Source organism: Phoxinus phoxinus (assembly GCF_949152265.1).
Source record: "Phoxinus phoxinus genome assembly, chromosome: 14".
Lineage (NCBI taxonomy): Eukaryota > Metazoa > Chordata > Actinopteri > Cypriniformes > Leuciscidae > Phoxinus > Phoxinus phoxinus.
Genome location: NC_136889.1, coordinates 12,395,676 through 12,539,854, shown reverse-complemented (window position 1 = coordinate 12,539,854; position 144,179 = coordinate 12,395,676). Strand labels below are relative to the sequence as shown.

Below are 144,179 nucleotides of genomic sequence, written 5' to 3'. Positions count from 1 at the left end.
TCTCTAGCAGCAGGGTTCATACGCCCTTCCTCTTCTCCAGCGGGGGCGGGATTCTTTTTTGTGGGGAAGAAGGATGGATCGTTGCGACCTTGTATTGACTACCGGGGACTGAACAGCATCACGGTAAAGAATACCTATCCTTTGCCGTTGATGTCTTCAGCCTTCGAGAGGTTGCAGGGAGCATCTATCTTCACGAAATTGGATTTAAGGAATGCTTATCATTTGGTCCGCATCAGGGAGGGGGATGAATGGAAGACCGCTTTTAACACCCCCAGGGGGCACTTTGAATACTTGGTTATGCCTTTTGGCCTTTCCAACTCCCCAGCGGTCTTCCAGGCACTTGTCAATGATGTGTTGCGAGACATGGTTGATCAGTTCATATATGTCTACCTGGATGACATATTGATTTTTTCGTCGTCTCTCCAGGAACACGTGCAACACGTCCGACAAGTGCTTCAGAGGTTGCTAGAGAATGGGCTTTTTGTCAAGGCGGAGAAATGCGCTTTCCATGCACAGTCTGTTCCTTTTCTAGGTTACATCGTCTCGGTTGAGGGAATGCGCATGGATCCTGAGAAGATCAAGGCTGTGGTGGATTGGCCAAGTCCAGATTCCCGTAAGGCCCTACTGAGGTTTCTGGGGTTCGCCAATTTCTACCGGCGTTTCATTCGCAATTTCAGCCAACTAGCCACGCCTCTGACCGCCTTGACCTCCCCCAGAACGACGTTCAGGTGGTCAGACGCAGCCGAGGCTGCGTTTGCCAAACTGAAGGGTTGCTTCGTTTCAGCCCCCATCCTGACAACCCCTGATCCTTCACGTCAGTTCGTGGTGGAGGTCGATGCGTCAGAGGTGGGGGTAGGTGCAGTGTTATCCCAGCGTTCTCCTTCAGACGACAAGATGCATCCTTGCGCGTTTTTGTCCCATCGGTTATCCCCTGCTGAGCGTAATTATGACATTGGCAACAGAGAGTTATTGGCAGTCAAGTTAGCATTGGAGGAATGGCGCCACTGGTTAGAAGGGTCGGGGGTACCTTTTATCGTCTGGACCGATCACAAGAACTTGGAATACATTCGGACTGCTAAAAGACTTAACTCCAGACAGGCTCGGTGGGCTCTTTTTTTCGGTCGTTTTGATTTTACTCTCTCGTACCGCCCGGGTTCCAAGAACATCAAACCCGATTCATTATCGCGTATTTTTGACCGCTCCGAACGCCCGTCTACTCCCGAGTGCATTTTACCAGAGACTCTATTTATCTCTACACTCACATGGGAGGTCGAATCGAAGGTCAAGAAGGCCTTAGAAGGGGTAACGCCTCCGATCCGTTGTCCACCGAATCGTTTATTTGTGCCGGAGGGTTTACGGTCCAGCGTTATCCAGTGGGGACATTGTTCCAATGTGGCTTGCCATCCAGGAGTCAATCGCACTAAATTTCTAGTCAAGCAACGATTCTGGTGGCCTCTCATGGCTCGTGATGTTCACAGTTTTGTCTTGGCTTGCTCAGTTTGTGCCACGGGTAAGACTTCTAACCAACCTCCAGAGGGGTTACTTCAACCGCTGCCGGTGCCTTCGAGACCCTGGTCCCATATCGCTCTAGATTTTATCACCGCCCTCCCACCCTCCCAGGGTAACACGGTAGTTTTGACCGTGGTGGACCGGTTCTCGAAGGCGGCCCATTTTGTTCCCTTGCCCAAATTACCCTCAGCCAAGGAGACAGCGTTGATTGTCGTGAACCACGTCTTTCGGCTACATGGCCTCCCGATAGACGTGGTTTCTGACAGAGGACCCCAATTTGTGTCCAAATTTTGGCGAGAGTTTTGTAGATTGCTGGGGGCGACTGTTAGTCTGTCCTCTGGATTTCATCCCCAGAGCAATGGTCAAACTGAGCGAGCCAACCAGGATTTGGAGAGAACATTGCGATGTTTAGTGTCCAAGAATCCTTCCTCTTGGAGTCAGCAACTATCAATGGTGGAGCACGCCCACAACACGTTGCCAGTGTCATCCACGGGCCTATCACCGTTTGAGTGTAGTGTAGGATACCAGCCACCAATTTTTCCTAGTCTGGAATCCGAAGTCGCGGTCCCCTCTGCCCACGCCTTCGTCCAGAGGTGTCACCGTACTTGGACTAGAGCCCGTGAGACTCTACTCCAAGTGGGGGCGCGCACCAAGGCCAAAGCCGATCGCCACCGGCGTAGGCCTCCCGTATACGTCGTCGGTTCCAAAGTGTGGCTTTCTACCAAGGACATTCCTCTCCGCTCCGTTTCAAATAAGCTTGCACCCAAATTCATTGGCCCGTTCTCTGTCACTAAAATCATTAGTCCAGTGACAGTCCGCCTCAATCTCCCTCCAGTGTACAGGAGAATTCATCCCGTTTTTCATGTGTCCAACATCAAGCCCGTTTTTTTCGCTCGGATTAATCCGCCGGTCCCGGTTCCTCCCCCGCCGCGACTCGTAGATGGGGAACCCACTTATTCGGTCAATCGTGTTCTGGACTCGAGACGGAGGGGACGCGGATTCCAGTACTTGGTGGACTGGGAAGGTTACGGTCCAGAGGAGAGAAGTTGGGTACCGGCTAGAGACATCCTGGATCACTCCCTTATCGATGATTACAATCTGCAGGTAAGGGAGTCTGGGAACGCCAGGAGGCGTTCCTAGGGTGGGGGGTACTGTCACGGTTCATAAATCCTATGTCTCTTTCTTGTCTCATGTTCTGTTGTTGTGTGTGTGTGGGAGTGCTAATTATGTGGGCGTGTCGGATCATTAGCGCTCATCAGCCATCAACTCATCAGTCCCATCAGCCAGCTGCAGCTCATCTCATCTTGTATATATACTCACCACACTCTCATCTCCTTTGTCAGATCGTTGTTTGTTGGTGTTCCGGTGTTCTCCCCAGTCTGCGTCCGAGTCTCGTGCTTCCAGTCTTCCTGTTCGTGTTCTTGTGGATTATTCGTTGGATTATCACTTCTGGACTCACCGCACTGCACCATCACCACCATCACCGTGTTCATCTGACCATCGGGGTCCCTGCGCTGCTAAGCCTGCTTCCTGGACTCTTTCTCTCACTAGTACTAAATAAACTGAGTTACTTGCATCGTGCTTCCTTCCTTTATTACGTGACAGCGCCAGCCCGGTGCCTTTAGTGTAACCGGCTTGGGCCCTCCATCGCTGCTTGCAGCTTTAATTATATATATATATATATATATATATATATATATATATATATATATATATATATATATATATATATATATATATATATATATAATGTAAATTCTTTACATTAGCCGGTGGCACCGCCACCCTGGTGCCTTTAGTTGCACTAAAGGCACCGGGTGGCGGTGCCACCGGCTTGGGCCCGCAATCTCTGCTTGCAGCTTTAATTATATATATATAGAATACAGAATACAGAATCCGATCGCAAAAAAACAGCTGTCGGAATCCGTTCCCCCACCCTCATTATGAGAGGTTTTGATGAAGTAGCTTAAAAAAAGGCTGATTCAATTTTTGTGTGGATGGAGCTTAACTGCCATCAGTTTAAATAATATTTGTTTCCTTTTAACCATGATAGGAAAGTATGAAAAAAAAACGATGACCCGGGACCTGTCGTCAAAATCCCAAAAAAAGTATGAAAAAACAAACAAACAAAAAACGATGACCCGGGACTTGAACTCTGGTCGTCAAAATCCCAAAAGTATGAAAACAAAAACAAAACAAAAAACGATGACCTGGGACTTGAACTCTGGTCGTCAATATCCCAAAAGTGTTAAATGTTAGTGCTTAGACAACTAGGCTAAAGGGGACAAGTGTAAAACAAAAGTTTGTTGAGTATTTGAACCTCACTGCTAAGAAAAATGAGAGGGAATCCGACGGCAAAAAAACAGCTGTCGGAATCCGTTCCCCCACCCTCATTATGAGAGGTTTTGATGAAGTGGCTTAAAAAAAGGCTGATTCAATTTTTGTGTGGATGGAGCTTAACTGCCATCAGTTTAAAGAATATTTGTTGCCTTTTAACCATGATAGGAAAGTATGAAAAAAAAAATAAATAAAAAAAAACGATGACCCGGGACCTGTCGTCAAAATCCCAAAAGTATGAAAAAAAAAAAAAAAAAAACGATGACCCGGGACTTGAACTCTGGTCGTCAATATCCCAAAAGTGTTAAATGTTAGTGCTTAGACCACTAGGCTATAGGGGACAAGTGTAAATCAAAAGTTTGTTGAGGATTTGAACCTCACTGCTAAGAAAAATGAGAGGGGGGGGAACAGAATCCGACGGCAAAAAAACTGCTGTCGGAATCCGTTCCCCCACCCTCATTATAAGAGGTTTTGATGAAGTGGCTTAAAAAAAGGCTGATTCAATTTTTGTGTGGATGGAGCTTAACTGCCATCAGTTGAAAGAATATATTTTGCCTTTTAACCATGATAGGAAAGTATGAAAAAAAAAAAAAAAAAAAAAAAAACGATGACCCGGGCGGGACCTGTCGTCAAAATCCCAAAAGTATGAAAAAAAAAAAAAAAAAAAACATGACCCGGGACTTGAACTCAATTTTTTTGTGGATGGAGCTTAACTGCCATCAGTTTAAAGAATATATTTTGCCTTTTAACCATGATAGGAAAGTATGAAAAAAAAAAAAAAAAAAAAAAAAACGATGACCCGGGCGGGACCTGTCGTCAAAATCCCAAAAGTATGAAAAAAACAAAAAAACAAAAAAAAACATGACCCGGGACTTGAACTCAATTTTTTTGTGGATGGAGCTTAACTGCCATCAGTTTAAAGAATATATTTTGCCTTTTAACCATAATAAGAAAGTATAAAAAAAAAAAAAAAAACGATGACCCGGGACCTGTCGTCAAAATCCCAAAAGTATGAGAAAAAAAAAAAAAAAAACATGACCCGGGACTTGAACTCAATTTTTTTGTGGATGGAGCTTAACTGCCATCAGTTTAAAGATTATATTTTGCCTTTTAACCATGATAGGAAAGTATGAAAAAAAAAAAAAAAAACGATGACCCGGGACCTGTCGTCAAAATCCCAAAAGTATGAAAAAAAAAAAAAAAAAAAAACATGACTCGGGACTTGAACTCATTTTTTTTGTGGATGGAGCTTAACTGCCATCAGTTTAAAGAATATATTTTGCCTTTTAACAATGATAGGAAAGTATGAAAAAAAAAAAAAAACGATGACCCGGGACCTGACGTCAAAATCCCAAAAGTATGAAAAAAAAAAACATGACCCGGGACTTGAACTCAATTTTTTTGTGGATGGAGCTTAACTGCCATCAGTTTATAGAATATATTTTGCCTTTTAACCATGATAGGAAAGTATGAAAAAAAAAAAAAACGATGACCCGGGACCTGTCGTCAAAATCCCAAAAGTATGAAAAAAAAAAAAAAAAAAACATGACCCGGGTCTTGAACTCATTTTTTTTTGTGGATGGAGCTTAACTGCCATCAGTTTAAAGAATATATTTTGCCTTTTAACAATGATAGGAAAGTATGAAAAAAAAAAAAAAAAACGATGACCCGGGACCTGTCGTCAAAATCCCAAAAGTATGAAAAAAAAAAAACATGACCCGGAACTTGAACTCAATTTTTTTGTGGATAGAGCTTAACTGCCATCAGTTTAAATAATATATTTTGCCTTTTAACCATAATAGGAAAGTATGAAAAAAAAAAAAAAAACGATGACCCGGGACCTGTCGTCAAATCCCAAAAGTATGAAAAAAAAAAAAAAAAAAAACATGACCCGGGACTTGAACTCAATTTTTTTGTGGATGGAGCTTAACTGCCATCAGTTTAAAGATTATATTTTGCCTTTTAACCATGATAGGAAAGTATGAAAAAAAAAAAAAAAACGATGACCCGGGACCTGTCGTCAAAATCCCAAAAGTATGAGAAAAAAAAAAAAAAAACATGACCCGGGACTTGAACTCATTTTTTTTGTGGATGGAGCTTAACTGCCATCAGTTTAAAGAATATATTTTGCCTTTTAACAATGATAGGAAAGTATGAAAAAAAAAAAAAAACGATGACCCGGGACCTGTCGTCAAAATCCCAAAAGTATGAAAAAAAAAAACATGACCCGGAACTTGAACTCAATTTTTTTGTGGATAGAGCTTAACTGCCATCAGTTTAAAGAATATATTTTGCCTTTTAACCATGATAGGAAAGTATGAAAAAAAAAAAAAAACGATGACCCGGGACCTGTCGTCAAAATCCCAAAAGTATGAAAAAAAAAAAAAAAAAACATGACCCGGGACTTGAACTCAATTTTTTTGTGGATGGAGCTTAACTGCCATCAGTTTAAAGAATATATTTTGCCTTTTAACCATGATAGGAAAGTATGAAAAAAAAAAAAAAACGATGACCCGGGACCTGTCGTCAAAATCCCAAAAGTATGAAAAAAAAAAAAACAAGACCTGGGACTTGAACTCAATTTTTTTGTGGATGGAGCTTAACTGCCATCAGTTTAAAGAATATATTTTGCCTTTTAACCATGATAGGAAAGTATGAAAAAAAAAAAAAAAACGATGACCCGGGACCTGTCGTCAAAATCCCAAAAGTATGAAAAAAAAAAAAAAAAAAACATGACCCGGGACTTGAACTCAATTTTTTTGTGGATGGAGCTTAACTGCCATCAGTTTAAAGAATATATTTTGCCTTTTAACCATGATAGGAAAGTATGAAAAAAATAAAAAAACGATGACCCTGGACCTGACGTCAAAATCCCAAAAGTATGAAAAAAAAAAAAACAAGACCTGGGACTTGAACTCAATTTTTTTGTGGATGGAGCTTAACTGCCATCAGTTTAAAGAATATATTTTGCCTTTTAACCATGATAGGAAAGTATGAAAAAAAAAAAAAAACGATGACCCGGGACCTGTCGTCAAAATCCCAAAAGTATGAAAAAAAACAAAAAAAAAACATGACCCGGGACTTGAACTCAATTTTTTTGTGGATGGAGCTTAACTGCCATCAGTTTAAAGAATATATTTTGCCTTTTAACCATGATAGGAAAGTATGAAAAAAAAAAAAAAACGATGACCCGGGACCTGACGTCAAAATCCCAAAAGTATGAAAAAAAAAAAACATGACCCGGGACTTGAACTCAATTTTTTTGTGGATGGAGCTTAACTGCCATCAGTTTAAAGAATATATTTTGCCTTTTAACCATGATAGGAAAGTATGAAAAAAAAACAAAAAACGATGACCCGGGACCTGACGTCAAAATCCTAAAAGTATGAAAAAAAAAAAACATGACCCGGAACTTGAACTCAATTTTTTTGTGGATGGAGCTTAACTGCCATCAGTTTAAAGAATATATTTTGCCTTTTAACCATGATAGGAAAGTATGAAAAAAAAAAAAAAAACGATGACCCGGGACCTGTCGTCAAAATCCCAAAAGTATGAAAAAAAAAAAAAAAAAAACATGACCCGGGACTTGAACTCAATTTTTTTGTGGATGGAGCTTAACTGCCATCAGTTTAAAGAATATATTTTGCCTTTTAACCATGATAGGAAAGTATGAAAAAAAAAAAAAAAAAACGATGACCCGGGACCTGACGTCAAAATCCCAAAAGTATGAAAAAAAAAAAAACATGACCCGGGACTTGAACTCAATTTTTTTGTGGATGGAGCTTAACTGCCATCAGTTTAAAGAATATATTTTGCCTTTTAACCATGATAGGAAAGTATGAGAAAAAAAAAAAAACGATGACCCGGGACCTGTCGTCAAAATCCCAAAAGTATGAAAAAAAAAAAAAAAAAAACATGACCCGGGACTTGAACTCAATTTTTTTGTGGATGGAGCTTAACTGCCATCAGTTTAAATAATATCTTTTGCCTTTTAACAATGATAGGAAAGTATGAAAAAAAAAAAAAAACGATGACCCGGGACCTGTCGTCAAATCCCAAAAGTATGAAAAAAAAACATGACCCGGGACTTGAACTCAATTTTTTTGTGGATGGAGCTTAACTGCCATCAGTTTAAAGAATATATTTTGCCTTTTAACCATAATAGGAATGTATGAAAAAAAAAAAAAAACCGATGACCCGGGACCTGTCGTCAAAATCCCAAAAGTATGAAAAAAAAAAAAAAAAAAAACATGACCCGGGACTTGAACTAAATTTTTTTGTGGATGGAGCTTAACTGCCATCAGTTTAAATAATATCTTTTGCCTTTTAACAATGATAGGAAAGTATGAAAAAAAAAAAAAAAAACGATGACCCGGGACCTGTCGTCAAAATCCCAAAAGTATGAAAAAAAAAAAACATGACCCGGGACTTGAACTCAATTTTTTTGTGGATGGAGCTTAACTGCCATCAGTTTAAAGAATATATTTTGCCTTTTAACCATGATAGGAAAGTATGAAAAAAAAAAAAAAAACTTGACCCGGGACTTGAACTCAATTTTTTTGTGGATGGAGCTTAACTGCCATCAGTTTAAAGAATATATTTTGCCTTTTAACCATGATAGGAAAGTATGAAAAAAAAAAAAAAACGATGACCCGGGACCTGTCGTCAAAATCCCAAAAGTATGAAAAAAAACAAAAAAAAAACATGACCCGGGACTTGAACTCAATTTTTTTGTGGATGGAGCTTAACTGCCATCAGTTTAAAGAATATATTTTGCCTTTTAACCATGATAGGAAAGTATGAAAAGAAAAAAAAAACGATGACCCGGGACCTGACGTCAAAATCCCAAAAGTATGAAAAAAAAAAAACATGACCCGGGACTTGAACTCAATTTTTTTGTGGATGGAGCTTAACTGCCATCAGTTTAAAGAATATATTTTGCCTTTTAACCATGATAGGAAAGTATGAAAAGAAAAAAAAAACGATGACCCGGGACCTGACGTCAAAATCCCAAAAGTATGAAAAAAAAAAAACATGACCCGGAACTTGAACTCAATTTTTTTGTGGATGGAGCTTAACTGCCATCAGTTTAAAGAATATATTTTGCCTTTTAACCATGATAGGAAAGTATGAAAAAAAAAAAAAAAACGATGACCCGGGACCTGTCGTCAAAATCCCAAAAGTATGAAAAAAAAAAAACATGACCCGGAACTTGAACTCAATTTTTTTGTGGATGGAGCTTAACTGCCATCAGTTTAAAGAATATATTTTGCCTTTTAACCATGATAGGAAAGTATGAAAAAAAAAAAAAAAAACGATGACCCGGGACCTGTCGTCAAAATCCCAAAAGTATGAGAAAAAAAAAAAGAAAAAAACATGACCCAGGACTTGAACTCAATTTTTTTGTGGATGGAGCTTAACTGCCATCAGTTTAAAGAATATCTTTTGCCTTTTAACAATGATAGGAAAGTATGAAAAAAAAAAAAAAAAAACGATGACCCGGGACCTGTCGTCAAAATCCCAAAAGTATGGAAAAAAAAAAACATGACCCGGGACTTGAACTCAATTTTTTTGTGGATAGAGCTTAACTGCCATCAGTTTAAAGAATATATTTTGCCTTTTAACCATGATAGGAAAGTATAAAAAAAAAAAAAAAACATGACCCGGGACTTGAACTCAATTTTTTTGTGGATGGAGCTTAACTGCCATCAGTTTAAAGAATATATTTTGCCTTTTAACCATGATAGGAAAGTATGAAAAAAAACAAAAAACGATGACCCGGGACCTGACGTCAAAATCCCAAAAGTATGAAAAAAAAAAAAAAAAAAACATGACCCGGGACTTGAACTCAATTTTTTTGTGGATGGAGCTTAACTGCCATCAGTTTAAAGAATATATTTTGCCTTTTAACCATGATAGGAAAGTATGAAAAAAATAAAAAAACGATGACCCGGGACCTGACGTCAAAATCCCAAAAGTATGAAAAAAAAAAAAACATGACCCGGGACTTGAACTCAATTTTTTGTGGATGGAGCTTAACTGCCATCAGTTTAAAGAATATATTTTGCCTTTTAACCATGATAGGAAAGTATGAAAAAAAAAAAAAAACGATGACCCGGGACCTGTCGTCAAAATCCCAAAAGTATGAAAAAAAACAAAAAAAAAACATGACCCGGGACTTGAACTCAATTTTTTTGTGGATGGAGCTTAACTGCCATCAGTTTAAAGAATATATTTTGCCTTTTAACCATGATAGGAAAGTATGAAAAGAAAAAAAAAACGATGACCCGGGACCTGACGTCAAAATCCCAAAAGTATGAAAAAAAAAAAACATGACCCGGGACTTGAACTCAATTTTTTTGTGGATGGAGCTTAACTGCCATCAGTTTAAAGAATATATTTTGCCTTTTAACCATGATAGGAAAGTATGAAAAAAAACAAAAAACGATGACCCGGGACCTGACGTCAAAATCCCAAAAGTATGAAAAAAAAAAAACATGACCCGGAACTTGAACTCAATTTTTTTGTGGATGGAGCTTAACTGCCATCAGTTTAAAGAATATATTTTGCCTTTTAACCATGATAGGAAAGTATGAAAAAAAAAAAAAAAACGATGACCCGGGACCTGACGTCAAAATCCCAAAAGTATGAAAAAAAAAAAACATGACCCGGAACTTGAACTCAATTTTTTTGTGGATAGAGCTTAACTGCCATCAGTTTAAAGAATATATTTTGCCTTTTAACCATGATAGGAAAGTATGAAAAAAAAAAAAAAAAACGATGACCCGGGACCTGTCGTCAAAATCCCAAAAGTATGAGAAAAAAAAAAAGAAAAAAACATGACCCAGGACTTGAACTCAATTTTTTTGTGGATGGAGCTTAACTGCCATCAGTTTAAAGAATATCTTTTGCCTTTTAACAATGATAGGAAAGTATGAAAAAAAAAAAAAAAAAACGATGACCCGGGACCTGTCGTCAAAATCCCAAAAGTATGAAAAAAAAAAAACATGACCCGGGACTTGAACTCAATTTTTTTGTGGATAGAGCTTAACTGCCATCAGTTTAAAGAATATATTTTGCCTTTTAACCATGATAGGAAAGTATGAAAAAAAAAAAAAAAACGATGACCCGGGACCTGTCGTCAAATCCCAAAAGTATGAAAAAAAAACATGAACCGGGACTTGAACTCAATTTTTTTGTGGATGGAGCTTAACTGCCATCAGTTTAAAGAATATATTTTGCCTTTTAACCATAATAGGAAAGTATGAAAAAAAAAAAAAAAACCGATGACCCGGGACCTGTCGTCAAAATCCCAAAAGTATGAGAAAAAAAAAAAAAAAAAAACATGACCCGGGACTTGAACTCAATTTTTTTGTGGATGGAGCTTAACTGCCATCAGTTTAAATAATATCTTTTGCCTTTTAACAATGATAGGAAAGTATGAAAAAAAAAAAAAAAAACGATGACCCGGGACCTGTCGTCAAAATCCCAAAAGTATGAAAAAACAAACAAAAAAAAACATGACCCGGGACTTGAACTCAATTTTTTTGTGGATGGAGCTTAACTGCCATCAGTTTAAAGAATATATTTTGCCTTTTAACCATGATAGGAAAGTATGAAAAAAAAAAAAAAACGATGACCCGGGCGGGACCTGTCGTCAAATCCCAAAAGTATGAAAAAAAAAAAAAAAAAAAAGATGACCCGGGACTTGAACTAAATTTTTTTGTGGATGGAGCTTAACTGCCATCAGTTTAAAGAATATATTTTGCCTTTTAACCATGATAGGAAAGTATGAAAAAAAAAAAAAAACGATGACCCGGGACCTGACGTCAAAATCCCAAAAGTATGAAAAAAAAAAAACATGACCCGGAACTTGAACTCAATTTTTTTGTGGATGGAGCTTAACTGCCATCAGTTTAAATAATATATTTTGCCTTTTAACCATGATAGGAAAGTATGAAAAAAAAAAAAAAAACGATGACCCGGGACCTGTCGTCAAAATCCCAAAAGTATGAGAAAAAAAAAAAAAAACATGACCCGGGACTTGAACTCATTTTTTTTGTGGATGGAGCTTAACTGCCATCAGTTTAAAGAATATATTTTGCCTTTTAACAATGATAGGAAAGTATGAAAAAAAAAAAAAAACGATGACCCGGGACCTGTCGTCAAAATCCCAAAAGTATGAAAAAAAAAAACATGACCCGGGACTTGAACTCAATTTTTTTGTGGATGGAGCTTAACTGCCATCAGTTTAAAGAATATATTTTGCCTTTTAACCATGATAGGAAAGTATGAAAAAAAAAAAAAAAACGATGACCCGGGACCTGTCGTCAAAATCCCAAAAGTATGAAAAAAAAAAAAAAAAAAAACATGACCCGGGACTTGAACTCAATTTTTTTGTGGATGGAGCTTAACTGCCATCAGTTTAAAGAATATATTTTGCCTTTTAACCATGATAGGAAAGTATGAAAAAAAAACAAAAAACGATGACCCGGGACCTGTCGTCAAAATCCCAAAAGTATGAAAAAAAAAAAAAACATGACCCGGGACTTGAACTCAATTTTTTTGTGGATGGAGCTTAACTGCCATCAGTTTAAATAATATCTTTTGCCTTTTAACAATGATAGGAAAGTATGAAAAAAAAAAAAAAAAACGATGACCCGGGACCTGTCGTCAAAATCCCAAAAGTATGAAAAAAATAAAACATGACCCGGAACTTGAACTCAATTTTTTTGTGGATAGAGCTTAACTGCCATCAGTTTAAAGAATATATTTTGCCTTTTAACCATGATAGGAAAGTATGAAAAAAAAAAAAAAAACGATGACCCGGGACCTGTCGTCAAAATCCCAAAAGTATGAGAAAAAAAGAAAAGAAAAAAACATGACCCAGGACTTGAACTCAATTTTTTTGTGGATGGAGCTTAACTGCCATCAGTTTAAAGAATATCTTTTGCCTTTTAACAATGATAGGAAAGTATGAAAAAAAAAAAAAAAAAACGATGACCCGGGACCTGTCGTCAAAATCCCAAAAGTATGAAAAAAAAAAAACATGACCCGGGACTTGAACTCAATTTTTTTGTGGATGGAGCTTAACTGCCATCAGTTTAAAGAATATATTTTGCCTTTTAACCATGATAGGAAAGTATGAAAAAAATAAAAAAACGATGACCCGGGACCTGACGTCAAAATCCCAAAAGTATGAAAAAAAAAAAAACATGACCCGGGACTTGAACTCAATTTTTTTGTGGATGGAGCTTAACTGCCATCAGTTTAAAGAATATATTTTGCCTTTTAACCATGATAGGAAAGTATGAAAAAAAAAAAAAAACGATGACCCGGGACCTGTCGTCAAAATCCCAAAAGTATGAGAAAAAAACAAAACAAAAAAAAACATGACCCGGGACTTGAACTCAATTTTTTTGTGGATGGAGCTTAACTGCCATCAGTTTAAAGAATATATTTTGCCTTTTAACCATGATAGGAAAGTATGAAAAAAAAAAAAAAAAACGATGACCCGGGACCTGTCGTCAAAATCCCAAAAGTATGAAAAAAAAAAAACATGACCCGGAACTTGAACTCAATTTTTTTGTGGATAGAGCTTAACTGCCATCAGTTTAAAGAATATATTTTGCCTTTTAACCATGATAGGAAAGTATGAAAAAAAAAAAAAAAAACGATGACCCGGGACCTGTCGTCAAAATCCCAAAAGTATGAGAAAAAAAAAAAGAAAAAAACATGACCCAGGACTTGAACTCAATTTTTTTGTGGATGGAGCTTAACTGCCATCAGTTTAAAGAATATCTTTTGCCTTTTAACAATGATAGGAAAGTATGAAAAAAAAAAAAAAAAAACGATGACCCGGGACCTGTCGTCAAAATCCCAAAAGTATGAAAAAAAAAAAACATGACCCGGGACTTGAACTCAATTTTTTTGTGGATAGAGCTTAACTGCCATCAGTTTAAAGAATATATTTTGCCTTTTAACCATGATAGGAAAGTATGAAAAAAAAAAAAAAAACGATGACCCGGGACCTGTCGTCAAAATCCCAAAAGTATGAAAAAAAAACAAAAAAAAACATGACCCGGGACTTGAACTCATTTTTTTTGTGGATGGAGCTTAACTGCCATCAGTTTAAAGAATATATTTTGCCTTTTAACAATGATAGGAAAGTATGAAAAAAAAAAAAAAACGATGACCCGGGACCTGTCGTCAAAATCCCAAAAGTATGAAAAAAAAAAACATGACCCGGAACTTGAACTCAATTTTTTTGTGGATAGAGCTTAACTGCCATCAGTTTAAAGAATATATTTTGCCTTTTAACCATGATAGGAAAGTATGAAAAAAAACAAAAAACGATGACCCGGGACCTGACGTCAAAATCCCAAAAGTATGAAAAAAAAAAAACATGACCCGGAACTTGAACTCAATTTTTTTGTGGATGGAGCTTAACTGCCATCAGTTTAAATAATATATTTTGCCTTTTAACCATGATAGGAAAGTATGAAAAAAAAAAAAAAAAACGATGACCCGGGACCTGTCGTCAAAATCCCAAAAGTATGAAAAAAAAAAAAAAAAAAACATGACCCGGGACTTGAACTCAATTTTTTTGTGGATGGAGCTTAACTGCCATCAGTTTAAAGAATATATTTTGCCTTTTAACCATGATAGGAAAGTATGAAAAAAATAAAAAAACGATGACCCGGGACCTGACGTCAAAATCCCAAAAGTATGAAAAAAAAAAAAACATGACCCGGGACTTGAACTCAATTTTTTTGTGGATGGAGCTTAACTGCCATCAGTTTAAAGAATATATTTTGCCTTTTAACCATGATAGGAAAGTATGAAAAGAAAAAAAAAACGATGACCCGGGACCTGACGTCAAAATCCCAAAAGTATGAAAAAAAAAAAACATGACCCGGGACTTGAACTCAATTTTTTTGTGGATGGAGCTTAACTGCCATCAGTTTAAAGAATATATTTTGCCTTTTAACCATGATAGGAAAGTATGAAAAAAAACAAAAAACGATGACCCGGGACCTGACGTCAAAATCCCAAAAGTATGAAAAAAAAAAAACATGACCCGGAACTTGAACTCAATTTTTTTGTGGATGGAGCTTAACTGCCATCAGTTTAAAGAATATATTTTGCCTTTTAACCATGATAGGAAAGTATAAAAAAAAAAAAAAAAACGATGACCCGGGACCTGTCGTCAAAATCCCAAAAGTATGAAAAAAAAAAAAAAAAAAACATGACCCGGGACTTGAACTCAATTTTTTTGTGGATGGAGCTTAACTGCCATCAGTTTAAAGAATATATTTTGCCTTTTAACCATGATAGGAAAGTATGAAAAAAATAAAAAAACGATGACCCGGGACCTGACGTCAAAATCCCAAAAGTATGAAAAAAAAAAAAACATGACCCGGGACTTGAACTCAATTTTTTTGTGGATGGAGCTTAACTGCCATCAGTTTAAAGAATATATTTTGCCTTTTAACCATGATAGGAAAGTATGAAAAAAAAAAAAAAACGATGACCCGGGACCTGTCGTCAAAATCCCAAAAGTATGAAAAAAAAAAAACATGACCCGGGACTTGAACTCAATTTTTTTATGGATAGAGCTTAACTGCCATCAGTTTAAAGAATATATTTTGCCTTTTAACAATGATAGGAAAGTATGGAAAAAAAAAAAAAAAACGATGACCCGGGACCTGTCGTCAAAATCCCAAAAGTATGAGAAAAAAAAAAAAAAAAAACATGACCCGGGACTTGAACTCAATTTTTTTGTGGATGGAGCTTAACTGCCATCAGTTTAAATAATATCTTTTGCCTTTTAACAATGATAGGAAAGTATGGAAAAAAAAAAAAAAAACGATGACCCGGGACCTGTCGTCAAAATCCCAAAAGTATGAAAAAAAAAAAACATGACCCGGGACTTGAACTCAATTTTTTTATGGATAGAGCTTAACTGCCATCAGTTTAAAGAATATATTTTGCCTTTTAACCATAATAGGAAAGTATGAAAAAAAAAAAAAAAAACGATGACCCGGGACCTGTCGTCAAAATCCCAAAAGTATGAGAAAAAAAAAAAAAAAAAAAAAAACATGACCCGGGACTTGAACTCAATTTTTTTGTGGATGGAGCTTAACTGCCATCAGTTTAAAGAATATATTTTGCCTTTTAACCATGATAGGAAAGTATGAAAAAAATAAAAAAACGATGACCCGGGACCTGACGTCAAAATCCCAAAAGTATGAAAAAAAAAAAAACATGACCCGGGACTTGAACTCAATTTTTTTGTGGATGGAGCTTAACTGCCATCAGTTTAAAGAATATATTTTGCCTTTTAACCATAATAGGAAAGTATGAAAAAAAAAAAAAAACGATGACCCGGGACCTGTCGTCAAATCCCAAAAGTATGAAAAAAAAACATGAACCGGGACTTGAACTCAATTTTTTTGTGGATGGAGCTTAACTGCCATCAGTTTAAAGAATATATTTTGCCTTTTAACCATAATAGGAAAGTATGAAAAAAAAAAAAAAACCGATGACCCGGGACCTGTCGTCAAAATCCCAAAAGTATGAGAAAAAAAAAAAAAAAAAAACATGACCCGGGACTTGAACTCAATTTTTTTGTGGATGGAGCTTAACTGCCATCAGTTTAAATAATATCTTTTGCCTTTTAACAATGATAGGAAAGTATGAAAAAAAAAAAAAAAAACGATGACCCGGGACCTGTCGTCAAAATCCCAAAAGTATGAAAAAACAAACAAAAAAAAACATGACCCGGGACTTGAACTCAATTTTTTTGTGGATGGAGCTTAACTGCCATCAGTTTAAAGAATATATTTTGCCTTTTAACCATGATAGGAAAGTATGAAAAAAAAAAAAAAACGATGACCCGGGACCTGTCGTCAAAATCCCAAAAGTATGAAAAAAAAAAAACATGACCCGGAACTTGAACTCAATTTTTTTGTGGATAGAGCTTAACTGCCATCAGTTTAAAGAATATATTTTGCCTTTTAACCATGATAGGAAAGTATGAAAAAAAAAAAAAAAAACGATGACCCGGGACCTGTCGTCAAAATCCCAAAAGTATGAGAAAAAAAAAAAGAAAAAAACATGACCCAGGACTTGAACTCAATTTTTTTGTGGATGGAGCTTAACTGCCATCAGTTTAAAGAATATCTTTTGCCTTTTAACAATGATAGGAAAGTATGAAAAAAAAAAAAAAAAAACGATGACCCGGGACCTGTCGTCAAAATCCCAAAAGTATGAAAAAAAAAAAACATGACCCGGGACTTGAACTCAATTTTTTTGTGGATAGAGCTTAACTGCCATCAGTTTAAAGAATATATTTTGCCTTTTAACCATGATAGGAAAGTATGAAAAAAAAAAAAAAAACGATGACCCGGGACCTGTCGTCAAAATCCCAAAAGTATGAAAAAAAAACAAAAAAAAACATGACCCGGGACTTGAACTCATTTTTTTTGTGGATGGAGCTTAACTGCCATCAGTTTAAAGAATATATTTTGCCTTTTAACAATGATAGGAAAGTATGAAAAAAAAAAAAAAACGATGACCCGGGACCTGTCGTCAAAATCCCAAAAGTATGAAAAAAAAAAACATGACCCGGAACTTGAACTCAATTTTTTTGTGGATAGAGCTTAACTGCCATCAGTTTAAAGAATATATTTTGCCTTTTAACCATGATAGGAAAGTATGAAAAAAAACAAAAAACGATGACCCGGGACCTGACGTCAAAATCCCAAAAGTATGAAAAAAAAAAAACATGACCCGGAACTTGAACTCAATTTTTTTGTGGATGGAGCTTAACTGCCATCAGTTTAAATAATATATTTTGCCTTTTAACCATGATAGGAAAGTATGAAAAAAAAAAAAAAAAACGATGACCCGGGACCTGTCGTCAAAATCCCAAAAGTATGAAAAAAAAAAAAAAAAAAACATGACCCGGGACTTGAACTCAATTTTTTTGTGGATGGAGCTTAACTGCCATCAGTTTAAAGAATATATTTTGCCTTTTAACCATGATAGGAAAGTATGAAAAAAATAAAAAAACGATGACCCGGGACCTGACGTCAAAATCCCAAAAGTATGAAAAAAAAAAAAACATGACCCGGGACTTGAACTCAATTTTTTTGTGGATGGAGCTTAACTGCCATCAGTTTAAAGAATATATTTTGCCTTTTAACCATGATAGGAAAGTATGAAAAGAAAAAAAAAACGATGACCCGGGACCTGACGTCAAAATCCCAAAAGTATGAAAAAAAAAAAACATGACCCGGGACTTGAACTCAATTTTTTTGTGGATGGAGCTTAACTGCCATCAGTTTAAAGAATATATTTTGCCTTTTAACCATGATAGGAAAGTATGAAAAAAAACAAAAAACGATGACCCGGGACCTGACGTCAAAATCCCAAAAGTATGAAAAAAAAAAAACATGACCCGGAACTTGAACTCAATTTTTTTGTGGATGGAGCTTAACTGCCATCAGTTTAAAGAATATATTTTGCCTTTTAACCATGATAGGAAAGTATAAAAAAAAAAAAAAAAACGATGACCCGGGACCTGTCGTCAAAATCCCAAAAGTATGAAAAAAAAAAAAAAAAAAACATGACCCGGGACTTGAACTCAATTTTTTTGTGGATGGAGCTTAACTGCCATCAGTTTAAAGAATATATTTTGCCTTTTAACCATGATAGGAAAGTATGAAAAAAATAAAAAAACGATGACCCGGGACCTGACGTCAAAATCCCAAAAGTATGAAAAAAAAAAAAACATGACCCGGGACTTGAACTCAATTTTTTTGTGGATGGAGCTTAACTGCCATCAGTTTAAAGAATATATTTTGCCTTTTAACCATGATAGGAAAGTATGAAAAAAAAAAAAAAACGATGACCCGGGACCTGTCGTCAAAATCCCAAAAGTATGAAAAAAAAAAAACATGACCCGGGACTTGAACTCAATTTTTTTATGGATAGAGCTTAACTGCCATCAGTTTAAAGAATATATTTTGCCTTTTAACAATGATAGGAAAGTATGGAAAAAAAAAAAAAAAACGATGACCCGGGACCTGTCGTCAAAATCCCAAAAGTATGAGAAAAAAAAAAAAAAAAAACATGACCCGGGACTTGAACTCAATTTTTTTGTGGATGGAGCTTAACTGCCATCAGTTTAAATAATATCTTTTGCCTTTTAACAATGATAGGAAAGTATGGAAAAAAAAAAAAAAAACGATGACCCGGGACCTGTCGTCAAAATCCCAAAAGTATGAAAAAAAAAAAACATGACCCGGGACTTGAACTCAATTTTTTTATGGATAGAGCTTAACTGCCATCAGTTTAAAGAATATATTTTGCCTTTTAACCATAATAGGAAAGTATGAAAAAAAAAAAAAAAAACGATGACCCGGGACCTGTCGTCAAAATCCCAAAAGTATGAGAAAAAAAAAAAAAAAAAAAAAAACATGACCCGGGACTTGAACTCAATTTTTTTGTGGATGGAGCTTAACTGCCATCAGTTTAAAGAATATATTTTGCCTTTTAACCATGATAGGAAAGTATGAAAAAAATAAAAAAACGATGACCCGGGACCTGACGTCAAAATCCCAAAAGTATGAAAAAAAAAAAAACATGACCCGGGACTTGAACTCAATTTTTTTGTGGATGGAGCTTAACTGCCATCAGTTTAAAGAATATATTTTGCCTTTTAACCATAATAGGAAAGTATGAAAAAAAAAAAAAAACGATGACCCGGGACCTGTCGTCAAATCCCAAAAGTATGAAAAAAAAACATGAACCGGGACTTGAACTCAATTTTTTTGTGGATGGAGCTTAACTGCCATCAGTTTAAAGAATATATTTTGCCTTTTAACCATAATAGGAAAGTATGAAAAAAAAAAAAAAACCGATGACCCGGGACCTGTCGTCAAAATCCCAAAAGTATGAGAAAAAAAAAAAAAAAAAAACATGACCCGGGACTTGAACTCAATTTTTTTGTGGATGGAGCTTAACTGCCATCAGTTTAAATAATATCTTTTGCCTTTTAACAATGATAGGAAAGTATGAAAAAAAAAAAAAAAAACGATGACCCGGGACCTGTCGTCAAAATCCCAAAAGTATGAAAAAACAAACAAAAAAAAACATGACCCGGGACTTGAACTCAATTTTTTTGTGGATGGAGCTTAACTGCCATCAGTTTAAAGAATATATTTTGCCTTTTAACCATGATAGGAAAGTATGAAAAAAAAAAAAAAACGATGACCCGGGACCTGTCGTCAAATCCCAAAAGTATGAAAAAAAAAAAAAAAAAAAAGATGACCCGGGACTTGAACTAAATTTTTTTGTGGATGGAGCTTAACTGCCATCAGTTTAAAGAATATATTTTGCCTTTTAACCATGATAGGAAAGTATGAAAAAAAAAAAAAAAACGATGACCCGGGACCTGTCGTCAAAATCCCAAAAGTATGAAAAAAAAAAAACATGACCCGGAACTTGAACTCAATTTTTTTGTGGATGGAGCTTAACTGCCATCAGTTTAAATAATATATTTTGCCTTTTAACCATGATAGGAAAGTATGAAAAAAAAAAAAAAACGATGACCCGGGACCTGTCGTCAAAATCCCAAAAGTATGAAAAAAAAAAAAAAAAAACATGACCCGGGACTTGAACTCAATTTTTTTGTGGATGGAGCTTAACTGCCATCAGTTTAAAGAATATATTTTGCCTTTTAACCATGATAGGAAAGTATGAAAAAAAAAAAAAAACGATGACCCGGGACCTGTCGTCAAAATCCCAAAAGTATGAAAAAAAACAAAAAAAAAACATGACCCGGGACTTGAACTCAATTTTTTTGTGGATGGAGCTTAACTGCCATCAGTTTAAAGAATATATTTTGCCTTTTAACCATGATAGGAAAGTATGAAAAAAAAAAAAAAACGATGACCCGGGACCTGACGTCAAAATCCCAAAAGTATGAAAAAAAAAAAAACATGACCCGGGACTTGAACTCAATTTTTTTGTGGATGGAGCTTAACTGCCATCAGTTTAAAGAATATATTTTGCCTTTTAACCATGATAGGAAAGTATGAAAAAAAACAAAAAACGATGACCCGGGACCTGACGTCAAAATCCCAAAAGTATGAAAAAAAAAAAACATGACCCGGAACTTGAACTCAATTTTTTTGTGGATGGAGCTTAACTGCCATCAGTTTAAATAATATATTTTGCCTTTTAACCATGATAGGAAAGTATGAAAAAAAAAAAAAAAACGATGACCCGGGACCTGTCGTCAAAATCCCAAAAGTATGAAAAAAAAAAAAAAAAAAACATGACCCGGGACTAGAACTCAATTTTTTTGTGGATGGAGCTTAACTGCCATCAGTTTAAAGAATATATTTTGCCTTTTAACCATGATAGGAAAGTATGAAAAAAATAAAAAAACGATGACCCGGGACCTGACGTCAAAATCCCAAAAGTATGAAAAAAAAAAAACCATGACCCGGGACTTGAACTCAATTTTTTTGTGGATGGAGCTTAACTGCCATCAGTTTAAAGAATATATTTTGCCTTTTAACCATGATAGGAAAGTATGAAAAAAAAAACGATGACCCGGGACCTGTCGTCAAAATCCCAAAAGTATGAAAAAAAAAAAAAAAAAAACATGACCCGGGACTTGAACTCAATTTTTTTGTGGATGGAGCTTAACTGCCATCAGTTTAAAGAATATATTTTGCCTTTTAACCATGATAGGAAAGTATGAAAAAAAACAAAAAACGATGACCCGGGACCTGACGTCAAAATCCCAAAAGTATGAAAAAAAAAAAACATGACCCGGAACTTGAACTCAATTTTTTTGTGGATGGAGCTTAACTGCCATCAGTTTAAAGAATATATTTTGCCTTTTAACCATGATAGGAAAGTATGAAAAAAAAAAAAAAAACGATGACCCGGGACCTGTCGTCAAAATCCCAAAAGTATGAAAAAAAAAAAAAAAAAAACATGACCCGGAACTTGAACTCAATTTTTTTGTGGATGGAGCTTAACTGCCATCAGTTTAAAGAATATATTTTGCCTTTTAACCATGATAGGAAAGTATGAAAAAAATAAAAAAACGATGACCCGGGACCTGACGTCAAAATCCCAAAAGTATGAAAAAAAAAAAAACATGACCCGGGACTTGAACTCAATTTTTTTGTGGATGGAGCTTAACTGCCATCAGTTTAAAGAATATATTTTGCCTTTTAACCATGATAGGAAAGTATGAAAAAAAAAAAAAAACGATGACCCGGGACCTGTCGTCAAAATCCCTAAAGTATGAAAAAAAAAAAAAAAAAAAACATGACCCGGGACTTGAACTCAATTTTTTTGTGGATGGAGCTTAACTGCCATCAGTTTAAATAATATCTTTTGCCTTTTAACAATGATAGGAAAGTATGGAAAAAAAAAAAAAAAACGATGACCCGGGACCTGTCGTCAAAATCCCAAAAGTATGAAAAAAAAAAAACATGACCCGGGACTTGAACTCAATTTTTTTATGGATAGAGCTTAACTGCCATCAGTTTAAAGAATATATTTTGCCTTTTAACCATAATAGGAAAGTATGAAAAAAAAAAAAAAACGATGACCCGGGACCTGTCGTCAAAATCCCAAAAGTATGAGAAAAAAAAAAAAAAAAAAAACATGACCCGGGACTTGAACTCAATTTTTTTGTGGATGGAGCTTAACTGCCATCAGTTTAAATAATATCTTTTGCCTTTTAACAATGATAGGAAAGTATGAAAAAAAAAAAAAAAAACGATGACCCGGGACCTGTCGTCAAAATCCCAAAAGTATGAAAAAAAAAAAACATGACCCGGGACTTGAACTCAATTTTTTTGTGGATAGAGCTTAACTGCCATCAGTTTAAAGAATATATTTTGCCTTTTAACCATGATAGGAAAGTATGAAAAAAAAAAAAAAAACTTGACCCGGGACTTGAACTCAATTTTTTTGTGGATGGAGCTTAACTGCCATCAGTTTAAAGAATATATTTTGCCTTTTAACCATGATGGGAAAGTATGAAAAAAAAAAAAAAAAACGATGACCCGGGACCTGTCGTCAAATCCCAAAAGTATGAAAAAAAAAAAAAAAAAAAACATGACCCGGGACTTGAACTAAATTTTTTTGTGGATGGAGCTTAACTGCCATCAGTTTAAAGAATATATTTTGCCTTTTAACCATAATAGGAAAGTATGAAAAAAAAAAAAAAACGATGACCCGGGACCTGTCGTCAAAATCCCAAAAGTATGAAAAAAAAAAAAAAAAAAACATGACCCGGGACTTGAACTCAATTTTTTTGTGGATAGAGCTTAACTGCCATCAGTTTAAAGAATATATTTTGCCTTTTAACAATGATAGGAAAGTATGAAAAAAAAAAAAAAACGATGACCCGGGACCTGTCGTCAAAATCCCAAAAGTATGAAAAAAAAAAACATGACCCGGAACTTGAACTCAATTTTTTTGTGGATAGAGCTTAACTGCCATCAGTTTAAAGAATATATTTTGCCTTTTAACCATGATAGGAAAGTATGGAAAAAAAAAAAAAACGATGACCCGGGACCTGTCGTCAAAATCCCAAAAGTATGAAAAAAAACAAAAAAAAAACATGACCCGGGACTTGAACTCAATTTTTTTGTGGATGGAGCTTAACTGCCATCAGTTTAAAGAATATATTTTGCCTTTTAACCATGATAGGAAAGTATGAAAAAAAAAACGATGACCCGGGACCTGTCGTCAAAATCCCAAAAGTATGAAAAAAAACAAAAAAAAAACATGACCCGGGACTTGAACTCAATTTTTTTGTGGATGGAGCTTAACTGCCATCAGTTTAAAGAATATATTTTGCCTTTTAACCATGATAGGAAAGTATGAAAAAAAACAAAAAACGATGACCCGGGACCTGACGTCAAAATCCCAAAAGTATGAAAAAAAAAAAACATGACCCGGAACTTGAACTCAATTTTTTTGTGGATGGAGCTTAACTGCCATCAGTTTAAAGAATATATTTTGCCTTTTAACCATGATAGGAAAGTATGAAAAAAAAAAAAAAAACGATGACCCGGGACCTGTCGTCAAAATCCCAAAAGTATGAAAAAAAAAAAAAAAAAAACATGACCCGGAACTTGAACTCAATTTTTTTGTGGATGGAGCTTAACTGCCATCAGTTTAAAGAATATATTTTGCCTTTTAACCATGATAGGAAAGTATGAAAAAAATAAAAAAACGATGACCCGGGACCTGACGTCAAAATCCCAAAAGTATGAAAAAAAAAAAAACATGACCCGGGACTTGAACTCAATTTTTTTGTGGATGGAGCTTAACTGCCATCAGTTTAAAGAATATATTTTGCCTTTTAACCATGATAGGAAAGTATGAAAAAAAAAAAAAAACGATGACCCGGGACCTGTCGTCAAAATCCCTAAAGTATGAAAAAAAAAAAAAAAAAAAACATGACCCGGGACTTGAACTCAATTTTTTTGTGGATGGAGCTTAACTGCCATCAGTTTAAATACTATCTTTTGCCTTTTAACAATGATAGGAAAGTATGAAAAAAAAAAAAAAAAACGATGACCCGGGACCTGTCGTCAAAATCCCAAAAGTATGAAAAAAAAAAAACATGACCCGGGACTTGAACTCAATTTTTTTATGGATAGAGCTTAACTGCCATCAGTTTAAAGAATATATTTTGCCTTTTAACCATAATAGGAAAGTATGAAAAAAAAAAAAAAAACGATGACCCGGGACCTGTCGTCAAAATCCCAAAAGTATGAGAAAAAAAAAAAAAAAAAAAACATGACCCGGGACTTGAACTCAATTTTTTTGTGGATGGAGCTTAACTGCCATCAGTTTAAATAATATATTTTGCCTTTTAACCATGATAGGAAAGTATGAAAAAAAAAAAAAAAAACGATGACCCGGGACCTGTCGTCAAAATCCCAAAAGTATGAAAAAAAAAAAACATGACCCGGGACTTGAACTCAATTTTTTTGTGGATAGAGCTTAACTGCCATCAGTTTAAAGAATATATTTAGCCTTTTAACCATGATAGGAAAGTATGAAAAAAAAAAAAAAAAACGATGACCCGGGACCTGACGTCAAAATCCCAAAAGTATGAAAAAAAAAAACATGACCCGGAACTTGAACTCAATTTTTTTGTGGATGGAGCTTAACTGCCATCAGTTTAAAGAATATATTTTGCCTTTTAACCATAATAGGAAAGTATGAAAAAAAAAAAAAAAACGATGACCCGGGACCTGTCGTCAAATCCCAAAAGTATGAAAAAAAAAAAAAAAAAAAACATGACCCGGGACTTGAACTCAATTTTTTTGTGGATGGAGCTTAACTGCCATCAGTTTAAAGAATATATTTTGCCTTTTAACCATGATAGGAAAGTATGAAAAAAAAAAAAAAACGATGACCCGGGACCTGTCGTCAAAATCCCAAAAGTATGAAAAAAAAAAACATGACCCGGAACTTGAACTCAATTTTTTTGTGGATATAGCTTAACTGCCATCAGTTTAAAGAATATATTTTGCCTTTTAACCATGATAGGAAAGTATGAAAAAAAAAAAAAAACGATGACCCGGGACCTGTCGTCAAAATCCCAAAAGTATGAAAAAAAAAAAAAAAAAACATGACCCGGGACTTGAACTCAATTTTTTTGTGGATGGAGCTTAACTGCCATCAGTTTAAAGAATATATTTTGCCTTTTAACCATGATAGGAAAGTATGAAAAAAAAAAAAAAAAACGATGACCCGGGACCTGTCGTCAAAATCCCAAAAGTATGAAAAAAAAAAAACATGACCCGGGACTTGAACTCAATTTTTTTGTGGATAGAGCTTAACTGCCATCAGTTTAAAGAATATATTTAGCCTTTTAACCATGATAGGAAAGTATGAAAAAAAAAAAAAAAAACGATGACCCGGGACCTGACGTCAAAATCCCAAAAGTATGAAAAAAAAAAACATGACCCGGAACTTGAACTCAATTTTTTTGTGGATGGAGCTTAACTGCCATCAGTTTAAAGAATATATTTTGCCTTTTAACCATAATAGGAAAGTATGAAAAAAAAAAAAAAAACGATGACCCGGGACCTGTCGTCAAATCCCAAAAGTATGAAAAAAAAAAAAAAAAAAAACATGACCCGGGACTTGAACTCAATTTTTTTGTGGATGGAGCTTAACTGCCATCAGTTTAAAGAATATATTTTGCCTTTTAACCATGATAGGAAAGTATGAAAAAAAAAAAAAAACGATGACCCGGGACCTGTCGTCAAAATCCCAAAAGTATGAAAAAAAAAAACATGACCCGGAACTTGAACTCAATTTTTTTGTGGATATAGCTTAACTGCCATCAGTTTAAAGAATATATTTTGCCTTTTAACCATGATAGGAAAGTATGAAAAAAAAAAAAAAACGATGACCCGGGACCTGTCGTCAAAATCCCAAAAGTATGAAAAAAAAAAAAAAAAAACATGACCCGGGACTTGAACTCAATTTTTTTGTGGATGGAGCTTAACTGCCATCAGTTTAAAGAATATATTTTGCCTTTTAACCATGATAGGAAAGTATGAAAAAAAAAAAAAAACGATGACCCGGGACCTGTCGTCAAAATCCCAAAAGTATGAAAAAAAAAAAAAAAAAAACATGACCCGGGACTTGAACTCAATTTTTTTGTGGATGGAGCTTAACTGCCATCAGTTTAAAGAATATATTTTGCCTTTTAACCATGATAGGAAAGTATGAAAAAAATAAAAAAACGATGACCCGGGACCTGACGTCAAAATCCCAAAAGTATGAAAAAAAAAAAAACATGACCCGGGACTTGAACTCAATTTTTTTGTGGATGGAGCTTAACTGCCATCAGTTTAAAGAATATATTTTGCCTTTTAACCATGATAGGAAAGTATGAAAAAAAAAAAAAAACGATGACCCGGGACCTGTCGTCAAAATCCCAAAAGTATGAAAAAAAAAAAAACATGACCCGGGACTTGAACTCAATTTTTTTGTGGATGGAGCTTAACTGCCATCAGTTTAAAGAATATATTTTGCCTTTTAACCATGATAGGAAAGTATGAAAAAAATAAAAAAACGATGACCCGGGACCTGACGTCAAAATCCCAAAAGTATGAAAAAAAAAAAAACATGACCCGGGACTTGAACTCAATTTTTTTGTGGATGGAGCTTAACTGCCATCAGTTTAAAGAATATATTTTGCCTTTTAACCATGATAGGAAAGTATGAAAAAAAACAAAAAACGATGACCCGGGACCTGACGTCAAAATCCCAAAAGTATGAAAAAAAAAAAACATGACCCGGAACTTGAACTCAATTTTTTTGTGGATGGAGCTTAACTGCCATCAGTTTAAAGAATATATTTTGCCTTTTAACCATGATAGGAAAGTATGAAAAAAAAAAAAAAAACGATGACCCGGGACCTGTCGTCAAAATCCCAAAAGTATGAAAAAAAAAAAAAAAAAAACATGACCCGGGACTTGAACTCAATTTTTTTGTGGATGGAGCTTAACTGCCATCAGTTTAAAGAATATATTTTGCCTTTTAACCATGATAGGAAAGTATGAAAAAAATAAAAAAAACGATGACCCGGGACCTGACGTCAAAATCCCAAAAGTATGAAAAAAAAAAAAACATGACCCGGGACTTGAACTCAATTTTTTTGTGGATGGAGCTTAACTGCCATCAGTTTAAAGAATATATTTTGCCTTTTAACCATGATAGGAAAGTATGAAAAAAATAAAAAAACGATGACCCGGGACCTGACGTCAAAATCCCAAAAGTATGAAAAAAAAAAAAACATGACCCGGGACTTGAACTCAATTTTTTTGTGGATGGAGCTTAACTGCCATCAGTTTAAAGAATATATTTTGCCTTTTAACCATGATAGGAAAGTATGAAAAAAAAAAAAAAAACGATGACCCGGGACCTGTCGTCAAAATCCCAAAAGTATGAAAAAAAAAAAAAAAAAAACATGACCCGGGACTTGAACTCAATTTTTTTGTGGATGGAGCTTAACTGCCATCAGTTTAAAGAATATATTTTGCCTTTTAACCATGATAGGAAAGTATGAAAAAAATAAAAAAACGATGACCCGGGACCTGACGTCAAAATCCCAAAAGTATGAAAAAAAAAAAAACATGACCCGGGACTTGAACTCAATTTTTTTGTGGATGGAGCTTAACTGCCATCAGTTTAAAGAATATATTTTGCCTTTTAACCATGATAGGAAAGTATGAAAAAAAAAAAAAAACGATGACCCGGGACCTGTCGTCAAAATCCCTAAAGTATGAGGAAAAAAAAAAAAAAAAACATGACCCGGGACTTGAACTCAATTTTTTGTGGATGGAGCTTAACTGCCATCAGTTTAAATAATATCTTTTGCCTTTTAACAATGATAGGAAAGTATGGAAAAAAAAAAAAAAAACGATGACCCGGGACCTGTCGTCAAAATCCCAAAAGTATGAAAAAAAAAAAACATGACCCGGGACTTGAACTCAATTTTTTTATGGATAGAGCTTAACTGCCATCAGTTTAAAGAATATATTTTGCCTTTTAACCATAATAGGAAAGTATGAAAAAAAAAAAAAAAACGATGACCCGGGACCTGTCGTCAAAATCCCAAAAGTATGAGAAAAAAAAAAAAAAAAAAAAAACATGACCCGGGACTTGAACTCAATTTTTTTGTGGATGGAGCTTAACTGCCATCAGTTTAAAGAATATATTTTGCCTTTTAACCATGATAGGAAAGTATGAAAAAAAAAAAAAAAAAAACGATGACCCGGGACCTGTCGTCAAAATCCCAAAAGTATGAAAAAAAAAACAAAAAAAAACATGACCCGGGACTTGAACTCAATTTTTTTGTGGATGGAGCTTAACTGCCATCAGTTTAAAGAATATATTTTGCCTTTTAACCATGATAGGAAAGTATGAAAAAAAAAAAAAAAACGATGACCCGGGACCTGTCGTCAAAATCCCAAAAGTATGAGAAAAAAAAAAAAAAAAAACATGACCCGGGACTTGAACTCATTTTTTTTGTGGATGGAGCTTAACTGCCATCAGTTTAAAGAATATATTTTGCCTTTTAACAATGATAGGAAAGTATGGAAAAAAAAAAAAAACGATGACCCGGGACCTGTCGTCAAAATCCCAAAAGTATGAAAAAAAAAAACATGACCCGGAACTTGAACTCAATTTTTTTGTGGATAGAGCTTAACTGCCATCAGTTTAAATAATATATTTTGCCTTTTAACAATGATAGGAAAGTATGAAAAAAAAAAAAAAAAACCGATGACCCGGGACCTGTCGTCAAAATCCCAAAAGTATGATAAAAAAAAAACATGACCCGGGACTTGAACTCAATTTTTTTGTGGATGGAGCTTAACTGCCATCAGTTTAAAGATTATATTTTGCCTTTTAACCATGATAGGAAAGTATGAAAAAAAAAAAAAAAAAACGATGACCCAGGACCTGTCGTCAAAATCCCAAAAGTATGAAAAAAAAAAAACATTACCCGGGACTTGAACTCAATTTTTTTGTGGATAGAGCTTAACTGCCATCAGTTTAAAGAATATATTTTGCCTTTTAACCATAATAGGAAAGTATGAAAAAAAAAAAAAAAACGATGACCCGGGACCTGTCGTCAAAATCCCAAAAGTATGAAAAAAACAACAAAAAAAACATGACCCGGGACTTGAACTAAATTTTTTTGTGGATGGAGCTTAACTGCCATCAGTTTAAAGAATATATTTTGCCTTTTAACCATGATAGGAAAGTATGAAAAAAAAAAAAAAAACGATGACCCGGGACCTGTCGTCAAAATCCCAAAAGTATGAAAAAAAAAAAACATGACCCGGGACTTGAACTCATTTTTTTTGTGGATAGAGCTTAACTGCCATCAGTTTAAAGAATATATTTTGCCTTTTAACCATGATAGGAAAGTATGAAAAAAAAAAAAAAACGATGACCCGGGACCTGTCGTCAAAATCCCAAAAGTATGAAAAAAAAAAAAAAAAAAAACATGACCCGGGACTTGAACTCAATTTTTTTGTGGATGGAGCTTAACTGCCATCAGTTTAAAGAATATATTTTGCCTTTTAACCATGATAGGAAAGTATGAAAAAAAAAAAAAAACGATGACCCGGGACCTGTCGTCAAAATCCCAAAAGTAGGAAAAAAAAAAAAAAAAAAAAACATGACCCGGGACTTGAACTCAATTTTTTTGTGGATGGAACTTAACTGCCATCAGTTTAAAGAATATATTTTGCCTTTTAACCATGATAGGAAAGTATGAAAAAAAAAAAAAAAACGATGACCCGGAACCTGTCGTCAAAATCCCAAAAGTATGAAAAAAAAAAAAAAAAAAAACATGACCCGGGACTTGAACTCAATTTTTTTGTGGATGGAGCTTAACTGCCATCAGTTTAAAGAATATATTTTGCCTTTTAACCATGATAGGAAAGTATATAAAAAAAAAAAAACGATGACCCGGGATCTGTCGTCAAAATCCCAAAAGTATGAAAAAAAAAAAAAAAAAAAAACATGACCCGGGACTTGAACTCAATTTTTTTGTGGATGGAGCTTAACTGCCATCAGTTTAAAGAATATATTTTGCCTTTTAACCATGATAGGAAAGTATGAAAAAAAAAAAAAAAAACGATGACCCGGGACCTGTCGTCAAAATCCCAAAAGTATGAAAAAAAAAAAAAAAAAACGATGACCCGGGACCTGTCGTCAAAATCCCAAAAGTATGAAAAAAAAAAAAAAAACATGACCCGGGACTTGAACTCAATTTTTTTGTGGATGGAGCTTAACTGCCATCAGTTTAAAGAATATATTTTGCCTTTTAACCATGATAGGAAAGTATGAAAAAAAAAAAAAAAAACGATGACCCGGGACCTGTCGTCAAATCCCAAAAGTATGAAAAAAAAAAACATGACCCGGGACTTGAACTCAATTTTTTTGTGGATAGAGCTTAACTGCCATCAGTTTAAAGAATATATTTTGCCTTTTAACCATGATAGGAAAGTATGAAAAAAAAAAAAAAAACGATGACCCGGAACCTGTCGTCAAAATCCCAAAAGTATGAAAAAAAAAAAAAAAAAAAACATGACCCGGGACTTGAACTCAATTTTTTTGTGGATGGAGCTTAACTGCCATCAGTTTAAAGAATATATTTTGCCTTTTAACCATGATAGGAAAGTATGAAAAAAAAAAAAAACGATGACCCGGGACCTGTCGTCAAATCCCAAAAGTATGAGAAAAAACAAAAAAAAAACATGACCCGGGACTTGAACTCAATTGTTTTGTGGATGGAGCTTAACTGCCATCAGTTTAAAGAATATATTTTGCCTTTTAACCATGATAGGAAAGTATGAAAAAAAAAAAAAAAAACGATGACCCGGGACCTGTCGTCAAAATCCCAAAAGTATGAAAAAAAAAAAAAAAAAAACATGACCCGGGACTTGAACTCAATTTTTTTGTGGATGGAGCTTAACTGCCATCAGTTTAAAGAATATATTTTGCCTTTTAACCATGATAGGAAAGTATGAAAAAAACAAAAACAAACGATGACCCGGGACCTGTCGTCAAAATCCCAAAAGTATGAAAAAAAAAAAACATGACCCGGGACTTGAACTCAATTTTTTTGTGGATAGAGCTTAACTGCCATCAGTTTAAAGAATATATTTTGCCTTTTAACCATGATAGGAAAGTATGAAAAAAAAAAAAAAACGATGACCCGGAACCTGTCGTCAAAATCCCAAAAGTATGAAAAAAAAAAAAAAAAAAAAACATGACCCGGGACTTGAACTCAATTTTTTTGTGGATGGAGCTTAACTGCCATCAGTTTAAAGAATATATTTTGCCTTTTAACCATGATAGGAAAGTATGAAAAAAACAAAAACAAACGATGACCCGGGACCTGTCGTCAAAATCCCAAAAGTATGAAAAAAAAAAAACATGACCCGGGACTTGAACTCAATTTTTTTGTGGATAGAGCTTAACTGCCATCAGTTTAAAGAATATATTTTGCCTTTTAACCATGATAGGAAAGTATGAAAAAAAAAAAAAAAACGATGACCCGGAACCTGTCGTCAAAATCCCAAAAGTATGAAAAAAAAAAAAAAAAAAAACATGACCCGGGACTTGAACTCAATTTTTTTGTGGATGGAGCTTAACTGCCATCAGTTTAAAGAATATATTTTGCCTTTTAACCATGATAGGAAAGTATGAAAAAAAAAAAAAACGATGACCCGGGACCTGTCGTCAAATCCCAAAAGTATGAGAAAAAAAAAAAAAAAAACATGACCAGGGACTTGAACTCAATTTTTTTGTGGATGGAGCTTAACTGCCATAAGTTTAAAGAATATATTTTGCCTTTTAACCATGATAGGAAAGTATATAAAAAAAAAAAAAAACGATGACCCGGGACCTGTCGTCAAACTCCCAAAAGTATGAAAAAAAAAAAAAAAAAAAACCATGACCCGGGACTTGAACTCAATTTTTGGGTGGATGGAGCTTAACTGCCATCAGTTTAAAGAATATATTTTGCCTTTTAACCATGATAGGAAAGTATGAAAAAAAAAAAAAAAACGATGACCCGGGACCTGTCGTCAAAATCCCAAAAGTATGAAAAAAAAAAAAAAAAAAAACATGACCCGGGACTTGAACTCAATTTTTTTGTGGATGGAGCTTAACTGCCATCAGTTTAAAGAATATATTTTGCCTTTTAACCATGATAGGAAAGTATGAAAAAAAAAAAAAAAAACGATGACCCGGGACCTGTCGTCAAAATCCCAAAAGTATGAGAAAAAAAAACATGACCCGGGACTTGAACTCAATTTTTTTGTGGATAGAGCTTAACTGCCATCAGTTTAAAGAATATATTTTGCCTTTTAACCATGATAGGAAAGTATGAAAAAAAAAAAAAAAAACGATGACCCGGGACCTGTTGTCAAAATCCCAAAAGTATGAAAAAAAAAAAAAAAAAAAACATGACCCGGGACTTGAACTCAATTTTTTTGTGGATGGAGCTTAACTGCCATCAGTTTAAAGAATATATTTTGCCTTTTAACCATGATAGGAAAGTATGAAAAAAAAAAAAAAAACGATGACCCGGGACCTGTCGTCAAAATCCCAAAAGTATGAAAAAAAACAAAAAAAAAACATGACCCGGGACTTGAACTCAATTTTTTTGTGGATGGAGCTTAACTGCCATCAGTTTAAAGAATATATTTTGCCTTTTAACCATGATAGGAAAGTATGAAAAAAAAAAAAAACGATGACCCGGGACCTGTCGTCAAATCCCAAAAGTATGAGAAAAAAAAAAAAAAAACATGACCCGGGACTAAAACTCAATTGTTTTGTGGATGGAGCTTAACTGCCATCAGTTTAAAGAATATATTTTGCCTTTTAACCATGATAGGAAAGTATGAAAAAAAAAAAAAACGATGACCCAGGACCTGTCGTCAAAATCCCAAAAGTATGAAAAAAAAAAACATGACCCGGGACTTGAACTCAATTTTTTTGTGGATAGAGCTTAACTGCCATCAGTTTAAAGACAATATTTTGCCTTTTAACCATGATAGGAAAGTATTGAAAAAAAAAAAAAAAAACGATGACCCGGGACCTGTCGTCAAAATCCCAAAAGTATGGAAAAAAAAAAACATGACCCGGGACTTGAACTCAATTTTTTTGTGGATAGAGCTTAACTGCCATCAGTTTAAAGAATATATTTTGCCTTTTAACCATAATAGGAAAGTATGAAAAAAAAAAAAAAAACGATGACCCGGGACCTGTCGTCAAAATCCCAAAAGTATGAAAAAAAAAAAAAAAAAAAAACATGACCCGGGACTTGAACTCAATTTTTTTGTGGATAGAGCTTAACTGCCATCAGTTTAAAGAATATATTTTGCCTTTTAACCATGATAGGAAAGTATGAAAAAAAAAAAAAAAACGATGACCCGGGACCTGTCGTCAAAATCCCAAAAGTATGAAAAAAAAAACATGACCCGGGACTTGAACTCAATTTTTTTGTGGATAGAGCTTAACTGCCATCAGTTTAAAGAATATATTTAGCCTTTTAACCATGATAGGAAAGTATAAAAAAAAAAAAAAAACGATGACCCGGGACCTGTCGTCAAACTCCCAAAAGTATGAAAAAAAAAAAAGAAAAAAAAACATGACCCGGGACTTGAACTCAATTTTTTTGTGGATAGAGCTTAACTGCCATCAGTTTAAAGAATATATTTTGCCTTTTAACCATGATAGGAAAGTATGAAAAAAAAAAAAAACGATGACCCGGGACCTGTCGTCAAAATCCCAAAAGTATGAAAAAAAAAACATGACCCGGGACTTGAACTCAATTTTTTTGTGGATAGAGCTTAACTGCCATCAGTTTAAAGACAATATTTTGCCTTTTAACCATGATAGGAAAGTATTGAAAAAAAAAAAAAAAAACGATGACCCGGGACCTGTCGTCAAAATCCCAAAAGTATGGAAAAAAAAAAACATGACCCGGGACTTGAACTAAATTTTTTTGTGGATAGAGCTTAACTGCCATCAGTTTAAAGAATATATTTTGCCTTTTAACCATAATAGGAAAGTATGAAAAAAAAAAAAAAAACGATGACCCGGGACCTGTCGTCAAAATCCCAAAAGTATGAAAAAAAAAAAAAAAAAAACATGACCCGGGACTTGAACTCAATTTTTTTGTGGATGGAGCTTAACTGCCATCAGTTTAAAGATTATATTTTGCCTTTTAACCATGATAGGAAAGTATGAAAAAAAAAAAAAAAACGATGACCCGGGACCTGTCGTCAAAATCCCAAAAGTATGAAAAAAAAAAAAAAAAAAAAACATGACCCGGGACTTGAACTCAATTTTTTTGTGGATAGAGCTTAACTGCCATCAGTTTAAAGAATATATTTTGCCTTTTAACCATGATAGGAAAGTATGAAAAAAAAAAAAAAAACGATGACCCGGGACCTGTCGTCAAAATCCCAAAAGTATGAAAAAAAAAAACATGACCCGGGACTTGAACTCAATTTTTTTGTGGATAGAGCTTAACTGCCATCAGTTTAAAGAATATATTTTGCCTTTTAACCATGATAGGAAAGTATGAAAAAAAATAAAATAAACGATGACCCGGGACCTGTCGTCAAAATCCCAAAAGTATGAAAAAAAAAAAAAAAAAAACATGACCCGGGACTTGAACTCAATTTTTTTGTGGATGGAGCTTAACTGCCATCAGTTTAAAGAATATATTTTGCCTTTTAACCATGATAGGAAAGTATGAAAAAAAAAAAAAACGATGACCCGGGACCAGTCGTCAAATCCCAAAAGTATGAGAAAAAAAAAAAAAAAAACATGACCCGGGACTTGAACTCAATTTTTTTGTGGATGGAGCTTAACTGCCATAAGTTTAAAGAATATATTTTGCCTTTTAACCATGATAAGAAAGTATGAAAAAAAAAAAAAACGATGACCCGGGACCTGTCGTCAAATCCCAAAAGTATGAAAAAAAAAAAAAAAAAAACATGACCCGGGACTTGAACTCAATTTTTTTGTGGATGGAGCTTAACTGCCATCAGTTTAAAGAATATATTTTGCCTTTTAACCATGATAGGAAAGTATGAAAAAAAAAAAAAAACGATGACCCGGGACCTGTCGTCAAATCCCTAAAGTATGAGAAAAAAAAAAAAAAAAAACATGACCCGGGACTTGAACTCAATTTTTTTGTGGATGGAGCTTAACTGCCATCAGTTTAAATAATATCTTTTGCCTTTTAACAATGATAGGAAAGTATGGAAAAAAAAAAAAAAAAACGATGACCCGGGACCTGTCGTCAAAATCCCAAAAGTATGAAAAAAAAAAAACATGACCCGGGACTTGAACTCAATTTTTTTATGGATAGAGCTTAACTGCCATCAGTTTAAAGAATATATTTTGCCTTTTAACCATAATAGGAAAGTATGAAAAAAAAAAAAAAAACGATGACCCGGGACCTGTCGTCAAAATCCCAAAAGTATGAGAAAAAAAAAAAAAAAAAAAAACATGACCCGGGACTTGAACTCAATTTTTTTGTGGATGGAGCTTAACTGCCATCAGTTTAAAGAATATATTTTGCCTTTTAACCATGATAGGAAAGTATGAAAAAAAAAAAAAAAACGATGACCCGGGACCTGTCGTCAAAATCCCAAAAGTATGAGAAAAAAAAAAAAAAAAACATGACCCGGGACTTGAACTCAATTTTTTTGTGGATGGAGCTTAACTGCCATCAGTTTAAAGAATATATTTTGCCTTTTAACCATGATAGGAAAGTATGAAAAAAAAAAAAAACGATGACCCGGGGGACCTGTCGTCAAAATCCCAAAAGTATGAAAAAAAAAAAACATGACCCGGGACTTGAACTCAATTTTTTTGTGGATGGAGCTTAACTGCCATCAGTTTAAAGAATATATTTTGCCTTCTAACCATGATAGGAAAGTATGAAAAAAAAAAAAAAAAAAACGATGACCCGGGACCTGTCGTCAAAATCCCAAAAGTATGAAAAAAACACAAAAAAAAAACATGACCCGGGACTTGAACTCAATTTTTTTGTGGATGGAGCTTAACTGCCATCAGTTTAAAGAATATATTTTGCCTTTTAACCATGATAGGAAAGTATGAAAAAAAAAAAAAAAACGATGACCCGGGACCTGTCGTCAAAATCCCAAAAGTATGAGAAAAAAAAAAAAAAAGAAAACATGACCCGGGACTTGAACTCAATTGTTTTGTGGATGGAGCTTAACTGCCATCAGTTTAAAGAATATATTTTGCCTTTTAACCATGATAGGAAAGTATGAAAAAAAAAAAAACGATGACCCGGGACCTGTCGTCAAAATCCCAAAAGTATGAAAAAAAAAAAACATGACCCGGGACTTGAACTCAATTTTTTTGTGGATGGAGCTTAACTGCCATCAGTTTAAAGAATATATTTTGCCTTTTAACCATGATAGGAAAGTATGAAAAAAAAAAAAAAAAACGATGACCCGGGACCTGTCGTCAAAATCCCAAAAGTATTAAAAAAAAAAAACATGACCCGGGACTTGAACTCAATTTTTTTGTGGATGGAGCTTAACTGCCATCAGTTTAAAGAATATATTTTGCCTTTTAACCATGATAGGAAAGTATGAAAAAAAAAAAAAAAAAAAAAAACGATGACCCGGGACCTGTCGTCAAAATCCCAAAAGTATGAAAAAAAAAAAAACATGACCCGGGACTTGAACTCAATTTTTTTGTGGATGGAGCTTAACTGCCATCAGTTTTAAAGAATATATTTTGCCTTTTAACCATGATAGGAAAGTATGAAAAAAAAAAAAAACGATGACCCGGGACCTGTCGTCAAAATCCCAAAAGTATGAAAAAAAAAAAAAAAAACATGACCCGGGACTTGAACTCAATTTCTTTGTGGATGGAGCTTAACTGCCATCAGTTTAAAGAATATCTTTTGTCTTTTAACAATGATAGGAAAGTATGAAAAAAAAAACAAAAAAAAAACGATGACCCGGGACTTGAACTCTGGTCGTCAAAATCCCAAAAGTATGAAAAAAAAAAAAAAAAAAAAAAACATGACCCGGGACTTGAACTCTGGTCGTCAAAATCCCAAAAGTGTTAAATGTTAGTGCTTAGACCACTAGGCTATAGGGGACAACTGAAAAACAAAAGTTTGTTGAGTATTTAAACCTCACTGCTAAAAAAAATGAGAGGGGGGGGGGAACAGAATCCGACGGCAAAAAACCAGCTGTCGGAATCCGTTCCCCCACCCTCATTATGAGAGGTTTTGATGAAGTGGCTCAAAAAAATGCTGATTCAATTTTTTTGTGGATGGAGCTTAACTGCCATCAGTTTAAAGAATATCTTTTACCTTTTAACCATGATAGGAAAGTATGAAAAAAAAAAAAAAAAAAAAAAAACGATGACCCGGGACCTGTCGTCAAAATCCCAAAAGTATGAAAAAACAAGTTGCACTAAAGGCACCGGGTGGCGGTGCCACCGGCTTGGGCCCTCCATCGCTGCTTGCAGCTTTAATTATATATATATATATAAAAAAAAAAAATATATATATATATATATATATATATATATATATTATGTAAATTCTTTTTTCCCCCTATTTTTAACATATATATTATTATATATATAATAATAATATATATATTATTAACATTTTTGGATGCTAAACTATTCTTTATTATAGGCTTTGTACTTTGTACACTTTGTACACTCACGTTCCAATATAGAAAAATTGTCCTCTTCAAATGCGCAAAAATGTGCTTGGAAACATCACAGTGGAGCGGTGCTTACTATGAACGGCACAAACTGTACAAATGACTATTTAAACAGAGCAGTGTAATTTTTATATGTAAGGTTGACTATTTCATTATTATATTTTATTAAGGCTATAATGAACATGCTGCGATGTCAAGATTGCAATGCTGGAATGCTGTGTGTGTGTGTGTGTGTGTGTGTGTGTGTGTGTGTGTGTGTGTGTGTGTGTGTGTGTGTGTGTGTGTGTGTGTGTGTGTGTGTGGCTCGATCGAACAATGGAGACATAAAAACATACTCCGTCATTTTGTTCATACAGAACATCATTCCAAATGCTAAGTGTTTCTCTATATTTGTGTACACTCGCAATGAAACACAACATTGTGCTTTTGTTAAACTATAAACTCTTGTCAAGCTGTAACCTACAACTGTCACCCAACCAAAATCACACACACACACACACACACACACACACATGGACATGTTTTTGAATCCCATTCCAGGGGGCGCTGTCGAGCCCCCCTGCCACGCCCGGGTACCAGCTTCAGTCCGGCTCTAATGGCCGCGGGTTCTGACCCGTGTGCAAAGTTTCAAGAGTTTTTGAGCACGTTAAGGCCCCCAAAAGTGGCAAAAACCTTGAAAAAAAATTATATAAAGAAGAAGAAGAAGAAGAATAACAAAAAATCCTTAGAAGAACAATAGGGCTCTGCGCCCTTTCAGGGCTTGGGCCCTAATAAACTTTTGTTTTACGCTTGTCCCCTATAGCCTAGTGGTCTAAGCACTGACACTTAACACTTTTGGGATTTTGACGACCAGAGTTCAAGTCCCAGGTCATCGTTTTTGTTTTGGGGTTTTTTTCATACTTTTTTGGGATTTTGACGACAGGTCCCGGGTCATCGTTTTTTTTTTTTTTTTTCATACTTTCCTATCATGGTTAAAAGGCAACAAATATTCTTTAAACTGATGGCAGGAAAGCTCCATCCACACAAAAATTGAATCAGCCTTTTTTTAAGCCACTTCATCAAAACCTTTCATAATCCAGTCTTCAGTGTCACATGATCCCTCTAATATTTCAATTTGATAAAACCAGATTTTTTCAGGATTCTTTGATGAATAGAAAGTTCACAAGAACAGCATTTATTTGAAATAGAATCTTTTGTAACATTATAAATGGCTTTACTGTAACTTTGGATCAATTTAATTCATCCTTGATGAATAAAAGTATCAATTTCTTACATTTTAAAACCATCTTTTTGGCGGTTAGTGTAGTTTACAGCACAACAGCTCCGCGTCATCTCTGTCTCTGCTCCATGGTCTCTGCTAGAAATGCTGTAAAGAGTGCTGCTTTCTGAAATTCTGCCGCCTAGTTGGGCGCGCATCTCTGTGATGACGCTGCACAGAAACCCGTCTGGTCACCCAGGTAAATTGGTTCTCTGCTGGTAGTTGTTCCGCCAAGCCTAAAAAGCCCGACTAGGCTGATAGTGGATGTGGATACCATAACATTCCTAGTCTAAATTTCACTGACGTTTTTTTCTTTCATGATTTGGATAGCTTCTGCTGTTGATTATTTTGCAATAATAAATATTTTTTCTCAAGCTGAGAATTGTAACATAAAGCGAGCTAAATGTAATGAATGAATATTATTTATAACACCCGCAGATGTACACGTGGCATGGTTTAGGTTTGAGGATAACAACGGACCCCAGAGGACACGTCAGTCACTATGGCTGAATGAATGACTGCTGTTAGTGACACTTGAGTGGGTTTTTCATGCCACATCAGGTTATGATGCAGATCCTGCCTCCCTAAAGCACAAATACATCTAACTGCCAGAGTTGGGGTAAGACTCGAAAAACATATAGCTTAACTATATAGTATACAGTAGGCTATATTAATATTAAGGAGCCACTGCTGAATTGGCAAATGGCATGTTGCCCCCATGAGGGTATTGTCTGAAAGAGCAGATGGATCATTGTTTGAAGATGACAACCTGGTTCAGTTGCAATGAACGGACTCTGCAAGACCATTTTAACCACAGACAACATGCCATATGAAGGATCCAGGGTAGGCTACTGTACATTTGAGACTGAAATGTCCAAACACATTTTACACTCATACAGCTAATTTTATGCCCAATATTTACAAGTCTACATTGAACTGAATTCTAGAGTTTATACTACCTTTCAAAACATTTCAAAAGCCATTTTGAAGGATGCAACAAGTGTGTTACATTCACCCACAGTCCTTTGCACACATTCCAAAAGGTGGGCTCATGCAGTTCAGCATGTGGCCAGAGGGGAGAAGATGTGTTTATCCTTTGGGTCTATTCAACCAAGTCTATACAATTAACTCACTACTGGCAGAACCATAGCAAGATAATAATAGGCCTATAGTAAAAGTCTGTATCCCTCCCTATTTATTGAGTTCATGTTAGAGTAAAAGCCATTCTTTTAAGAAACTTTTATCGCCTAAATGCAAATAAAAAAACCTAAAAATGATGGTTGAGAAAATTGATGACCAAATCATTACTGACAGGAAGCATGTGTTGAGGAGGACAGCACTGTCTAAAGGCTAGAGAAACAACTCTATTTTATAAAATAGCTGTTCTATTAATAGAGTTGTTTCTCTAGCCTTTAGACAGAGTTCAGGGGCAGCATTGCAGTGATGATGTCACTCGACACAGTAAATATCCTTTTCAAAGGAAACTTTACAATAATACTTGCAAATTTGATTATGAAAGAACTTGCTCCTCTCACATATTTTATTGAAAAAGGAAACAATGTGTATACCTGCAGTTTTATTTAAAAAATAAATAAATAGGAGCAACTACATAGCGTTACAAATATACAATAATGTTCTCCTTGGTGTCAGATACATACATATACTGTATATATACGGTTTCTTTCATTTAAATGGATACACATTAACAAATATAAACTCGGATACAATCTGAGACATACTTAACAATATAAAGTCAACAGACTGTAGTCATCTGGACAGATAAATGATTCCTTTACATGATCAAATAAACCACTCAACAAAGTACTAGCAGATCTAACAAAGAGTGCCACAATGTTTATTTGCTTAACGTGTCTTCCAGAACTATCTAGAAGAGCAGCCACTATCACATTTGAGGTATAGTCAGTCTTTCCGACATGTCGTTGAGTAAAAAGGCAGCATAATTGTTTAAACATTAATAGCTGACTATGATTTGATTGTGTACTCTAAAGTGATTACCGGTATTTACATTTTTTTTTTAATTAAAATTAAAATTTAAAACACAACTACATTTTTACAATATTAAAAATCAACTTGTCTGTATGGTGGATGTACACGTGAGCATATGATCTATATTCATAGGGTCATTCATCTTGATGGATTTGAACACACAGCAGCATGCATGAAATCAGTTGCAAATTCTCGCGTGATTTACAGAGATAATGATGTGTCCCTGCTTCAGGCATATTAATTCTGTGGTGTGTGCTGTTTGAGATTACTTCTTTGTTATTTCCAAAGCGGAAAAAAAAGGTTTTCTCTCTCCAATCACTAATTACATTTTTTTATCAAGATGATAAACAGATGATATACGTCTTGTGATTTATAGTGAATTGAATAGCTCGGTTTCTACTTTCAATAATTTGATTGCACATATTTGCAAACTATGACCAAATTAATTCCACATTCTTAACGCTGAAGTTCTCAGGGTTCTATTGAACTAGACAGTTACTTTCAGAGGCCATTAATAATATTATAAGACCTTTACAAATAAAAACACATTTACTGCATATGTATATTTAGTAAGATATAATAATAAAAAATGACAACAAAACAGAAATAACTACAATGCTTTCAAAACTCAGAGTTCAGGGGCAGCATTGCAGAAACTTCCTATCTTAAAGCTACACTATGGGTCACACTTTGGCCACTAAAGAGAATGTGTATGTGTCACAGGTCTGATAAACGCCCTTAAAACACAATAAATCCACACTCTAATCTCTATACGTCTATGTAAGTTAAGTTAATTAGATAGGCTATTACATATAATTTGGTAGTAAAAAATAAAGGCCCAGTTTCATAGACAGGGCTTAGACTAAGCCAGGATTAGGCCTTAAATTCAATTTGGACATTTAAGTAGCTTTTATAAAAATGCCTTAGGGAAAAAAAATACATTACTAGTGTGCATATTGAGACAAAACAATGGCACTGACATATTTTAAGATAAGTTGCAAGTTGCTTTTCACAGTTCACAGTCTTTGTAATATGTTTTAGCAATACATTTCTAACATTTATAATGTGTTCAGATTTTTTTTTTTAGAATTGCCTTTACAGGGACTTTAAAACAGCTTGAATATGCATTTTAGTCTGGGACTAGGCTTTAAGCCTTGTCTGTGGAACCGGGGGAAAGTGTAGTTCATTTTATTGGTGCAGCGATGAGTATGTGTATTTTAATTTTTTTATCACTTATTTAGAAGCACCACAATTAAATTGTATTTGTTACATAGGGAACAGACATAATGTGCAGACTGCAGAGTATTGAAAATCAAAAAGTGTAAATAAAGCTTTTGCATTATGAGTAACTTTATGAGTAGGCTACCTTATGAGTAACTTTTGGCGCTCTATTGGTCACAAAATAAAACTGCATTCATCCTGTAGAAGAACATTGTTTTGGTTGTGCTTCGGCTCTGCGTGAATGGTTACCGCGGTGTACGGATATGACATGACAAGCACGGGTGAATGACGTATATATATAATTTCCTGCAAAATCCAGCTCTAAAATATATATCATTATTATAGGTTTATTACATGGTTTGGAAGGTTTTTTGTTGTTGTTGTTGCTTTGATTAAATAACATTTAGTAATTTATCAACTAAGTTAAGTCTTAAGGTCTAAGACGTTTAATAATTAAAATAATATCCAAACAGAAATCACCATGTTTCTAAAACGCCAACGGGATGTTTCAATGTCTTTATATTGCATACCTCTAAGTTCTGTGGAGGTGAGCAGAGAACATTTGAGCTCCTCAAGAGCAAAACTCACATACTCCAGTCTTAAAATGACCCTGTTAAGCAAAACACATCCAGGCAGTCTCGCTTTGAGTGATGACATAACTATCAGGTATGTTGGTTGAAAATGGCATTATAAAAAAAGCTTAAGGTTAAAGGAAACAACTTTCGAAATAATATGAATAATGTACAAGAAACACAAACCTTTAAAGCTTAATACTAAGGCAAACACAAACAACTCCTTAAGTAAGCTAATATTACCTGTGTATGCCATTTGAGGTTGATGACCAGACTAAAAGAACTTGAGATGCCCTTTCTCTCCATCCATCCAAGTCTCCATAAGTAACTTTGCCTGATTTAAAGCACTGTCTGTTAAATACACCCTTAAAACAGAGGGAAACAAAGGTGCTGGTCATCCTGTAACAGTTGAGGTCATCATAAAAATACATTACGGGCCCTATCTTGCACCCAGCGCAATTGACTTTGAACACCGACGCATGTATCATTCCTATTTTGCACCCGCGCACAGCGGACTTTTCCCTCCACAGACGCACGTCGGTAAATTAGGAAATTAACTTGCGCTCGCGGGGGCGGTTCAGCGCAAAGAGGAGGCGTGTTCCGGCGCAAAACTTCAATGGTGCTATTTTCCAGTTTTAGAAAGCAATTGCGCAACTGACCAGGGAAAAAACAGTCTAAAGACAGTGGCGCGTTGCGCGTTAGTGATGTAGTATTTTAAGGGCGCGTGCTTGCCATAATGTTAACACGCATCCACTTTGATTCTCTAATATAAACAGATGCAGCAGTTTTCATTTTTGCAAATCATACATTATTACAAGGAAAAATATTAACACACGAGGGAAATCATTGTTGTGTCCGTGAAGATGTGAAAAAGATCTATCTAGATAAAAAAATAAAAAAATCTAGATTAGGCTACACATTTACTACCCAAATTATACGCCTGTTTAACCGAAGCTAATTTGGGTGGGTTTCTCCCATCATCCCCAATGTCACTTCTCTGTGTTTTACAGCCCTGACGAGAACGTCGGTTTCCTCGGCTGTGAATCGCTCCTGCGTGCGCTGGCAAACCCGCCGTTATAATAGCAATCCGCCATGGAACAAGCGCGTCTGCTCTTAAAGGGAATGTGAGAGGACGCTCTGATTGGTTTATTTCACGTTACCCCCAAACCACACCTATGAATAATGAAGCTACTTCAGACCAACCCCTTTTACATTTGCGTCGGGCGCAAGAGTCGTTTATCCGCCGGGAAAATAGCAACAGCGCCGGGATCCGCCCACAAAGTTACTTGCGCTTTGCACTTTGACACTTGCGTTTCAGATCGTTAAAATAGGGCCCTACAAGTGTAAAAGAAAAGAGAATCAATGTATGACTATTTTACATTCTGTAAAACAACTCTCTCTTACTCTCTTACTAAATGTCTACACCACAAAACATAATAACTCACAGAAAAAGAAACACTGACCCCTGACACAATGCTAAAAGGTAAGATTGAGATGGCGAGTGGTATAAACACTAGGGATGTTTGGGGCGAGGGTGGTCTAAATGAGTGGCCTCAGGTGTTTCAGCAGCAGCGGAGAGAAGCACTGCCCCCTGCTGGACTCCTCCACGAGAGTCTCTTCTTGGCAGATTTGCCCCGACACTGGTCATACTTGAGCGGCTGCTTCTGTAGCTGGGCCGTACTGAGGGCAGGAGAGAGCTAAACTCAGAGGTGATGACAATGCTGGGAATCCGACCAATCGCACCTCTTGAAACTGGCATGTCTGTCATGTCACCAGCCTGCAAATAGCACAAAAGAACATTTAGATTTTGTCGATTATCAGCCTTTATTGTACATTGAATCAGAATAATTTTTCCCCGCAGATAACACTGCTGTAATTAAGCTCAGCATGACCTCCATAGCAAAAACACTGACAGCATAATTCTCGGTTTAATTAATAGGCATTCACGAATGAAAGATGATTATTCAAATTATTCTTTCAAGGGCACATATTTCTTCCCCAGAAAGAGACATTTATTGGAAAAATGGAACAGTCGTTTTATTATATGCTTTATTTTTGTAATCAATATTCTAATTCATTCACTAACCATTTTGTTTTCTACACAGGACACCATGATTCATCAAATAGAATTCTAGAAATGTAAATACGCTTGCAGATTTTTCATGCAGAAATTTGATTGCCTGGGCGAGTTGCTCTGCCAGTGGCACCAGAACACAATGTTCCTGAGGTCAGGACATTTTACAAACTGTACCGCCTACAGGATCTCGCAACAGCTTGAGGCCTGCAGGTCAGCAGTGAGACTGGTTTATACTGAACTATTATATTGAACAGATTCACTGTCAGACTTACAGCTAAAGGGAAAGAACGATCAGGTTGAACGAGTCCGACCACAGACACATCATCCACATCAGAGGAGCTCTAGGTCAGAAATGAGAGAGTGAGGTCACTCTTCAGGTACATACACCAACGTTCAAGAATGGGGTCAGTAAGATTTGTTTTTAAAGAAACACGCTAGGGCATACTTTCAGTGAGGCTTGAGAAGACTTGAGGATGAATTAGCCCTTTTTGCATGAAAATGTTTGTTAAACAAGCTACATTCCTTTGATACTTGCCACATATGGAATACATTCAGCCTGCGAGGTCACCTTTTCAAAGATGCCCGAGTCATGGCTTTTGAGCTTCGACTTGAAGCTGGATGAGTTGCTTGGTTTGAAGTCTGGGATCTCCGCAGTGTCCTTGCTGATGTCACAAGACACCTGTCGGCTGGCAGGCCTGGAGCTCAAACTCGAGAGATCAGCCTCAGTGTCTGTCCAGCCCTGAAGAGAAGAAAGAGGTCATAAAATACATCCATATCGCATTTACCTCCATAAGAAGAGTAATAAACAAAACTACAGGTCCTTCAGGCAAACACACTCACAGATTCGCTGTCGGAGGCTGAGGAGAGCCGGGACTTGCCATTGCTGGTTCTGCGGAACTGTCCGGACATATCAGAGGACTGGCTTGTGACGGTGGACCGACGTGTGGACATTAAGCTGCTGTGGAACGAGTGGAGGTCACGCTTGGGGACGCACAACAGCACACGGAGACATGGAACGTATTTCGCTATGGCCAACCTGACAGACACAGATGAGATACAGGGATAAGACAGCTTAGACATGGTGGATCCATATTTACATAGAGTATGACAAGATCCAAGTAGGTTCAGTAAAAATAAAAATTATATTTAAAAAATAATCAAATAAAATTGGCATTGGAATCTAAGTTTAAGCAGAAGTACTAAAATTACTAAAAACTGAAATTACTAATAAATTAAATAAAGAAATATAATAAAAAATGACAAAAGAGTGTAACGAAAAGACTTAAACTAAACTAAAATAAAAAAAAATTAAAATGGCTAATTCAATACATTACAATAATCTAGTGAAAAAAGCATATACGTAAATAATACTAAACTAACACAGATTGGTATCGAATAAGTAAAAAAATTAAAATTGTGGGGACAAAAAGTCCAATTGCGGGAGCAATAGTTGATACAGTATACAGGAAATAGTAGAATAAGTTAGTAAGTTTAAGTTTAATTAATTTTTTTGTGTCAAAATATATGCAATCATTTCAGAGCTCTGCATTAGCTACATAATTCAACAACATTATTGCATTTTAGACCTAAATCAAAATAACTCTTTTTGTCATTGCATGCATGGAAGGAAATGTGTTCAGCACATAGGGAATATGTGTTTAGGAAAATGCTGTGGTTTAGTGTTGTGGGAGAAAATCAAATCAAAAGGACTTTTTACCCCAGCAGGCCTGTAGCGGCATGATACACCGTCAGGACGCTTCTGCTGGATTAATTACTCTTTATGCTCAAATGGACATTTAGGTTAATTAAATCAATCAAAATGGAATTGTACACTTTAACCCAGAAGAAAGGCCTGTTTCTAATCAATTTGTGAATGAATGGCTCAGTGAGCTAGACACTAGTACAATTAAAACAATCACAATTTTCCCTAGGTGTTTAGTCTTAATGGGGCCAGACCAGGTAATCTGTTTTTTTCTAATCTGACCAATGTTTTGCATTAATGGAAAGTGAGTTTGTCCATTTACCACTTATAGTACCATTACGGTTTTTCATGACCACTTCTGGAGTCAAAACTTGTCACGGAATCACCAATCTTGTCCCAAATATACTCAACTGACAACGATACATAGTATTCGATACATCCTGTACCTGTATTTGGGGTGTGTGATGGCATAGATGATGGGATTGTGGATGGCTGAAGCTTTGGCTATCACAGCAGGAACTGAATTCATATATGGTGTGAGCATATCAGCATACCTGCAAAACATGCAAAATCAGTGTATACATGAATTAACACTATTTTATGGATATCTCATATCACATGTTATTACCTCTATTTGTAGTCTACAAAATTACTATAAATTTAATAAAATCTCAATGAACACAAGAGCGTTAAATCAAATATTATATTATATTATATTATATATCCTATTGTGTGTGAGGATTGGGATTCATTTACCCAGCAAAGGCTGTCAGTGCCACAGTTGAATATGGAGACCAGGAGATGACATACATGAGAATGACAATAAGAGCAATTTTTGCCATCTTCCATTCATTTTTCAGTCGTTGGAATCGTTTAATTGAGTCTCTCTTGTTATCTCCATTAATTTTGCCCACAGCTCTTCCAAAGACAAAAAGGAACAGTTAAACAACACTGTTTTACTGTCATTTAAATAATTAAAACATAGAATATATATATTATTACAAAAGACATTTTAACAGCTTTGGAACACTGCTGACGTTATTATTAATTCACACTGTATTGTTGGACCTGTATCGAAGAACTCACTCATTAGTGATGCGAATGGATCGGAAAATAAAGAAATAGCAATAGATGATGACGATAAGCGGAATGAAGAAGACGAAGGTGAAGAGAAGCATAGTGTAAGCTCGTACGGAGGGTGTAAAGGTCATATAATCCCAGGTGCAAGAGGTCAACAGCCCTTCAGGAACATAAGCACCTGCAAAACAGAGAGAGACAAAACAGAATTTGAGGAGGTAAGTGAAGGATAGCCAGCAGTTAAGCCGTTTACACCCAGTGAAATATTGTGAAACCTGGAACAAACTCACACAGAAAAAGGATTTAAGACTACTGTCTGGCTGCTGGGCAAACTCAGTGAAATACAACCCAATGCACACACAGCTGAGGATATTTTTTAAGTACGCTATAATTATAGTATTTCTTATCACAATCTGACTTTCATGCGTGTGGGCTGCCAATCATCAGTTTCCTGAGGTTTGAGGTTGGTGTGCCGATTAGCGGTAAAGATATAAGCTGTCAGAAATGTTAAAGGAGACAAACACCCTTCGTGTGAAGAGCAGGTTGTCTGTAAGTGCTAGAGAGGCAAAAGCACCAGGCTTTACCAGTCTATCCCTGTTAAGCCAAAAGCCTCGGTCCTCAGAGACCACCTTTACACGGCACAGATCAGAGTCCAACAACGCAATGTTTGCAAAGCCAGCTATTGGCCAACAGCTCACATGCTGGTGTGCTCACACATGAATGATCCAGAATGCGCAGAGTACCTGTCCCAAAAGATTTGAGCTAATAAAAGACTGGCGCATCATGTTAAATGATTTTTAAATGAGCATCAAAGGTATAGTCAACTCCATTAACAAAGCACCACACTTGGCCAGAGGAGAACCGCTTCCTTGCCACTGTCGCCTTTGGCTTGCTCAGTTGGGGACACTTAATATTCAATAATATTATCGATTTGACTGTACTGACGCTGTTGAGAACTGAACCGAGCTGGACTTTTTTTCTTTCTTTTTTTTGCAGAACTGCTTTATAGATTAAATTAACTAATCCAATAATTTATTATCTTTGCAACGGAACTGAATCCACAACACTGAACTGACTTCAGCTGAACAACAGCCAAAATGCCCAAATCTTCCTGTTATCACTGTAAAGCTGCTTTGAAACCATCTGTATTTTATAAAGCGCTATATAAATAAAAGTGACTTGACTTAAACTTCTTTCTTCAGTTACATAAAAGAAGGTACTTTTTTGTCCATAATGGAAATCAATTGCCAACAAAACTGTTTGGTTGCCTGCATTCTTCAAAATATCTACTTTTGTGTTCCGCAGAAGAGAGAAAGTCATACAGGTTTCGAGCAACATAAGGGTGAGGTCTCTTAATTGTGTATGAATGCTGTTACAGGACTGTTAGATACAGTAGAATGATGATAAATGACACTTACTCCATCCAAAGAAGGGTGGCAGGCTCCAGCCAAGTGAATAGGCCCAGGCTATGAGAAGGATCAGCAGAGCTCTCTTCTGAGACAGCACACCAATAGAGGCTAGCGGCCGCGTGATCACAAAGTATCGATCCACTGCGATGACCATGAGCGTGATCATGGAGCAGATGCCAAATAAAGCCCCACAGAATGCATACAACTCACAACCTGGAGAGACAGGAGGAACAGAATTAAGTGAGTCTTTAACCAAGTCTGTGTTTAATTTGAAGTCTGTGTTTTGTTGGATAAGTGTGTTCACACTGTTGGTGTTTGTTTGGTTAGTGTGGAAATAACATTTATGCTTCCAAACAAAATCTAAATCCAGCGGCAAACTTCTTAAAACGGTTGAAATCTTGGTTACTGTTTTTTACTGGTCAGGAACACAGACCGCTGAACTTCCATTCAAATAATCTGCTCTGGAAAACATACAATAGATGTTTTTCTTTTTGAATATTTCAGTCCATCTTCATGTGTTGATAACCAGATTGGTGTGTGCACTGTACAAGTGTTAACTGACTGCTTAATGTTACAATAAGGGCACAGATATTTTTTTTGAGCAAACTATTTTGCATTGCAGTGGTTTGTACATATGATTTATTTTTAAATCAGTGGTTCCCAACCTTTTTTGACTCCAAGGCTCCTGGATTTACTGGATAAGGATTAAGGATACATGTTTTTTTTAACTCAATTTCAACCCAATAAAATATTTTAGAGCTTGTCATAACAAGTGAAATGTATGCATTACTTAATTTTCTGATTTACATGACTTTTCCAGGCACACTTTTTCCAGGAACACTGGTTCTACAAAGGATTTTTAGTTGTTTAAACTTATTTTAAATAATTTTAAGTCATCTTCAGGCCACCAAGTTTGCTGATGGCCCCTAGTGGGCCCCAGCCCCCTGATTAAAAACCACTGGTTTAAGTGGACAACGCTCAAAACAGGTGTTAATGGGGTCTAAAATGTTTTGAGCTTGTCCACTTTCAACCACTTCCAGAGGTTGTCAAAAGCGCAATCGACCAGATTGCTTTCGTAGTGTAAACGCTCATGTGGTCGAATGTGTTCAAACAGCCACAAAAGACCACCTACTCTCCGGCTACTGACCTAACGCGTAAACATTATGGGAAGTGCGCTAGCCAGACGGGATTTAAACTTTGGCTGAAGACCCAAGTTTGGTTTGAAGATGAAAAACATACCAAACACAATGTTCTCTAAACCATTCCTGATTTCTAACACTCACAGTGTTCGCCGTGGTCTTGCATCTATCAGAGCAGAAACGAAAGCTGCTGCCCTCCGTATGTTTTTCCGTCGTCTCCGGTCATGTTCATATGTAAATTGTAAATTAAACAGGAAGTCCTCGTCTCCTTGTGATCAGATCAACAAGGTGTAAACAGGGCCATAGTGACACTACTGTTCTAAGTGGAGCCAACGTCACATAAACACACAAATACAGAAAGAGATAACCGTCTGTTTGGGTCTGTCTGAAGGCTATTGCACATAAAACATCAGGTCAGCTAAAGAAGAACCTGTGGAGCAGAGAAACAGGTGATTTCACACCATTAAACTCGACAGACACAGTCTGCCACCTCCTCAACATCCACACACACCTGTCTTCTGTGCTATCAAAGCATATGTAAACAACAGAATGAGCGGCAAAGCATTCAGTCTGATTCATGGTAACTGTGCTTGCTTTTCACAGAACTCATTAACTGGATGCACTTTAATAATTACAAAACAGAAGCTTCTGTTATTGAAGATAATCCTCTCAAACACCAGGATGTCTTCTCTTACACCTTGTCAGTAGATTATGCTTTCAGGTTAATCCTGGAAGAGAGCATTTTGTGAGTTGTATCTGATTGATTGTGAAAGCTTTCAAAGGGATCAAGCCTATGATTGTCACAATCGAATTAACTGTGGTCATAATTGTGGCTTGTGCGGTCAGACCTTACAGAAACAGGAAGAGCATATTTTAACTCTTTCCACCAAATTATAATCGGTCAGAGCCCCGATCCATGAGGAAGGCTTCAAACTGCACTCAGACAAGCATAACGTGGTGCCAGGATCACAAAAGGGAGATCAGAGGCTGTTCTGTTTGAATGGAAATCAATGGAGCAGATGCCTTCAATACGCTGAATAAACTGCTTTGAGTGGAAATTACACAATATACTGGTGTTTGGTGTCTGCTGTGACAAATTAGGTGTTTTACAGGATAATATTTTTATACAGTACATTTATGTCCCTGTGTTTGTCCCTGGACTTTTGTTACTTCCTGTCCTGGATGCCATGTTTGTAGTCCTTTGTAGTTTTTTCCCTTGATTGCCTTCCCAGGTGTGTCTTGTTTACTCATTAGCTTGTTAATCTCATTTACCCCTATGCCCTTGTGTTTCACTCATTTCTTTGTCAGTTGTTGAATGTCATGGCCCTTCTCCTTGTGGTTTTGTTCCACAAAACTACGTTGCTCTCTAATTGTTCTCATGGTTCTTTGATGTCATACAAAGATCGATCTGCGCACTGCCGCTTCAAGTCGAACACACCTAAACTTTGACTTGGTGACCCGATTTCCTGTCACAGGGAAAGAGCGGACAACAACTCCATGACTGACCAGTAAACTCCCTAAACACAAAAGATCAGCATCAATCACTACAATAATCACAATCACAGAGCGCTTGCTCTCATTGCAAACGTCAGCAAGCAGAAGATTCCAACAAATCCCAGTCAAGGCTGATGAAGGCAATTACGATTTGGCCCTGATAAGAACTGACATTTAAAACACCTCAGGAGGGGAAAACAGCCTTCCATCATTTAATATCAAAAAGGCAGCATCTCACAGCTGAGCAAAATGACTAGCTAGTGCTGAAAATCAACAAGAAAAGCCTTGATGCACATGGTTTGAGAGCAATTTAGAGATATTATTTGTCAACTGATGAAAAAGAAACAACTGTACTATAAAAAGTTACATATCTGTCAGAAATCCATTCATCATTTAGCCACAAAAATATGAAGAAAGACCGCTATGAATCGTTGTTAGTACTGACAAACCAAGGCTGTCTCCAAGGGCAACCTCTCAAGACCTATTCAACATTATAAGTGATTCATTCAAATAAACCATCTAACTCTCATTTAATCTTAAATCCCTTCATTATAATTATAAAGTACAGTACAATAAATCATGGACCTGCATATTTTATTTCAGACACTGCCTATGCATTCATTTATGATCTATCTGCAAAGATAATGCTGGATAAGTCTATACATTTGACTGTCTGTGTGTACAGATTGGCTGTACTTGTAAGTTGTGAAAACATATGATTGATCCTGTTTGAGCTCATAAATGACCAAATCACATTTTTCTTCAAACTTTTTATCAACATGTCCTCATATTTAGTGAAACCATGCATGTACGTTTGTACCTTTCTCCCCAAAGATCCATCTCTTGTGCATGCTGGTGGTGAAAAAGATGGGCGCCTGGGTGACACACATGAGGAAGTCTGTGAGGGCCAGGTTTATTATAAACAAGTTGGCGGGTGTCCTCAGGGTCCGGCTCCTATGCACACACACAAACACAAAACAATCAATTGTTCATTTCTCTGTTCATTAGTTTTATTCTATTGGTTTTATGTCTGTGAGAAAATCAGCCTCCCTGTGCAACGCAAATAGCTCCAAACAAAGTCAAACCGGTGTGTCTGTCTACAAGAGTTTCGTGTCTGATTGAATCAGTGTTTTTGAACGAGTCAGTTGAGTGACTGATTCATGACTCACTCTGACAGTCACTTTGTTCATTCCTTAACAAATCAGTGTTTTAATTGATTCCATGACTCACTCATAAAGAATGTCACTTGTTTTGTTCCTAAATAAATCAGTGTTTTTGAACTAAACGTATGAGTGCCGATTCATGACTCACTCAGACAGTCACTTGTTTCATTCCTAAATTAATCTGTGTTTTTAATCAAATTGGTTGAGTAGATAATCACAGCTCAATGCAGCTGAACCAGGCCAATGTCAATTGTTTTGTTCCTGAATGAATCGGTGTTTGAACACTTCCATTGAGTAACTCAGACAGTCACTTGTCACCACCTACTCGCAACATACCAATAAAATCTGCTGAAGAAGTCAAAATTCCCCAAAATTTGTGCAAACACAAACAAGCAAGATCTGTGGAAATTCCAATGGTCCTGGAAGGCCGCTGAACCAATTAAATTGGAAGAGTGGAACTAACGATTGTGTGAATGTGTCTATTCCAAGTTATACACCAATCCATCTGAATACATTTTAGCTTATTTTGATAATGAACAATAAAGCATGCCACACACGGTTTTCATAATACTTGTTCACCTCAGCCTGTTCCTCCCACCTGCTAAATGCATAGATGACGAGGAAGTTGCCCAACATGCCAGTGATGCCAACAGCAAGGATGACAGCACCAATAGTGTAGTGAGCGTGATCAGGCACATCCACCGTTGGGAAAGGGTAAACTGACTCTTCTACCATGGCAACCTTGAAGACACAGAAGACAGTTTTATAATGACCTTTGCATCAGAGAGGGCACAATCTAAACACCATTAAGCCTGAACCCAGCTGACACCAACAAGACATTCATTCATTGAAAGGGAGGACAGCAGATATATAAATAATACATTTACATTTTCATTTAGCAGGGGCTTTTATAAAAAGTGACACTGTAGATGTTTTTATATTTTTGATATGATAAATGATAAACAGATCAATTTTAACAGATCTCAAGATGCCTCCTGTTTTCAAAAGCTTATATCCTGTTGTAGGCATCTCATCTAAATGGGAATTTGCACTATATTACAAACTCATAATAGAGTACTGAAAACAGAACTTACTGTATATAATCTGTTATTTGTGAATAATAAGCATAATTTTGGAAGTCTTCATTGTACATATTTGCATAAAACAATTCATTATTCATCAGAACAATACAGTTGTTTTCAGTTCTGATAATAGTTTATACTGAACATGTATTAATATTAAAAAGTTTGTAGACTTGTAGTTTCAGTGAAATCCAATTATTTGCAGCATTTCAATCTTTAAGGGATTTAACAGGCCTAAATGACAGTGAGCTGGCTTTTCCTTGCAGGTCCAGGTCTGAATAGGGACTGGTAAAATCTGAGTTTCATGTTCTGTGTGTACACTCTAAAAAATGCTGGGTTGTTTCAACCCAATTTTGGGTCAAATATGGACAAACTCAGCCGATGGGTTAAATTAAATTTTTAACCCAACGTTTGGGTTTGTCCATATTTGACCCAAAATTGTGTTGAAACAACCCAGCATTTTTTAGAGTGTATTAAGAGCAAAGAGTGTGAATTTGAATAGCTGAAAGCTTTATTTGATAGATTATTCATTAGCCTTTCTCTTGATTAATACATGACAAATCAACAAGATCTACAGTAATTTAAGGCCAATGAGAAATATTTTGTCGCTTTGAGCGGTAAATCATTTCAAATAAACTGAAACGGATACTTAGAAGAATGAGACTTAAGAAATATATGGCAAAGGGACAGTTTTTTATGGCATAATCTCTCACAACATTCAGTTCAATCAGATGCTTTCTCAGATCCTGAGATGTTATTGCATGCATTCCTCCAGCACCAGAGTGCATTTTACCATATTAAGACGAAGCATTATGTCTGGTGGATGGGGGGGTTATGGGGGGATTTATACATTTTATTATCATCCAAAATGACCATACCTTTTTTCAAGATAATCAATCATTTTTTACTTAATACCATATATATTACAAAATATAATACATTCATAAATAGTGTGATTCTGCTGGTCATTATAATGACTATAAATTATTCACTATGTATTTTATTTATTTTGCTTGGCATGATATGGTGCAATAAGGAACACAAGGAAGTATTTGGCTGTCCTAGAGCAATTATGATCAAACGCAAACATTTATTTGGCAGACATTTGTTTACTGCATTTTCCTCAGGAAAAGCTTTAATGAAAAGACCTTTAAGTGTCAGAGCTCTGGGCACACGAGATGGCTGTATGTATGCAGGACAAGCACTCCCGGAAAAGTCATTTCACAGCAGATGAGTGTAACCATGTGGCCATGACGGAGGAAATATGACAAAGTAGATTCAGTAATTGCCTTTGGTATATGTCAAGTGATGATGTGGAGACAACTCTTTACCAACAAACTGTCAAAATCATTCATTTGTTATGTAAAACACAGTCAGCTATAACAGAACCATGCATTTTTTTCTGGGTCATATCTTCTTTTGCGTAGATGTGTTCATGGTTTTCACGCAACCTGTCTAATAGTTTCTTCTAGAGACAGATGAGTTTGAGCCAAAAGAGGTTTGCTTAGACACAGCCATTGACATCAACAAACAAAATACAATATATGATATGAGAAGTGTTTGTTACTCATATTTTTATTAGCTGATTTATTTAGCTGTCCTTACTATGATTACTTGTTACGTCGAATTTTACTTTTTGCAATTACCAGTGATTTTCCCTGTTTAACACACCAGCAGTTGAGAACTAGGCTACTGTTTTTTCTTTCTTCCAAGGATGGCAAATTATATTTTTGAACTGTATAGCTGATAAAAATGTTGAAAGAAAGATTAAAACCTGGGACATGTATAAACATGGTTCCTTTTATAAAAACCCAAACTTAATTGATACAAATCATGTTTCTCTTCAACTTCAACAGACATGGGCCATTTTGTGTCATCAAAACATTTATTAAACCACTTCCATCCTGAGCTGCACTGGTGAATTTATTTGTTCTGAAGGATCTTCAAAATATAGCAGAAGCCATTGCTGTGTGTTTTCATTCATTACTTCTGAGTTTGGGGTTAACTGAAGATCTAAGCTATGAAAAACTTTAAGGGCTGAGATAAGACCATATTATTTCTCTGGAATGAGAAGGATTCTAATGAAATAGATACTGTTTGAGTCCCACATCTGTTTCTCACTCAGGGTAATATGACAGTAACAGTGCATGGGATTTTACCCAGTGCATGCAGATGTTTCAAAATTAACCAACCTCTTCAAAACCATGTAGTTTTTCCAGAGAAAAAGGGGTATTGTAAAATTATTTTTTATTTACTGCAGATGATAATGCAGATGCAGAGTCAGAATAAAAAACTTTAGGGGTACAACAGCATGTCACTTGGACATACCCTTAAATGGGCATCTTGTACCTTTTATACCCCTAAAGGTGAATATTATACATTAGAGTAGTAATATGAACCCTTAAGGTAGGCCTACTATGAAAGTGTATGGTAAATAAATGTGCAAAGATGTCTCTTTAAGGGCACTTATAGTGACAAGCTATTGTACCCACCTAAAGGTACAAGTTTGCCACAACAAAAAAACTGAAAATGTGGGATAACGGATTATGAAACCATTTGCGCTGGAATCAGGATCGCCTCACAAAAGCAACACAACACAACACAGGATAAGTATGAAATTTTCCCCCCATTATTCATCCAACTCTTGAGGACAAATAAAACTCAATGTCATTGTAAACACTGATTCACAAAATGGGAGGTTTTCTTCGACCACAATGAGTTTGGAATTCCAAACTACAACTGAACATTAAAATTAAGTGTACAGTCAATTGTGCTATATTAAGGTTATGCTTGCTTATGTTATATAATATGCATAATTTATGATATGATGATCCATTGCATTCATTGTGTATTGTAATTAATAGTTCAGAATGTAACAAGCCAAAGTAATTAATTTTAAAGAATAATTTATAGTGATTAGTGGTTTACTTTAAGCAAATTATTTAAATAGATAAAAGCATATTAAAGAATGTAAAAAAGCATGTCTTCGTTTTTCTCCACAAATCTGTTCATTTATGAGTTACAGTTGTGTCGTTATTTTAAGCTAAAAAATGTTAAGACAGAACAGTACAACTCTAGAGGTCTTTAATCATCTGATACTTCAGAAGTACATTAACAGCATTATTCTGAACCTGCAGATACACATTAATTGCTATGTGAAAATCAGTATGTTGGTTTTTATTTATTGTTACGTCATCCTTGAAACTGAAAATGTATTTAAAAATGGAGCATTGCTGTGCATGGTAACTGCGTCCTTGGTCCAGCTAACAGATATGAATGTACTGTCATTCACAGGATGTTCACAGCTGTCCTTCATATCTGGATAAGTTCTCTTGCGCTCCAGATGCCGCTGCTCTTGTTTGACTGCATTACCATGATTACTTAGTTAGCTCAGTTAGAAAGCAAAGCTGCCGGAGCTCAGCTAAACGCACGCGGTGCCAGTACCTCCCACTCTTTCATCTCAAACCATTTCTCCGAGTTCCACTGTGTACTGTTGTCCTTTTGGGGGCATTTTTTTCTCTTCAAATTAGAAATAATGCTGCATTTTTATGAGCGACACTGTAAAAGACATGCCAATTTTGTCCAAGGCTGGCTGGTAAATAAGTCTGTTTTGGTTGATATTCAATATATTGTGTTTCAGTGTCAAACAAGCAGCCACTTGTTTTCTTAATGTTGTTTATGGTGAATGGCTATGGAACTTGCAGAAGGTTTCACAATAATACGTTTTCATAATAAAGATGTATGCACCCACACAAACTTATATAAAGCACAGGAACCCAAACTCAACAAACTCTCCTGAACCAAACAAACTGTCCCACATCTAAAACAATATCCACTCAGCATGTCTCTGCTCACAGATGACATTATTTTTACCAACAGGAGGAAAAGAACACATTGAGAGGTCTATGTGTGAGCATGAACCTGAATATGATTATATTATAATCACATGATTATGATGCTTTTTTTTAATCCTAATCCCTCATGGTCAGTGAAGCTGGTTTTCCTGTGACGTTTGCTGGCATCAGATTGAGACAAATGAGCAAGACAACGCTAAACCCCCATTAATGTTATTGATAAACTTAAATCTATGTCACTATGTTCGGGATATAACAGCATCTTATCAGCCTTGGGTGTCATTGGGTTTCTGGGTCACATTTTATGACAGACTGGTCACAAGCACAAGTGCGTGTGTATGAATTACGCAAATATAATAATTCATCATCACCTAATAAATCTTACTTGACCCAAATATGTATCCTCCTAAACAAAATGCTGAAGGCTCAGAGTTACATAAACAAATAATTCAGAGAGGTCAAAATGTGATTCATTACAGTCACAGCTTTTAGGGACCATTTAAGGTCTTCCCCATTCAATACAGATTCAGGATAATAAATACAGCACCCCCTCTGAGATTAGGTCAATAACAGAGTCCTATTAAATTTGTAGATGATTTATGTAAAAAAAATTAGATCTCATCTTCTGATGAAGACATGTTAAATTAAAGATGGGAACAAGTCATTAGTTAAAGATTTATTCTGATTAAAATTAAATCTCATAACTAAATGAGTAGCCTGGATGTCACTCGAAAAAAAACAATCTTACAACTAATTAAATTATAAGATCTGAGTATATATGCAGATTAAACACTTTGTGTTGTGTGGGTAGAGACAGCCATCAGCAGAAGTCCAGACTGTTCAGTTAATTTACTGACAGGAGACAGAGATAGAAACGGCAACATCGACATGTACGAGAAAACAAGCACCCCCAAGACATGCTTAATTAGCATAAATATGTAATGCAGTGGTACTCCTCTGCAGCACTGACATGCCTTCATAAGTCCTATAGTTAGCTCAGTGTTTAATAATGATCTTTAGAGAGAAAACCCCAAGGACTTAACCTCACAAATACATCTTCAGGCTCATCCCACAGACTCCAGCCATATATGGTAAAATTAAGTAAGTGATTAACAGTGAAGTACAGTTTCAGTCATCTGTGTTGAAGAATTGAGATTTCAAATGGGAAAAATGAAATGCACCTGGACTTGACTCGGAAGCATAAAGACACAGTCTTATCTGTAACTTAAGCATGCATATTCAAAGGCTGGTAGACCAGTGACAAACCAGCTACCATGGTACAAAACAGCTGGTTTTGCTGATATGCGTTTTTTTTTTCCACCCCAGAAGCAACACAGACCTTTTATCACTTTTCATGGCAGTACATTTCTCTAAATGCTTCACATTATATTTAATCTGCAGCAAACATATTAGCTATAAACTTAATGTCACACTTCATCTGAAAAAAAAGTCGAAAAGGTTAAAATGTGTTTACATTTAGGAGTGATGTATAACTCAAAGACTGAGTGCTCTATCAGGAATCTACCATGAACTTTCCCGCTTTTGCATAGTTCGTCATACTGACGCAAACAACAACTTTTAGCACCCTTATTGCGTTTAAATGTAGGCAGTTTAAGTGTATATTATTTAAAGTATAGTAACGTATATTACTCTCGCCTATATTAAAAAGCACAACATAAACATATCGAACATCAGTAAACCTACATAACATATCAACATGTTGATATTGTCAAATGTAGCCTACTGTAAATTTCACTGGATCTAAATCCATAACATGAAAAGATAATAATTTAAAGCATTTGGCCACATCTTTTCAAGTAGGCTACACCTGGACATCTGCAAAGGAATAGATGAAAAACGCAGAAAAGACAGCGCTTGGAGAAACATGCTTAACTCACGGATGTGGTCGTGGGGGGTAAATCTACCAGCCTGTACGCGCTCATCGCGGAGTTGTTCCACGAGGAGAGGCTTTCCACGATGCGCGTGCAGTTCGGGTCTTGAGTCGGGCACGAGATGCCCTTCCTCACTGAGCTCGCGGCGCCGCCAACCATCACTCTCGTAACTGACAGAGAGCGGCACACCAGAAGACTTTTCAGATAAAAGCAGATTCTGTTCAGTCGTGTTCACTTTATGGAAGCGCTAAAAGAGGGCAATAAAAACTGTGTCAGCGCGCGCCGTAGTAGTTTTATTTTGACAGTCTAGTGGCGCTTTTCCACTGCATGGTACGGTACGGTTCGGTACGGCACAGCACGCTTTGGCGCTTTTCCACTGCATGGTACGGTACGGCTCGGTTCGGTACGGCTCTCTTATGGCGCATTTCCACTGCATGGTACGGTACGGTACGGCTCGCTTCAGCTCGCTTTAAATGGTACCACCTCTGTTGAGGTTCCAAGCGTACCGTACCGATACTAAACGTGACGTGAAAACACTGCAGATCACTGATTGGTCAGACAGAATCGTCACTTCAGCGTCATTGTATATTTGCTACACGAGACACTAAACCCGCTATATTTAAATAGCCAGACAACAGCAAACGCGGTAGCACCTGTTTTTAGAGTTTTTACTTGACAAAAAAAGTTCAAAAAAATCAAACAAGAAATGGCTGAATCGTGGTCAGTGGACGAGGTGCAGACGTTCCTCTCGTTGGTTGCCGAGGAGCGGAAGTAGCACAGCTCTTAGCCGCACACGGCTACCACCAGACATACAACTTAACGATCAGTCCCACCCACTTTGAAGCGGTACTAACTGCAGTGGAAAAGCAACCGAGCTAAAGCAAACCAAACCGTGCCGTACCGAGTTGAGTCGTACCACGCAGTGGAAAAGCAAAGCGAACCGAACCGCTCCACGCCGTGTTGAACCGTACCGAACCGAACCGAGCCGTACCATGCAGTGGAAAAGCGCCATAGTTGAACTACTCGCACACCTTCCTATTTAACACGCACTCAGACGCCTGTTATGAAATTAGAGCAGCATAGTGACGTGACTCCAAATACTGTAAGTAGACAATTGTTGTGACGTATGTGTAGGCTACTAATAAATTGACCAGATTTAATGGTCAGATTATTAATTTTACACTAAAGTAATGAAGAAACATTTAGTTTTAGACAGACATGCAGTGAGGTTTGAAATACGAGACGTCTGTGGAAAGATTAGTTGCCCAATTTGCATTGTTTTCCAATATACACAATCACAATTATCAGCATAAATAGAGAAAATATAATTTCACAATTTTTTTGACTCAATGCAAGTCTTTTTTCTGTACCAATGGGAAACGAAGTAGGCCTACACTTTAGCATACTTTTAAAGAGAGTATTTATTACCGAAATAATATAGGCCCCACTTCAAAGGAAGTGCGAAATGAAACAAGAATTGTCATTTATTGCAATTGATGTATAGCCTATTCAAGTTCAAAGTAAATGTGATTAGCTTAGAGTGTTTTTTTTCTTTTCTTTTTACCAATTCAATACAATTTTAAAGGTAAACTAACTCAGATCTTAGAACATTGTTTTTGTTGTGCGGATAAATACTGCTCATAAAACGTTCACTATAGGCTTAAGAACCAGTTTAGATTAAAAAGATCGGGTACGTTTACATGACAAATGATGTACAAAAACATAAATGTTTTTCCTTAACATTTTCGGCATACAGAAGAACATTGTCAAAACAATCCCTCCACACAGCGAAAACGATTAAAACTGATGTATTATGCATGCATGCCAGTAGTTGGCGATGTCACTTTGTAAAGGAACTCTATGCCTATCACGATTTAAAAAAATTGCATTTTCGAGCCCCCTAAACGTCGTGTAATTGAACTGCTGTGTATGCTTTTTGCAAGCAAACTCTCCTCTGTTCTACGTTTTTTTTTAAATGGGTGAGTCTCCGGAGGTTTGAGATTTAGCAGAGAATGTCTAATAAGGGGAGAAGGTTCACTCTCACTACACTTCCGGCTTCTGACTGGTTGCAGTTCCACTCTGATTCCATATGAGGGCGCTCACAGGACGAGTGCAGAATGAATGGTGGTCTATGGAGCTATACCCCTCAAAATCCACTTTTCTCAAGATATATTTTTTTGTCTAGTAATTTGAATGTTGTATTCGAAAGGAGATGCAAAGAAATTGCTCATTGCTGGGTGTTAGATTTTTTAGAGTCACTTATTTGCTTTAAAAAGTCTTTCAAAATGTCAATGACGTCATACACATCGTACGACCAGAGATACTGCTTTACGGCAATCCTTCAGGCACTTTGGTGTTTTCGCGCTCTGCACTTTCTTTTCTCTCGAGGCATCGACAACACAGCTGACACAGGTAAACACATAGACATGTATAAAGGCTAGATGACTTACCGGCGCTGAGAGCCAATGGGACCCGACGACGTCACACGGCGGCCATTTTAGGACAGGTCCGCTCGTCCAGTTATAACATTAACGTCTATTGTGCATGTAGTGCTGAAATAACTATATCTTGCTCAATTTTCAACCGATTTTCAAACGGCTTGGTGTGTCATAAACGTCAGGGATGCGGCTATTTAACTGCATACTGCATACATTCAAAACGTGAAGCTACAATTTAAACATCGGCATCAGCACAAATCATAGCCACGTTAATAAGGTTTGTAATAAACCAAACCGTTTGTAAATCCGTCAAGAATTCAGCAAGTTACGAGCATTTGTCACTCACCTTCCGTCCACAGCAGCAGGGAGCAGCAGCGCAGTCTCCTGACCTAAGATGGTCGCCAAGTTGACGACACAGCTGACTCCGCCTTGAGCCATCTAGCCTTTATACATGTCTATGGGTAAACACACGTGCTAGAAGAGTTTCGACATGATGATGCCATCAAGCCGTATCTCTGGTCGTAACCAGTCATTCACTGACCAATCAGCGTTCGTTAGCAGAATGCTAGCGTGTTATGGGCAACAACAACTCAACCTGTAAGAAATCGAAAGGACATAAGTACTCGTTCATTCAATTTTCGACCTATAACCCATGTTGAACTTGCCAAACCTACAATCAAATCTGAGATTTCTCAACGGCAATCGGGTGAAAGAGACAAATTTAGCCGTCTAGCCCCATAGACTCCCATTCATTTTGCACTCGGGCGATCGCCCCCAGTGGAACTCTGGTGGAACTACAACCAAAAATTCGGTACAATAGGACTTAATAGGGAGTGAAGAGGCTCTCCGTAGACGGGCTCTGGATTTAGTGTGTTGCTTTCTCGCTCTTTGTGACAACTATGCCACTCCCACACCATGCACGCATCAAAGTAGCCGGAGCACGTTTCTGGGTAAGACAAAAACACGTTTTGGAAGAAGGATGAATAGTGTATATTGACTCATTATTATACAAATTTTAACAAAAAAAGTAGCTATGTATAATGTCTTCAAAATATAGTAACTTTAAACGTAATATTGAACAACACAATATACAGTTAAAATGTTATTGCTTTGGTATTTTAGTACACTCTAAAAAAATGCTGGGTTGTTTAACCCAAACGCTGGGTTGAGACTGTTGGGTAAGGATGCTGGGTTGACCCAATTTGGGTTGAAAATCGTTCTTAATCTGTAACCCAGCGTGCTGGGTTGGGAACGGGACGTGAAAGAGAGCACGCATGTCACGCAACAACACGGACGACACCAGTCGAAGAAGCCGCCATTTTCTTAACGCCTTCAGGTGGAAGCAAATAAAAGACGTTTATAAAAATGTCAAGTAGTTATCAACTGGCTTTTATCCAAGAGTAGCCTATTTTGAGATTTCGTGGAAGGTGGAAAAGTCAGAAAAGAGCTTATATGGAAATATTTGCGGCTTTTGCCTGAAGTCTTAACTGCCGCTTTCTTATGTCTTATTTCCAGAGTCTGTTATCAACATTTATTACATGGCTTGGTTGAATTCTAATGTAGAATGCGGTCTGTTATAAAGAAATAAGTATGTATAACAGAGCGTTGCCATGGAAGCATGATTCTAACGTAGAGACGGAGTGGTCTATTTTCTTTAGCGGAAGCCATATAAACAGTTTTTAAATCAATAAATTCCTTTTAAAATCAAAATTTTGTGTCAAATTATTAATTTATTTGGTAGGTAGCCATGTAATAAGTGGGATAATGTATAGCGAGGTGGTTGTTATAGCGAATACAACCCCCCCCCCGACAGGCTGATTAGGAGCCCGACGCGAAGCGGAGGAACCGCCTCACTATACATTATCCCTTACATATTCAATATTTCTCTAACGATTTTACTGTATAAATGCAGTTTTACGCTCTCAGCTCAATTGAGATTAAGGTTACCTTACGGCCGAATGACAGCCGCGCTGCGCCTCATACGACACAGTTCTCTGCTCAAGTGGACTAGGAAGAAAGTGCGCCACACTGTCATCACGACGCTGGCCTTAGGAAGGGAAAGGGTAAGTCCATTTTTAAAAATTGCTTCTGAATATGTTAACTTTACTTTATTATGTTTATAAACATCAAAATAAGTGTACTTCTTTAAAGCTCGACAAAAGATTACAGAAACATCACGAAACTTAAAGTAAAACTTTTAATTTGACATTACAAAGTGCACTTTTTAAAAGTGTACTTAAAGTCCCCCTGTAGTTTTAAGCGATAAAATCATTTTATCGCTTAAAACTCATCTTTTATCACCAAAATGACATTTAATAGTTTTTTTCTCTGAAAAAAATTTCTTCATGCCTTAAAATAGTTGAATGTAATTCTACACCCTTGCCTCATTTAGTATATGCGGTTCTATGAATATAAAAATTAGCCCCGCCTCCAGAGATTCACTCGTTGATGATCACACGTTGATGTGATTGGTTACAAGGTAGTTTGTGACGTCAGAAACACCAACGATTTCAAACCGTGTTTTTGGGACTGTCTTTGGTTCACTGCGGTTTTAGGGATAAACTCAGCAATGGACTTATGAATTTACTCATGGTTTATCTTAAAGCATTTTAAAAACACCACATAGACATATAAACAACATTAAAAGCTTTTTTTTTTCTTTCTTTTTTTACCACAGGGGGACTTTAAGTATCGTGTGTTAATAAACAGTCACAAAAGTGAACTTTTTTTAAGCACTAAATGGCCTTTTATTTCATTAATAGATCTGCAAGTATTTTTAAAAATCAGATTTGAGGTTCAGAGCACACAGTAGGGCCTCAGTGTGATTTTGGTACAGATGCCCAGAAGGCTGGTCACTCTCACACACCTGCACTTCATGCAGGCAGTTCAACAGCATCCTCATCAGTCAACACGCTCCCTGCAGGGGTTAAATCACTTTCTCTTCAATCATTCTTACTGACAGGCCAGAATCAGCCAGTCACAATGAACCAGCTCGTATGCAGAACAATCAATCTAGGCAACAGCTCAAGGTGCAGATGATAACATCTGTGCTTCTGCAGTCACATAAATGTAACACAGGAATATCATTGGACGCTGATTTGACGCAAAATTATATTTTATTCATATGTTATGCTATGTCCTTTGTAGAGGACACCAGGCCTCACATTTTTTAAATAAAAAAGACATGTATAAGGCAAAAACAATGGAATTTTTTAAATAAATCAACAATCAATTTTTAGGTTTCAGGATTTTATATACCAAACTTTGTATAAAGATAATTCTCAACTATTTTATGAAAGATTTATTTGATATACCATTTTGCTTTATGTGTAAAATAGCCATAAGTTTCCCCCCCTATATTATACAATGTATTGTGTATTATTGTATCTAATTTGCATTATGATGTGTTCTCGGGGCAACATGTAATAAAAATAAGAAATGTAATAAGGGGAGTAGTAATTGGCAATATTTTCATAATAACATCTAATATTTCATATAAATATTGACATTTCTTTTCCTGTTCAGTTGTTGTGTCTCCCAACATGCATGATAAACATGATTTAAGTCATGTTGTCATCTAAAGTGTGCATGTATGAAATCAATGTCTTGTTTCGTAACAGAAAGTCATATTTTGATTTGAAACCCCATAACATTTTCCTGAGATGTTTATTTATGACAATTAACGTTTTAAATTTTTTGTCAGATTTAAATTATAATTACAAAAATGATCATATTTCCATAATTACATTTGATAACTTAATGTCAGTCCTTTTTAAAGTCCAAGGAGAGGCAGTTGTCATTGAAATGCCAATGGTATCTCTGTGGTATCTCTGAAATGCCCTGAATGTGCTCTTTACAGGACATCCATGATGTATGATGTGACGTGTCGTCAGAGAAATTCACAAAAATATAATGTCCTACAGAGGGCAAAAGTTTATTCCTGGGTCCCAGGAGGATAGGCAACCAGCATTCATGCCAAACTCTTTTCAAATCACTTATTTCATTCAGTTAGAAAACTGAAAAAGAATATAGGCTTAAGCTATATCTCTTTTTAAAAAGATACAAACTCCAAAAGTTAGACTTAAAATCAAGGGTATTATTCATATATTAAAATAACCCTAATCTCAGCCTGAACTGTGAATAGAAGGCAATAAGAAAGAGGTCAGATGCTGTGCTAATGGAGGATTAATGTGGGCACCTGCATCACTGAACTGCTTCTCTTCACAAGTCTAGTGCAAAACCAGACCACCAGTTTTACAGACTAAATAAATAACACTGGCCTGTACCAAACACCACAAACGCTTTCCTGAATACAATAACTATTTTCCAAAATGATATTTCCCCCTCAGTATCCTCTCCATAGTAATGAGTACATTAGTAAGAGGAAAATTTTCATTTTAAGGTTATTTTAAAAACCTTTTAGTTTTTAGCTCATTTTAATAATTTCTGAAAGATTCTAGTCCCTGAATAATCCGTACTGGGCCACATTTCTCAGGACATCGCCCTTAGTTTCTGCTTTTCACTAAAGAACGGACTGTGTTTTTGTATTTCTCTTTAGAAATCAGCCAAAATCATTGTGTAATTGAGGGAATGAAGGGCAAAATAAATATTCTCTCTCTGAAACAAACACATGATGCTCTCACAAGATGCTATAATTGCCCAAGCCGCCATGATCAACTTCACTGAGGTCTTTAATTGTAGTTGCAAATATCTTAACATAAAGTCCCTTCAAAAACGGAAATAAAACATTCACTTCACAAATAAAAAAAGTAATAACATTCCATTGGTGGTATATTAGAAGTAAAGTCATAACCGTAATAAACCACCAGACCAAACAAGCACTCCCAGCAGTGAGGCTGAAGCACATTCACAGTCTCATCACATATTCACAATAATCCCACTTATCTGATGACTCACGGGCAGGCTTATGGAACCAGAATTCACACAGCAAGGATTAGGACAACACTACTTTATCACAGCACAGGATACTTATCACAACTCACTATAATGTCAGAATCAGTATACCTGAGAGATTATTATATGTGCATTGTAATGTTGAGTTATGATGCATTAACTTAAATGGATACACTTTCCTGTGAAATACTGAGTTATTATGACTTCTTATTATGTGAATATATCATATATAGACCTACTTTTCGCACAAAGATTCTGAACGATTCCAGGGACCAGTTGAATAAACACAGCCGCTAAGTTAAGACTTTGTCTTAAGAACTAGTCTGATCAATAAGCAATTAGTCAGGGCTAATCAGTCTTTTATTCCGATTCAAATAAGACCAAGTTACAAAAAAATATGCCCGTCTTGAAGATAAAAAATAGATGACTAACTGGAAAGACTAGTCTAAGAAGTTTATGCAACCAACCTCCACGGACCCTGCACATATACTGCAGTTCTATACAGACTTTCAAGGAAACCTTGAAAGATATAATGGGTTCTTCTCAATGGACTCTATAAGTGTTACAAAAACATGTTTTACCTAGAGCACAAAATCAATCAAATCAAAAGATTTTTGATGGACAATAAACCCAAATATGAACATTCTGTCATCAGTTACTCACCCTCACATGCTCCAAATCTGTACAACTGACTTTATTCTGCAGAACACAACTAATTTTGAAGGTTGGTAACCAAAGAGTTTTGGTACCTATTTACTTTTATTGTATGGACAAATTAACAGTGACATTTCTTAAAATATCTTCTATGTTACAAAGAGGAAAGAAAGTCATACAGTTTTGGAATTACATGAGTGAGTAAATGCTGGCAGACATTTTGGGTGAACTTACCCACAGCTGTGGGCAACTATTTGCTGATTCCAAAATTGACATTTAGTTTCACACTATTTAAAAGTGTTTATATTCGTGCTGAGCATCGATTAATCGCATCCAAAATAAAAGTTTATGTTTACATATTATAGGTGTGTGTACTCTGATTAATTATTTTTTATATATAAATACACACACATGCATGTATATATTTAAGAAATATTTGGATGTATATACTGTATACATATATTTATACATAATTTATATTATATATAAATAAAAAAATCTTAAATAATGCATATGTGTGTATTTATATAAACAAAATAATTATACACAGTATAATACATTTACATGAATACACATGAGTCACGGGTTTTGTTTCATGTTCATATCTCTTCTTTTGTAGTTTTGTTCCTGGTTTCTTGTCATGGGATTCTTGTCAGGTGGAGGGACTTTAATAGAGCATTTGCTTGGACAAAAATCTGTGTAGTGTTGAGTCGTCAATATTTTTGGTCTGTTTTCCTGGAAAGATTCGGATGTTAATCAGATTTGTAGGTGGCTCAAAACGAAAAACAGGGGGCTGAAGGCCCTAAATATGGTCAACAATCACATATGATTGGAGAGTAGGTAGCTGTAATAAAGCTATACTTCACATTGCAAAAAATAGCTCTAGTTTGAATGGAAACATGAAAATGGAAACAGGGAAAACTGAAAAGATGAAAGGAAGAGACACAAGGTCAGTCAGCATTAGTAGCCTAATCATTTCTGTGTGAGAGAAATATTGATCAGACTCTGGAGCACAAAGGGTCTGACCAAAGATAGTCATCTTCACTCTACTACTTGTAGGTCATCTATTGTAAAAAAGGTGAAAGAATGGATAAGTTTAGCACTGCCAATTCAGTAACATGAGTTTGATCAAATAGAACAAAATCATCCATGCATGCCCTCAAAATAACCACTGAATAACTCACACAAGGCATTAAGCTATATTACTGTATCTTCTTAATATACGTATAACAAGCACAACAGAAAGGAGCTCAGGAACCAAATGTTTTGAATGAAAGACAGGAACAAGTTAAAGACATATCTATTAGTCCACAAAGATGGTAAAATATCCAAGCATCTTTGGAGCAGATTTGGAGTTCTGGAATATAATATAGACAAAATAAGATCTGTGCACCTATTAAGTAAATTAAACCCTTTTCACTAAAAACTCTTGTTTCCTGTAATTTCAAGTTTTTTTTTAAATACTTAGATGAAATGTGACTCATGGTCACTGCGGCAGATTCAAGCCTACACTTTGCATGTTATTGGCAGACTTCCCATGCTGATTAGATTAATGCTCATTAAATCTTTATAAGTAATTCCAAATGGTGTGCTTTCAGAACAAAAATCTATTACACCGCAGAGGAAAGTACAGTGATTTAAAACCAACACAACCCCTCAATCCCATCAGATTTCAGTGAACGCATAACTCCCCTGCCGATGATCAAACCATTTGCATGGTCCTTTTGCGGATTATGGTAAAAGATGCATCTTTTGCTTTCGCACGCCTTCGGAGTTTAGCTGGACAGCCGTTCCAGTGATGAATGAGAGATTACCAAATGAGAGATTACAGCAACTGTCCATGGTTTGCTTCTCTATTTTTCAAGAGCGCTATTTCTCACTGCTTGATCAGAAAAACAACAGAACAATATCAGGTGATCCACCAGCGTGAGATATGCCCCCCACTTACATTTTCAGTTGAATGGACAAGGCAACATTTCTAAGCTATATTGAACCACCGCTGGCTGGTTTGGTGGATCGATGGCACTACATCAATACATCTTCATATCTGCAGGATACAGGCATCCAGAACATTATTGTAAATAAGCCTATAGTTAGGAAGCACAGCTGGTGCTAGTCTAGTTTGAAACTGTGCATGGCATTATTTTGATTAAGGGCATCTTAAGAAAATCAGCTTGAGGCTTTGTACAGAATATAGAATATATGTAGCCTGAATATTTCTTTGAGAACATTTATGTTCTTAGCAGGTGCTTTCTTACCATAGCAACTTGGAGAGAATACATAGAGCACAAATCGTGTTACCACCACAGGTAGAGGAGAAGGTTAAGCTTTCAAACTGCTACTTGCATGCATCATAATCAGTTGCAAGGAAAGCAAAAAACAGCTCTGCAGGAGCCTGGTTAAAAAAACACATGGATTTTACAAGGTAAAACGGTACCTCATGTTGCGTTATATGAAACATCCTGCGTCCAGTCCTCTGCTGTAAGTAGTAAATGCTTTCCCAATAAAGAGCTGATGTTTCTGGCCTTTATCTGCAGATGTTGCTTTGACTCAAGTTCTTTGTGAATCTGCAAGGAAGAAACTCAAAGACTTTTTGCTTTTTTTTCCTCCCAGACAGCACAAGTCAATTCACACCAAACTGAATTGGCAGTTGCTCCACTGACCTGTTGCAGTTTACTTCGCAATTGACTTGCAGACTATTTTGTCATTGCTGTGTTACATTGGTTAACACTTCCTGCACTATTCTAGAGCAACACATGAGTCCAAAAGTGTGGGTCATTTATCTGGCCTACTTGTACTTGCTTACCTCTACATAATAATCTTCAATTATCTTGCTTGCTTTTTCTCATTTAGCAGTCCAATTACTTCAACTTACAATTTATTTAGCACATTTACGCTCAATTGAACTTTATACACAAAGACATTCATTACATTAGCATAGTCACTCGTTCTTTCTGGTTGCTAAGGAACTGAAACAACCTTATTACTGTTATACAAAACTAGAAGCTCATTGTCATCTCACGGTGCTTGTTAATGTTTGAAGTACAAGTGAAATCCTGAGAAGAACTCATGATGGGTCAAGGTTAACAAACCTTCCTGTTATGACTGGAAAGAGGGGAAAATATCACAGACAAGTAAAATGCAACACAAGCACACAGCAGTGCAGGATGGTCACTGGAGGGCCTATCAAGTCGAAATTAGCATATTGACAGTGGCGCATGAACACAAGCATCAGTTTTATTTTTATCATGCAAATATTTGTTACTTTGATACCATCATTGAAATGTTTGTTCTGTTTGACATTCTGTTCCGTCTGTTTCTATTCATGTTGGAGATTAGGTACAATTTAAATCAGAAAAGGGTTCATGATTACTGGATATTTTCAAAAATCAATTTTTGAAAATAATAGGGGAGATGGTATTATTCATTTCAACAAACAAAATAATTTTCAAGAGAAAAACACTTCATTTATGGATGGATGGATGGATGAAAGGGAGTCAGAAAAAAGGTACAGCGTTCTGCTCCTGATTGGAGCTTAATATAACTTTATTGCAAAAATACAAGTTTTATTTCTAGCACAGCATTTACATCAAAATCTGAATCCATCTGTACTTAAGGTCAAAGACTGAATATCTGTACACACTTATACAGCCTTGCTTTTTTGCCATATCTGTTTGGATATTAATTAAAGAAGAAAGGGGTAAATCAGTCACAGATCCACGTTCTGTTAGTAATCATCATGCCAGGGCAGTGTTGCACTGCATATTGGCCAAGCAAAAAAAAAAAGAGAGAATTCAACGCAGAGGCACTCCGATTCATCATTACGTCCTGATTTACATGCAAAACTGTTCTAGCGAAATAAAAATAAGAGAGCATGTGATTGGTTGAGGTATTTGACATGCTCTACAATTATGGAAAAAAAAATGTTTGGCCCTGTTTCAAGATGAGCAGGTAATACTTTTGATTTTTCATGAAATGGCACATTGCACCATCAAACTTGGCTAACAGCTGAAACACTTTCAATGTGTAAGACTACAACTAAACATCTCAGGCCACAAGTTTCACCTCAACATTGTCCAAGAAATTAAATAAAACGAATATAAAAAGTATTTATTTTTTAGTGGGGGAACAAGTGAAATGATCTTGTTTTGAGAACTGCAATTCTTGAATTTATCACTTTTATAATAAGCATTATTATAAGGCTGTAAATCTATAAAATGGACACTGGCACCCAGTTCCGCTGCCTTTCACAAGCCAAGGCACTGCAGACAGTTCTGTCCTTTTGTTTTCAATATCTCACGTCTTAAAACAACCATGAAATAGTTTTGCACTTAACAGTTAATGTAAGATATACTGTATAAATCAAAGTTCAACTGCTGCTACTACAAAATGTAAAAAAAAAAAGAAAAGAAAGAAAAGATCACAGGTGTTGGTGCTACTATCGGGCAGAACAATACTGTACACAAAAATATCGTCACAGATGCCAATGAGGTTTTTGAAAGTTGACTGTTGGTACACAGGAGGAATCCGATGTTCCTCTGATTACTTAAACAATGACGTTACAGCCCTCTAAACGAAGTAGTTACATAACCATTGTTTTCCCATAAAAATGGGAGAAGTTACAACAGAGGAACGCTTCTAACTTAACACTTCTGAAGTGCACTAAACTTGAGTTAACATAGTTAAATTACAATCACAGAACTAAGGTTAGCTTGAAAAGCTAATTAAAAACTAAAGCGTAGTTGTGCATATATGAAGCAGACACTGTATATCAGCAGGCAAAGTTTGTCAGTCTTGTCGTTTTGTGTGTTGGCGTCAGTTAAGTGCTGTTCTGCACAGCTTTATGCTGAGATTGTGGCCAATTAAAGTGAACTTAACTCTGGAAGTGAATTAGCAGAGGAAACATTTACCGTAGGTAACAGTGCAGGGAGTGACGTCCTTCTTCCAGCGTTTAAACGCAGCAGCTGCATTTAAAATATGGTTTCAAAAAATGACCACTCCTCACTCACATTCACGTATGAGCCAAAGCAGCCATGAAAGTCATTGTCTTTCACTTTAGCCAAAACAGCTAACAAGAACGTCCAGCTTTTTGCTGTGTGAAGAGCTTCACAGAATGGGCATGGGGTCTTATGCTTACTTTCAAGACAGAGAATGAGTGCGTTGAAGGATGCATCTCCAGTATGACTCAGCTGGTCATCCTGTAGTGGTTCATTTGGGCTCTGCAGGTCTGGCAGTAGCTTCTAGTGGGCTCAGCAGGGCTTTGCTTGCATAGCCCGCAGAGATAGACAGGAGGACCACGGGGCATTCCACCACGTGGTTCTGTCCTGGGGAAGACATGAGTGTCCCTACCAGCCCTCCAGTCCCTCTCAGGGGGCACATCGAGGCGGAGGGGTTGGGCTGGCGGCTCTAGGTGCGGGTGATGATGGCTGGAGTGATGCGGGAATGGGGTGGTTGATGCAGATTTTTGTTTCGGATGTCTGTAAAAACCATCCATCGTCCTACTAGATGCTGTAGTGCGGTGAGGGTGGGACAGGGTGGCGTAGGCTGCGTCTGGGTAGTTCCGGGGCCCCGGGCCCACTGAGGGTCCCGACCTCGCTTGGTGCACTGGGGGCCCGGATGAAATTGTCCTACGGAGGGCCCGTGGAAGGGTCCCGTAGTTCAGTGCGACGTTGTGGTAGTTTTCACAGGAGAACACTTCACCCCGGTCAAGCACAGCCAGAAACTTGTTGGCCTTTTGGCAATCTCCTGCAGAGAGTATCGAAGATAATTTGAGTTGTTGTTTAAAGCAATAATGCAACTTGTAAGATGAATCATCAAGCTCTAATTTCATTATCCTCAACCTCAAGAGCGTTTTAGGTCCTTTGACCAGTTTCACAACAGATCTGATGGAACCCAAGATCACATACAACAACAGAGACGGCACTCTCTTGCATCTGTGGCAGGGAGGCTGAACGAGCGGGTGGGGTGAGATGGTTACCTGTTTGTCCATGAGAAGGTCTCAGTGTCTGCTGGTGCAGGTGTGATGGAGGGGCGGGATGGTGGCGGTGGCTTGGGTGAAGGTATTGGGGCTGCGGTTCGTGAGGGAACACAGGAGGATTGTGGGAAGGAGGGGGTAAAACATGCAGGGAGGGGGTGGAGCGACGTGTGGGGGGTTGTACGTTCACATGCTTCGACATCCTGGAGACATGGGGGTCCTTTGTGAAAAAAATAAAACAGAAGAATGAAAGGAATGAGTGAGGAGACAACGTGAAAATAAGACCCAGCCAGACAAGGACAGAAATGACAACAGGAAAAAACAGAAATAAAATACAAAAATAAACAATTGGTACTAAAAGAATAGGACAATGGACATATCAATTGTAGAAAATATCAAAATTGAAACAATAACAGCAACTTGAGCTCTAAGTCAGTGATTCTCAAACTGGAGTCCGCGGACTACTGGTGGTCCATGAAGGATTGCAACAGGCCTGTGAGATGATTGGCTGATTTAAAAAACTTAAATTAAATGACTAAATAAATAATATTATAACTGCTGAACTTGCCAGCTGAAGTGGTATGTCACCTGTCAAAGTTTGAAAACCACTGCTCTATGTATTGTAGTTTTATTGCGTTCACTAGTCACACCAGGTGGCAGTATTTCTCTTTCAAAAATGAGTTCACAAAAATTTAAGACAGCAATTCCTACACCATGATGTAGCATTTAACATATCCTGAGAATAAGTTCTTGTAAGCAAATTTTGCATGTATTTTGAGTGCATAATATGTGGTTTCAGTGTTTGACCAAGTGACTTTAAATTGTGAGACACCCACAAAGCTTCTGGATGGGGGTACGTCAGTCCGTCCTCCAATGACAGTTCCACTGAGACTCCGAGCAATTCGTCGTAGGTTCTCTGCACTGTATGATTCATCCTCACCCAGTGGTGCATCATAGGTAGCAGCAGACACAGGCTGCTCACACACATGACACACTGCATTAGCATTTAATATCCTTATCCACATTAAGTAATGACAATTACTCATGACACACATCTTACACACGCTTCAGTACTATAAACACTACTGAGAAAATGCCGGTGTGCCAGCTCACCTTCTGAAGTGGTTTAGTGCTGTATGCCGGCGTCCTGTAGGCACTCCTCTCGATCTCTGCTGTGGGGGTTTTAGAACGGCCAAGTGTGGCAGAGAATCCAGAGTTGTGCTTACGAGAAGCAGCGGGGCCTAGAAAAACAGTACATTTATACAACCTGAAGAGTCTCTAGAAAGGACTTCATGAATTATATACAAAATATTTATTATCATATAAATAATAATAATAATGATAACAACAATACTAATATTTGTATTATTAATACTGTCAATTATTCCATTTCTATCATTGTAAAAAAAAAAATATTGTGAATACATTTTTAAATGTTAATAAATCATTAATATTATTATAGTTACTACTTTTGCAGGTGGCAGACCATTACATTACAGGTTATATTAAAATTTTACAAAATGTAAAAGAGATATACTTATGTTTAAAAGAAAAAGAGTGTTATATGGAACCTAAGTGTGGTCTTGTTTGAAATTACCTGATCTGCTGGCAAGCTGAGGGCTGGGTCCCAATGGGGCTCGGGGCATGCTGGGAGCCTTCAAGCTGGCCTGATAAAGTGAGTCCAGCTCAGACAGCTCCTCACAGGGTGAGCCACGTCCCGACCGCGCACAATTCTGGGAATTGTAGTATCGATTGACATTCTCGGCCCACCTCTCCACGGGCATAGGGCCGGCTGGATGCTGCTCCAGTGCTGGTGATGAAAGGGTTGGAGGGCATGGGGATGAGGGGGAACGGAAGTCTGCTGGAGGGTACAGGGAGGAGTCCATCACGGTAGGACTGTGATCAGGACGTTCCAGACTGCGACAGGACCAATTACGTGAGGGTGCCGGGAGTGATTTTTGACAGGCATCAGAAGCGCGGCTGTGGGGTGCGTGGGTTAGGCCATGGAGAGACTGAGGTCGAGGTGGGATTTGAAGTCCTTCCCCAGAGCTGGAGTGATCAGAGATGGAAGGTGTGTGACGGGCACTGAAATTAGTCGGACCAGAGGGCGTATTGAGCGGAATCGAGGACTGGAGAAGAGCCTCGCAGCCATTCACTGCAATAACAGGCACAGTGGCAGAACTGCGTTTTTTAGCAGTTTGTAAAAGATAGTTTTCGATGGTGACGGGGTCTCTGGGGCCCCACGTGTGTGAGTGTGGCTCATTCTCATTCTCTGTAACAGCAAGAGGACTGGAGTTGTCCCCTGCGCTGCCCTGCTGCTGAGAAAGTGTGTCTGTAAGGTAGGTGGAGACAGCAGGGCCGGGGGCTTCAGAAATAGGTTTATTTATAGACTGAGGTTTCATGTGGAGAGGTGACGGTGGTCTTAATGCATCTTCTGAAACGGCCTTCTCATCCTCTTCTTTAACATTAGTCAGAAGTATTTGGACCGGGACAGACTGTTCACTGAATGCAGAACATAAAAAAATAACAATGAGTTTCTGATAATAAACCTGTGAACTGTGAGTCAGTATCTTGAATCAGTTCTTGATGATGTCATGCAGTATACAGACTTATTTCAGCCTCTCTAAAAGAGTGACATTACCTGGGCAGCGCGTTGCAATATGGTTTCTTACACTAACCTGACTTTCAATCCTCCAAGTAACTTACAACAATAATGATCATTATTTTTTTTTAAGGCAAAATGCATGTTTCCTCTTCCTGTGTGCGGGGCTCCTGGAGCACACACACACACACACAACACAACTGCAGCCAGCAGCAGGTACCTGAGGGGCTGTTTCTGTTCCTTTTCTTCATCCTGTTGCTTCTGCTGCATGCGCTGCTGCAGACCTCGTGCTCTCCTCATGCACTTTTGCATCCTGCCCTGAGCGTTAGCGCTGCTCTCATGCAAGGTATGCCTGAGTTTAGCTACAACGCAAACAAAACAAAACAAAACAAAAATAGGCAAAAGAAAAATGAAACAGATGCAGAAAATAAAGAGCGGAGTCATGGGGTGCATGCAAACACATTACAGGGAACTGAAATAAAAAAGGATCTTGATGTTTTACTGACTGGGTCACACAAATAGGGTTGATGGGGAACCTAATAAAATTCTTACACAAATGTTAAATTCTCTCAAGCACAAAATAATTAAATTATAATGAAGTTGACTTAAATCAAAATGATTTGTAGTTAAGCCATTGAACTAAAAGAAAAGCAAATTACCCGAGCCTAATACCGTATCTCAGTATAATTAATTATAAATAATTACAGAACAACAATACTTTCACCATCATATGAGCTGCACTCTACCCAACCCTACAGAGGATCTGGAAACTGAAGCAGGTAAAGGAGTGAGGTGTAGGTAACACACAGGGGCCAGGCCATAGAAGGTGCGAGAGAGAGTGTGTGCAGTGTGTGTGTGTGTGTGTGTGTGTGCGCGTGTGTGTGGTGTGCACATATGAACACCCCATAAGTGACAAACCTCAGGGTATGACATACACAAGACAGACAGATAAAAATGATACTGGTAAGTAGAGGTCGACCGATTCATCGGTTTTGCCGATTAATCGGCACCGATTGTTGACTGGTGGAACTATCGTTATCGGCAAAAATATATACCGATAGTTTTTCCTGGTTGCGTCCATTGCTGGAGCGGCTGAGAAGCGCGCGCTGTCATTCATTACACAGTGTATGAGCTGAGAAGGGTCTGCTGGCATGATGCAGTACAAGAGCGGCCTCTAGAGGTGTAATAAAAACTCGTGCCTCGTGTTGTTTATTTCGACACGTGATTCTGCGTGCTGCACTGAGAGCACATGCTGCGTGGAGAGCGCTGACATCAGACGCGCGTTTAAAGCACCGACAGCTCAAATGTATGTATACAGTACATTGTCATATCATTATAAAGTGATACATTTGTTGACTAAATGCTGCATTAGTAGAGAACAGCACAACAGTAGGCTATGTTTGTTTGCCTTCGAGGCTGAGAGGACGCTAACATTAGTAGTAGCCTACCTCAAGCGGTTAAAACACTGACAAACATAAACGTAAGTCCGACCCGAATGTTTAATGTCACAATTGTTACCTCTATATTTGCATTAGTTCATATCCAGCTGGTCACTTTTATGCATTAAATATGCAGAGAAGTTGCATATTTAAAGCTAGAGACGTAAGCAAACTGATATGTTCATACAGCCGACAGAAACATAAACGAATCAGAAAAGCATTCGATTTCGGTTATTTATTTTTTTTCATCTTCACTTTAATACAAATTTTGTTACTTTTTTATTAATTAAGTTGGCTTGAAAAGAACAGTTAAATAGTAAAATTTTGAATGTAACTGGTTTTATTTGTTATTTAGAGTATTACTTTTTGTTTCAGTTTGAATGAATGTCTTTTATTGACTTAAATATTTATTCACATTTATATATTTATTTAATTTAGCATGTTTTCATGGTTCAATACAGTTTTTTTTTTTTTTTATAATAAAGTTCAGCACTGTTTTACTTGGAGTGTTATGTTTGTTTTTATCCAGTATCAATTTTAAAAACTATCGGTTCATTAATCGGTTATCGGCAAGTATGGCCCAACCTAGCTATCGTTATCGGTAAAATCCACTATCGGTCGACCTCTACTGGTAAGTAAAGCCTTTCACATTGATCACAGATAGAAAGACATAGACAGAATTTTTATTAACATTTATAAAAACTGATAGCTCTGGTTCTGGGGCTGGATTCATGAAAATATTAAAGAAGTTAGGACATTTCTTAAGATAAATTCTAAGAAGTTTGGAGGAAAGGACCTAAGTGCAATTCTTGAAAAAGGTGTATTTTTTCTTAAGAAGAAAATGGCATGCTTTGGAAGACTCACTGATCAACTCAATGAAAAACACTTTGAAGGCCAAATTTTTGGTCTGCCTGCAGATTCCCGTAATAATCATATCAAACAGGCACACTATTTTCATTGAATCCAGCCCTCAGATTCTGCTTGTTTAATTTCAGTTATGATCAAATATATGCTTGAGGCTGTGCATCGTGTAGTGACTAGTATTCAACCGATAAGGGTTTTTCAGTGTAAATATAATAAATATATTAATATGGTCAAATTTATTAAAAGGGCTTTTTAATTATTTCAACTGAACCCACTTTTTTATTGACAATGCTGTTGATTAGGTTTTGTCAGCAGCACATAGTTATTGGCTGATGCATATCTCAACATGGTCACACATAACCAGCATTGACTATAATCAAAACAGCAGAGCGTATAGTGCACATCATTACTATACGCAGAATTCATAAAGAGTCTCTACATTGAAACAGAGACAAACGCACTCAAACAGAGATGTAAAGGACACACAAGCTTGTAGTAGTAGTGACAGCAGCAGCAGGCTATGGGCAGGATTACTTACACATTGCTTCATTAACCACAGACAGAGCGGTGGCCACCTCTCCTGCCTGTTCCAACCTCAGAGATTGGTCTAACAGAGACTCTGCCTCCAACACACACCTTTCAAAGCCTTCCCCTTTCCCTGCAGGTGACAAACATCATAGCATAGCGCTTTTCAGCACGGAAACCAGCACACCCACATCACACACACACACACACACACGTACACGAGCAGTCCCAAGCTCCAAATGTTAAACCACAGCAGAAACCCAAGAAATGCATCCGGAGACAGAGCCACTCCCTTCGCACTTTCGCGGCATGCTGACGCCGTACCTTGGTTCTGGAGCTCGTCCAGATCCATGAACTTGCTGGGTCTGGGATTGAAGCCCAGGGCCGCCTCTTTCTCCTTTTCCTTTCGCCTCTGTAATTCTTGCTCCTTGGCCCGGCGAGCTACTTCCTCCTGTAGCTCATCCAGTTCACTGCGGCCCTCACCTGCTACACACAAACACAATCATCATTAGAATATTAAGGAAACATTCTGTGATGATCCATTGCTGCATTTACACTGTCAACCAATTCTGTTTTTTATTGACATCCAGAACACAGGCTTGACCTTGTTGCATGCATGAAAACAGCAAATATATTAAAAAAAAAAGTTTTTTTGGGCATCTAACTTTCCAATGCCATCTGACTTACATGCAGTGTTGTTATTGTGCAGTCAGAAAATGATAACAACTGAAAAAAGTGATCTGTTACTGAAATAAAGCTGAAACAATATAAAACATAAACAACAACTTATTCAGTTCGTTTTTGATCTGAAGTAAAAATAATAATAAAGCGAAATAGAAAATAAAGTAATAAAAATGACAAAAGCACATAAAAACTAAACTTAACACACTGACAGCACATAAACTTAACTTAAAATAAAATTAAAAAGATAATTAATAATATTAATAAATAATAGTATATAAATAATACTAAAATAACAGTGGTTATATATCTAACCCCTTGTATCTGATTTTCTTAATTCTGAATCTTTCTTCATTGTTACACAGTTGAGAGAGTTAGTTGCTGTCTTAATTATACCCTATCAGACCAAAGGTACAGGCCAATCATTTGAAAAACATCAAGGCAATTATTGTGTGATTAATCATTGCAGTCACTTCAATACTCGGGTCCATACGCTAATCCCTACTATTAATGTTAACACAGTCCTAGGCAAATGTTAACGGGCAGGGGAAAATAATTTCGGATGAGTGTCAAAATATTGCATCTAAGCATTAAGATTTGCAGAGTGAAATCAGCCTAAGAGGCACAGTTTTAATATGCAAAAAAACTTATATATATATATAAAACAAAAAATTGGCAGTGATCAAACATATCTATTCTGGTCACATGGAGAAGCACAAACAGATATAGCAGCTGATATTTCTCCAGGGCAGACTCATGTTCCTCAGTTTACATAACAGATATACAGAGATAACATTTCACAGAAAGGAACAGGATGTACTTTGCCTCTGATTCCACTACATTCTGCTCAATACTGCTTGCTTAGTATATTAAGTCAATTTTTATGAAAAAGCAAAAAAGGCATGTGACACCTAGTTTAAACATTTGGAAAGAATGATTCATACCCTAAGGTAAAGAACAGGTGAATTCACCCACATGATGGCTGTGTGACGACTATAAACACACATGATCAGTGATACTGTACACACCTAAACTCATGTGACTGCTGCCCTTGACTGACGCTTTGACATCCTGCAGTAGGGCACTGCTGCTCTTGGATTTGGCGACAGGTACAGTTTTCCATGACGGGCTGACTTCAGGTGGAGGGTTTTTCTTTCCTCCCTCTCGTAAGCTGGAAGAGGGAGAGGGGGAGAGAGAGAGAGAGGAGAGAGAGAGAGAGAGAGAGAGAGAGAGAGAGAGAGAGAGAGAGAGAGAGAGAGAGAGAGAGAGAGAGAGAGAGAGAGAGAGAGAGAGAGAGAGAGAGAGAGAGAGAGAGAGATGAATAATGTGCTAACTAAGATCCTTATGAATTCTGATAAAGATTTTGCATCATACCTGTGCATGCCATTACTGGTGCCCTCGCTAACAGGCATGTCTAGGCTGACGGGGCTGTTACTGTTCCTCTCACTGCTCTCGTAGCCGCTCTCCATCCTCTGGATAAGCCGTGGGGGCTGCTCTGATCCTCGTCTCAGGAGTCCTGGCAGGTCTCGAAAGGTGGTCTGCTCCATTGATGCCGCCAAGTCCCCCTGAGGCCCTGTGTCTTCAGGCAACAGAGCTCCAAGCGGACTGTACCCGGCCTGCTTGCGCCGCTCCCTGCTAAAGATGCTATCAATGTTGAGAGCCTCACGACGAGGCTTCCAGGGCGGACGGTATCGCCCTCCAGAGGAGCTGGACTTGGACTCGCTGCTGGTGCTGTCGGCTTCCCAGTCTCGGGCTTTAGCGGTGGAGTCAGGTGGGCAAACTGAGCCCGAGGACGATGCAGAAAGAGGCCGGTTATGGATAATGTTGCTCATAGTCTCCTTAAAGTCTCTAAGTCGACTGGAGCTGGGTTTAGGTAGGGAACGGGGAACCTGCTGCTCTTTTAAAGTCTCGCCTGTTAGAGAAAAGGAGAGGACATTTTAAAAAAGAAATGTACAAAGAGGAAGAGGAAATGTTATTTTTACATAACCTAATATTGCTGTACACAGCCAGTAAAAGCAACAGTGATGACTAATGCAGCTCACAATGTCCAACATGCTACACTATCCTCTAATGAGCTGTCAGAGAGCATCAATCCACTGACCACAGTTGCAGATTGTTAACCTGGGTTCCATTAAAGTAACACAATGATCTGGGTTTTTTTGTATTGTGGTTTGGTGGCAGCATTATATTAAATGCATACCTTCACTGTGGTAGCCAGCAGACAACACCTCATCTGTCTTAGAACAACGACTTCTTGAATCACCCCGGACTTCAAGTTTTCGTGGCCTGCTGGCACTTCTTTTCCGGTCCAAAACTCCTCCCTTTCGGTCCAAGACCCCGTCTTTTCGGAGAGTGTGGCGTTGCACTGGATCGCTGTCAGTCAAAGGACCTTCACAAAATGAACAACAAAAGTCATTGTTGGAGTTGTAGAGCAGCAGGGACTAGGAGACGATTTGGAAAGGTAGGGGGCAATTGTCATTTTTCTGATATTTTATTTGTAAAAAACCCACACTTCAGTCTAAAATATGTTATACATGAAACATGTATGTATCTTTCATCAAATCACAGCCTTTGCAATTTGATAACCGCTCTAAGCCAGGTCGCGCATTATTTGTGCAGCCCTAAGCAGGACAAATTGACTACTGTATGGTTCAACACATTTTGTGTCGATATATCTAATATGGTGTCTAAACTGTATTTCAGTCTGAACGTATATACTGACGTACCTGTGGTTTCCAGGCTGCTGTGGGAGGCCGAGTCGTTGTCAGGGTTACAGATGACGGTTCCCTGGGAGTCAGAGGAGAAGTGCGAAGCCATAGACTCGTGGTGGGAGTGGGAATGTGAATGCTTATAGCTGTAGCTGTCTGTGGAGGAGTCTGTCCGTGTGTCGCTGGAAATTGATGGCTCACGGCCTGACAAAACAGAAGATTACATTCTTATCACTAAAGCTACCGATTGGAGAGGTTTACATTTTTAGCAAAAAAAGGGTGAGTGGCAACTGCCTGCATACAACTAAGATATTGTGGGTGGTAGCCAGGGAAGGGAGGTGAAAGGACATTGCTAGGTGGTTGCTACAGTATTCTGAGAAGTTGTTTACTAAGGTCAAAGGTAGGTAGGTAATTTGTTGATCCAACGCGGGATATTGAAGTGCTTTCGCAGCAATACAAGAAGACCACCACCAATGTTGCCCATACACTACATGACTTTCAAAGTCATCAAATTGCCGTTCCTTTCACAGGAACCAACTTCCACTCAAAACCTAATTCCCACTTCAGAAATGACAGAAATAAAAGTGAGTTCTATGAATAAACTAGCCTTATGATGGTGTGTAATTACCTGAATCCTCACTGTCATAATATGCTTTAGTGTAGTGATGTAGGTCTAGGCGTGAGGCCAAATCCTGAGCTGACACTGGCGTCCCCCTGGGGTCAGCATAGAGCAGCAGCAGTGGCTGGTAATGCCCCTTTATACAGCGGGACACCACATCCTTCCACTTGGGCCCAATCTGTGAGAAAGAAAATGAGAGCGAGAATGAGAAAGTTATAAAGCAGTTCAAATAATGGATTTGCCAGATTTTCAAAATAGCAATCCCAACAGATCTCAACCAAATGTTACTTTTACACATTGTGGAAAGCTAAACAAAAGCAGAGGCCAGGTTGAAATGTTCGGGATACCCTGAATAACAAAGCTGAGACTGAAACCCAAGTCCGAAACTTTTCAGACGAATCTTACCCTGACTCCAACTTTCCAAATGGACGACTTTCTCTACGCTTCCTCCATAACCAGACAGGATGTCCGAGCGGCCGCAGTAACAGACAAGCATGAACGCAAGCGTGAACTAGTTAGCTTTAGTGTGTGTGTTTGTTTGCGGTGGACTATCATGGCGGTTTCTCTCTGTAGGCCACGCCCTGCCGCTGTCCAGCTGGGTCTGTAAACAATAGTGGGATATCCTTGTTTTCAGAGGGCTTTTGTAAGAGCTCTGCGCAGCTCACGTGTAGGTCAGCATAGGCCTGCCAGACTCCACGAAAAAAGCTGATTTGTATGCAACTGTCCAGGATCCACAGTCCTGCACTGCTATTGTGAATCTAAATCCTGCATGTTCAGAACTAAGGGAATGACACACCGTGTTAGTGACGTAACGCAAATTATTTATTTTTTTCCAAGTAGTTTAAACAGTTACATGAATTAAGCAGTGAATGCATCACTATAAAAAGTTGGGATGCACAATATTGGTACCACATCAGTCATCAACCAATATTAGAGATTGGTATCAGCTGAAATTGGATATTTTGGATGGTTAATTGTGCAGTTAATTTGCTCAGTTCCTTTATTTTTACATTTAAAATCTTTAATGTCATCTCAACTCTTGCATAAACTTAAAGGATTAGTTCACTTTTAAAATGAAAATTCTGTCATCATATACTCACCCTTAAGTTGTTTCAAACCTGTATGAATTTCTTTCCTCTGCTGAACACAAAGGAACCAGACAGTTTTTGGTTCCCATTGACTTCCATAGTAGGAAAAAAATATACTATGGAAGTCAATGGGAACCAAAAACTGTCTGGTTACTGACATTCTTCTAAATATCTTCCTTTGTGTTCAGCAGAGGAAATAAATTCATACAGGTTTGAAACAACTTAAGGGTGAGTATATGATGACAGAATTTTCACTTTAAAAGTGAACTAATCCTTTAATCGGTAAAAACACAATAAAATTAATAACATGTTAAATCTTACGGAAAATGTCTAAATATCCATATGTAATACTTTATATATTACAAAATATGTTTTTATTTTTCATTCATTTAGACAAAATAATATAGAATTTTAGTATTTAATACTATTCATATTTCATATTTAAATAAAATGTACCATTTATCAGTCATAACGACTTCTGGAGTCTATAAGATTTCAAATACGTTAAAAAGAACATAATTTATCGTTTGAATCCAAAATCGTTTGTAACAATGTAAAAGTCTGTACTTTAGCTTTTGGACTATTTAAAGCCTCCTTGCTGAATATTTTTTTTTTTTTTTTTTTAAATCTTACTGACCACAAACTTTTAAACAATAGCGTATGTTGTCAGCATGACCCAGAATTTGAATACTGGTGAATAATAATCACTCATTGACGTTCACTTATGAACGCTGTATCATTCCTGTCTATGTTATGACCATAATGTGTACTGATGACTATTGACATGAAGAGCGCTACTGGCACATATACCTGCATACACACTCCTGACTGGTGAGTCAACAAGCTGCCGAATTATGTAAAACAGCACGCAAGCACTAACGGAGCAAACACACACACACACACACACACATTCACCCACTCACCACATGCTGGGAGCCTGTGAGGAAATGCTAAATAACGAGCCAACACATTGGACTATCCCAGTTAATGATTCTACACAAACTCCCCGTGGACAGAGCAAGCAAGGAACATTAGTCAAGGGGATGTATAAATAAAGCAACACGAACAACCCTAACAAACCAGCAAGCTAAGAGCAGCGTCTTTCACATTCACCCAGATGATTACCTCTTTCACATGAGCATCATCAAAGTAAATCCACTTGCGGATTTTGGTTTGGAAGAAGAAAGTGGAGTAGTGTTTGCCGTAGTAACAGACCACGCCCACCAGGTAGAGCTCCGCCTGTTTGGCCTTGTCCTCCGTCACTCGGTAGAACAGCTACGGGTGAAACAAATGAGGAGAGGGCGCATATTACTTATACAGGCATAAACATTCACATACACACACATAAAAGTAGATGCACGCAAAACGTACAAAGATTACGTATTTTAAGTGATCATGACATCTTTCAAAGTCACTAGAAACATCTGTGATGGAGATTATCAAATCACCATTCTTGACCTCTAGATGTATTTCGGTTTACAACAATCATTTGTATGGGCTTGTTTAAAAAGGTTTACATTTCACATTGAAACATGAACCTGGTACTTAGTGAAATGTTAACCCACTTAGGACACCCTGCGCCCGCCCCGTGTCCTAAGAAAGCGTGAACTCAGTGGCAGACGGTGGCTTTTATGTTTGAGTCATTGATGCAACAAGTTTGACAAGTTCTGCCTGTAATTCCCACGTGCATCACATTAATCTCAGAGTCGCAGCACTGTTGCTTTGAGCCTGACTGTATTTATCACCATCTATATCAAAGGGTTCTGTTTTTGGCTGTGGGTTTGTTCATCTACCATCTGACTCATGTCAGCAGCATTGAGTGTAGTTTGTGGGATTTTTTTACTACTGGCAGGGAGTTTATCTTACATCTCCGAGCCGCAGGACGGTGCCCAAGCTATGAATGACGTCTTCTGCCAGGTCAGAGTGGTCTGAGTCCCACACCAGACCAATGGTGATGATCTCTGGGGAGTTCATCAGGACACGTCGGATGCGGAGCTTCTCTCCACAGTTGCCCTGTAGATGAGAAAAGGGAGAGGGCTTTTTCATACTGGAGCTTAATGAAAAACACAGAAAGATTTACACACACTGTTACTATTAATTCTCCTTCTCCCTGCCCAAACTTACACCAGTCACCCTTACATAATTCACAAATCACATACACACACCCATAATATGTTTGTTTGTGTGTGTTTAAGTTTCATGTGGAGCATGTCTTCATCATCCCTGAGGGTCAAGAAAACATGTATGTTTCAGATCTGTACACCTTGTTCTTGTTCTTGAACTTGCAAATTTGTTTAATTCATACTGAAAATCTTGCTGTAGGTGAGGTAAAAATCTCAAAACATGTTTGCTTCCATTAGCACTAGGGAACAGACAGACCAAGCATAATATAATATAATAATGTACTGATTCATTGTTGTATGAATACCTTATATTGAATATCAAAAATATCTAATAAAATTTTGTTAAATGGTTTATACTTAAAATGAGACAAAATTACTTGCCATGGGGTTAAGAAACATAAAATTGTTTTCCCTTTGAATTAAGTTTATTTTTCTTACCCCAATAAAAAAGTATCTTTCTTGTTTAAAGCATACACCTCATTAAATTTTAATTTCTGTATAAACAAGCCTTAACGCTACCGTTTCAAAAGACCAGCACTTATTTGAAACAGAAATATTTAAAATGTCTTTACTGTCACTTTTGATCAATTTAATACGTTATTGCTATAAAACGTATTAATTTCTTTTAAAAAAGTAAACATATCTTGTTTCAAGGATGTTTAGATATTTTTGCTGGAAAGACAAAATACTGATTAAGAAAAATATGTTTTTGCGATGTGATAAGCCGTCATCCCTTATGCACTCTGATCTGACACAAAAACAAATGTGTATGTGTGTTTGTGTTGCTTAAGAAGTTGTTCCTCCTCAGGGCCACGAGACAAATTAACATTCCACTGATTGCATCCTGTTTTGACCCAGCGATTACTCAATGGCCACCATCCTATTCAAACCTATACAAGCGCCACACACAGACACACTGTCCCAGGCTTCATTATGCCTAATTAGCACTTGATTTGATGGATCTGAGTGTGTGGTGCTGTGTAGTAATGCTAACCGGGCAGTTGCGCAGGTCTCCCACGGTGCTGGCGTTCCTCAGCAGCTCTCCAAACATGTCTGGGGTGGGCTTCTCTCGGCATTCCAGCATTCGCACTGCCTGGTTACTGTAGTATAACCAACACATGTCATACGTTAAGATATCACAAGCAATAAACTGCAGCTCTCAATCTGTAATTATGGGTGAAGTGTTTGTATTTGCTGCCTTTGATTTAGTAAACAGCCTATAATTACTATATGACTTCAAATGGAATTTGTAACACTAACCTAAATGAGCGATTCAAGTGTTTGGGGGTATTTGTGTACAGTGTTTATGTATTCAGGAGGGTGTTTCTGAGGTCATTGTCCAGACAGGTTTGATCTTATTGTTGCAGCAGAGGTCACTGCATCTCAAAGACACTGCAACACTGCGTGCCTGGAGCAACATCGCAGCTCAGGCAGGTCTCAGGGTGACAGTCTTGCCAATGTCACAATGTTACCTGTATATGCTCCTCTGAGTGAGTGTGTATATACATGGGAGACTTCGTCATCATTCCACACAATATTTCTAACATAATTATTCCCACTGACATTCAAATACACAATATTATAAAATCATCTAAAATCTCCTTGCTTTTGACTGAATGAGAGCCATGTTTAAAGCTGCTGGAAAACAGCCTATATGCTCACATCTTTGACCAAACATGAGTTGAATGATATATTAATGGGCCAGTTGCTGAACGGAATTTATAGGCATGTCCATAAAGATTGTCTCAAAATTTAGGAAACATATTTATGCCGTCTCCCTCAGATACCAAGTTTTGACAAATTATGGGATGCTAATGAGAAGCTAAATATACTTACAATTCATACAGCACTGAAAAGTATAGTCTGATTTTTTTTATTTAAAATGTGTTAAGTACATTTATTCTAATTCAAATATTTAATCATTCCTTCATGTTGCGTATTGAAACCGATCAGAGCCTGTCTATGTAGACTGCACTTGACGTTCCATGTAGGCAGAGAGGCAGAAGTTTTTTTAGGCAGAGAATATTGCTTAGCTGAAAAACTTTAAATATTTGTATTGTACTAATTTATTAATCCATTAGTTGTAATCCTTGCGACACAACTTGGACAGTAACAGTACTCAGGTTCAGTGTTTTACACAGTAATAGCAATGTCAGCTATTGTCATAAAAATCCTCCTTAATCACAGAGCCACATACTGGAATATTCATGAAGCCCTTTCATTGTTGTTGTGCTTACGTCTGTTTGTTCACGGCGCAAAGTATCTGCCGCACTGGCAGTCTGAATGCAGTAATCCAGACTGCACTCGCAACTCGCAGCTCTAAAAGCAGATGCTGACAAAGTCTGACTGCAGAGGTTCAAGGGGAGCTGCTCTGCTGTGTGGCTCGGCTTCGGATCTGGCCGCTCATCACCCGTGATTAAAGGCAGTGGCCAGGAGACCTAGAGTAATATTTAAGCTGGCTGTTGCCATGTGCTCTTGGCCATTGAGGGAATCTCTTTCTGTTCTGATTGATTTCACTGTGTTTGATGTGGCGCAGAGCTCATTTGCTCAGCTGGAGAAGAGTATAGGACATGATGTTTTCTGTGCCGTGCACAGTGTGGCCCTTTTTGGTCCCAGCTTTCAAAATGACCTCATTCTTTAGCATCACTCACTGTTGTGCATGTGTATGTGCTGCAGGGATGTTTTTGCTCACCACAGAGAGGTGGTGGAGATGTAGTGGACCATCTGAATGAAGGGTAAGGGGTCTGAGGAGGCTCCACAGTTGCTGCACACACACTAAATGAGAAAGAAAACAATATCTGTTAAGTAATCCTTTCTATACAAATGGACAGAGTGGTAAATATTATTGTATATTACAAACTAGGTGTATTGGGGTTCAATCAATACAATTAATTAATTTACAATTCATTTCCATTATTTTAATATGACTTTCCTATGATCTAAACTTTATTTTTCGAGTCATTTATGATGATCTTCAAAAAATATTTACAAATATATAACTTATAAAGAGGTATTTATAGTCAAATAAATACTTTAAAAGTGAGAAAACGGTTTTACAATGTTTTAGAAGCGAGCAAAAAAAATTTTTTTTTTGTAAGATACATCATGCATGTCAAATCAAATCCTGATGTATAACATTTTTTTTTTTTCCCAACAAATTATTTTGCCATTCGGAAATATGTTTCACTATGGAAGTTAAATACATTTCCAATGGATTTCATGCTGCCTTCAAAATAAAAGATACTTGTTACTACTAATTGCTTGTTAATTAAGGGGATTTACCTGCTCAAAGAGTGTCATGGCAAACTTCTGGTGAGGGATGCAGTGTTTGGCTGTGCAGATGTCCTCCTTGGTCTCATCAGAGATGTGAAAGTGTATCCTCATGAGGATATTCTCCTGCAACAGAGAATTATTGCTAAAATATTAACACTTAGTGTGCTCCAATCAAAATTCAACTGAAGAGAAACAGCGTGTGTCCTGCATGTCTCATGTTAATTATTTCTCTCTGTCCAGTGGGTGAGTCTGTGGATAACTCTTTTGGCTGAGGGTTATGGCTAAGGAAATTGGGTTATGGGGGGGATGGTTGTGTTCTGCAGGGAAATGTTGATGGTTCAAGCATCTGGCCTTCACCAGTGTCTCCAGTCTTGCATAACGGCCAGACAACAATAGTGGTTAAAATGAAAAAATTAGCATTTGCAGTTCGTGGTTGCAGTTTTTACTGGTCAGCACATTGTACAATGTTGCTAAACCAGCAGTCTAGGGGGGCTGAGACAGGGAGCCATTCTTTATCTTATATGTTATGATGCTATGGCCTTTAAAATGAGCCATTAGGAGGAAATTAATCACTGTGTAAAATAGGAGATGTCTCTCTCTGTGATTACAAAAGATTACAGCGTCAACAGGAAGGTTTACTTTTCAGTGGATAGCACCGCAGATATCTGTACCATCAATCATCCTACCGAAAACTGACATGGAAGCAGACATGCAAGCAACAATGAAAGGAAAAGACTGAGATAGAGATATAGTTACAGGGCCAAGAGGATAACAAACATCTTCCTTCTACTTGCACTGATGGACTCAAGACACGTCAAAAGCTGAGCTAACAATGTACACAAGAAATATTTAAGACAAACCAATATCCTCTTCAAGAAAATCTACCTCATCAGCGGAGAATACAATGTGGTATGTGAAAGCATACTAAAGAAGATGGAAAGAGCAAGGAGATGGAGGAGAGAATAGGAGGAAAAGCAGTAATGCTTTAAAGGGGGAGGGAAGTGAAAGAAAAGAGTGATGGTAAAGAGTCAAGAGCCCTTACGAAACACTCCGCTGCGTCATCCATAATGCCGAGCTGGAATCGCTGCTCATCCTGGAAGGTTTTGGCCAGAGCGCAGCGGAGAGCATCAGAGGGCAGCACCTTCTCACTGCTGAACTGGAACTGCGCAAAGATGCTCTGAAAAAACAAACAACAGCTTTCCGTTAATGTTAATCAAAGAGAACATTACCAACACTTTGCCACCTAGTTCCTTTCAAAAAATACAATCTTCACTGGGCCAGTAGTACCCTCAAAAAGACCCCTAAAAGGTTCATAGTAGTACCCTAAGTGTATATATTACTACTCTAAAGAACTAATATACACTATTTATATCTAATTTTTGCATTTTTTTCTGAAATTATACAGTGGGCTTTAAAAGAGCACCTGGGAAAACAATTTAAACAAAAAGCTTTATGATTTTGAAACCTTTTAAAACACGATGATGGAAAATTAATAAGACGTGTTTAAGATTCTGCACTATTTAAATAAGTAAATGATGTTACAAATCAGCAAATAACAGCTTAAATTTTGGATTGTTCCACAAACACTGCATTTTAATGGCTTCAGAATACTTTTAAATGTAGCCAATAATCACACATTTTTGCTTTGTATGAAAAAGAGCCGTGACATTCTTAAAAACATTTTAGCTTGTGTTTTACAGAAGGAAGAACATCATATGTGTGCAACATGAGTAATTGAATTAATTCTCATTTTGGGATGAACTATCCCTTTAAAAGCAGTCTCTTTTCCCCTCTTTAGCCACATTTAAACCCTGCATAATTGGGAGTCTCCTGGTATCCACCTAAGATTTCCCATGCTGTAAGAAAGCAAGACATGCCTGTCTGCAAGACTTCTGTGCTGACATAAGAAACTCTTCAGTAAACAGAGTCATTACGGGATTAACATCTTTGCTTTGAAGGCTGAAAACTCTAAAAGGTTTGAAGCAAGAGATACACTGGACTCAGGCCTCATCCACACTACTGCGTTTTAGTTTAGAAACGGAGAAATAAAACGAATACGATCTCCGTCCACACCAGCGTTTTAGCTGCGTATTAGAATTGATCTCCGTCCACATTAAAATGACTGAAAACGCATAGAAAACGTGCCGGTGTAAACAGGCGCATGTAGGCAGTTGTAGCATTGTAAAATGCAGAATTTACTTGCACAACAGCTGCTAGCAAAGACATCAAAGTCAGTAACGCTTGTAATTTGTTATCCATGTTGCAGTCACTAACGTTACGTAGTCGTTACGTACGTATGTTTTCTTCCCGGGGATAGGTCATGTGATGGGTGGCTGACGAATCAGGGAAGGATACACCATGACTGATGACACCCAATCATAGAGCCGAGCGTGAGCTCATCGTTTCTAAAGTCCTCCGTTTTGACCGTCTTCAATAAAACGCCCTCCGGAGATTCAAAACGCAAAACGGGGTCGGCAGCATTTCTAAACCTCTCGGTTTTAGGTCTTCGTTTTTGCCGTTGTAGTCTGGACGGGAGGTGCAAACGTAGCAAAAGGTCTCCGTTTCTAAACGAAAACGCAGTAGTGTGGATGGGGCCTCAGATGCACTGACAGTGAAACATACCGGAGTAAAGTCAGAGAAACACAGACAGCTGAATACAGAGGCAGTATTATACCCATGAAAGAGAGCGGACAGGCTGACAGACATATTGTCCCAGTCCCGTGTGTGAGAGCAGACAGGCAGCCCCCTACTGCACTGGCACAGGGCTCAGGAGAGAGCTCTCTAATTTCCAGCTGAGTTATTGAACATTTGATGGAAAGCGCCAATGGCACTCCTGAACATTAAAAGGAATCTAATATAAATTGAGAGGGAGAGACAAAAAAGAAAAGGGACGGAAAAAGGAATGGCACGGCAAGAGATGCATACCCACAACACTGCTTGCCCTAGTTAAACACATGACGGATAGTTTTTTGACACACGCCTATTCCTTATTATGCTTTACCATATACTTCATGTATTAGTACATAAAAATAATACAATACAGGTTAAAATGTCTGGAAGCTTCAAGTTTAACTTTAAGCTTTAAACTGATTTAACAATGATTTTTGTGTTTTGGTGTCCAACAAACATCCAGTGTTTTTTAATAATTGGTAATTTGTGCTTTTTCCACAAAATAACTAGACCTAAAAATAATCATAAAAATAAATCATACATATTATGAAAATAATTAAACTAAATGGCAAATTAATTATTGTCTTTGTTTCTCATTTGAGAATGAATAGCTGTTACATAAATTTGAGTAACTTACACAAACAAAATATGAAATAAGTTAGTCCTTTTTGAATGCACAGTGGTGTAATGGAGTTGTTGGGTGCTGTTCTTTATAGACTTACCGAATGGTAATCAGTTAAACCAACATTTAAAAAAAATAATTACTGGTTAATATCATTCCAAACCTGTATGACTATTTCTTTCCACTGAGATATTTCTCAAAATATCCTCTTTTATGTTCGACAGAAGAAAGAAAGTCATACAAGCTTGGCACAACACGAGAATGAGCAAATCATGTAATTTTTAGGTGAACTATGCCTTTAAACTATTTTTTTGGGACTATAACTACAACAACAACAACAACAAAACCTGGGTAAACCCGATTATTTCACTGCTTCAACAATAAAGTTCACTATTTAATGTTTCATAACACTTCAGAAACTCAAAAGCATACACAGATGGTCGAAACGCATTGAGCTTCATGTAAAAAAAGGGAAACTACTGAATTAGAAAAGCTATAATGGAGCAGAGATCCCAGTCAGCTCCATGATTTAAATGCATCATGAATAACGTTAAAACCTGATGGGCTCAGTGCTTTACCTTCAGAGCGCAGAAGATGCACGAGTCTTCCATACACTTGTGTGTGGTGAGCTGCCGGAAACTTCGCCGAAAGATATCCAGATGCCAGAGAACCTGTAAGAAAAATGAGAAATTAGACCAAAGCAATGTTTACATCGCCCTCTGATCTTTGAAGCTGACTGTGCATGATACAAAAGCTCTCTGAAAGAATCAAGCGTCAGACAATCTTCCAGACACCTAAAATGCCTAAGAAGCTCTTGTCATCAAAAATGTATCAGGCACAAAAAGCACTTGCTGCTCTGCACCGGCTGCAGTTGACTTTCCACCCCTTCTTAAATGTCTCTCTCAGGAGGCCAAGGCATTTTAAGAACAGAAGCCGGTTTGGAGATGGAGATTTTGCAAGCTGTATCTGATGCTGTCAGACACCTTTCTTCACCGATCGCCTAAATTCAGCTTTCTTGACACCTCGTAATCCAATCTCATCCAATCACATGAGAGAAGCAATTATGTCTCACCAATCAGGTGTCAAATCTCTGATTAGCCCATGTGATTTATCCAAGAGTTTGAATAAACAGGGAGCAGGTCAACAAGCAGAGGAAACGCTGAGTGTGAGATGAAGTGATGAGCGTGTTTCCCAGCTTTAGTCTTTCATCTTGAGGAATGTATGCATCTCCAGAAGAAGGATGATGCGGAATGTCAGCGGAACAAACAAAGACCTGTTAGCTTCCGGCCGGGCAGCTTGCACACACGCACAGACACACAATCATATACACCTCCCATCTGGCCATGCCCAGGAGGCTGTGGAGGCCGTCCTGACCCCACCTGCCTGCCATGAGCTGAGACTGTGTGCCATGGCCCCGCTGCTCGTCCGGCACATCTACACGCTTGCATGCTGAATTATTGAGAGAGCTGTCAGTCCCACTAAACACAACTCAGTTACCCAAATGAATCTGCTGTCAAACTTCACCTCAACAGATCTTAATAACTTTAATAGCGATAAACTCTGCCATAGCTATGTTTCCATCCAAAGTTGCTAATTTAACTTATGTGCAAAATTGGAATATCGCATAATTTTTTTTTAAAAATAAAGCACCGTTTCCATCCAGTGAGAACAAAGTCGTCACTTCCTGATAAGTTGGTGCTAATGATCACTAAGAAAAATGGAAGTTGCAGCAGTAAGAGAAGCCACTGTGTGTATATAATAATTTCGTATATAATAAATGACTTGCGCCTCAGAGTGCGCAGACGAAATGCAAAGTTATTTTGCTTTCGGAGACAGATGTCTGCTGTTTGGGAACACACTTGTATAAGACAGTTATAGGAGGTTATTATACTGAACCACTTTGACGAAAGACTTTGCTCAGGCATTTCAGATGCTGTGCAATGAGACCGGTCCGCTGGTTAGTCCTGTTATGCCGTCCCATTGCAAAGTCATGTCTTTTTTGATGCGCATCGAGTTTTTTTTTTAAAAGCAATATCCCAGAATGGCCATAAAAATAGGTGGATGGAAACATAGCTATGAACTGTAAGATATACTTAAGTTTCAGTCAAAAGTCTTTTACGCTTTACTTTGAAAAACCCTTCAAAAATCTGTAGTGCTGACAGAATCAATTTTAGAGAGTAATTGCAGAGACACAAATCAGAAAACATCTGTTTGAGTGCAGTTGGGGCATTGAACGTGTCTCTGCACAATAAAACTCAACTGCACTCAACAGCATTGATCTCTAAGGTCATTCAGCTCACCCTGTATGACCTACTGCTGACGTTCTTTGCATGGCAAAAGGAACTGCAAGTGAATAAAATGCATGAAATGCAATGCAGTCTTAGCTTAAACAAAAGCTTAAATGTAAATGTTTGCGCAAAAGAGAACTTAAACAGCACTATCACAGTATCCATCACACTCAAATCAAATATTTTTTTTTGCAATGGTATTAGGAAGTAGGCTAATTGTTTAGGAAAATCAACTGGTGAAGTTGTACTCGAAACCTTAGCAAGCAGGGCTCAAATATAAAGATCTCAGTGTTTCAGGACAGGTTGAAAAAGAGTAATTAAGAATTAGGGGTGGAGGTGGGGGGCACATATGAATCGCGATTCTGTCTTCTAACGATTCGAAGCGATTCAGGTTTTGACCACTGATTTGTGACGTTCTCAATATATCTTCTTTTTTGTTTCACAGAAGAAAGAAATTCATACAGGTTTTTAAAACATGCATTTAATAAATAAATAAATAATAATTATATATTATTTTACATGTTGACGGAACAAAGAACAGTGCAGCACCCGGACAGTTTATAGAGCGCACAAGCTTGCAACGGGGGACAAATGAAGATAACTTGACAACAACAGTTCCTATATCAATATTTTAAATAATAGAAAATAGCCTTAAATAAGACATGCCAGAATATAATATACAAAATTTTGTATTTTTACACTTGTAAAAGTGCATGAACATATCCTGTATATAAAGCTAAATCACTAAATATTGCATTATATTTTTCTAACTCTAAACAATCGCCACTGATCGGAACCAGCTGATAATCATACATTTTATGGATGCAAAAGATGCACGCGTGCTCACGTCGAACACAAAAGGCTAAGCAGCCTTGCATTCAAATATAGGCCTATGCATTCAAATCTATGCATAGGCTATATCAAAAAAAAATTTGATGCAAAATCGAGAATTGTGACCACAAGATTTGAATCGTTAGAGTCGTAAAGATTTCCACTCCTAGTAAGAATACGGTAAGTTGAAAGTTATGAACCAATCAGCAATGCTTTGCCATGTGAGCCATCATTGTCCGGCAAGTGCTAATGAATTTATAGTTGTCTTGTAGTTTCCTGTATGATTATAATAACAGGATTATTTGATATTAAAAAATGTATAAGCAATTGTTTTAAATAATTGTAAAACATTAAATAATATTAGGTACACTATAAAAATATTGATATGATAAAAAAGATGAGGTAAAAACAGTTTTATGTAATAAAGGCTAGGCTACGTTCAGAAGATGGGTTGGATAAAAAAAGAAATCAAGCCATATAGCAACATATCAACATTAATATTATTTAAATACAATCTAACTGCACTGAAGAAGAAAGAAACAGAACCAAACACCTTAGACAATGATATAAATATATTTTCAGGACTTTTCTAACAATAAGCAAATCCTGGTCTCTGGGATCTACACAGCTCTGCAGGAACACAGGGACATTCTCAGCCAGTGGCCATGGACTAGCTAGTGTGTCCATGTCTCAAGCGGTCAACATCAGGGCACAGTGTCCCCTTCTATTGATTTGACATCACTGATTTGACACTCAAGTTCTGGGAGCTTTTGACATGCCATTGAGTTGGCCTCTGAGAATGTCTAACAACAAAATCCAGCTTTTCAACTGTCCAGTAGAGTTGTATAGTTGTATGGGATGCGACTGGCCGTATTGATGAGAAGCCTGCAGGACATTACAAATAGTACAGGTGTTCGCTTGCCAACCTGGGTCACATCTGCTCATTAAAGCAATGTTCTGACTCACCGTCATCACTGAGGGGAATGTCAAGCTTCTGTAAAGGGACAGTTGAAACTAAAGGCAATTTGTCATAAATATATGTCCAAAACAAATAAATGCCAGCAGGATCAAGGAAACTTTAGACAATCTTTTAAGAAATTGTATTTTTAGATGAAAAGCAGCTGAAATTGATAAACTGTGGAGATTGTCATTGAGGAACACATGAACTGCAATAGGATGTTGCTTGAAAGATTAGTTAAATAAGAGTGAGCAAAACTACACGAGTCCCCAAACTGGACAGATCAGAGATAGCCCTCTGCAAAGATGGACACCACGGCCCATCACTAACCAAATTACACGCTTCAGATCCAGGGAACGGAAAGCAGACAGGAGGCAGAGCTGATGAAAAAGAGAGATAGACTGAAACGGAATGAAAATTACTATGACTGACTGAAACTGAGTTACTTCCTTCAGCTCATCAAACATTCAAATAATGCGAGCGGTCATGTGAGGACGTTCCTTCACGGAATGTGACCATTTCACACCATGTGCAACGTGTTTATTTCAAGAACAAACCTGACCTAACAATTTCAGGGCTCAAAGTGAAGAATTATTTATTTATTTATTCCTTTTTCAGCTTGCCAGCAGTTCAAAACATTATTTATATAATAGTGATATTTTTATATGAACAAAAATATATTGGCTATATATATATATATATATATATATAAACTTCGTGCATCCCACCAACTGGCTCTTTTCTTTTACTTAATTAAGGAGTGGGGGTTTAATCTTCAGCTGGCCGACAGAAGCCACCACTGACAGGTCACGTGACCTGACCACTGGCAAGTCAGTTGACCTGCCAACCAAGTTTAGACAACTACTAGAGATTTATAAATTTAGGCTCATTTAATAAAACAGTTACAATCATTTTCTATTTTCTGTAAATTGCTTAAATAAATACTTAAAAAACAATGAATATTTATTTTCATTCACGTCCGACTGTTTGGTTACCGGCACTCGCTATTGAGCTCCAAGTATAACATGTCCCCTACCACTCTCTTTGCAAGAAAAATTACATGAATTTATTAGTGTAGCCTAATTCTATTCTAATGGATGTTTTCTTTTTACGAACCTTCGCTAGGCCAGCCACTGTTGACTTAATCTTAATTTTGACTTCAATTTGCATTTCAAGTATATCAAGATGTTTAGATGTATGTTTTGGAAAACAGGATTACTGTTGTCACCCCCGGGTTTTGCCATATTGTTAATCTTCATGGCAACAGACAATCTAGCCGCGACACTCCCTCAAACACCCAACCCCCCGAACCAGTCATAACTGACACTAATTTGTAGCTTTAGACATATTATCAGCCAGCTAAGCCCCTTTATTTCTATATAGCTGATTATACAGTAATCCAAAAATAGAGGGTGAGTAATGGCAGGTTGCTGTGCAGGGTAATTACCGGCCAGGACAGTGTGCGTCTGACAGTTGTTTGTGGGGTCTAGCGCAGACAGTGCTTGAATCATCACTAAATCTAACGCAGGCTCCAACGAGCAGCACAATGGATAAAAGGCACAGTGGTTTCGGTCTAATGGCGCTCATGCGAGGAGAGCTACGAGTGAAGAGCCAGCCAGTTCCTACTGCTGCCATATGCATCTAGCCGCTTGACTTGTTGCTTCAAATGGCTAATCATGAGGGGAGTACAATTTCGCCCATGAGAGGATACATCTATTGAGGTCATGCAACGCACAAGTCATTAATTAATGAATAACAAAATTATTTTAAAAAAAGATTTATCCTCGCAGCCTGAGCATACAAAGCCAAAGTAGATCCGAACAGTTGATGAAAACATCTTGGCAAGCTCATGTGGGTTTCCCTCAAAGTGTGCAAAGTTTAATAGAGACCACACTGAGTCGCTTGATACATCTGAGATACATCCCTAAAAGCACCATATAAAGACTAATAATTTGTGTCAAAAGTCATGTGTTCAACTGAGAAACTATTTGTACTATAAGTCCCAGATCATATTTCTGAAATTAAAAGGAGGTAACATGTAAGATGTGTTTATGACATGAACATAAGTCGTCTTACCTGTAGAGCGCTGTTCAGGAAGCAGCTGTTCTGTCCCGGCTCGTTGATGAGTCCTTTGCTGGGGGCGATTGATGTCATGGTTCGTGGGGTGAATATGCCCTGTAACCCACTGCTGCCAGATGGAAAATAGTTTCTTTTCCATGACATGGTGGAGGAAATCTGCGCAAACTCTAAATTGTCCCTCCGCTTAATCTCATGTTCATCTTTCCAAAGCCGAGGGGAAATGCATTAGTGTTGTATCCAAAAGATGCAAATTTTTCTTTAAAAAGTTCAAATGGTCACCGTTGTTGTAATCAGAAAATTTAAAATATATACATTTGAACTGGGGAAACGTTCATCCAAGGGGGTTGGCTTCTTGTTGTCCTCTTGCATCAGACAAAAAAAGTAAATGCTGCCTCTTGGCCTTATTAACTGCTCTCTGGGACTTGGTTGTGGAATTTCACACTACTATACGTTTGGGTTGTAGGAGGTGTGGTGATCTTCACTACTGCGTTCTGTGCTACACCCTTAAACAGAAGCAACAGTGTGCAGATTGACGGCAAGAGTCTTGTCCTACTTGTAAACAGGTCACAAGGCGTGAATCTTCACAACACTGTATATCTGAAAAAAATAAAAAAAATTGAAATGTTAACATCTCGCACTCAATCAAATATTAAGTTTAACACCATGATCTGCAGCAACAAAGTCAACACAAGAAGTCATTCATTTTCAACAATAGTGGCTGATTTTTTGTGGACAAATAAAAAGTTTGACTTATTATGGAAATAAGCAGCGACTTCTAATAAATCAAACAAATTTCCTAATATTTCAAGGTTTTCCATGACCATAAGAACCCTTAAAAGGATAGTCCACCCAAAAATAAAAATTATGTGAAAGTGAGCATAGACTCAAAACAAGTAAAACACAAACGGTGACGTCTTAACACCGTAGCTGTGAAATTTCCTATACAATCTGACTCAGATCTCATCCTGCTGACTAAAATAACACTTGGGTGCAGCAGACAAGGATTTATCTGTTTGTCCCACTCCAAGCCAGCATAAAGAACATCCCTTAGATGACTGTTGATGTCCTGCACTGACACATGACTTACAGGTCGACCTTCCAGACACAACAGTCTGACATAACTCAACAAGTGATACAATAATCACAGCTCTTAAACCACTCTCCCACTGGTAGCCTTAGCTATGTTAGCAGCACTCAGCCAGCCTGTGCGTTTGCATTAAGGTTAGGAAGACGTCCAAAGAGGACCACATCCATTGCCTGCAGCATTTAGGTTTTACCTCGAGCTCCTGGTAGGAAGTTTAAAAGCTGTAGCTTAGAGCTGTTCCTCTCAAGAGTTTAGCAAATTTGTCTACGTCCATCACCGTCTGATGTGCTTTTAACGAATGCAGACTTGAGGGCAGTTTTGAAGGAACGCAGAATAAAACGAGATAGGGGGGAAGACCACAGAGAAAGACAAAGGCCACAGTCTGACAGGAAAAGGCAGAAAGGAACAAAGATGAAAAAGAGGCAAAGAGAATGGATGAACAGAAGAAAAAAATATTTTTTACAAAGAAAAGGGACTTGGGTGTGAAAAAGGGTGTGTTTACCCAGCTGTGAGTCACCGGCTGACCTTACTCTGCTGATGTCACTGGATTCCGTGTCTGTGTTTATGGCTTTGAAACCACATTAACGCCTAAACCCGCTCTTAAAATATGATTTGCCTATAAACAACAGGGTATAATGTCCTCTTTCAAACACTCATCTGCATTAGTCTTTCGGACAGATTTGTAGTGACCATGTGATCAGTAGGAAAGCTTATTGATAACTCTCTCCAGGTATTACTTACCTCACTGGGCCATGCAAACAAGCCGAGAAATGTTAAAAGTGCCACAAAGCTTAGAAGTTTGCTTTGTTTGGGGACATTTTTTGGAAAACAAAAAAATAGCTTACTTAGATGTCTCTGCACATTTATCTAGGATACTAGAAAGTACTTTAAGATTGAAGACATCACAAAAAATGTGCACACACTTATGGTGGGTTCTTTATCCCAGGTAGGCTGTGTAGTGTGCCTCTGCTTGGTCAGCAGGGGGTGAAACAGGTCGAAACGGCAGGTCAAGCAGGCAGATTATCTTGATCAGACGGTGGATTATCCTGTCTGGCAGAAAACAGAACTAGCAGCGTCTACTGTAAGGTCCTCATTAGCTCCCAGACAGTGGCTAAGACTGTCTTGCTGGGCGCTGCCGCTGTAGTATGTTCTTGTAAACATGGTTTTGGTGAACCACAAGCTGATAAACAAGCATGTCTCAGAGATTCACTCAATGTCCTAAAAAACAAACCATGGATATACTAGGGGTTTAATAAAATAGAGACACATGAATATCGCAATATTATATTTGGTGATACTGTATCGATTCTCAAAAACACGCTAGATTGCAGTGTAATCTCAGAACGTAACGGTGAAGGGGAGAAGCGCAAGAGTGCATCGCTAGCGTTAGCATTAGCAAACCCAACTCACAAGACTATAGAATTATACCAGCTCCCGCCACAGTGTTCAGAGCTGAAGTGTGGATTAATTTTACTTCCACTATAAGGCACCACTAAAGAGATCAAAAAGAGTCATGTAAAAAAGGCCATGCCAAAATACAATACTCGGGAAAACCATTGAATCTAAGAGCTCAATTAACATCCCGACGCCATCCGCGGATTCCGCACTGCTGAGCGTTTATATTGAATATGTAAATGTTTCTATTTTTGGTTTTATGCATATGGTGGTGTTCTTTATGACAGTTTAAAAAAATTAAAGAAATATTGCAATATATAGCCTTTTTTTATTGCAATATATAATTGCAATATATTGAATAGTGATGCATATCATATCACCAGATTCTTGGTGATACACGGCCCTATGATATACACGTGGATCGTTGTTTTCTAATTATAGAGAGGTGTCAAATAAAATGCAATTCATGCTAATATGTGTGTGTGCTTAATGCAAGCATCTAATTACATATGATGCTTCAGCCTGGCTTTAGTCCACCATCAAACGACTCCACTCTCTGATCAACAAGCACTAGTACAACCAGCAGTTCACCTCATACAGACAATCAATGCTGAGCACCAAACAGCCTCTGCAGGCCTCAAGGAACAAGAGATCTAAGAGAACAAGGTCAACTGCATCAACTTCATCTGCAATACGGAGCAAATCATCATGCAAGGCAAATTCCATTTTAGGAAAACCACTATGATAAGCCAAGAAGCCGAAGGTGATGGATCCCCCGACCAAATCTAACATAAGGTGTTAGAGGATTATTCCTGCAATAATAGGCTCTGCCGGGAACAGCGATGCCCATTTAGCCAGCAGGGGTGAGAGAATTCCATCCCTCCCAGCCGCCACCTCTGACGCAGCTATCTGACATTTTCAATCCAGCAGGGCACATTTGTGGCACTAATGGAGTCTGTAATGTCTCACTGGCGAGAAGCTTCACACCTCAGTCTGACACCGACCGCTTTGCCAAACCTTCACTTGAACCAACAGTGAGAAAATATCCAACAGGGACAAAAGCTTGAGGGAAACATGTCGCCAGGCGACAGTGCAGTTGGATGAGCCTGATAGTCCTGGCACCCCATTTCTATTACTGAAAGTGAATGATAAACAAGCAAGCTATCTGGCCAAAGCTTTTTTACAGTTTACTTTAGTGAAAGTGATTTAGAGGCCGTTTTCGGCAGAGGCTTTTTGCCATCTTGTCATCAGATGCCAAATGAACAATGCTGTTTAGACAGATAGTGCACAGGCCTGTGTGCGGCAATAGCTATGTTTGGGAAATTCTCTGTCCAGATAATTATATTATTAAGACATAACTCTGCTTACGTAATCAGCCTTAACCTACTTATTAAAGGCCGCTTACGGAGTGCAAAAGGACAAGTAAACCATGAATGTTCACGCTAACGGCTTGGGTTATTTTACCGTCTGAGTGAAGTTTAGTAGGCCGATAGGAAACAGAAACAGGCCCATCCCTGAATGATACGCTCTCCACTGTCTCCATCAGACCCAGGCTGACATCATCCCGCAGCAGGAGCCCCGTGCTGAGGAAGCATAGGTCCAGGCTGAAACACAGTTATTTTCCACTAAACAGAAATAAGACAGGGTGGGTTGCGGTTGCCATGGAGACCAAGACCTGGTGCTGTTTTTGGAAGGATGAGGTGCAAGCACATAGGGTGGTCAAGCACAAGATACAGCCAGGCACAAACAGTGTCCTTATGTTTCTATGCACTATTCCAAAAAATACTTAAAGGTGCAGTAAGCGATTTTTAAAACATGCTGTTGAAAAGTGGATCAGGCTGAGCACCAAAACACACTTGTAGCCAATCAGCAGCAAGGGGCGTATATACTCATGATGGGGGAGGAGAGAGAGCTCAGTGCACAAGACAGACATTAACAGAACGAGGGAGATGGCAGAGAAAATACAAAAGAGGAAAGGGCCAGGGGAATATAACTTTTAAAAGAAGGGTTATGATCGGGCATGAGGTAGGACCCCCGTAATATCAGAAGCTTTCCAGCGCTAGAGAGACCTTAAGGAACGTGAAGGACTAAAAACTGACGCTGAAGTTGCTTTATTTTTTTCTCAATACGTAACGTTGGATTTGCTGTGTTTCACAGAACTAAGACATTCCGACTATTGCTTGAATATACTCATGTGTCATCTTCGCTTGTTTGTTCATTTGCATTATTAACATTATAAGCCTGGAATGTCTAAACCTCTTCCCCCATCTGTTTTAAGCATCTAAAGTGTGTACGAAAGTGAGAAAACACTCCTATGCTTTTTCTTTTTGTTCCCCTTTTAGTGACCGCTATAACTCCTTAATCATGTCACATTTGTAATAATTAGTTACTTGGACTATAGTGTTATGTAGGGGGCTGTTCATGAAAACATGTTTGTTTTAGGGATGGAATCGAAGGAGTAGAGGAGGTAAACTATTAGACATTCGACATGTTGAATAGCATATACGTGAATGTGATAGGGGTGGGATCCTTTTGGGTAAGGGTATAGCTATTTGTTTTGATGATTTCAAATATTAACAGCGTTCACCAGAAATTGCTTGCTGCAGCTTTAAGCATTAAAAAAAATTATATACAAAAGATACTGAATAAATGCATGCCATGACATGGCATAGATCACATACCAAGGGATCAGAGGAGTGACCCATGGTTGGAGAGTTTAGTCGTTCTCCTGTAAGCATGAGCTAGTGAGCATCACTTTGCCCTGGCAAAAGCAACTGCATTTCCCTTGTACCATCTGTGAAGCTGTGAGGCCACCTGAATCTGGGCCAGTACGCTACAAACTCTCTCTTCACAGCACAGACAGGGTAAGACGGAGAACGCAACCATAGGGCAAATTTAGCCTATCAGTCAGTAACCACCGCAGTCACATCAGGATTGGCTTCAGTGCTGTAATTAACACAAGTTAATTAATTAGCAACGTCAACTATTTTTTTATTTTAATAATCTGGAATAACACTTCTGTCACTTCAACAAATCAATCTATGCTAATCCTTTTCTGAATATGCATACATCCCTGCTAAACAGCCTGTAAAAGCATAGTCAGATGAGTTGGATGTCCCATAAGGCCACAGAAACAAAGGAGCCATCCAATTCAAAAAGTTGAAAACAAGCAATGGCAGAAAACGCAAAGGCAGCTATTTTCAAGTCTAAGTAAACTGGTTTTGTAGTTAATATACAAATGTCATAGGACTGGAAACGGAGTCCAGCGAGTGAATTTCAAAAGGTGGCGGCATTCTAGTTAGAACAGGTTAGGGGTTTTTTATATACACTCGCTTACAAAAACTAATCCGAGCTCCGCACAATAAAGTAGTGCAGTAAAAAAATTATATTATAATAAAAATGCAGAGGGATACTCTGAGTCTATGGTTGGCTGCACAATGTCGACTTTCATGATTTGCCATTATACCTGCAGGATGAAGCCAATGGACAGGCTTCTCCATCAGTGCACATCCCCACAGAACTGATCATCAGATTTAAAAATGTGTCGAATAACCAGCAAAATACCGGAAGTGGGGCATTCCACAGATGAGAATCCACAAACTGCATTATTAGTCTGTTTTCTTATGCTGCACAATATATTAAAACTAGGGCTGTCACAAGCCATTATTTTCGTAATCGAGAATTCAGTAAATATTTGTGGTAATAAAAATACACTTTGTATTTTAAGTCATTTTAATGGTTATGTATAATAACAAAGAGGCAATACTAATTGGTTGATTTGGTTCAAATAAAGTATCAAAAGCAAGTACTCTGTTTATGTTAAAAGCAACACTGTTTATATTATGAATGTTACATTGTGTTTTTTAACAATCAACTTTACATTACTTTACTTTAGTTTACAGTACATTACGTTTTATAACAACTGCCTGGCTGCAAAAGGGCACCAACAGAACACTCACAACGGCCTGGTGATTGTTGTTGTTACAGATGCAGCAACAAATCCTTCTTTAATATTGGCATTTAATTCGAATGTTCACTTAATTTGTATTATTTGGTCACTTCCTGCTACATCCACTGTAATTTCCATTTTCTAGACATTCAACATCAAGACATGCAAACTCAGGGAGAGGGTTTACACTTTTATTAACAGTTATCATATTTGGAAACATAGTGATGTATTCTCCTGTGCTGGCTCAGGTTTATAAATATTTTTTGTTACAAATCTGGTGAAATGGCACACATGTACCCAGATGAACGTTGTAAGCAACCCAAACTCAAGTCTCAGGGCTCAAGCAGCTCTGCAACACACACACCACACAGCGATAGGGAAACGGAGCGTGTATACCTGCGTCCTTTAGATCAAGTCATATTTGTGAAAAAATCAGATTGCCATCAGTTGTCAAAAGTTGAAAGCGATATCTTTGTCGTAGTATCCTTTCAACGTTCAAGGTGATTTCCCATGACTTGACACATGCTGTTCAATGCATTGAATCAATGCCAGTGATCTCCATTAAGTGAAACATTAGCGTTACCCAGGTGACATGTCGCTCATCAATCATTAAACACCTTGTTTCATTCATGAATGAATCAGCATTTTAGAATGAACGGTTTGATGATGACTCACTCATAGAGACAGTCCCTTGCCGCCACCTGCTGGCATTATGTAACTGCACTGACTAACAGCCTGCAATTATGTTGTTTTAAAGTTTTGTAGGCTCTTTAATAAGCCAAAGTATCGTGATATGAATAGTGTTTTGCGTTAGGGTTAGGCATCCTCCTTACCTGAACCTTTAACATTGTTACAACATTCTTCATAAAACTCAGCACAAACAGTATACAGGACTCGCATCGCTTGTTGTGTTACTTTGGCATTACTATCAACAGGATTTTTCCCAACGAACACTTTCTTTTGTGTGCCAAAGCCTGTTAGTGTGGTCTGTTTGATCTGAAGCTGACTCGGCCAAGGGTTTAGCCAGATTTCACATCAGTGCAACATGTGACTACTAGAGCTGACCTGCAAAGGTGATTCTTGAACAGCCAGTCCACCTTTTTCCGAACGAATCTACTAGTCATAGTCATTTTGACACGCTTTCCTCAAAGTGAAAGCGCTAACATAATTTAAAGTGAAAGCATAATTTAACTCACCATATTGCGTTTTTAATTTTGGTAGTATGATGAATCAAAGCATTTTTAGATTGTTTATTCTTTTCAGGTAAGTCCATTAATCTGCCCGGTGGCTTGTCTGTGTTAAGAGATTCAACGAATGCCCGCATTGAAAGTGCAAGTGTACTGCGCTAGAAACAATTTCAAGTTTACAAAGTTTCAGTAACTGTACTACATTAAACTACTAGGCTATATTTAATGTTGAGTATAATGTATAATTAATGCAATGGGGCAATATTTGTGGGTCCTAATAAAGCCAAATGTCTAATTTTACCAGTAAACGTTTTTTACTGTATTTTCAAGTTCAGAATTATGAATATTTTTATTCTGGTGTCACCATTGTTTTACTGCTTTACCTGTTCTCTTTCAGCTATTCTAATTTTATGTAAAAAAAATTATGTTTTATTGTTCAGTGACACCCCTAGTCAATTGATAATTTCCATACAGAAGGTTCAACTCAATCTTCAAATATTGTAAATTATTCAAATTGTACAACAAAGTTTATTGAAAATTGCTAATGTTCGGAAATAAATCTGTTAACGTTACATTCATACTGGCTACTTCAGTGTTATAGACAAGTTCCTCATGTAATCAACACAGATTCCTAAAAAAAATACTAAAAGGAAACGAGTAGATCAATAAGTAACTTGGTATAATTATCTAGTTGGCGGTAACTTTACATAACTGTAACAACCACACATTATTTAGGCACTCAACAGGTTTCTAAAGCAAGACAACGTTTGTTTTCTTCGAAGGCTTTCAAGATTTTTCTCTCACATGAAATCACGTTCAGACGTTTAGCTAACACTTGTTATATAGTTGCGTTCAAGTTTAACTTTCTCACGATGTAACGTTAGCCTACATAACACTAGTCTCTGAAACATCGATGCTGCATTGAAGTTAGCGCTGCCGTTTTCACCTTCTAACTTTAGCTCTAGTGCGCTTAGGTCAAACCAATATATTTCTATTAAACAAACATTTCTATATAAGTTACATGTCTTGTAACGTTATGTGAAAACGACATTTCTTCAGAATGTTTCTCTCTGAAGCCTTCGACTACGTTTCCAGCTTTGCTCGAGACCATATGGATTCAGGAACAATACTCTTCCGAACCAAATCCTGCGAGGAATGCCTGAGCTAACGTTATCTTCCTAAACTTTTCGTTAAAGAAAATGTTTTTAAAACTCACCCTTTTTTTCAAATGTACGTCCATACAAAGTTGTGAGTGGAAACCTCCGGTTTGTTACTTGACAACGGGACCGTTAGTTTCAGTTACCGGTATCCTCTCGAGCTCCGGATTCTCCTCAGCACATTAATCACCGCGCGCGTTCATTGAGCTCTGTGATAATCCAGACAGACAGAGAGCGGACGGGCGGGGGAGGGGTGGCACTACTACCTGCAGCCCCCAGCCCCCGCCACACACTAAACGGGGGCGGGTGAACTAGGCTACTGAGCAATGCCCACCCATGAAAAAGGATGCGTTTATGGATTTAAATAAAAGCAGGAGTTGTATAGCTTTAAGTCCATATATTTTTTTAGCTTTGGAGGTATCTTTACGACAGTGTACACTTACATGTTAAAAAAACTATTTTAAAATGCATTTAAAATGTAGCATATATAGTCACTCCCTTATATGAGAAAATACAACAACAACAAAATCAATTACTCACTCTGCACTACATATATTTGTCAAATCAAATGCTCTTTATAAGATTGTCCCTCCCACTATAGGCTACATAAATCATGAGCTGCATCCAAATTCACATACTTTATGTACTGACGGTTTATGAATAATCTGGAGTGAATAAATCATTGTCACAGTCTCAGAGCTGTCAGGTCCCAATAGGGTCAGACAGAGAATCAGAGGATTCTCTGCATTTAATGAGAGCGTAGTTACTGGTTTGTGATTTAGCGGTCAAATTTCAATAAATTGATCCTCCATATATTGAAATTATGCTAAATTATTATTTTAAGCTTAAGTGACCAAGTTCTTTAAGAATAAACACATAACTTACTCAGAAGACAGAAAAAAAGGTTGTGGTGTGTGTGTGTGTGTGTGGGGGGGTATTACTCTTCAGACAGGCACCATGCTACAAACACATCTCTCAAAAAGACACAGCAATTTTACATTCCCCAAGCTGTTAACTGACTGACTGCTGACTGAATGAAAATAACATGGTGTAGGGCAAGTTACTTCCTCCACCCAGAGATAATTAACAGGGCCATAAGAACAGTTTAACCTGGAAAGCAGCCAGCAGCTCCCATCAAGACTCATTATTAAAAACATACGACGAGTGTCACAGATTGAGAAACTACTTCTATTACAAAAAAACGAGAACACTAACTCCTTAATGGCATAGTTCACACAAAAATGTAACTTTCTTTTTTTTTCTGTGCACATAAAAGAAGATATTTTGAGAAATGTCTGAAGTGTTTGTTTGTTTTGTCTATACAATGGAGGTCAATGGTCACCAAAACTGTTTGAGTAACATTCATTGTGTTAAGCAAAATAACTTAATTCATAAAGGTTTGAAACAACATGAGGGTGCGAAAATGATGACAGTTCATTTTTGGTAGAACTTAAATTCTCATCAAGTATATGCTAATAAATGTATGCTGTAATATAGAATCAAGATTTAAATGGATATCAGTTATGACACGACCAAATGTGGTCAAAAAGTTACATCTACACCCAGATTTTCCATTGGCTGATAAGAGTATGCAATGCTTTTTCACAGAGAGCCAGTCTAAACTCATAGTTGGTTTTCAGTGGCCACACAAAGGAAGGAAGGGTAGGGAGGGCCAGTCCACACTGAACTTTACATTGGCAGATGTTAAAGGCTTTTTCTTCTGAAAAACAGACTGATGTGGTGACTGTAATGGACATTTAAGTATGAAAAAGATTTGACCACACCAAAGCATGAACATCAGAAGCCCATAAACCATGATGAAGGCCATTTCTGACATGCTAATATAGCCTGTCTCAAACAATCTCACTAATCATTTCACAAGCGTGCCAGGGAAAGTTGGAGGTGGAATAACAGGATAGTTCCAAACATGTCATTTTGTGTTGTCAGAGATTTTTGAGATGTTTGTGCTGATTCTGCTGAACAAACCAAACAGGTTCTATTCCATTCTATTACAGACAGAAACAAGGCTACTGTTCTTACACGTCACTGCACAGAAATGGATTTTAAAATGTAAAATAAAATAAAAAATAAAAACATGTACCAATTATTTTTTATATCTTCCAGTCTGCACAGGAATAAAACACAAAGACACAAGAGAATCAAACACAAACCACACAACAACAACAACAAAACATTATGAAAGGAAATCCCACAATCCAACATAATCACTAACAATTTTTCACAGAAAATAACCTCCCTCAAAATAATAACAATAAAAAGGCAAAGAAAAAAAACCCAACAACAATATTTTTGTAGTGTCAATTTAAGAGAGAAAAGCCATAGTTTCCCACAATGGGCTATTCACTGAAGACAAAAGCTCAAGTTCAAAAACAAAAGGTTTCATTCATAATGTTTGCACTCCTAGTTCCACCACTTGCTTCCTCCCCCGTCCCAAAGGCATGACAAATTGTCCTAACTTCACAACTGCATTCATTAATGGTGATTGTCCCCCCATTATTGTCCCAGAAGAAACATTTGAGTTTGGTTAGGGAATTATAGCAAACAAGACACAAAAATTCAGCATCTTCATAGCATCTCCACTCACCCATGGCAATAATGCTTGTATTGAACCAGTGACAAAATCATTCAATTCTTCTGAGAATAGTGGTGATAATGTTACTGAACATATGGCACAAGAAAACTAACTGGCTCCATTAGAGATGTTATCTATTCTTAATTGATATTTAAATGACAAAATACAATACAATATATCTGCATTTAACTTCAAAATGTACAGTGCTTATAAAAAGCATGTCACTTTTTTATTACTTATTCAGTTTTGGGGCACACTGGCTACAATTTATTGTAACTGTTGATTTACATAATTTATAACCCACTTTTCTTGGCAAGAGGAAGAGAAGCGAGAGGGGAAACAGGTACTTCCTGTACGTTTTTACATCTAAACCCCAGAAACAATAACCCAAACACTTCATGTAACGCAAAATTTGCATTCACATCATTCATTAAAAAAATGGAGTGACCATCCGGGTGATTCAGAGGTCTGAGTAACTATTCCTGCTTTACTTGATCTACTTCCTGAATGACATCATCCTCACTGAGTGACACCTCCCTGACAGCGAGGCATGCTTTACTCACTCGGTCATGTGATTGCCCAACACAAGGGCTGTTGTCAAGTATTATCTCATACCGTAATGACATCAGAGGGCAAAAAGGCTTCTTATGTGATGTATAAACTCATTGTCTGACTACAACTACACCTGCTCCATAAATACTACACCAGAATGGAAAATAGGTCACTATTGGAATTTCATTGTTTACTTCTTCACCAGTTTTCATTGCATGTTTCTGAGCCCTAATATTTTTAGCAATTTCCTGCAGTAGATTCCTATCCGCTCTAGGTCTCATTTTTCATATTCTGAAAAAGCACAACAGCTCATTTAAAACAGATCTGAGCAAAGCGGACCACTTTATGGCATAAAACAGTTTAAATAAATCTGTGCGATGACAAAGAACGAGTTAAACTGTCTAAAAGTAAAAACTTTACAGGGTCACAACTGGGGAAAAAGCCGAACTGTTAATCTATGATGACTTCCATACACAGCCTAGTATTGTTCATTATCAACACAAACAGAAACCGAAGGCCCTCTTTAAAGATGAAAAAGCCCGAATGAAGCCACTAAATGTTTAAAACACTGCAATCGCACCTGTCAGCTACAGCTCTCTGGCGTGCGGCTCACGTAAAACTGTAAAACAAACCCTCAGGCTGACAAAAGACGTTTCTTATAAGGCTTTATAAGCCTGTGTCTGTGTACTTACAGCGACTGTCTGGCAGACATCTGTGACCCGGCCGGGAGCAGCTGGAATGTGTATATCTCGCTGACAATCATGCAGGTTTTTCCAGGTGATTCTGAAACAATGACATCATCCCTATCAGCACACACCTGTTTCCTCAGGAAGCTCCTCCCACCTTTCTGCCTTTAAAGGGACAGACAGGGTACCACAAAAAAACATGTGACAACTCATAAAGAACATTATCTGTTTGGACAGACTCGGTCATGTGAGCCGATGCCAAACAGTGCGTTTTAGACAAACAATGACCTGACTCAGATAGCAAATATGACTTGACACAGTTAACAGAGACCGAATATAGAGCCAGTCAGTCAAATAGAAAAAAGAAAGACCATTAGTATTATGTAATGTCTTGAGGTCTTGTTTTTTGTGTTTCATTGCCTATGCACCATTAATTAAAAACAAAAAAAAACAATGACACATTTTATATTAATCAGCTGACATTCTTAAACGACACAATCTCTAAATAGATATTTTATAAACATTGACTTGTATCGATGCTTATTAAAATAAGCCTTTTAGAAGGCCCACACGCTTATAAAATTAAACCCCAAAATGTCACTTAAAATTAGCAACTGAAATGTCATTCATAGCCAGAAACATCAATGAATGCCATATGGGACATTTTTGGCTGTGATCCTCTTTGCCATGATAGAGTGGCGCTGTTGCATGGATGGACAATGAAAGCGCGTATTGGTCTAATTTCATCACTAATTTGTCCTGAAAATCTGTTATTAAGAGATAAGCTTTTCTTAGAGATTAAAACTAAAGTATTTAAACATTAAGAACCTGTCATCAGTAATCTTAATCTGCCATTCACATTAAGACATTCAACAACCTTAACTCAAGATCTACTATAAGATGACATTAAAATAAAATAATAAAATAAAATGTAGGTGCCACTAAATTTGGCCTTAATTGTGGCTTTCATATTGGTGTGGGCTTGTATCTATTGCAACAGGTGTGCTTATATGCAAGATGTCAAATTTATTTTCCATTAAGCCATGCAATTTAAATGCCATTTTCTGGAAAAAAAAATTGCCTGAAAGAATGATGAATAAATACGTACACTAGTAGAAACACCTTGAAACAAAATTGAATAATGCACAAAATTGTCTAACCCTAATTCTAAGATCTAAGAATAATCTTAAATGGAGCATTATATAGAAATGACATGAATAAAAGCTAATCTTTTAAACTTTAACTAAAAATTTGAACACAATATCCAGAAGCAAAGATAGTTTTATCCCTGGCAAAGAAACACAAAACCAGCCACATATCAACGGTTATCCTCATGGCTGACCTGTTCACATTGTCACTATGCAACAAAAGTGTCCCCAAGCCCAATCAGAGGCTCGTTGGGGTTAGAGTGGTTGCGGGGGTTAAATTTGGATTGCTCAACTGCATCCGTCAATATGTGCGCTGCGTCTCCTCGGGTGGTTGGTAGTACACACACAGCGCCAATGGCACAGACTACAGTAGCCATTCACAAATGTGTGCTGTGCTCCCATGGGAATTCTGGGGGAGGGTTAAAAATAGTCTGGTGTTTCAAATGGGTGCCTTTCTCAGAATTCCCGTCTCTCAGCATGTTTCCAAGCTTGAACCTGGCTGCTGAAGCGTCACTATTCGTTATCATCTATAAACACTGTGGCCTCAACCATGAAATTATTATGCCAGAGATAAGAATGTGGATATTGTCCTTTTTATTTAAAGCCTGTCTGGGTCAAAATCATTTGGGTTATGCTGTTCTTTTCATATCAGAAAGAGAGACCGTAGTTTTTAGCTAAGTAAAGTCTCCAAGAGGCTCTCATTTTTGGGTGGCTTAGGCATTCAGGGTGTGGACTTCCTTACAGCAACCCACAACTCCATGTCTTCATGGCTATGTAGAAATTTCATGGTTTTCAAGGAATGTCCGTGACTCAAGCTTTTTCAATAATACACAGTCAGAGATATAAGCAGAAACAGATGGGAGGGAGAGAGAGAAAGAATAAGAGGGAGTGAAAAAAGAAACAAAAAAAATCCTATTCAATGACTCACAGACGCCTATTCGGAACAAGGTCAACCAGTGTTTGTAACAAATTGAGTCTTTTTACCTGACATCATAATTGCCTAGTCAACATCGTAACGTCCCTTACCAGCATAACGCCCTATAGGGGGTCTTGTCATGGTTTAAACACACTGTGTAATGACCCTGTATGTCAAATACACTGTCAGCTTCAATTAATGTTCAGTTCGGTGCCTCCAAATCCAATTATTTGTTAAAGCTACTGTGAATCTTTTCTATGGGAACAGCAAACAGTTCACATGCACCCCACAATGAGACATTAAATAAACCGGCCAGCAGATTAAAAAGTGCAGCGCCTCCCTTAATTACATTTGAGAGAGCCTGTGGAAGTCTTTTAAAACTAGTTAATGTGCAACAGGGTTTTATAACTGACCTAAACAAGTCATTTTAGGAAGCAAATACACTAATAATAGGAAATAAGTTTACAGGGAAAGCAATCAGCTGAAATGTTTACACTGACATTTATGGGAGGGTCATCCATACTTTTCAGTAGTAATGTCTACTAAATGATTTTCCATGAAAACAATAGCAGCAATTTGGTATTAAACAGTATGTAACTTACAAATATATTTTACACAGCATGTAGAAATAGGTAACGTGTAAATACCACTAAGAACATAGGCTACTATGGCCGCAAATATTATTTCTACACTGAAACCACACTTTAAAAAGACCTTGGAACTTTGATAAAAAAAAAAAAAAAAAAAATAACAATGACTAAATACACTACCGTTCAAAAGTTTGTGTCAGAACATCTTTTTTAAAGAAATTTAATTATTTTATTCAGCAAAGACGTGTTAAATTGACTACTAAAAAGTAACATCTTAAATTCACAATATTTCTTGTTTTACAGTAATTTTGATAAATGCAAAAATAAATGCAACCTTGGTGAGCATAAAAGCCTAAATATTCTTCAAGCAAAATGTAACTGGTGTGACATCATTTTAAACCAAACTCAGGCAAAAAAAAAATTTGTTTGGAGTTCGTTTTGGGAGTTCGAAACCGCTTGCCAAAGCGTGCTTTCCGGAAAGATTTGCTTCGGCATGTAAACACCTCTGAACTACCACTTGTCCGTGGTGCTTATGTAATAGGATGGTGTGCTCTGTGGCTCTTATGTCCGCGAGTAAAAACGTGAACACACTGAATAGATGCTTTGTAGTAGAAAATGAAGATGTAATTCTAGCTGAAAGAGCCACTGACACGGTTGTTTTCATTTTAATACTCTAAAGCTGCTGCTTTAAAGAAATCTATTGAAGATAATGTGCTACTGTATATAGATAAACATGACGTGACTTTACTGGAGTGCCTAATTGCAGAGCTCGTGCAAACACTTCAACATTGCTATGATCAGATGCTTTTTTAACTACTGTTTTCTCTCGGCGGTCCTTTTTTTTTGTATGTTTTTTTGTTATTGAAAGGAAAGTGCGCAGCGCATATCTATAAGCCACTCTCAGCAGTGTGGGCAGCATCAGGATGTTCGCAGTATACCAACGGTCAAGTGTTTTAAATTTCGTTTTACCCCTAAGTGAAGAACGAAAAAAGAACAATCGCTGAGTATATCAGGGCTTTAAAGGGATAGTTCACCCAAAAATTCAAATTCTGTCATCATTTACTGACCCTCAAGTTGTTTCAAACCTGTATGAGTTTCTTTCTTCTGTTGAACACAAAAGAAGATATTTTGAAGAATGTTGGTGACCAGACAGTTGATGGACCCCATTGACTTCCATAGTAGGAAAAAAGATACTATGGAAGTCAATGGGGTCCATCAACTGTCTGGTCACCAACATTCTTCAAACATTCCTCATCTTCTTTTGTGTTCAACAGAAGAAAGAAACTCATACAGGTTTGAAACAACTTGAGGGTGAGTAAATGATGACAGAATTTTCTTTTTTGGGTGAACTATCCCTTTAAGAGACTTAAACAGAAAAAAAAATATTACCATTAAATTCAATTCATTAAGTCAGAGTTAACTCAATCTTCGTGCGGAACTCGACTTGCGTACGGCCCTTACCGGAAACCAGTCATTATTGTTTATAAATATGGATATTTTTCTTACAAAAACGAATCGCTTCGCTTCAGAGGGCCTTTATTAATCCCCTGGTGCCATAAGGATTACTTTAATGTTGGAAGGAAGCGTTTTGTATGAGTTTTTAAAAAAGGTTACTATTCTCTCTCATTAAAGCTGGGAAGAGCCAGAATATTTTTAATATACCTCTGATTGTGTTCGGCTGAAAGAAGAAAGTTATGTACACCTATGGCTTGAGGGTGAGTAAATTATGGCTATTTTTGGGTAAACTAACCCTTTAAGTGTTGCTTAGCTATTCAAATTTGCTCCATGCCTTTTTTACAGAAAGAACTTTGCAGGTTTAAAGTTTTTTAAAATACCAAATGTAAAGTGAGACCAAGAGGTTTGTGGCTTCAGAAACTGTTACATAATGACTGAACCAGACTGCCACACAGCTTACATGTGAGAGGAGGTCCTCACTATCAGCTACAGGCCAGCAGACAGGGTTTAATGAGAAACAGGCAGGTGCGTGTGAGCAGCACTCGAAAGGCAGCTGGACCACTGAAATCATTCATCTTTCTCCATTTCTCTCTCTAAAAGCATTTCAACAAACAATTAATGAAGAATAAGACACAAAAGCTCAATATGGACAAAAACTAGAAAACACAGAGTAGAGCTGCACGATTCTGGATAAATTGAGTATCACGATTTTTTGTTTCAAATAGAGATCACGATTCTCCTGTGATTCTGAACAGACAACTACATAAAGTCCATTTAAAAATATTTTATTATTTTGAATTAGGTTAATAATTTTATTTTTATTGGTTTGAGTGAATCATTAAATGACACAAACAAACAAAAAGTCACTTGTCGCCCCCTAGTGGTGTAACAATAATCGAAACAAGCGTTATTTGAGAAGCCAAGTTAATTTTATCAAATTAACCGGGTGATTTGCTCTATTTTGATTTTTTAGCTATCATTTAGCTCTCATTCATTTCATAACTCTGCTGTCTGTCATACGCATTTCCTGCAAAAATAAATAAATAAATCTGCATTATTCTTGTTGAATAAGAGTTTTGTTCCTTTAATAAATCACAACCGGATATGCGACTAACAAATTGGTGTTTACCCGACCTGTTTTAGATTTTATAAAAATGCATGCAAGTGTGTTTCTGTTATAACAGTCCAAATGTGCATGATTATTTATACTGACTGACTGCTGTGAGACTTGCAAACTGAAAAGCAATAAAGCAACTACATGTGGAATGCCAGCAGCAGTGTCAATCTCATTAAAATCTCTTCACTGTCCATGATAAGTTTAACTGGGCTTCACTGTTCAAAAAAATATATTAGTTTTATTATCATAAAACCCTCTAAGTAAGTGCAAATAAAGTAAGCAGTTACATACATAAAATAAATATAAAAGCTGTTTTAATTATATGTTTCTACATTTCATAAAAAAAACAAAAAAACAATGATAATTCTCCATTGGGCTGCATGCAAGACCTGAGACTTCTCATCTACTCTAGAGAGTATTGGTACCGCAATTTTCATAATTTCTTCAAATAAAATGTATAAGTATTGGATGTCTAGATCTAAGTATTTAAACTGTGAAAAAGTACATGAAATAGTAGAATTCTCATTAAGCATTTCTATGACAATCTGTTGTTAAATTCCATTCAGCATTAATGGACTGCTGCTTATTTGTGTCTCCTTTGCGGAGAGTGTATATACCATCACCGAGAGAGGAGTGCATGTGAGCTGAGAGTGCATATCTGCAACCAGACTCAACTTGATGAAGCAGGAAAACTGCTCTCACAAGAAAAAGACCTTGGCTAATATCAAATGAAGACGAGAGTTTTCATTTACACATGAATGTCCCCCACTCAGTTCAAATGTTCCTCTACCTTGAGAAGTTTAATAAAAGTTACCCTCAAGCGCTTTTCTGTCCCTTCCTGTCATAAGCCCTCCAAAGCATGTTGTGAAATTTACGGGAATCCCATACACCCCCAACCAATTAGCCAGACCGAAAGCTCTGTCTGCTGATGAATACACGGGAGCGTAGGCCCTCGAGGTGTGACCATCAGTATGTTAATTTATTCATTTCTAAACTTTACATAACAATTAGTAGCCTTCTTTCGCATGCATGCCAGGGCTCTTATTTACTTTTCACAGGGAGATGGCTAAAGAAAGGGGGTGATGAGAGAACATAAATGGAAGCTTCGGATGGAGGGGTGTCTATATTTTGATCACTCCTCTTCCATGTATTGAGAGACACCACCCCCTTGTTTATGTGTTTATGTAACATGTCACGCTGAAAACTGATTTTTGTGCACATCATTGATCCAACTCATTAAACTTCAGCCATTTTGTGATGAATGCTATTATGATTTTATGATGTTGTCATTTCCCCTGAACAGTAGGTGACAGGAATACATGGATCTGTCCCTGAACAGTAAAAATAAAAATAAATAAAAAAGTAATAAAAATTAACCAAGATAGATAGATAAATAGATTTTTTAGCACACCTGAATGACCTACACATCTCAGTCTCTCGCTTCTCACCTGCACAGCCTCTGAAACACCACCAGATGACATTGGCGTCTAGAGGACAATCAAGTGTATTGAAAAGATGAGAAACCGCTACGTCACTGAAAATGGTGTGAAGCATATGGTCTTTTGGTGCTTTGTAGTTAAAACGCACGAGATGGTGTCAGAAATAAATCATAAGCTACAATATAAATTTTCCCTATGATGTAGGCTGCATTACATCGGCATAACAAATATAAAATGAATGTGAAAATGCATGCATGATTTGCCCTATATGATAGAATTGATGCATGCATCGACACGATCGAGGCTCAACCATGTGTTTATTCTACTACGTGGCGAACTTCTAGATGCGCTCGTTGTGTCCGCCACAACGCACAGTGTGCACAGCTTCGTCAGCACATTACAGCATGTGAGATGTCGCGTCTCTCCTTCGCACTATGCCTGTGTTAACAATACAACCCTCGCGGAGAAGCATAGCATAAAAGAAAACGCTCATTTGAAATACGCCGTATTGCGTAAATTATTAAAACCATCTGTTCTGACAGTGATGCATCCCAATGTTTGTTTACTAGATCAGCACATGCCTGTGGAAGAGCAGCTACGTCTTAACTTCCCAACTCAGAGAGCAAAACGTCTTCTCTGCCCTCTTTTCATGTCGGAAGAACCGAGATGACTTGCTTCGATAGAATGGTGAAAGGTGGTTTCCTTACCTTGCAGTGTGCATCCTCTCCCTTGGCTGATCGGCTGGGCAAAATCTGTTATTTTCTGCCGCTAAACCTTAAACATCCCTCAGCGTCACTGTGTGCTGCAGCCAAGGCAACCAACTCTCGCGATGTTTGGCGTCTCAGGTGTCGACGGAGTGCGACAAGGAGACTGGATGGGATGGTGTTGGAGGCTCTGTAGCTACAGGGGGTTCATAAGTAGAAAGGGGGATCAAAACATTTTAAACGATTTCCTTAACGGTTCCATTATCGATTCTTTTACTAGGCTATAAATATTTCGAAAAAAAAAATGCTGGTCCCATTACATTTAGCCTACCTCACTCAGCAGCAGTGTGATCTGTTGCCAAAATATAAAATCATTCAAAGATATAACAGATCAGACAAAAAAATGTTAATGTCAGACAAAATTAATGTTTGCAGACTCTTGAAAAATACTTTTTACAGACTTTCTACGCAATGTAATAAACTGTACGAAAGGTCCAGAAATATGGAAGCTTATGGGTAGCGATATTCAATTTGAAATGTAGCCTAGGCTAATATGAAAAATGGCAATGCAATATGTAAAATGACAATGTGCAACATTTGGAGCAAAATGCTAATTCAAATTCAATAATATAATTTACATTTTTAATTTCATACACTAGTTTTAACATATTATTTAAACATATATTTGAATTATTAATTGACCATAAATTGCCTATATATATAAAATTCTTGACATACTTGAAAGTTTTTTATATATTTAATTCTAATTCGTTATATTTCATTATATAGCCTAATACATAGAACCAACATTTCTTGGTTTGTTTCGAGATATGATGAAATAAAAACTAAACGAGTAGCCAATGGGATAGATTTGATAGATAGATTAATTTTGACTATTTTATACATTTATTTTAATAGAAATAACTGATAATGTGGGTCATTTGTTCAATTGAACACTGGTTGTGTTGCACGTTTTTCATTCACTAAAATGAACCGCCTCATAAGTCATTATGAAAGTCCTAATCAATGAAATATTGCACGGATGTGTGTTGTATTAGTGACATAAAACAAAATCAAATAGGCTATACTTCTGACCCACTTTCTCCTTCTCAATTTAGTTAGTCACAAAAGGCACCGTATATTCACAAAAGACTGCAACAAAAATATAAGCAATTAATAATTTATTAAAGAATGGGCATGTAGTAATGTGAATACAGCAGTTTGGAGTTTTTTTATCACCCCTTTCTTAAGGATTTGGATTTATGTTTGAATTTGAGTAGTATATTAATAATGTGCTAACATTTCATATTACTTGTTATAATAGTAATTTACAGCAATAACCACAAATACCCACAAATTGTGTAAGGTGTTCCCCAGCTTAATTATAATCATAAGTACATGATTTTCATGACTATAATCAGTACCTACTCCTGTTAATTACATTATAATGAATGGTAAAGTGTGATGATATGTAATTTAAAGGGCGGTTCCAGATTATGCAGTCAAAACGTTTACCTTTATCTAAATTACAGGAAAAACAGCAGTGTGTGTCAGTCCATCACTGATATTGTTGCCCAAGGCACGTTATTCTCATTTGTTCACTTCTAAAGTGCAACATGCAGACAAAATATCAAGTGAATCAAAACATTCTCCACCTGACACCTTCATTTAAGTTGATATAATTCCTGCATTCAATTCCTCCAAAAAAACATACATATTTCTTCTATTAAAGCTCACATTCAGATGCAGATTTAGAATCAAAGTTAAAAGTACAAGTAGAGACGTTTGCCATTCACATTTTAAACGTCTTCCTGATGGATCTACAGTTTGTTGCATTGTGACTATGTGTGCATAGGTGTGTTTTTGGTTATTATAGTGCAGGGAAATAAGGACAGGCATAAATTAGGTTTGTTTAGGGTCGTAGGTTCACAGGTCGTCAGTCTCCCCATCAAATGGTATAGTATCCAACTCCATGTGAATGCTGCCTGGTTCAGCGCTACCCCCCCAACCAATGGGTGTGCGGTTAAAGGAGGGTCGTGAGCCGATATCATGCTGGTACACCACTGCTGTTTCAGACTCCTCATCAGCCACCTCGATGTCCGGCAGCTGGAAGGTCATCAGCTGAGAGGCCTTCTCAAAGCCTCCATAGGGTATAGCACTCCTAGACAGATCGAGAGATAGTAATTAAAGGCAAAAAAGAGACGATATGACTGAAAAGTATAATTGCAGAATGCACAGGAAGCGAAGAAATGCAACGGCACCTGTTAAAGCTCTTATATTTGCTCAGCTCCTTATAAGAATAGGGTCCTGGCATTTGAGACTTCATTGTGGCTAGAAGGTCTTCATTGCCCTTCATAGCCCGTTCCCAAGGCGAAACGTATGTCCTCCCATATGCATCCCTCTTTTTAGCCTTTTCCAGAGCACTTTCCTCACCTATATAGAAATAAACCATAAACTGATTGAAAGTGATCGATCAAGTCACATAAGTAAAAGTGTCCATTAGGTAAAAGGATAGTTTGCCCAAAATTTCAATTCTCTCTTCCATCATTTACTCCTTTCGTGTCGTTCCAAAACTCTATGACTGGATTTGTCCATTCAATGAAAGTCAACGGAGTAACACTGGACCCCATTGACTTCCAATCTAGACAAAAAACAAATGAAACCTTTAAAAAGTCTACTTTTTTTTTTTTAAGCATGCGGGTGAGGAAATGATGACAGTCGTGTTATTTTAGTATTATTTATATACTATTATAGTTTTTAATGTTATTAATAAAATAATTAGTTTTTGTTCTTTTTAAATTTACTATGTATGTTAATTTATTTATTTATTTTTATTTCAGTTTTAGTTTTAGGTCAGTTTCAGTTTTCATTTCAATTTAGTAATTTATTTTAGAGGTTCAACTTAAACTTATTTGAGTTAGTTCCAAGGCAAGATCTGTAATTTTCTTTCAGTTTAAGTTTCTCACCTAATATTTATTTTATTTTATTTCAGCTTCATTTCAATTAGGATTTTTTAAAATGAATAATTGTTGTTTTAATTAACGAGAATAATTCTGTTTAACACAAGTTTCATTGTGAGTCTCCATGGCAGTGTGGTGAACAGGCTAGTGTATAAAGGTCTCCATCTGGGTTCTACTCACTCTGTGAGGCATCTCCTGACACACCATCCTTCCCTCCTGCTCCTCCTGCACCTCCCGCTCCTGCTAGCAGCACAGCCCCTGCTCCCTTGCCATAGCTTCCGGGTTTGGGAGGAGGCACTGGTGCTTTGCCGGTCCCACCAGCCTGACCAGCCATCTGTCCACCAATCAGGCGGCCACCAACATCCATCATCTGGCCCCCCAGGCTGGGTACGAACTTCTGGAGGTTATCCTTTACACAGAGTAACATGGTAATTAGTTGAAGAATTTCCAAATCAGCATTCAAATCATGTTCAATTTAAATAAGAAATAAGAACATGACCAGAAAAAGAATCCGAGATGAATGTAGAACGTTGACATACAGTATAAGATCTGTTATTTAGGAATAATGACAGGCATAAATTAGGAATAATATACACAGATGTTCAGAGCTTACCATGGACTCACTACCGAAGAGGTCTGGGTTGTTCTCATAGATGAACCTCTCCACACGAATCTGCCTCATCTTGAACATCTTGGAGCCTTTGTTCTTCATAAGGGATAGTTCCTCCAGCATGACGTCCTTGGGTACCCTGATTTTCTTCCCCAAGTCAAACTCCGAGGCCTCAGGCTCCGATTCATACTCTATTAAAAAAAAAAGGTATTATTTGCTAAATGTTTATAAATAATGTAATGAAAAAAGTCTGGTCAAAGTCTTTTATAAAAAACACTCCTAGGAGAAAAGGTTCTGAACCGTACAGGGTGAATGCTTGAATCTGACTGGTTGATAAACGTTTTAAGGTGTGCAATTACTTTCAGGAAAAAATATATATAGTGCTGTCAAATCATATATGTGTGTATATACACATATACACACATATATACAGTATATATATTATATATATATATATATATATATATATGAATGTGTGCGTATATATACAGTTATATACACACACAGATACACACACACACACATATATATATATATATATATATATTATGTAAACAAAAACTTATGTTAGATGCGATGAATCACGATTCATTGATTTGACTGACACACACACACACGGTTTATGTGCACAAGTCTGGCAGCGTAATCAATTTTCTCTATTGGTTAACTTGTATTTTAACTGCATGATATTATTATGATGAGACAATGCTTGAAAAGAAGGTCCTTTCTCTAATATCAAATGTCGTCATATTTATACAGATATATATATATATATATATATATTCTGCATTGTAATCATAACAGTAACTAAGTAGCCATAGTCATCCTACCACCCACTGTTTGTGCAGGGAAATCACCCACAGTTCCTTGGAAATGTTCATGACTGTTAATATAAACAATAGGTTTGAAATTTATCAAGTCTATTTCTGCACAGATTTAACATCCCTCATAGCTTTAACAAGGAATAAGTGTTTCCTCACACCAAAATAATGTTGCCTAAGGAAAAAACAAACATGTACCAGGATCACAAGAGTCTCTCGACAGTCTTCACACTTCATTGGCTAAATTTTCCATTCTTTCACAACTATAATTTTTCACTCACGTTCAAAGCGTGAAAAAGAACATATCGATTTAATTTCCGCTGGAGACACTTATGTAATGTTCTTTCAGTGGAGTATGTGTCCCATGATTATAATGATGAGGGGGAGGAAGAGGTGTTCTGGTAATAATCAGAGACGCAGCTGACATTTCAGCTATGAAATCTACAAGAAACATGTCGCTGATATATTACTCCTCATTAAAACATATTAAATCCAGACGCATGCAACCTTAGTGACAGGCCCTGAAATTAAGATGATGTTCCCAATAAACCAGTTCAAAGTGACACCTTAAAAGACAGGCTGTCTACGCAGGCGATTGAGCAGGTTGTATACTGTCTGCATGATGGCATGGTCATAATCGAATCTCTTTAATGACATCTTTCAAAGAAGACACCTTCACACCTGTCAGGAAGGCTAAACAAACACACTCTTTAATTATATGAAGCACAAAAGATGGGACAACAACAGTTATCAAGTCCTAGACCCCAACAATCAAGGATAAAGCTCAAATTGTGGGTGTCTCACCATCTTGGGTTATGTGTGACAGGTCAGTGATGATCTTGGAAAGCTTTTTCCTCTTGTTGGGTGGGGCTGGTGTTCCTGACAGAGGCATGATTCCAGACTGGGAAAACAGAGATCACAGTGGATTTGACCATAAGAAAACGCATCTTTGTTTAGTAGTTGCAGTAGTTTTTGCAAACTCTGCAGATGACACGGTTAATCCCTGAGGAATAATGGGGAAGAACAGACACTTATCAATATCAATGACCTCACGTTCCTCATATTTTATGGACAAGTAGATTTCTGAGGATGCTTGTATATCCCACAACAGTGCTTGGTTTGTTTGGGGTGGAATTTTCAGACACTGTTTCCAGACACAATTGATATGAGATTTACAGAAAAACAAACACTCTATTAATAACAGAAAATAAATATTTATGGTTTATGTGGTTGGATCAATATTTTCCTACTTACTAAAACTGGCAATGTATTGATAAATACTCCAGGGGCTATCTTTTCCTTTTCTATAATTTTTCCCCCTAAATAAAACAAAAATTACAAATATTGTTAACTGATCAAGTGTTTTCTCAATTTCTTTTCTCAATTTCACTTTCCATTCTGTTAGTCTTTTATACAATTCCTTACAAAATCTAATCCCGTAATGACGTCCTTCTCCAGGAGGTGACAGCATTTAGCATGATATATGTATGTAGTTCATACAGATCTGAATCAAACACCAAGAATATCCTAATTTAGCTCTTTATTTCAATTGTTATGTTTCGTTATATTTCATGCCAAATTTCATAAATTTCATCAAATAAAGTTATAATTAATAACGTTTAACCTCATTTTCTACTTTCAAAGTCTGAGCATGGAAGTCTATTAGTAAAGTGCAGTTTGGGCCTATTTTTAATATTCCTTTCATCGGCTTACACATAGTATATCTGCTATTTTTTCAAGGCTCTGTTAATGGCAAACACTGCATCGACTTGACTGTAACTCAATACAGTACGGCTATTTTTGAAGCGAGACCTATTTTAGTGACGAGTCGTGGCATTGGATTTATTTATTTATTTTATTAGATACTCTGAATTTGTAACAAACATACACACGTAAACACCTACACGATGACTTATCGCATTGTAGAAATTGGAAATCTCCCTCAAACTGAATGGACAGATTGATGTGTGGTGAGACGAGGGGGGCGCGCTGACCCACCCTGTAAAATAATCACAAGCCGGAGTCCACTATAAGCTTAAGTTCCCCAGCTGGACAGTATGCTTTGCATTCCATATAAAATCGTCAGCCAGGTTGGGGGGAGTGTTCAGCACATTCCCACTTTCTGGCAACAAAAAGGCACAGGGCAAATTGAGCATTCGAGCTGGATTATTCCAATCAATGCACATTTACAATGAGAAAATGCTATCAGTGCTTGCAAACTCTGAGTGGGTATCACACCAGCAACAGGAGTTATTGCTGGTCATGTTTTCATCGCCGTCATGCAGCTGTTAGTTGAACAGTGTGTGCGGTTAGTTAAGTGACCGAACAAAAAAATCACATAATCCACTTACCAAGGCTCTAGACTGCTTACAAGACGTGGTCTCAAAGGTACAGTGAAAATAGGAAAAAGCTTGTGGCTAAGAAGTTTGGTACCTTTGACCTGTGTGGCTGGACCAAGAACCCAAGGCGTGCAAAATCCAGTCGGGGCTTGGAAGGCAGATCTTCATGGGGGGAGGGAGAGTCCGGGTAAGAAGGGGGAGTGAGGGGTAAGGGGGGCCCAATTGGTCTGCACAGCACTTTGCTGATGGGAATATCAAGAGACTAATATCTGTCTTGCAGATGCTTCATTGGCTAAATATAGAGAGAAGGAGAGAGACCGGGTGATTGCACATAGTTATCAAATAGCTTCAAGAGGCAAAAGGGCTATGGTAGATTTGCACTTTTTCTTCTTTGGTTAGTCACCTTCCACTTGTGAGAGGATTTTCACTTTTTAAATCCCACACCGGGCCATCTAACTGTGCTAAATTTAATTTTATGATTTAAGCACTCAGAGGGGTCAACTAACTTCAGTCCAATATAACATGGTTCTAAATAGTTGTAGTGTGAATGAGACAATCAGTGGTGAAATTCACAAATTTGCACAGAGTGCAATCTCACTAGTTTGACATGAAGGCCTGGGTTGAAATAGAACCTTTAAGGTGTGTGTGTGTGTGTGTGTGTGTGTGTGTGTGTGTGTGTGTGTGTGTGTGTGTGTGTGTGTGTGTGTGTGTGTGTGTGTGAGAGAGAGAGAGAGAGAGAGAGAGAGAGAGAGAGAGAGAGAGAGAGAGAGAGAGAGAGAGAGAGAGAGAGAGAGAGAGAGTGTGTGGACTCTCTCTCTCTCTCTCTCTCACACACACACACAGACACAATACAAAAATGTTAAGCCTTTTTTTAAGCATTTCAATTTAATTGCATATTTTAATTTAATAATATAACAATCAACAAACAATTGAAATGCGTAAATATATACAAAATAATACAATTATTCAGAATAGTAAATTGACTATAAATAATACAATTCTCTTTCTTTACTCCATAATATCTCTGCTAGGTGGGAAGAATTATTTCAGGAGACATTTCTCACCTCTCTCAGAGACTATGCTTGTTATATCACTTTCTCCCACATCATTTGCACTGCATGAACCCGAGAACTCGTCAGATTCTCGCTATCTTTGTCAATTCAGGAAGGATCCACTCAAAAATGGAATCTAAATAGGGAAAGCTTGGAGCAGCCATAAAAAGTGCTTGAACATTATCAGTCCTAAATATAGGAGGAGTCGAGGAGAAGAGCATATGCATGAGAATGGTGCCAGGTTCAGCTGTAGTCGTCTCGGTCTCACCAACAGTGTGCAATACCACACTTCACCGCTACTAGGTTTTAGAAGAAAGAGTGTTGATTATAGATTTGGCACTATATAATTGAAAATTATATATTAATTATATTTATAATATAATAATTATAATATAATTTTTTTTTTTTATAAGAAAACGCTGAAATGATCACTCTCATGTTCCAGTACACAACCTGATTTAAATGATAAAATGTGAAACATAAGCGCCACCATGTGGTGATTAGTCGCCTTCATTGCATGAACCATGTGGTTTTAGTCTTTCTAAAAGGGACACATTGATACTGATATTTTTTCTTCTTCAAATAAATTAATCAACTTTTAAAACATGCCAAAGATTAAACCAGTTTGACATTTTTCATAATGGCATTTTAATTCACACATTATGCTTGAGAGTATACAAGTGAGGCAATATGATCATGTCTGAATTACATGCAATGGTTTGATGCTTACCATGAGACAGAGGCACTGTGTGAAATTTCAGGTTTTATTCAAACTACTGATTGTATTAGAAATACATGACACTTTCAGTTAGAATCACATATGTCCTAAATTCAGCTGAGCTCATTATAAGCATTGCAAAAACAAAATCACCAGAGACATTAAAGGGATAGTTCACCCAAAAATGGGAATTCTGTCATCATTTACTCACCCTCAAGTTGTTCCAAACTTGTATGAATTTATTTCTTCTGCTGAACACAAAAGAAGATATTTCAAACAGTTGTGGGGCACCATTGACTTCCATAGTTTTTTTTTCTTTTCTTTTTTTTCATGCTATGGAATTCAATGGGGTTCATCGACTGTTTGGTTACCCATATTCATCAAAACATCCTCCTTTATCTTTAACGGATGAAAGAAATTCATACAGGTTAGGAACAACAACTTGAAGTAAATGATGATAGAATTTTCTTTTTTGGGTGAACTATCCCTTTAACCACAAAGTGTTTACAAAGACAGACATATGATCAAATGATTTGTACAACAGACAAAATTAAGAGAACTGAACAATGAAAGTTTAGTCTATACAATAAAACATGATAACAGACGAACTGGAGAGACAAACACAATGTGGCTCAGGCTTTAAACACCATATCTACTATGTCTACTATGTTGTTGTCAACTTCTAATTCAATTTCTAAATGTACCCTATTTTTTAAAAAAGGAGACAGTTTAAAAACAAAATTTTCTCTCCTGCCAGATCATTATTTATTCATCCTCTCTGAGTCTCTGTATAACTAACACACATTTATATAAACTGATTTCCTTTCTTTTAACCTCAATTCATTGTTCCCTTAATGTTACAACGCCTCAGATTTTTCTTTCTCTAAAGACGTTGTAATACTTTTGAGGAACACATTCAAAAACTACCATTATCAGCCTCACTGCCACAAATGCCATTCAAATGTCAAGTTGCTTTGAGTATTCTGACTAATTCTAGTAAAGCCAGTTGGCTAATAAACCTTCTGATAATCCTGGACAGTGCTAGCTGTGCACTTTTTACGCATCTTCATGCGACAGATTTGCTTCAGTGCTCAAATAGCCTACGTCTGTCTCTAGGACTCTTTCCAAAACTGTATCTTTCCAACACTTACTAATTTGACCACTTGAATACGTTTCTAAAAAAATAAAATAAAAAAGATTTTCATTAATCTAACCCCTTTAAAATATAGGTACAGGGATATAAAGACTACACATCCAGCCAGAGCACACTTTAAAGAACCAGCCTGGTTTCCCTGTTTACTTTGCTCTTACAAAAAGGCCGTGACCCTCATGCACCTGTTCAGTTCAGGCTCTGCCAGGAGAGATATCATTTCTGATTGACCTAAGAGCATACAGCAAAACAAAGCTTGTCTCATTTTATTAGGGAATTTTTCCATTCTTAAAAATGTCAAGTAGATCAAGGCTTTGCAAAGCGATGACACTTTTGTATGTAAAAGGTGCCAAAAGTCAAAACTCATACATGTCTAAAAGAAGCCTTTTTCTAGGCACCATGTCAGAATGTAGTTTTCTTCATCCCTATAAACTTGGGAATCTTGACACATGACTGTTAATAGCTTTACAATAATTGTTATTACATTTAGTATTTAACTTGATGGGACCCTTTTTACTGCTGTAACCTGATGTGTAAATGTAACAAGATATGCAATGAGAAAAGAAACAATACATAACGCAACTGCTTGGATTGAGAATAATGGGCATTACACACCACTAGGGAGCCAGACCGAATTTGAGTTTGCCTAAACAATGCCTGAGTAGCTATTTGGCTATTGGTTAATATCCAATTTGCCCACATAGCCTGAAAGACAGTAACATAGTCATTTCAGAGAAGAGCAAGTTACACTTCAATTGAAGTTTACAAAGCCAAACTTTGTTTTTCTTAGCATAACGTAGATAAATTGTTTACATTAAGACCAGGAACATGCATTGAGAAATGCATGCATGCAGGTTCAATTTTGATTTCAAAATGTTTAAAAAATATTGATGAACATTTTGCAGAAATTTTAGATTTTTCTGTTAAGTTTTGAAAAACACTCTCAAAACAAAGTTAATATACTCCACAGTATATTTTCATATGAAATGAAGAATACAATTTCTTTGTTTCTTAAACAGATATTAAACAGATGTTGACACATTGATCATACTTTGATCACACTGATCAAAGTAGGAATTTTGAGTCTGGAACAGAAGCAGATGGTTTAGCTTCTTTCGCATATAAATTAATACTGTCAGTGAGGTAGGGTTCCAGGCCTCCAGACGCGGGGCTGGATACCCCCTCTTGTTGCAATAAAGCGAGGTTTGGGAACTTGAATATGAGACTTTAAGGGGTTTGGTGGTAGGGCACTTAACTCAGGGGCACTCTTAAACTGTTTGGCAGCTTGGAGCCCAGAGTAGCTTAGGCTTGACATACTTGACATGGGAGCTGGGGGTGAGTACGGCATGGGGTGAGGGATGGACACAGCTGAAATTTTGGGGAGCTCTGGGAGACCTGGGGCCCGTAAAGGTGCTGAAGTTGATTCGGTCACAGGTTCAGGTGGAGGGGACGTCAGGTCAGAATGAGAGAAGCGTTCGCCAAGCGTGGTCTGTGAGCGTGGTACAATCACTGTGGGGTTGAGAGTTGGTGCTGACATTGGGGTGGGAGTGGAGAAACGTTTGATTTCATATACACGTGCCGCCTTTACTGGGATCTGCTTGGGTGGTGTCAGAGTGTGGCCCTCCTTATGTTGCCTCTGGTAGGAGGGGATTGAAGACTGTATGCCAATGCCGCCACCAGAACTGAACATTGCAGAGTTCAGTTGGTAAGGCTGCCGCCTCATGAAGTCCAAGACCTTGATACCCTCTTTTGGGAAACCATAAGTACCCTTACTTCCTTTGAAACTTCCCTCAGACACCTTGGCACCTCCACGCTGCACCCCAACAGGACAGGAAGGAGACAGCAAGGGGTTGTAACCTATTGGTGGAGGGGCACGAACATTAGGAGAATACTTCCAGTGGGATGGGGTTGGCGAGGGTTCCAGTGGTTGGTTCAAGCCTATGATTGATTGGGATTGTTGGGGTTGTAGAGGTGCAGGCTGCAGATGTGGAGAGTCTACAACAAACAAACCCATGCGACTCTGTCTACGAGCAAACAGCTCTGCACCTTTTCCCTCTGCTTGAGGGATTTGTGACATTTCTGGGATAACCCGTGGCTTAGGAGCCACAGGCGGTGGGACCCTTGTCCTATTGTCATCAATGTTGTGGGTAATATCTTCAGGTTCAGAATATACACATCTGGGTCTTTCGTCTAGGTTCTGGACCATAGACAATAGTTCAGGGTTTGGTGAGTTCTTCTTGCTGTCAGGTATCTTAAACATTGGCTTGTATGCACTACGGCGTTGGGACTCTCGGAGAATACCAGTGCGGCCACCAGAGGAAGACGTTTTTTCACGATAAACTATTGGTGACAGTGAAGTAACAGGGCTTGTAGGGGTCTCAGAAGTTGTCACAATGTTGTCAACACGGATAGCAGGAGGAACAGCTGCTTCGTTGTTTATAACAAAGGTAGGTTCTTTGGTTTGAACTATGGGAGGTGGCACAGATGCAACCTGGATGTTTTCCACTGAGGAGCAGTGAAGAGCAGGTTGAGAATAGGACTCCATGGATACAGAAGCAGAAGAAGGAACAGACTTTCCAGGCATAAAGGGCTGTGTAGGTATCATTTCAGAAGGGACATATTCACTCATTTGATTCATTGTGACTTGGCTTACAAAGGAGACAGGGGTGATACCCATGGCATGCTCTTCTGATGCTGCTGAAAATGAAGGTACGACCACAGCCACTGAAACAGGTCTGGGTGTCTTTCTACTGACTGCAGGGCGAAACACGACAGGAGCGGTGGCTGCCCGATTGATAACGCAGCCTGGGGCAAATGGACGGGCAGTTCTATTTAACACAGAGCTGGCAGGTAGTTCTGGTATAGGAGTTGGTGGTGGAAGCATCACAGTTTCAGCAGAAGGTACTGAGGGATTAGTTTGGGGCAACACAGAGGGGGCTGGCACCATTGTGCTTAAAGTATCCCTGCTAACCATAACAGGGACAGCAGGAATGGCCTTAGATGTGCTCATCTGTGTCATGTTTTGTGTTTCTGCTGGTGGAACCTCGTGATGTAGTGTTTTTGAAGGTCTGGCAGGTTTTGGAGCAACTGATGGTGGCTGGACATTGGGCTTTGTCAATAAGTCTGGTTGTGGTTGAGGTTGCAGTGTCTGTAGTTGAGGAAGTGATTGCGTCTCTTTCAGTACAATGCCCAGCATTTGGCTTTGTAACTGTTCTTGTGCAGCTTCCATTTTCTTTGCATGTTCCTCAGCCCTTCTCCTCTGCTGCTCAAACAACTGTGCCCCCTTCCCAGAAGTATCACTCAAACCAGGACTGAGAGCACCACCCTCTCCTTCTTGACCTCTGGAAGCAGATCTTTTCTCTAGCATCTCAATATAGTCGCTGTCCCATGTGGGGTCCGGTGCAGCAGAGAAACCTTCCTCATCAAATTCTGATTCGCTGCCAGGAAATATGCCATCCTCTTCTTGAGAGTCTTGCCTCATGTCCTCATCAACACTTCCAAAGCTGGTTAGTGTGTATTTCTTGGAGCGTTGCCGGCGCTTTTTAAACATCAAAACACCCTTTGAATGAGGGTTTGGTGCATCCGTCAGTAGTGAGGCGATGGTGCGGCACTTGGACCGAGCTTCTTTCACCTGTTTGTCCATGACCGTCTCTCCACGGTTCAATTCTGCATAACATAAGATGAAAGGTTTCAGACAAAAATTTAATCATAAATGGATTTGTATGGCTTTAGACCATTCACTTTATTCAGTCAGATATAGTGTTGAATAAAGTCAGTCTCATTAGGCCTGTATTATTGTGCAAAATCAGTGCCCATCAATGTCCATACACTTGCTAAATTTTACTCCTCTGCTAGGAGGAGTTAGGATAGTTAAAAGATCTTTTAACTGTTCTTTTAACAGTTTTCACATCATAACTCAGTAAAAATGTGTTTTAAATCAAAACATTTAGCATCAGGGTCACGCAATATATTAATCTATAGCAATTAGAGAAAAAGAGTGTGGTGCCAAATTGTTTTGTCTACGATGGGGACAAGCATTATTTACCAGTGTTTAATTGTGGTCCCTGAGAAGAGCATGAGAACGTTTAGAGTACAGATTAGAGTTGTCTTTAGATTTATGACTGTTTATTTATGCTGTTGCTTGAAATGTCAGTGCTTCAAATAGCTGTAGCTCTGAATATGCTTCTACACTTTATAAAAATGGTACTGTGGCACATGACCCAAACCTAAAACTAACCATTAAGTCTCACCTCTAACTTAATCCTTAAACCTACTGTAACTATTATCATAACTGGGAATTAATTTAACTAGAATTAATGTAAATCATGAGGTGTAGCCGTTTCGTTGGATTAAATAACTGTTGAATCTAATGTTTGCACTATATGAATGAATGGTTATCATCGTACATATTTTTCATGCATATTTAACATTAATGTTCTATGCACATTAGATTCCACAGCAAGTAATCTCAGCATAAACACAGATGCCAATGTGTTGTTTACCACCTGATCTGGGATCAACAAACACACATTCCACAGCTGCAGTCCAGGATCAGTGTCATACCAGTGCATGGACACTGCATTACTAGTGTCCAGGAACTGGAATGTAAAACCTGTGTAACTAATGGTGCGTATCTTATTTTATGGACACTAACCTGTCTTCTGAAGTATGCTAATTTGTGACTTATACTGATTACATTTAAGTGACTCTAAATTCCATTCCAGCCAGATGTTGGCTGTTCATGTCTGAAAACAATACAGAGAATACTAACAATACTGTCCAGTATTTCAGCTGAGAATATAGGTGAAGAGAATGAGGCCTGTGAGGCGCACTGTCACCTGATATGAGCTAGCAGCTGGAGATGCTTCTGCCAGCTCATGCAAAGCAGTGCTCAGGTTATCAATCCTGCGAGCCTCAGGACAAATATAGACACTGGTGGGGGCTACTCAGTATGATCAACCCTTTTCTCTCCAAGGGTTTACATGCAGGCAACCACAAACAGTGACTTTACGAACATATTTACAAAGCAGGTGTTCATGACAGTAATCACAAGAGCAATAATCTCAATATACTCACTTGCTTGTTTTGCTTTATCCATGTATGTTAATGTGAGTTCCTCATCCACTGGATTGTCAACTGGACCAACCATGGGAACCAACTGACTACGAGAGCTCAGCATAAGAGCTTCTTTGGCTCGCTCTAGAGAAACCAGAGGGGGAAGGTTTGAGGGCTCCTGAAACCCACTGTCTTCTTCCATTAGCGCTTCTCGTGGGTTTTGGTCATCCGCACTCATGGATGAGGTCTCCGTTGAGGTCTGTGAGGACCAGGCTCCATGGGAAGGGGGCTGGTAAATCACTTCTCTGCGGGCCACACCAGGCAATGCGTCTTCCCTCTTATTAGGCCCCAAAAGATTGTACATTTGGGCATCCGAGGCACTGTCATACCCACTCATTTCTGAAGTCTCTGCTCCCTCTGGTGAGGCTCGAGCAGCCTTGCCAGGTGAATTGCTGGGACTGCGTCGTTTTGGTTTGCGTTGCCTCTCATGAGCAGCCACGTCTGCATCGCTGTCCGTTTCTCCGTAGTAGGCTTCACTGCCCGGCGGAGATGTCAGTCCACTGCGTCCGGTCGGGGACATCAGTGGTTCGCGGTGTATCTGCCGCACACTGGACTGGTGAGGTCGGGAGCTGGATGGTGACATGGCCCTAAGGGCAGCACGGTACTCTTTATCAATGCGGGGAGAAGGAGCTCGAGCAACAAGAACCACCGACTGGAAGCCAGCCGGTGCCCTGATAGACATGCAAGGGGGTAAAATAGCACAGGGGTGGTCAGAAACAATATCTCACAGCAGGCCTGCCTTGGAGGTCTAAATACAGTCAATACAATTATCTACTTTCAGCTCCCATTTGAGTTAAACACATAAGCATTGCATTGGCAAAGTAAAAGATGGTTTACCTCCTAACTCGGACGTGTAGCGTTCCTGGCATACAGTCGATCAGGTTCATGACCTGGGCGTGCGACAGATTCCCACAGGAATTCTCATTGATGGACACCAGCTCATCTCCCTCACGTAGTCCGGCCCGACATGCCTTACTTCGCTTACGCACCTACAGGATAAATATAAGTTGATAATGTATGAATAGGTTGAATTTGAAATGGCCTTGGATATTTAACATTGAAAAGGCATTGATATAACATTTCAAATTCTTACCATCTTTCAAAAGTAGACCTGCAAGGAATCACAACGAGTGACATGAATTTGGTCATACGCATTTACAAAGTTCATTATTAGTGTCTCCAATTCACCTATCCTGCATGTGTTTGAATTGTAAGGGAAACCAAAGCGTACACATCAACATTGGGAAAACATCCAAACTACACATTGAAAGGCCTCCTGACACAGCCGGGACTTGAACCAAGTACCATCTGGATGCAAGGCAACAGTACACACTGAGCCATTATGTCACCCATTAACGCAATTCAAAATAGATTTCCAAATAAAAAATATAGTTCTTAAACAATCAATAAATGTTTCTGCTTCTAAGTGAGATGAGCCAGCAAAAAACATGTAACATTGTTCATAATACGGTTTTATTTTATGTATCATTTCAGATCATTTTATCTTAATATTTACAGTATGAATGATTTCTAAAACGACACCGTAGTCTGGCATAAACAGTTAAGTAACAGACACTCCCTATGTGCCAGTGTGTTAGTTTTGTTTCTCAATTGGACCTTCAATGCCATTGCTCCAACTCCTGTCCTGTCTGTCATCTTACTCAGCACAGGACGATAGGCTCTGATTTCAGTGGTTTTGTTCACAGTGACAGGTTGCACGCATTACTGAAGCTGCAAGAATCAGTCTATAAATACTTACATTTATACTTTTAATGAGAAATGTGTGATGTGTTAATGACATTTTACATTCTCTGCTCTTTAATAATCAATATACCTGAACGTTAAAGCTAGGGTAGGCAATGTTTTTCATAAACACTTTTTGATACTGGTTGAAATGCTCTTCATATCTTGATAGCAATCTATAATAGAAGTGGTCTAAATATTTAAAAATGTACATCTTCTGTGGAAGTCTCAGGACCCAAAAATGTTTTTTTCAAATATTCGGTCCGAATGCAATGATAGGCCCTATGTCATTTGCATACCTTATTCGCGCACCCTGCTCATGCAGACTTCAAACGTCATCAACGTGTTCCATGAGTCTGTCTAGTTGTAGACAGAGGTTGAATCCGAATTCTCCCCCTATAACCTCAAATAGGCATTATTTGAAGGGACTGCCATTTGTAGTGGTGTCCAAAACTATAGTGGACGTTATTGAGTAGGCCTACACCCATTCTTTTCCCGCATTTCACTGCAATAACGAGTGTAGCCTACAGCCGATGTACACTCAACGGCTGTCCGAATTTGCTCTCTCATTTTGATTTACTCCTAGTCAACTTTATTAGTGGACTAACGTAGAGAATAAGGATTGAGGATTTAAAGGGTGATTTCGGATTCAGCCAGTCGTGTGCCGCAAACAATCAGCACCACCTTTTACAGTTACTTTTTTTTTTTACCAAAACAACGAGATTATGCTGTGTTCACGCCATGTCATAATTTCAGTAATTAAGACACGGCAAACCATTACGTTGTATTCGGAGCTGTTCATGACCGACTCGGATTTATGCGTTAGTAGGCTACGATTAACGGCAAAATGAATCTAGCAGTCAAGTAAGTCAGAGCTCTTTAAGTTGTTTACATTCATTATTATTGTAATGTTATGTGCTTTGAGACATGAGGTAAATAACGTCGTTTCTCTTGATGCTTTCAGACTCTGCTCTGACTGTGCGCAATCATGTGTTTTGGAGGAGGCGGAGCTTTTGAGACGTTCTGAAGGGACGGTGGTATCTAATGCTTTCAAAGTTAGCTTTCCATTACTGGCGTCTCTGAAATTGCCTACCTCAGCTTTAACAGAACATTTTATAGTATGTGTGCTCCTTTGGCCATTGACTGAGCAAAGCAGACTGAAGCAACATGGAATATGGGTCAGTGATCTGGTTTTCCATTTCAGATCCTTATCCTGTTGCCTGTGGTTTTTGGGATACAGGTTGTAAATGTAGAGGTACAGGGTCAGGACCTAGTGGTGAACTGGATCTGGAAACTGCCCTGACTAAAACTGCATGCATCCATACCATTAGTTTAATGTAATTCCGTTTTAATGACAAGAATCTAGCTACCAATAAAAAAAACAATACTTCTCATGATAGCCAATATTAATGGATGCATAAAACTACCAGATAACATTATTATACAGAAAGACAGAAAATAGTCCATTAGCACTGTTGTTACTCCTGGCCTGAATGATCAGATTCGGTATCATTTTAAACTAAAATACAAAATCATGGCCGCTTTTATTTCCTATACACTTACAAACATCTATGACATCAACATGACCATCAAACAGAACAGCTGCTTTATGATTACTTGGTAAATACACTATATAGGACATTTTATCCTTTATAAAGAAAACAAAGTCTCCTGGAATTGGAAGAAAGTAGACTAATATCTTTGAGATGGACCAAAATTTGATTTAATTAGGGTATATTTTATTAAATATGACCTGAATCCCGAGGACAGTCACGCACTAAAACAGTGTGCGAGAGTAAAAAGTTCAACATCCTTCATTTATATTATAATATTCACTAACATTTTTATTTTACCAACATTATAATGTGTAATCTGCTATCTACTATGTAATTACATAAAAAAACCCAGCAGAAATCAACATCACAAGATTAATACACGTAGAAACACTTGACACAGTGGCTTCTCATGAGCTACTAGTCATAAATTGCATATAAAATATTTCAGCCAATTATTCTACATATGAAGATTTATTCTACAAGCTTGGCTTGTTAGTAATATAGGCTAACCTTGAATTATTACTATAACTAAATTTAAAGTTAGTGCACATTCTATTTAGGACTCAAGGAGTTTGTCTGCAGTTCAGATAGTACCTGCAAGTTCACAGCTCTATGAATCATTTTGCTTTTTTGGTAAAGGATCAGTTCCACACCACACTCGCTTCTGGTGTCCATTACATCTTACGGCTGCTTTAAACATCTTTCGTTTCTTTAGAACTGAATAATTGTAGACAGACATAACGTCCACCCCCCGTTTCACAGCCTATTCCGGACTAAAATGCATGTTTGAGCTGTTTTAACTGAAAGCAACTTGCACTGACATATCTTAAAATATGTCACTGTCAATGTTTTGTCTCAAGATGCACACCAGCAAAAAAAAAAAATTCAGCGGCACGTTTATTAAAGCTACTTAAATGTCTGAATTGAAGTAACTAACCCTGTGTGTGAAACCAGGCCTAAAAGTCTTAAGTTTATTATGTCTACACTATAGTGTAGTATAGTGCACCCGTTTTAAGTTCATTTTATTCGGATGTGTCTCCAGCAATCATACCTTGGCGACCTGCAGAGGCTTCTGGTGCTCGATTCCTCCCTGTAGTCGGAAGCCCCATGGTGCTCCTCCGGATAGGGTGATGATGACCTCCTCAGCCACCATGGTGCGGTCTGTGCTTGCGTCTATGGTTCAGTTTGTGTGCCTGGGGGGCCCTCAGTTCGCAGGGTCCATGTTATTACAGGGCCCCCTCAGAGAAGACAACTTCTACTGCAACTATGTCCTTCTAGTAGCCCACCTGAGCTGAGTGTGTCACACGAATACACACAGATCACCTCCCACACCATGAGCTGGATGCTGGTGATAGGGGCGCAGCCATAAAGGAAGTTAAAATAGAGAGGGAAAGAGAAGAGACACCCACCGTCTCCCTATGAAGTGGAATCTTGTGTTGGATGAAGGTAGGAACTAGTTCATCACAGCTGTGCTGTCACTCAGAGCTGGCGTGACGGGAGGGGGGCGAACATCGCTGATGTAAAAATAGCTTGTGCTAAGCGGACAAGCTTTTTACCGACTTCAGAATAGCAACAAGTTGATTTGAGTCTGAAATTGAAATAAATTATTTATACAAACTATCATTGAAAAATATCTTATAATCTAACCTTTGTTTTCTGTAAAGGGTGGTCAAGGAATTAGACCGCTGTCAGTTGAGTTTGTGGTTATTCTTTTCTAGGGGTTATATTATAACATAAGGACCTTCTAATATTGTGGCATGGAACAGTTTGTTTTATCATTGCATCTGTACACACACTGACAGCAGACCTGCTCTCTTGGCGGCCAAACTAGGACACTTGGCCAATCAATCTTTCTTTAGACAAGCACGCACATACCTGACCTCAGTGGGAAATTAAAAGAGACTTGGTGACAATTTATTTCCACATACAGGAGTTAGATCACTATACATTTTAGACAAAAGTATGTATACATTTTAGACAAAAGTATTTTAGACGCTTTTTCCCCTTCTTATTAGTATTTGACCCCATGAAGCCATAGCACATTTTAACAGAATAATCGAAAAAAAGAAAATGGAACATAAAAGTTCTGCCATGCTTAGCCGACAAATAAGACAAGCCCCCTCTCCCTACGACCCCACCGTTTTAAGTGATTTCTTTCAGGGAGTAAGATCACTTTAGAAACTTGCCTGAATAACAACACATCTGGATTACAGGTGCAGAGATTTACCTCTAGGGTCCCATTGAGTCAGTGCTGGCCCTAGACTTCTGGGGGCCCTAAGTAAAACTCTGAGGGGGCCCCGTCAATCCATTCATAAAAAGACTAAAATGAATCCTCACCCCCTCATCTTTTCTTTCAGAGCAGTTTTGCTGTCAACAAACAACATGAATGGATTTCAATAAACATTAGTATTTATTACAGTGGTATTCAGTAGCTATAAAATGGTGGTATACATATGGTACCGAAGGTGCACTGCCAATATTCTATAATGGAAGGAAATAAAAATGTAATAAACACCATACAAAATATTAAAAATAGAATTAATTAATTAACAAGCCTAAATAAATGAAGAGAAAGTCCAAAAACCAACAACAACAAAAACTTTAAACTGACAGCAAGAACGCTAACACTGAATCCAAATTGTGGTTGACAGCTATATAAAGGCTTTCTGAAAGCTCTGGAACCATATAGCTGTCAGAAAAAAAAGTACAACAGAGCTGAAATGTATTTCCAAATGTGTGATTTACTAACAAAACTAAATAATAATATAGTTTCTCTAAATACAGAATGCATTTTTTTAAAGCACTGATGGGAGTCATAGGACAACTTGTATGACTGAACAGAAATGTGTTTATTTCTAATATTTTTAGGGCCCGAGCACCGATGGTGTGAGGACCCTCTTGGAATTGCTCTGTTTATTAGGGCCCGAGCACCGATGGTGCGAGGACACTATTGGAATTGCTCTGTTTATTATTATTATTATTATTATTATTATTATTATTATTATTTTCCGCATTTGATCGCATTTTTGAGGGCCTAAACATGCACGAAAACTCACGAAAATTTGCACACGCGTCAGAACTGGCGAAAATTGACATCTGATATGCGTTTCAGAATTGGGCGGGGTAAAATGGCTCGATAGCGCCACCTATAAAGGTTCAACGGAGTGCGCCTCCCGCTACGTTTCACGTACGTGTACGAAATTCGGTACATACATGTAATGACCCAATACCTACAAAAAAGTCTCTTGGAGCATAGCCTTAAACACAACAGGAAGTCAGCCATTTTGAACTTCCTCTCTGATTTTTGTGCAGTTTTTGGCATTTTCAGGCCTCGTACTTTAACGAACTCCTCCTACAGTTTTAATCTGATCATCTTCAAATTTGGTGAGTGTAATCTTAAGGCCTTTGCGACGTTAAATTGCGAAGATCTAGAGTTTTCGTCGAAGGGCGTGTCCTCGGCGGCCTGACAAATTTTGATGTTTCGCCATGAAACAGGAAGTTGCTGTAACTAAGGCAAACAATGTCCAATCTGCCCCAAACTTCACACGTTTGATAAGCGTTCTGTCCTGAACACATGACCATGCTCAAATTCAGTTACAGTCATAGCGCCACCTGCTGGCAACAGGAAGTGACATGTTTAACACCGTTTTGGACTCCTAATTAACATATACAAAATTGCCAGCAAGTGCTAAACATGTTAACACCATACTAGAAACATGCTAAAACATGCTAGCAAACATTAGCTAAGTGCTAAAGCATGCTATTACTGCAATTAAATAGGAATTTGCTGTAACTCAGGCATTGAATGCCCAATCTGCCCCAAACTTCACACGTTTGATAAGAGTCCTGCCCTGAACACATCTACATGAGAGTATTCAGTTATAGTAATAGCGCCACCTATTGGCAACAGGAAGTGACATGTTTAACACTGTGATGCTGTACTAGCAACATATTAAATAAACCATTGAGTTATAAACATGTTAGAAACATGTTAAAACATGCTAGCAATTCTTAGCTAAGTGCTAAAGCATGCTAATGCAATGAAACAGGAAGTTGTTGTTACTCAAGTAGGCAATGTCCAATCTGCCCCAAACTTCACAGGTTTGATAAGAGTCCTGCCCTGAACACATCTACATGAGAATAATCAGTTAGAGTAATAGCGCCACCTGCTGGCAACAGGAAGTGTCATGTTTAACACCATTTTGGACTCCTAATAACATATAAAAAATTGCCAGCAAGTGCTGAACATGTTAACAACACACGGGAACCATGCTAAAACATGCTAACAAACATTAGCTAAGTGCTAAAGCATGCTATTCCTGCAATTAAATAGGAATTTGCTGTCAGGCATTGAATGTTCAATTTGCCCCAATTTCACACGTTTGATAAGAGTCCTGTCCTGAACACATCTACATGACACTTTTCAGTTATAGTAATAGCGCCACCTACTGGCAACAGGAAGTGACATGGTTAACACTGTGATGCAGTACTAGCAACATATTAAATATGCCATTGAGTAATAAACATGTTAGAAACCTGTTAAAACATGCTAGCAATTCTTAGCTAAGTGCTAAAGCATGCTAATGCAATGAAACGGGAAGTTATTGTTACTGAAGAAGACAATGTCCAATCTGCCCCAAACTTCACATGTTTGATAAGAGTCCTGCCCTGAACACATCTACATGACAATTTTAAGTTAAAGTAATAGCGCCACCTACTGTCGACAGGAAGTGACACGTTTTAAACTGTGATGCATTGCTAGCGACATATTTAATATGCCATTGAGTTCTAAACATGCTAGAAACATGCTAAAACATGCTAGCAACACTTATCTGAGTGATAACGCATGCTATTATACCCATGATAAAGGACATTTTTGTAACTGACTTTGACATACTACTCCTATTTTTACCTACTTAAATGCACATTGCCCACCGTGCTCTGTCTTCCTAAAGCCACCGGGTGGCGGTGGCACGGGTGCGAGGGCCCTTTCATCGCTGCTTGCAGCTTTAATTATTATTATTATTATTATTCTTCTTCTTCTCCGCATTTAATCGCATTTTTGAGGGCCTAAACATGCACGAAAACTCACGAAAATTTGCACACGCGTCAGAACTGGCGAAAATTGACATCTGATATGCGTTTCAGAATTGGGCGGGGTAAAATGGCTCGATAGCGCCACCTATAAAGGTTCAACGGAGTGCGCCTCCCGCTACGTTTCACGTACGTGTACGAAATTCGGTACATACATGTAATGACCCAATACCTACAAAAAAGTCTCTTGGAGCATAGCCTTAAACACAACAGGAAGTCAGCCATTTTGAACTTCCTCTCTGATTTTTGTGCAGTTTTTGCCATTTTCAGGCCTCGTACTTTAACGAACTCCTCCTACAGTTTTAATCTGATCATCTTCAAATTTGGTGAGTGTAATCTTAAGGCCTTTGCGACGTTAAATTGCGAAGATCTAGAGTTTTCGTCGAAGGGCGTGTCCTCGGCGGCCTGACAAATTTTGATGTTTCGCCATGAAACAGGAAGTTGCTGTAACTCAGGCAAACAATGTCCAATCTGCCCCAAACTTCACACGTTTGATAAGCGTTCTGTCCTGAACACATGACCATGCTCAAATTCAGTTACAGTCATAGCGCCACCTGCTGGCAACAGGAAGTGACATGTTTAACACTGTTTTGGACTCCTAATAACATATAAAAAATTGCCAGCAAGTGCTAAACATGTTAACAACATACTAGAAACATGCTAAAACATGCTAGCAAACATTAGCTAAGTGCTAAAGCATGCTATTACTGCAATTAAATAGGAATTTGCTGTAACTCAGGCATTGAATGTCCAATCGGCCCCAAACTTCACACGTTTGATAAGAGTCCTGCCCTGAACACATCTACATGACACTTTTCAGTTATAGTAATAGCGCCACCTACTGGCAACAGGAAGTGACATGTTTAACACTGTGATGCTGTACTAGCAACATATTAAATATGCCATTGAGTTATAAACATGTTAGAAACCTGTTAAAACATGCTAGCAATTCTTAGCTAAGTGCTAAAGCATGCTAATGCAACGAAAGAGGAAGTTGTTGTTACTAAAGAAGGCAATGTCCAATCTTTCCCAAACTTTACACGTTTGATAAGAGTCCTGTCCTGAACACATCTACATGACACTTTTCAGTTATAGTAATAGCGCCACCTACTGGCAACAGGAAGTGACATGTTTAACACTGTGATGCAGTACTAGCAACATATTAAATATGCCATTGAGTTATATACATGTTAGAAACATGTTAAAACATGCTAGCAATTCTTAGCTAAGTGCTAAAGCACGCTAATGCAATGAAACAGGAAGTTGGTGTTACTGAAGAAGGCAATGTCCAATCTGCCCCAAACTTCACACGTTTGATAAGAGTCCTGCCCTGAACACATCTACATGACAATTTTAAGTTAAAGTAATAGCGCCACCTACTGTCGACAGGAAGTGACACGTTTTACACTGTGATGCATTACTAGCGACATATTTAATATGCCATTGAGTTCTAAACATGCTAGAAACATGCTAAAACATGCTAGCAACACTTATCTGAGTTATAACGCATGCTATTATCCCCATAATCAAGGACATTTTTGTAACTGACTTTGACATACTCCT

General features: G+C 37.7%; 4 protein-coding genes across 11 annotated transcripts; all 4 read right to left on the bottom strand.

The window, feature by feature from the left end:
• Positions 1-41,009: 41,009 nt before the first annotated feature.
• Positions 41,010-64,625, bottom strand: opn4a (opsin 4a (melanopsin)). Of its 3 annotated transcripts, XM_079636219.1 has the most exons (12): positions 64,522-64,625; positions 60,143-60,306; positions 53,907-54,049; positions 52,966-53,099; positions 49,522-49,725; positions 48,113-48,284; positions 47,783-47,944; positions 47,473-47,580; positions 46,165-46,360; positions 45,860-46,063; positions 45,597-45,665; positions 44,623-45,024 (listed from the first exon to the last, which is right to left on the bottom strand). In XM_079636219.1, the coding sequence occupies exons 2-12, from the start codon at positions 60,293-60,295 to the stop codon at positions 44,761-44,763; spliced, it is 1,809 nt and encodes a 602-aa protein (XP_079492345.1). In that variant the 5' UTR covers positions 60,296-60,306; positions 64,522-64,625; the 3' UTR covers positions 44,623-44,760. The 3 variants fall into 3 exon arrangements, with proteins under 3 accessions (XP_079492346.1, XP_079492345.1, XP_079492347.1); XM_079636220.1 differs by lacking the exon at positions 64,522-64,625 and having other exon boundaries at positions 41,010-45,024; positions 45,893-46,063; positions 60,143-60,617; XM_079636221.1 differs by lacking the exon at positions 60,143-60,306.
• A 7,027-nt stretch (positions 64,626-71,652) lies between these two features.
• Positions 71,653-119,577, bottom strand: usp54a (ubiquitin specific peptidase 54a). 5 transcript variants are annotated; one of them, XM_079634174.1, is made up of 22 exons: positions 119,462-119,577; positions 99,484-100,083; positions 93,909-94,001; positions 91,081-91,215; positions 90,048-90,161; positions 89,458-89,540; positions 87,760-87,865; positions 86,509-86,655; positions 85,768-85,917; positions 83,564-83,732; positions 82,954-83,139; positions 82,428-82,616; positions 81,602-82,139; positions 81,256-81,398; positions 79,871-80,032; positions 79,560-79,679; positions 76,939-77,080; positions 75,714-76,618; positions 75,230-75,357; positions 74,953-75,090; positions 74,120-74,336; positions 71,653-73,887 (listed from the first exon to the last, which is right to left on the bottom strand). In XM_079634174.1, exons 2-22 carry the CDS (start codon positions 99,628-99,630, stop codon positions 73,328-73,330), a joined length of 4,572 nt encoding a protein of 1,523 aa, XP_079490300.1. In that variant the 5' UTR covers positions 99,631-100,083; positions 119,462-119,577; the 3' UTR covers positions 71,653-73,327. The 5 variants fall into 5 exon arrangements, with proteins under 5 accessions (XP_079490300.1, XP_079490302.1, XP_079490301.1 ...); XM_079634176.1 differs by lacking the exon at positions 119,462-119,577 and adding an exon at positions 108,318-108,466; XM_079634175.1 differs by lacking the exon at positions 119,462-119,577 and adding an exon at positions 108,318-108,459 and having other exon boundaries at positions 79,871-80,029.
• A 1,045-nt stretch (positions 119,578-120,622) lies between these two features.
• On the bottom strand, positions 120,623-126,479 carry myoz1a (myozenin 1a). Its single transcript, XM_079636214.1, has 6 exons — positions 126,201-126,479; positions 124,654-124,750; positions 123,032-123,219; positions 122,599-122,827; positions 121,720-121,891; positions 120,623-121,619 (listed from the first exon to the last, which is right to left on the bottom strand). The coding sequence occupies exons 2-6, from the start codon at positions 124,739-124,741 to the stop codon at positions 121,385-121,387; spliced, it is 912 nt and encodes a 303-aa protein (XP_079492340.1). The 5' UTR covers positions 124,742-124,750; positions 126,201-126,479; the 3' UTR covers positions 120,623-121,384.
• A 1,511-nt stretch (positions 126,480-127,990) lies between these two features.
• synpo2la (synaptopodin 2-like a) lies at positions 127,991-138,942 on the bottom strand. Of its 2 annotated transcripts, none has more exons than XM_079636212.1 (4): positions 138,574-138,942; positions 135,061-135,212; positions 134,185-134,894; positions 127,991-132,774 (listed from the first exon to the last, which is right to left on the bottom strand). In XM_079636212.1, the coding sequence occupies exons 1-4, from the start codon at positions 138,673-138,675 to the stop codon at positions 130,244-130,246; spliced, it is 3,495 nt and encodes a 1,164-aa protein (XP_079492338.1). In that variant the 5' UTR covers positions 138,676-138,942; the 3' UTR covers positions 127,991-130,243. The 2 variants fall into 2 exon arrangements, with proteins under 2 accessions (XP_079492338.1, XP_079492339.1); XM_079636213.1 differs by having other exon boundaries at positions 134,185-134,810; positions 138,574-138,940.
• Positions 138,943-144,179: the final 5,237 nt, after the last annotated feature.

What these genes read in the sequence shown, in the direction of transcription:
- synpo2la (XM_079636212.1), bottom strand. Translation starts at nt 138,675, where the DNA reads ATGGTGGCTGAGGAGGTCATCATCACCCTATCCGGAGGAGCACCATGG. An exon ending in AGCCTCTGCAGGTCGCCAAG is followed by an intron (nt 135,213 to 138,573) that starts GTATGATTGCTG and finishes TTTATCCTGTAG; the next exon opens with GTGCGTAAGCGAAGTAAGGC. An exon ending in CTACACGTCCGAGTTAGGAG is followed by an intron (nt 134,895 to 135,060) that starts GTAAACCATCTT and finishes CATGTCTATCAG; the next exon opens with GGCACCGGCTGGCTTCCAGT.
- opn4a (XM_079636219.1), bottom strand. Translation starts at nt 60,295, where the DNA reads ATGGTTGGCGGCGCCGCGAGCTCAGTGAGGAAGGGCATCTCGTGCCCG. An exon ending in TACCCCCCACGACCACATCC is followed by an intron (nt 54,050 to 60,142) that starts GTGAGTTAAGCA and finishes TGTGTCTTCAAG; the next exon opens with GTTGCCATGGTAGAAGAGTC. An exon ending in TCCATTCGCATCACTAATGA is followed by an intron (nt 47,945 to 48,112) that starts GTGAGTTCTTCG and finishes TGTCTTTGGAAG; the next exon opens with AGCTGTGGGCAAAATTAATG.
- usp54a (XM_079634174.1), bottom strand. Translation starts at nt 99,630, where the DNA reads ATGTCATGGAAAAGAAACTATTTTCCATCTGGCAGCAGTGGGTTACAG. An exon ending in TTATGACAGTGAGGATTCAG is followed by an intron (nt 83,140 to 83,563) that starts GTAATTACACAC and finishes CTGTTTTGTCAG; the next exon opens with GCCGTGAGCCATCAATTTCC. An exon ending in ACCAGTAATGGCATGCACAG is followed by an intron (nt 81,399 to 81,601) that starts GTATGATGCAAA and finishes TCCCTCTTCCAG; the next exon opens with CTTACGAGAGGGAGGAAAGA.
- myoz1a (XM_079636214.1), bottom strand. Translation starts at nt 124,741, where the DNA reads ATGCCTCTGTCAGGAACACCAGCCCCACCCAACAAGAGGAAAAAGCTT. An exon ending in TCTTCGGTAGTGAGTCCATG is followed by an intron (nt 122,828 to 123,031) that starts GTAAGCTCTGAA and finishes CTCTGTGTAAAG; the next exon opens with GATAACCTCCAGAAGTTCGT. An exon ending in GTCAGGAGATGCCTCACAGA is followed by an intron (nt 121,892 to 122,598) that starts GTGAGTAGAACC and finishes ATTTCTATATAG; the next exon opens with GTGAGGAAAGTGCTCTGGAA.